The sequence below is a fragment of the Aulonocara sp. 'chitande type north' Nkhata Bay genome, linkage group LG17, assembly GCF_057382095.1.
Source record: "Aulonocara sp. 'chitande type north' Nkhata Bay isolate Kocher_YH1m ecotype deep benthic linkage group LG17, A_spYH_male_GT1.1, whole genome shotgun sequence".
Classification (NCBI taxonomy): Eukaryota; Metazoa; Chordata; class Actinopteri; order Cichliformes; family Cichlidae; genus Aulonocara; species Aulonocara sp. 'chitande type north' Nkhata Bay.
This window is the reverse complement of record NC_141360.1, coordinates 16607574-16722626: the sequence shown is the minus strand read 5'-3', so window position 1 is coordinate 16722626 and position 115053 is coordinate 16607574. Positions and strand designations below refer to the sequence as shown.

Below are 115053 nucleotides of genomic sequence, written 5' to 3'. Positions count from 1 at the left end.
CTGGACTATGGCTATGTGCAGAATTAATATGACTCAGTAGGGATTTGAGGGTCAGACCCACAAAAACGATGTAGATAACACAGCGCCAAATCATTTTGTTTTACTGGTCTGTGAACTACTTTTCCCATAAAGTCAAGATAACCAGGATTATTCCATTATGGGGTAGGAATGGCTATCCTAATTCAGTGCCTTATAACAGCTGTAGTAAGTAACAGCACCCACACGTCAGTATTTACAGAACATAATCTAACTAAATAGTCAAATATTTATATCATTTTATAGGTATAAAAGAGCGAACTAAACCATTTCCGTACACAACCCCATACTCCTGAGTTGGTACAGCCCACCTTCCCGCCTCTAGCTCCGTGCCTAAGCGGTTGGATTGCAGGATTTTGGGGTCTGGGTGTAGATGCGATACAGTTGGTACAGTGTGAAGAAATTAAGGCACGCTATGGAAAAACTGGACGAAATAACAATTGCCAACCTGAAAGGTATGTGACTGTTTTGTTTTTTCTATGTTTTGTGTTCTGGTATGTTGCATGTTAAGTCGCTAGCATGGCAGGCTATACCCGGTTGTTAGCTTAGCTTAGCTGTGCGGTTAGCTTAGTTGCATTAGCATTTTTAAATATGCTAGTGCAGAAAGTTATGAAAGAATTCATGTCCAGTTATTAGTTTCAGTGTCTGTGAATTTATTCAACAAGTGTGCAAAGTGCCATAAGTTAATGCCAGTTTTACAGAAATTGTGGGAGTTTCAAATTTCTATTAGTGAAGTTATTTCATTATATACTTTAGCCCAGGAAGCAAAAAAAAATAATACATTTATATGTATACATGCATTTAATTGATGTATCACAAATATATTACTTTTACCAGTCAATAGGAGGAAGGTAATTTAGAACCTGTGGAGCAGTGAGGAGGGAGAATAATGGAATAGAGTCATGGTTTTAAATGGTAAATATTAAATTATGTTTCCTATGTATCCTGTCTGTTACCCAAGCAAAGCTGTCAGCTGGCTTGCACATGAGGATAATGCAATGTAGTGATAATTGGAAACTCGTATTGCAGAAGCAAATGTTGGAGAAGACCTGCTCTCATCACTTTCACGAGATGACATCAAAGATCTGTTTCCTGGTCCTGAACATTGCCTCAGGCGTCGGGCTCTATGGCTTGCAGTGCACAAATGTGAAGAAGTAAGTTCTGTCCTATCGCTGTGTGACAAAACTGAGAACACACCAGCTTGTTTTATGCAGTTTCAAATAATTCCACCAATACTCACTTAACAGATAGACAGTAGAATCTTCTTTAGTTTTGATTTAAATCAAGTGGCCTACACATTTATTAAATATACATATTTTTTATTGTTCAACACTTTACTGATATTTTGTTGTACTATCTTTCATATTTAGAGACCTAAAGTTCTTGTGCAATTTTATGTGAAATTAGCCCTATGTACACTGTATTTTAGAACAAGACTGCTGCTGAAAAAACGCTAACAACTACTGGAGATGGTGACTTCTTCAGAGAGGAACCCAGCACTTACCTCCATCCAAAAACTTTGGATGGAGGTAATGCTACAGTATCTTGATTTGTCTACATTTATGCTTTGCAGATTACATTATTTGCAATGTTTAATGGTGTTGCCCTGTCTTATTTTTCTTTTTTCAAACCAGTGGAACATGCAGCAGCTGTGTTCAGAGCCCTTCCCATGCTTTTCCCTTCCAGCACAGTACCACCTAAGAAGCTGGGCATCTGTAGTGAGGCTTTTTTCCATGTCCTAAAGGTAAGGCTGCAATATTCTATGTGTATATATTGTTGAATTTTGCAGTTACTCATGTTTTCATTTTATATATTTTACTGTGGAGTCAGTCAAATATTCTTAAAGTTCAGATCCCCATAACATGTTGATGTTAATAAAACCTACAAAAAAAGTTGATCTATTTTAAACTGTAATGCAACTCAAAAATTGTGTTTCTTACAGTCTTGTTCTAATACTCTTTTTTTCTGTCATGTAGACTTCAGAAGACCCTGAAGGCTACCTGCGTCAGCGACCCCTGGCTTGTCCAGTTCTGCTTGTCTCTGAAGGCAACTGCATGATAGCTGTTGGAACCACACCGGTGAGCACTTTTGACCGGAAGGATCTTAATGAGGGACTGCTCTATCTGATGGCATATTACTATGCCCTCCACCTCACATATCCATAGTGCATTTCCACGCTGCTGTCTGTCTTGCAAACTGAAATACTCAAAGACTCCATCCATGACCGAGATTCAACCCCCTCTTACAAGAAGGCGCTTGGTGAGTGGAAGTCATTCACTGAGTGAGTCTCCCAGATGACAGACTCCATCTGCCTTGTTTATCAGACTCAGTGTTAGTCAGTGAGGTTGTTTTTTTTTCTATAGAAAAGTTGTTCAAATGTAAAACACATGTTTGTTTGTGTGGTCGTTAAACTTGTTCTTCTAAAATGTTATGTAATATAGGATTTGAAATAGTGATTGTTTTAAGCTTCAGCAAAATTTATTTTTGATACCAGCCATGAGTGTGTTATACTGTTATTATTCATTTTAAGAGTATCTGGAATATGCACTTCTTATATTGGCCATGTTACACAGTACCCTGCTGAAATGTATAATTTTAGGCATGATTCTCCTGGAACAGACCTCAGTGAGTTACTGACCCATTGCTGTGTCAATAAAAGCACAAAATCTAAGAGTGCTTTTGCTGTCTTAATTTAAGATGAATTCCCTTATTTTTAGTAGCTTTTTGAAGAGATGGTGTCTTATTCTCAGGAATTTTTGCTGATTATTGTTCTCAGAGTCGAAACATAATTCTTATAGTTAGCTCAATCAAGAAAGAAACAATTCAGTTTTAAGAAAATTTGTCCTATAGTAAGGTGTTTTTTTTAATGTGAAAAATCTAAATTAAGGTGTAGAATCTTAAAGTAAGCAAATAATTCTTGAAAACAGCTTGTTCAAGAAAGCATAATACTCATTTTAGGTGCAGATTTTCTAAATATCAAAGTGTCTTTTACTTATAATAAGTCACATTTTCTTCAAATAAGCATACATTTTAGACAATTTTGTCTAGTTAAAAGGCATATGGCAGTTAGATTAATTTGCTAGTTTTAAGAATTCTAGTCAAGCAACTTTTGCTTACCCCATTGGCAGATTTTTTTGCTCAAAACAAGAAAAATTTGTCAGATTTAAGAATATTTGGCTTGTTTCAAGTATAGCTGTTTTTGCAGTGTACATACATTAGCCGCACCTGACCAAAAGCCGCAGGTGTTTCAATGTTGACTCATCATATGTAAGAGAATATGCACAAAGGGAATTGTCAGGAAAGAGATGGCTGTTTGGAAACACACCCCTTTTATTAATATTTTGAAAAACAAGTTATGGGTACATATTTGCATAACTTTTTAGGTATATGTACAAGTAGCGGTAATTACAAGTACGAAACATGTACTGTGCTTCATAAATGAGTAACAAATGTAGTACATAACAATAACCTACAGCACACCAGAAAAATAGATTCAGACTACCTTTTAGGCTCAGGTGCAGTGACACGGCTTTAACAAGAAGAAAAGTCAGTCATTCACCACCATCTTCCTCTTCTTCCTGCACACTAAAAACCACCAAAGTCCTCTTCTCCAGTGTCGGATACGAACAGGCTCAGGATGGCTTCGTCATCCACTCTCCGCTTCTCTCCTTCGTTGTCACTTACAAAACCAAAGAAATCCTCGTTGTCAGTGTCAGAGTCAAACACCCTCAGAAGGGCCGTGGCGGTGTCCTCCTCTCCATCATGCAGCAGTCCAGCCCTTCGAAATCCGTTGGTGATCGTGGATGTTTTCACACTTTTCCACGCTGTCAGATTCCACCGGTGGAGTTGAGCATAACTTGCTTTTCGCAAGTTTATCGCCGCTCGTCATCCACGACTCCCGCTGAACGCGTAGCGTTAATTTGAAGTTTGTTTTTCGCGCTACTTGTACGGCACTATGTTGCCTGGCGGATGGATACGTGACCAACATACCACTCTTGAACCCAGATACTGTGTGTCTGATCACATGCCCTTCCGCCAGGCAACGTAGTGCCGTACAACAGCGGAACAAACAAAACAAATCGTCTTACGATATGACAAAAATCACGGACAATCCATAGAAAAGCTGCACCTGACTAAAAGCCGCAGGGTTCAAAGCTTGTGCAAAAAGTAGCGGCTTATAGCCCGACAATTACGGTATATATTAGGGGTGCAACGATATTCGTATCGATATTGAACCGTTCGATACAGTGCTTTCGGTTCGGTACGCATATGTATCGAACAATACAAAATTTGTAATTTATTTTATCAACTTTCCTTCTGACGATGCTGTCTGTGTTGAGCGCTCAGTGAATCTGCGCTCGACTACTCCGCCTAGGCTCGACAGTGCAGCCTAGGCGGAGTAGTCGAATGCAGATTCACTGAGCGCTCAACACAGACAGCATCGTCAGAAGGAAGAGCGCAGGGCAAGCTAGCGAGACAGAAGTTAAGCTCTCCTTGCAACATGGACCTCCCCCACCCTCATTCAGATCTGGCGTTTGGAATTATTTTGGTTTTCATGTGACGTATGACCCTGAAGGTAAGCGAGTCGTGGACTAAAGTAAAACAGTATGTTGGATGTGCCATGCAATGCTCAATTACAGCATTGCATGGCACCAATTACATGGGTGGGAACTAGTGTGTTAGCGCAGTTAGCTCGTTAACGTGTTGGCCGTCTAGCCCCATGCACGGGGCGATCGGCGGTAGCTTGTTAACGGAGATTTGCCGTGTTGTGGCGTTAACGTTATTTCAACGAGATTAACCTGAAAGCACTAGTGGGAACACAACGAATATGACTGCACATTTACGCCGACATCATCTTAGTGCAAAGACAAGTGGAAACAGAAAAAAAACAAGCAAGCATGCTACTAACTTTAGCCGAGTCATTTAGACAGCTGTTAGCACATGATTCTCCTTATGGGGTCCTGATATGTTTAATATGCTGCTGAGAATATAGCCCAGAAGAAGCGTATAGTATAGCTTTTATTTTGGAAAGAGCCATTTCTCTGTAATAAACTCTCTTTTCCAAAGATGAGTGATTCCTCAATCAGATACAGGGCTTGCAATATCGCTAGCCCGACGTCCCGGAGCTAGCGATCTTTCCAGTCGGGCTACCAAAATCTATCTCTGCCCTGCCCGTCGGGCTATTGTAGGAAGGAAAAATATATGTCAGTGCTTTTGCATTCTTTCAGAAATGTAGCTGGGTAGTTATGTCATTGGCATCGGTGAGCCACTGTCAATATGTGACATAGGGCTGGGCGATATGACCCAAAATTCATATCTTTTTTAGCTGGATGGCGATATAAGATATATATCTCGATATTTTTTTTTAAGCCATAAAGTAAGAACAAAAAGAGAGTTCTTAGTCAAAGCTGTGTCCCAGATGTCACACAGGCACTTTTATTAACATACAGCACAGATGTACATGAAAAATTACTCAAAATTAAATTATGAGCATTCATTAAATAATAATGCTCCATAAATAAAAGAAAACAAGGTTGTTTTTGTGCTAAACAAAGAGCTCACAATTGTGCAGTCAAAATATAAACTAAAAGACGCTGAGCGTAATAACAAAGACAGACAGATTTCACAGCAGCTCTATTTCCAAGTTTTACTGCGTGACTGACAGCCTGGAGTTTGAAATCCGCTTCATAACCACGTCTCTTACAGGTGCCATTTATGGTCCTTATACACACACAATATGGTAATATTACGTTGATGCACAGTACGTATCACTCCGCGAAGCTCCTCGGTAGCCGTAATGCGCCGACAATCTATCAAGCGGTGCTTCCCAAAGTCGTACTCAAACATTTTTGACAGATTGCTGAGTGCCGTGTACCACATAAAATCGGTTCGCGGCCATCAAGCACAACCAGAATTCATACATAAGGCGCGCTATCAACTTTTGAGAGAATGAAAGGATTTTAGGGTTAGCGCGGTTAGCGCGGTTAGCTCGTTAGCGCGGTTAGCTCGTTAGCATGTTTAGCTCGTTAACACGTTGACGCCGTCCAGCCCCACGCATGGGGCGATGCGCAGTAACTCGTTAACGGAGATTTGCCGTGTCCGTCTTGTCGCTGCCTGCACGTGAAGCGATGGGGGAGGAGGGGGAGTTGTCTTCAGTGAAGGCGAGGCGGAGTAACGTTGTGTAGAGACAAAAGTGGACGAAAGAGAGGCAAACTTGCGGCTCCACAACTATAATTATAACGTAACATAGACTATATCGATATAAAGGATATTGTCACATCTTATATCTCGTATAAAAATATATCGATATGTTTTAAAAACTCGATATATCGCCCAGCTCTAATGTGACATATTGAAATCGCGTTTGAATTTGCGCTTGTTTTTTGCTTTCACTTTGCAATCGCGCGAACTGTGTATAGAGAGCGACAGCACTGATCTGTGAGTGATGATAATTTGTGCACCAATTCCTCTGACATCGTCTTATTAATCGTTAGCTTACTATGCAAACATTACAAGTGAAATCTCCCGCAGCAAGCTTAAACATGTGAGAGGTTGATCGCGCAGAGAATCGCTGAGCTTATGTGAGTGCGTGTGTAAAAGCAGCAGGATATATATTTCAGTTCTGCTGAGCCAAATAAGACAGGTCAGGGTGAAGAAGTGACAGCCAAAGAAAAGCTTACCACAAAACGGAGAAGTTATGACAAATCAGACTATAAGGCAAAAAGAAAGTGCAGCTTTATGGTTTCATGGACAAAAGAATTTCTGTGGCTGCAATATGACGAGCTAAATAACCAGGGCTGCACATAAGTGGTCCGCAGGTGCGCATTCGCTGTCAAAATAAAAAACACGCACAAGGGTTAGGGTTAAATTTAAAAACTGTACTTTTGAGTTAAAATATATATTTATAATTTTAATAAATGACAAATTAAAAAGGCATGAACATTTTTTTTGTATCGAAAAAATATCGAACCGTGACACCAAAGTATCGAACCGAACCGAACCGTGAATTTTGTGTATCGTTGCACATACTATATACTATATATATATATAGTATATACATTGGGTGAATGTGCAGTAGTAGCAGCAAGCAGGTGAATTTTGTACATTAATATGAATAGACATCTGACTATTTTACAGGATAGACAATATAAACATATTTAAAATTAAAGGAATTGAAATGTACATTGTGCCTTGGTTTAGTGTCTGGAAGAGTCCTGTCTCAGTCAATTATAGATGATGTGAGAGGGCGGGTGTGTGTGTTTAGGGCACGGATGGCTTGGGGATAGAAGCTCCTCTTGAGTCTCTCTGTCCTTGCCCGGAAGATGCGGAACCTTCTACCAGATTGCAGAAGTTGGAACAGTTTGTTGCCAGGATGGGACGGGTCCTTCAGTATCTGCGCTGCTCTAGTCCGGCATCTCCTGGTGTAGGTGTCCTGAAGCGGGGGGAGAGCAATCCTGCAGCAGCGTTCTGCTGTACGGATCACTCTCTGGAGAGCTTTTTGGTCCTTCACACAGCTGTTCCCAAACCACGATGTCATGTTCTGTGTGAGGATGCTCTCCACAGCGCCTGTATAGAAAATCCTGAGGATCTTTGGAGAGACCCTGAACTTCCTCAGTTGTCGTAGGTGATACAGGCGCTGCCTAGCCTTTTTGGTCTGGACCTGAATGTGGGCAGCCCATGTCAGGTCTGAGGAGATGTGGACACCAAGATACTTGAAGGACTGCACCCTCTCCACTGGAGCTCCATTGATGATAATGGGCTTGTAGTCTCTGTGCTGACTCCTTCTGAAGTCCACCACCAGCTCCTTGGTCTTGCTGACGTTCAGCTGGAGGTGATTGTCCTGGCACCATGATGCCAGATTCTTCACTTCGTCCATGTAGGCCGCCTCATCGTTGTTGGAGATGACACCCAACACCACTGTGTCGTCAGCAAACTTCACAATGGTGTTGGAGCCATGGGTGGCCACACAGTCTGAAGTGTAGAGGGAGTAGAGCAGTGGCGAGAGGACACATCCCTGAGGTGCTCCTGTGTTGATGGTGATGCTGTTGGAGAAGCACCTGCCCACCCTCACCACCTGAGTTCTGCCAGTGAGGAAGTCCAACACCCATGCACACAGACGGCTGTTAAGTCCCAGATCCCTCAGCTTTGTGAACAGTCTGCAGGGCACTATTGTGTTAAACGCTGAACTGTAATCAACAAACAGCATTCGCACATAGTTACCCTGTTTCTTGTCCACATGGCTGAGAGTGGTGTGTAGGACGTGGGCGATGGCATCCTCTGTGGATCTGTTGGATCTGTAGGCGAACTGCAGCGGATCTGTGGTGTCTGGGATGGAGGAGGAGATGATGTTCTTCAGCAGCCTCTCAAACACCTTCATTACTACCGAGGTCAGTGCAACTGGCCGTTAATCGTTCAGGGATGAGGGTTTGCTGTTCTTGGGCACAGGGATGATGGTGGATCTTTTGAAGCATGTGGGGACCACAGACTTCGCCAGGGACTCGTTGAAGATGTAAGTGAACACACCTGCTAGCTGGTCAGCACAGCAGCGCAGCAGACGGCCGGTGATGCCGTCTGGCCCCGCCGCTTTCCTTGTGTTCACTCTCCTCAGTGCCGCTCGGACGTCATGCTCCGCGATGCTGGTCACCGGTCTCTCGCTGATGACGTCACTGTCCTCGGTAGTCAGGCGGTAGATAGCATTAGCCGCCTGGCTAACCTCGAAACGGGCGTAGAACTGATTCAGCTCGTTGGTGAATGCAGAGTCAGCGTTGATCAGCGCAGTGTCCCTGGCTTTGTAGTCCGTAATGGTGCGTAGTCCGTGCCACAAACTCCGTGTGTCGCCCTGGTGGAAGTGGGACTCCACACGTTCCCGGTACCGGCGTTTGGCATCTCTCACCGCGCGCTGCACGCCGTATGAGGCCGCTTTGTAGGCGCTCATATTGCCAGTGGCGAGACCCGCGTTGTAGGAGGCGGTCCTGGCGTAAGTGCATATGAGAGCATGAGGGTGGGAATGGATGTTTGTATATGTGTGTGCCTGTATGTCTGTGTCTAGGGCTGCCACGATTTGTCGACTAGTCACGATTACGTCGACTATCAAAATCGTCGACGACTGATTTAATAGTCGACGCGTCGTTTGAAACTTTGTACGATCACAAAAGACGCAGGAATAAGTGGCAGGATTTAAGAGTGTAATAACGGACTGAAACAGAAGATGGCACATTGCATGTACAAGGATGTCAGCTACCGTTAAACCCCGAAGAAGAAGAAGAAGAAGCAGCTGTGTCCCAGAATTCATAGCGCGGCCCAGCGCAGTTTCCAACAATGGCGGCAGCTAGTTAGTTTTAATGTTACTCTTATTATTCTTTCTGGGTCACAAAATAAACGTTTAACATATTTTCAGGCGAGAATGTAGCTGTGTAAACCTCAAATATCTGCTCAGTTTATCAGGACACCACATATTTTCAAAAGCGCTCCGACGTTTTCGGAGACATCTGTTACCCACTAGCTCGTTAGCAAGCCGGGGGCTAGGCTCACTAGCGCCGTGAGAACACCGGACTCCCTGCAAATCGTTTTCAAACCCACCGCCGTCTTTCGCTACTCAGGTTAAATATATATGAGTCACTTAGATAACTTAAAATGTTATTGTTTGGCTTTTTTTTTTTAGTATTTTATTTGTTCCTGAGTAAATCAGTTTGTCTGAGATTAAAGTTATAGTTTTTACACAGCTGAATAAACGTCAAGCAGACAACTGATTATCAGAAGTGTGAGATGCTCCAGAATATACTCCAGTGTCCTGTTATATTTTAGATAGCAAGGAGTTTATTAAACTTCACCGAAACAATCTGCAAATTTCATTAAAATTTAATAAACTATCATCTTGTCTTTATTTTTAGTTAGCACAGACCTTAAACACTTAAAGCTGTAAGCTAATGATAGTTATATAAGAGCAGATGCTGCTGGTGCAATAAGCTGTAGTTTTATGTCTAATGGATGATGATCTGATTAGTCGACTAATCGCAAAAATAATCGGTGACTAGTCGACTATCAAAATAATCGTTTGTGGCAGCCCTATCTGTGTCTATATGTCAGGTTGGGTGTCAGGCGCCACCTCTCTGGGGACATCTTAGGCCCTCCAAGGTTTGGAGGCCTATCTCCCCCTACCACCACTTCCCCTGCCAGTGGCGGACTCCCTCAGACATCGGTGCGTTGGTGGTTCTTTGTGTCCGGGGATGGGCGTCCAGGTACACACCGGCTCACTCCTTGGCGGCCGCTTATCGGGGCCTGGAGCCTGGGGCTCGCTTGGGCCACTTCGGAGGTGGGGTGCCCCCGGCCTCTCGGCCTGGGGCTCGGTCACTCAGGCACAGCTGGCTGCCGGCGGAGCTCACGGGCGCGTCACTGCAACTCCCCCTGGCTTCTGCTCCGCGGCTGCTGAGTGAGCCCTCATCTGGGACTCTCCTCAGCTCTTTCTGGGACAGTGGCGCGGCTGCCCCTCTGTTGGTCTTCCTTGGTCTCTTGTGTTCTAGGGGCCTCTGGATGTCTGGAGTTTTGATCTCCTCCATACCTGCTTCATGCCCTGGAGGACGGGGCTGTGCCCCCCCCCCCCCCAACACCCTCTAGCAGATCATTACATGAAGGAACCTTTTTTTAAAAAAAAACAAGCGCGTCCATGCTCACAGGTGTACACACGGGTGATCACACCCACAAACTACACCCTTTTTGGCTCCTACCTCAAAGCACACTGTGTTCTGTTGATCTTATGTGCTGCACAATAATGTTTAATATTTAGTATTTACTGTCATATTCCCATATATCATTGTGATGTTGTTTATTCTATTACTCTTGTTCTCTTCTGCTTGTTTTCTTTTTTCTTTCAGCAGGTGATCCAGGTGATTGATATATGCATTTTTTTTCTTTTTTTTTTTTCTTTTTTCTTTTTGCTCATTCTGTTGGTGTTTGTTTTTTGCCCTTCCCCCCCGTCCCTCTTCTCAGCTGTTTCTCTTTCCCTCTTTCTTTCTCCCCTTCTTTACCCCAGTCAAGTCTGTCCCGTATTCAGTAAGTGAAAATAAAATAAACAATAAAAAAAAAGAAAAAAAAAAAGAAACCTTCGCAGTGATGTTATGTTCTGTTGCCAACTCTTTAAACTTTATGAAATGCTTTTAATTGAACTATATTGTGTAATATGGAGATAAGTTTCTGCTTCATAATGTGTAAAACTATTGACCTTAAATATATTGACAGTCATGGTCCTTGGTCTTTAATCCAGAGTTTTGAGTTTTCTGTCTTTTTGGTTTCTTTTGGACTTCAAGTGCTATTACATTCTAGTTCCCGTTTGGTTTTGGTCTTTAGTTTATTTTATTTCCCACTGCTTTTGAGTTTTGTTTCCTTTGCTTCTAGTTCTTACTTCTTTTTCAGACGATCTCACTCACCTTTCGTGTCTTTCCATCCTAGTTTCATCTCAGTGTTTTGTCCTCGTGTGTCAACTCTGTCTTGTTTACCTTTCTGTTACGACTGTGATCGTAATCATGTGTAAATTTGAGTGTCCAGGTGCTCCTCCGGGATTGGTGCATCCAAGGTGGATGGCTCACACCGATTGGCTGAGGACTGGGAGGCAGCGGATAAGAAGAGACCACCAGGGACTGCCAATTCATTCATCCATGGCCCAACCCAACCGGCAGACCGTTCACTGTGTCAAAAATATTATGTTAATGTAAGAGCATGTAGGGGTGGACCGCCTTTTTGGTTGATCAGTTTTCTCCTGTTTTTGTTAGGCAGGGAGGAAAGTGATTGTCGTTTGGTTTAGTTCTTTTGAGTAGGTAAGTTGTGTTTATTCCTAAGATAGGTTACTTTTTGTTTGTTGTTTTGGCCTTGGGTTCACCCTGAAGTTATGATATGCTCCCTTCCTTTGTTTAACTGCACTTATTGTAAATAAATCACTGTCACAAAATATTAAGTGTGTGACGTGCTGCTTGGGGTTGGACGGGGATGGATCACCCTTTATGTTGTGGTCTGGCCGCGCCTAGACGGGCCATAACATAATTGGGGGCTCGTTCCGTCTCTTTTCTCGCTTGTTGGTGAGTAGGGTTGGCGTGTCTTGTTCTGGTTAGCGGTTTTATGTTTTTGTGTGTTGGGGTGTGTGTGTGTGAGAATGGATTTTTCACTTGAAGATTTTGTGGAGGCACCTTCATGGGAAAAAATTGACAAATGTAAGAAAGCGGACCTGCTCATTGTGGCTAACTCTTACGATGTGGAAGTGTCTTACAGTGCTCGCAAGGCAGAGTTGAAGGAAACCCTGGCTGAAAAGCTAGTGGACAAAGGTGTGCTTCTATGACGGGGAGATGATGCGGAAAGCAAGCCAGTGAAAGGCGCAGATGCTTGAAAAGGGCTCAGCTGGTGTTTCCCCAACGTCATCAAGCACAAGTGCTTCTTCTTCTGCTGGTTTTGACATAAGTAAGCACATCAAGTTGGTTCCCCCGTTTCGCGAGTCTGAGGTAGACTCCTATTTTAGTGCATTTGAGCGCATAGCCGCTGCTTTGAAGTGGCCGAAAGAGTTTTGGTCCCTCTTACTCCAACGTAAGCTTGTGGGAAAAGCCCAAGAAGTGTGTTCAAGCCTGTCTATTGAGCAGAGTTTAGATTATGAAACTCTTAAGAAAACTGTGCTGCAGGCGTATGAACTTGTCCCTGAAGCATATTGGCAGAAATTTAGGATTCTTAATAAAACTGCTAACCAGACTTTTGTTGAGTTGGCGCGAGAAAAGAATGTGTTGTTTGAGAAATGGTGTTGTTCATGTAAAGTTAAAACCGTGGAAGAGTTAAACTCTTATTTTGCTGGAGGAGTTTAAAAAGTGTTTGCCGGAACCCATCATGACTTATTTAAACGAACAAAAGGTGTTCTGTGCACAGAATTCGTTTCAGGAAAATCTATCTGAACGAAAAAGGTCACCAAGAGCAGTGCGTAAAAACGTATCACAGTATAGTGGTAACATTTCACTCTTTGTGTTTGAGGCCATACCATGCAATGGGTAATTGTGCTGCAGAGAAAATAGCTGCACTATTTAATAGCCGAGACATGTAAATACTTTGCATTACATTTTGAATCCACTACCTTAAAAGAGCTCCAATTTACAGACAAATGTCAAAAATGTTACAACTATCCCCGGTCTCCCCTACAGGCCATTGTTGATTTTCCTGTCCCGCAGACAAAAAGAGCTCTGCGTCGTTTTTTAGGAATGGCCGGTTTTTATCGAGGGTTTTGCAGAAATTTTTCTGATGTGGTTAGTCCCCTAACTGATCTTGTTAGCCCCTTAAAGCCTTTTAATTGGTCTCCAGCATGTCAGGTGGCATTCGAATCTGCCAAAGCATTGTTGTGTAGTGCACCAGTGCTAGCTGCGCCGAATTTTGAGCGCCCTTTTAAACTAGAAGTTGATGCCAGCTCGTGTGGCGCAGGCGCTGTTCTGTTACAGGAAGATGGTCACGGCGTAGATTATCCCGTCTGCTACTTTTCAAAAAAGTTTAACAGGCACCAGACCCATTATAGCACCATTGGAAAAAGAGGCTCTTGCCTTACTCCTTGCGTTACAGCATTTTGAGGTCTATGTTGGGTCAAGTGTGCTCCCTATGCAGGTGTTTACCGATCACAACCCACTGGTGTTTCTTTCCCAAATGCGCAACTCCAATCAAAGACTTATGCGCTGGTCCTTGTTATTGCAAGATTTTAACTTGGAGATCAGTTACAAGAAAGGGAAAGATAACGTGTTGGCTGATACCCTGTCTAGAGCACTTTCTCCTTGAATTAAACATTTTGGGGGTAATGTTAATTCTTGGGAAAGGGTGTTACGACTGTGATCGTAATCATGTGTGAATTTGAGTGTCCAGGTGCTCCTCCGGGATTGGTGCATCCAGGGTGGATGGCTCACACCGATTGGCTGAGGACTGGGAGGCAGCGGATAAGAAGAGACCGCCAGGGACTGCCAATTCATTCATCCATGGCCCAACCCAACCGGCAGACCGTTCACTGTGTCAAAATATTATGTTAATGTAAGAGCATGTAGGGGTGGACCGCCTTTTTGGTTGATCAGTTTTCTCCTGTTTTTGTTAGGCAGGGAGGAAAGTGATTGTCGTTTGGTTTAGTTTTTTTGAGTAGGTAAGTTGTGTTTATTCCTAAGATAGGTTACTTTTTGTTTGTTGTTTTGGCCTTGGGTTCACCCTGAAGTTATGATATGCTCCCTTCCTTTGTTTAACTGCACTTATTGTAAATAAATCACTGTCACAAAATATTAAGTGTGTGACGTGCTGCTTGGGGTTGGACGGGGATAGATCACCCTTTATGTTGTGGTCTGGCCGCGCCTAGACGGGCCATAACATTTCTGAATTTGTGTCAAGTTTGCATGTTTGATTCTATGTTTCAGGGTTACTTCTGGTTTTTTAAAAACTATTTGTTATTTTAATAAAGATTCATTTTAATGAAGATAACATTTTTGCCGCTGTGCTCAGTTTCTCTTTCTGGAAATAATCTGGAGAAAAGCCTTTCTTTTGAGAAAGTGTTATTAGGAAGTGATCAGACAAATGAGGGTTTTCAGAAAACACAGTTAAATGTCCGGTTTCTATGCCATATGTCAGATCTAGAGTGTGATTAGAGCAGTGACTGGGTGCTTTTACATTTGAAAGAAGTCAGTTGAGTCCAAAAATACATTAAATGCCATATTTGGGGCTTCTGACAAATTAGTATATCTCAAGGGTTTTGATTCATTTAGACTAACAAAATCATTTTACTGTAACCAGGTTTCTGTAAGGCAGCATACATGAATTTGCTGATCAATTATTAATTTATGTACTTGGGGAGCAGAAACAGTCTGTAAGGAATGAGTTTTTGGTGGGAGAACAGGAGGAGAGCGTTAACAGACATGGAGGCTGGCATAGTTGTTGGGTACGACCAAATTGCATACAGAGTAATCATTAGATTCCTGTCCAGAACAGCATGGATTCCTATGGAGGGGATCAAACAAGTGCAGTTACTCGAAGAACGTCCAGCTCAACTTTAGAAAGAGGATCTGGCAGTTGATGATAGAGAAACCCGTAGCAAGCTGTGGCTGGCTGTGAAGGAGGCAAGGAATAGAGGAGACAAGGTCTATTACGTGGGGAACGCAGCTTATATCAATGGGAACGAGATCAAAATATGATGATAAGATACTATACCGTGAATTCTCTATTATTCCTTTGATAAGCTGAAAATATTTAATTTACTTAATTTCATAAGGTAACAGACGTTGGTTCTAGTGTAGTGTTCTCGGACAGTAACTGGCAAAGTTGTTTATTATTAGAGTTTCATGTTTCTGTTTATTTGTGTTTAGGATTTGTTCTTCGGTTGTGTCTGCTTAGTATAGGTCTAGTTCCATGTGTCATTTTCTGTCTGTCTCTCAGTGTCGAGTCTGCGTCTTAGTGTGATGGTATCTTGTTCCTGTTTTATTGTGAAGGTCTGCGTCTCATGTGTGTGTTCAGTTTTACCTCTTGTCTCGTCTCGTTAATGACTCCCAGCTGTGTCCCCCACCTGTGTGTAATCTCCCTGTGTTTCTGAGTGTATTTAAGTCGTGTCTTCTGTGTTTGTAGTTGCTGGTTCGTCCGTGTGTTCCCTGCCGTCATCATCATGTACCATCGTCTTCCTTCCTTTATGTTCTTGTTCATGCTCAGTAGTCTAGTTGTCCCAGTATAGTTTAGTTCTCCGTTTTGCCGTTTGCCTCTCTATTTTTCGTGTTCAGTAAATCACCTTCACACCTTCACGACTGCCTGCGTTTGGATCCTCCTTTTCCTTTTCCACACGGCTCTTCTGACTTGCCGTGACAGTATGGACCAGCCAGATATGGATTCAGCGGCATTCACCCCACCCACGGAGCTTCGAAAGCTCATAACGGACTCAGCGTCAAAATTAATCAACCTGTGGCTCGAGCATGGGGGAGAAGCGTTTCTCGACGTTCTGGAAGTCAGGCTACAACAGCTTATTTCCGATTATCCCTTGCTATTGGACTCAGTGCACCCGCTCATACAAAACTTCATTCTCCACGAGCTACACCCCCCCCCCCCCCCCGCTACTGCTCGCCTGCTCGCTTCAACGGAGGACGTGCCATCTGTACCGCCAGATGAGGAGTTACCTGGCCCGTCGGAGCCGTCTCCACGGAGGAAGGCCTGTAACACTGCCCCCATTCAGTCAGCAGCCACGCTGCCCCCAGTTCAGTCAGCCACTTCACCACCTATTACGCATCCACTACAATCGTCTCTGCTACCTATAGCTCAGCAGCCTACCCACTCATTCATTCAGTCATCATCCTCACAGTCTCATTACAAGCAGGGAACACACTTCATACAAACTTTAGCTGGTTCACTTAAGCTGGCCATCTCAGAGACAGTTGCTCCCTCTAGGGCCTCCCCAGAGGCTGGGTGTCAGTCACCAGCCAACTCTGGAGCCCTAGAGGTCAAGATGCCAGCACCAGCAGCTTCACTAGAGAACTTTACTGAGCAGTCTCAGCCGTCATCCCCTGCTGAGAGCTCCAGTGAGTTCGCCCCTCTGCCCCTGTCCTCTGCTGGAGGATCAGAGGGACCCATTCAGCCGTCTATCTCAGCTGGGGGGCTCGAGTCCGTCCAGCCTCACGCCACGTCTGCTGGGGGGCCCTGGAGGACCCAGCAAGCACATCCTCATGTCAGCTGACGGTCCGGGGATGTCTTACTTTTACCCTGTCTTTTTTTTTTTTTTTTTTTTTTGCCTGTCCCGTTTGGCTCTTTTGCCATCAGAATTGTTGTCTAAAGGCAAAGAAAGATGCCCAACGGATTTACTTTACCAAACTGACCATCCCAGCCTTGCCGTAATGGTCCATTTGATTCACCTTTTATTGTTTATTTTATTTTCACTTACTGAATACGGGACAGACTTGACTGGGGGAAAGAAGGGGAGAAAGAAAGAGGGAAAGAGAAACAGCTGAGAAGAGGGACGGGGGAGAAGGGCAAAAGACAAAAACCAACAGAACGGGCAGAGAAAAAAAAATGCATATATCAATCACCTGGATCACCTGCTGAGAAAGAAAAAAGAAAGCAAGCTGAAGAGAACAAGAGTAATAGAATAAACAACATCACAATGATATATGGGAATATGACAGTAAATACTAAATGTTAAACATTATTGTGCAGCACATAAGATCAACAGAACACAGTGTGCTTTGAGGTAGGAGCCAAAAAGGGTGTAGTTTGTGGGTGTGATCACCCGTGTGTACACCTGTGAGCATGGACGCGCTTGTTTTTTGTTTTTTAAAAGGTTCCTTCATGTAATAATCTGCTAGAGGGTGTGGGGGGGCCACAGCCCCGTCCTCCAGGGCATGAAGCAGGTGTGGAGGAGATCAAAACTCCAGACATCCAGAGGCCCCCAGAACACAAGAGACCAAGGAAGACCAACAGAGGGGCAGCTGCGCCACTGTCCCGGAAAGAGCTGAGGAGAGTCCCAGATGAGGGCTCACTCAGCTGCCGCGGAGCAGAAGCCAGGGGGAGTTGCAGTGACGCGCCCGTGAGCTCCGCCGGCAGCCAGCTGCGCCTGAGTGACCGAGCCCCAGGCCGAGAGGCCGGGGGCACCCCACCTCCGAAGTGGCCCGAGCGAGCCCCAGGCTCCAGGCCCCGATAAGCGGCCGCCAAGGAGTGAGCCGGTGTGTACCTGGACGCCCATCCCCGGACACAAAGAACCACCAACGCACCGATGTCTGAGGGGGTCCGCCACTGGCAGGGGAAGTGGTGGTAGGGGGAGATAGGCCTCCAAACCTTGGAGGGCCTGAGATGTCCCCAGAGAGGTGGCGCCTGACACCCAACCTGACATATAGACACAGACATACAGGCACACACAGATACAAACATCCATTCCCACCCTCATGCTCTCATATGCACTTACTCCACACTCAACCAACGTGGAGACAGACATAAAGAGACGCTGTACACACGATCACACTCCCCAAGCGTACTCTACAAACCGGGTCTAGGTGCCCCCGTCCCTGGAGGGGGGAACTGCACCCAGACCCAGGTGGTGTTTCCCTTTTCCCTGCGGGGGGGGAGGCAGACCGCCCCGACTCCGCAGCAGCAGGAAGGCTCCACCCTCCAGACCGCAGTCGGACGGCCAACTCCTCCTCCTAGTCCTAGCCCCCCTGCTCCAGCAGGTCGCAGAGAATGGGGGTGAGAGAAGACTCCAAACCTCCCTCCACCCGCTCATTGTAGTGTTGATGCATGTGTGTTCTAAGGTGCATTTAAAACCCAGGAGGGCATGGAGCTACCTGCCAGAGAGCAGCAGGTAAGCGCATGGTCCCTCCTGCTAGCCCTCAATGTCTACGTGTATTTAAAATTGAGAGGTGGGCAACGATGCCAGGGGTGGGGTGTACACCCTGATGGTGATTTGGACTCCGTGATTGTGCCCACCCCCAAGATCCTATATGTATGTGTAATGAGAGTGTGAGTAATGTGAATGTCTAAGTTGTGGGATAAAATTGAGGCAGAGGCAGCCAGAAGGGGACAGAGGGGGGGGGGGGGGGGGGGGGGTAGCCTCCTCTGCACCCTGGTGACATACCCCTACTCCAAGGCCCTGCATGTGTGGGTGGTTGTGGTGGAGCGGGAAGAGGGAGGCAGCTGGAGATGGGGAGGGAAGGAAGGGAGGGGCAAGTGACCCCTCCCTGGGGCCAGCTCCCCCGCTGACCCCAGTAGGCACCCCCATACTCCGCGGCCCGCCAGGGAAAGGGGGCCCAGGCCCATCCAGACCGGGGCCCAGTGCAGCAGCGCCGCCCGGCCCCACAGAGCCCAGGACAGTCCACCCAACCCCACCACAGAGAAAACTGCACCCACCCCACCATCCACTCATCTTCCAGACTACATAAGACAATAAACACCCAGGCTGAGATCTTCCTCCACCTCTCCTGTATCTCCCCCTCCTGCAGAGGGAGCTCCTGAGGAGAGGAAAGCTCCTGCAAGATGTGACAATCTCCCCCACCAGTTGAAGAGCCCCCCAGGTGGCTCGACGCACCGGCGGCACCCTGCTCCAGGGCTGGGCCCCCATGCACCCACCCGCCCACAACCCCGGCAACACACCAACCAGGACCCAAGCCCCCGAGGCCCGGTCCGGGTCCCAGCCCAGAGACGGAGCGCCCCCAGAACCTCACGCCCATCCCGGACCCACCCAGGGGCAGCCAGGCTACCAGGTCAGTAACCCACGTCCATCAGCACAGACCCTCCCCTAGCCCCGCTGCACGCAGCCGCGAGGAAACAGTCACCTGAGAGCCAACAGAGCCCCTAACCGGACATGACCGCTACCCCGGGTTGAGCCCCCCAAGGAAGATGCCTCCGGGGAACCCCCCGACGCCCTAAGCCTGTCCCTACCCCCACACCAATCACAACAGTGAAGGCGGGACCAAACTATGACCCCCCACCCCCACTAGGTGATGGAGCTGATCAAAGGAGCCCAGAGCAATTGATCTGATGTGGTGGCAGAGGCTGTATCAAGACTAATGTAATCTAATAGATAATTTCTATATTGGTTAGAATTAAGATTATTTTTATTTTTCCAGTTCATGAGGACTGTTTTCTTGGCTATGCATAGGGCAGTGAAAACCATATGGGCGATATTCTTTTCTGAAGTGACATTATCTAAGCTGCCCAACAAACACACTAAGGGGGAAGTTGGAATGTTACATTTCAGACACTTCGATAAGTCTTCACATATCTCGCGCCAAAACTTCTGAACTGGTGGACAGAACCAAAGAGCGTGGATATAATTGTCTGGTGTATTGCTTTGACAGTGTGAGCAGTTGTTGGTAGACGTAAAGCCCATCTTGAACATCCGATGACCTGTATAGTGTACTCTATGTAATATTTTGTATTGAATTAATTGAAGACTGGGATTTCTAATTAGATGAAAGGTTTTTAAGCAAATCTGAGACCAGAAGTTTAGGTCTAAGTTAACTGATAAATCCGCTTCCCATTTTGCAATAGGAAGTGATATTGATTCATCTGTTTTAGAAAGCATTCTGTATATTTTGGATAGTAATTTGGGGGGTTTAAGAGTAAGAAATTGAACCACACTTGGTGGTGTTTGTAGTTCAACTTGACCCGGTTTAAATTTCTTTTTTACTATGGATTTAATTTGTTGATATTCTAAAAATCTTTTCTTGTTGATCCCATATTGTGTAACTAGTCCGTCAAATGAAATAAATTCTGTTCCTTCTAGTATATGTTCTAAATATTTGATTCCTTTATCACTCCAATCTGAAAAGTTTATCATATTATTGTTTTGTAATATGTCAGGGTTGTTCCAGATAGGTGTACGTTTGCATGGGATTAATGAAGACTCCGTCAATTTTAGAAACTCCCACCATGCTGTCAGAGAAGAGCTGATGTTGATGCTTTTAAAGCATTCATGTCGTTGGATGTTTGAGCTGATAAATGGTAGGTCTGAGATCTCTAGATTATTGCAGAGTGCTTGTTCTACATCTAGCCAAGGTTCATCTAAGAGGGTGTGTTTTAGCCATCCTGAGATAAACTGAAGCCTGTTGGCTAAGAAGTAGTGCTGAAAGTTAGGCAGTTCTAGTCCTCCTTTATCCTTGGTCTTTTGTAGTGTTTTTAAGCTTATACGTGGGGGTTTATTTTTCCAAAGGAATTTGGACATACATGAATCTAGAGATCTGAACCAATCTTGTGGCGGTTTAGTTGGGATCATTGAGAATAAATAATTTATTTTTGCCTTAACTGGGGGCCAGGAAGGGAGAATGAAAGGTAGGGAAAGAAAACCAGAGGTAGAGAGGCACAGTGAGAGAAGACACACAAATCAGCTGGATGATCTGTTAGAAGAAAAAATAGAGAAAACAAGCAAAAGGAGAGCAACACAAGAAACACATCACTGCAGCAATAACTTAGATAATTATAAGTAACAGTAAATACTAAATATTGAATGTCATTCTGCAGCACACAATGTGCTTTGAGGTTGGAGCCAAAAAAAATATAGTGTGCACACCTGTGTGTGTTCTCCATGTAACGATCTGCTAGAGGGTGTGGGAACCATAGCCCCGTCCTCCAGGGCATGAAGCAGGCATGGAAGAGATCCAGGCCCCAGACATCATAGATTTGGCCATATGAATATGGAAAAGGGTTGCTCTAAAGAGAAATCAAAAATAATAGCCAAAATAATGAGATGATCTCCAAAATGTAATTTGGCAGACCAAGAATCTGAGGAATACTCACAGTTGGATCAGGACAAAATATGAGAATAAAGCGAGAGGTGCATTTGTTAGATCTAAGAAGAAAGTGCATAAAATATTTCTTTAATTTAGAAAAAAGGAACTTTTAAGCCACGGTACACCTATGATTATGCCTGTATTACTGACCCTTGTATTCCAAGAGCACAAACACTGCGAGTGGCCAGCAGTGCTAGTTTCAGTCATTATGCAAATGTACTATTTGTTATGTTGGGGAAACCTGCATTAAGCTAAGACTGAAGACGTCACTTCGGTGAGTGATGAAGCGTTTCGTCCAGATGAACAGAAACTTTTGGGGGCAAACCATTTGTCTTTTTTCAAATTTACACTATCCATACCTAAATGAACAAAAATAAATAAACATTTTTAGTTTCCTGCCTCTTCCTGTACCACTTTTTCCTCAAACTGCTCATAAGCTTCCTCAAACAACCATTAATTAAATTAAAATTTATTAATATAACATCAAATCACAACAACAGTTGCCTCAAAGCTCTTTATCTTGTAAGGTAAAGACCCTACAATAACAGAAAAAAACAACAATCATATGACCCCCTGTCTGCAATGGGAAGGAAAAAGTCCCCTTTAACAGGAAGAAATCAGGCAGTATGTACAAACACTTTATGGTGTCCGTACATACTGCTGGTTCAGGGTAGAGCAGTTCATCTACTAACTGGAAGGTTGATGACTTGATCCCTGACTATTGCGGTCTGCATGCCAAATATCCTTCGTCAAATGAGATTTATTTCTTCTCGAAAACCACATAATATCTTAAATCACATATACCACATAGGTCAAAAACAAAAAATAAACATGTAGGTCACAAAACCTACAGCAGAAGCACAACACTTAAATTCATTTGTTTGTAGCTGCAGATTATTGCCATTAAACAAACATGGGTTTGTGTTAATGAACAACTTGTGTAATGTACAAAATGTGGATATGCTACATAATGATTACCAAAAAAAGTATTCCTTGGTTCATAGAGAAAAGAGTTGTGCTTCAGTGAATCGGCAACATGGTCCACAGTCATGATGGTGATGCGTTTTCCATATTAAACTCTCATCAAACTCTGCTAGCAGAGAAGCGTCTTTAAGTTTCTTTACAGCTTGAGTGTTCCTGATCCCTAAAGTGCAGCTAAAACTCTAAAGAAACTATAATCAAAGAGGTTTTAATATTACTCCAAGAAAGCAACTGAGGGATTAGTAGAATTTTATTGTACATTTAAGACAAACATAAAAAATAAAATCCAGAGACAGAAGAAAATCTTCCAGTAAAATTGGGGACAAAGATTTAAGCTCATAACTAAAATCCGTGGACGAGGGTTCACTTTTCTGTCATTGTTCAGTTTGTGTGAAAGACTCCCCCCTTCAGTCAGCTTTCAAGGCATAAAAGATGTCATCCTGGCTGACGTTGAGTCGGATGTGCTGCAGGACTCCCAGGTGACTCGGTTCCAGCAGCAGCAGCCTGCAGGCTCCCAGACGCTGACAAACAGCCAGACCCTCCGAGACACCGATGGGCCGAAGACCTTCAATCCGACAGAGAGCTTGGTGCTGCACGAACACCTGGCATACAAAACACAAGGGGGCCTGATGTTGCATTTCAAGTTGAGACACAGCACTCCAATTCCACAGTGCAATGTGAAAGTGGACTGTGTTAAAATGACACAATCAGCTACAATTGTTATCTTTATGTGTAGCCTTTTAAGCTTATAACTGTAGAAAATTTGGGCTGCAATTATTGTAGTAACCGAGTTAACTATTGATGTTTGTTGTGTTATCTGTCAATCATCACACATTTTGTTTGAGGGAAAAAAGGTTTATAAGTTGAAACATTCATGGAATTGGCAAACAGGCAAAGAGAGCTAAAGCTGCCTATTACAAGTTTTAAATCCCCATTTTAAAAAAGGTCCTACTTTTAACGATTTCTGTGCTAATATAACCCTAATTAAGAGGATATCAGGTTAGTTAAGTAGCTGAGGGGATTAATTCATTTCAGCAGGTTTAAATTAAATTAACAAGTGCACTAGAAGGGTAACAATGAGAAACCCCAACACAGGGATGGTTTTGCAGGAAGCGGAAACTGAAATTTTTCCCTCCTCATCTTTTCTGACCAGCGTACTACTGGTTGCATGACACCCTCTAGTGGTCCCTATGCTCACTGCCATGGAGCAAGACTGGCCTTTGCCATAGAGAACCAGAACTGGCAGGTACATTGATGCTTTTTACAGAATACAGCAGGCTCATTCTAAACACATGTGACAAACATAAAAAGACTGGAGAATCTGTACAGAAAATTATGCTGCCTGTTACATCGTTCAGCATGACTGATGGGTCATGCTGAGGTGGACCAGTGATGGTCTGGTAAAACACAGGCATGAAGGGATGCACAGACCGCTACAGGATAGGCAACAGCCCTGAGGGCCACTAGGATTTGGGATGAAATCATTGGACCCATTGTCAGACTCTAAAATGAGGCAGTACCAAGGCTTATTTAGAGAGAATATTCAGGAAGTTCCTGGATGATGAAGGAAGTTATTCCAATGCAACATCCTCTGGATATTATGCAAGCATCACTGCCATTGTCACTGAAATCGACACGCATTTCATTCTTTAGGACACTGCAGAGATCTCTCTCATTCACCTCCAGTTAACGACGACTGGAGCTGGGTAAGCTGAAAGCCCAGTGATTTATCATCATAACAGATGAGTTTTGTACATGTGTGATGTACTGTGATAGACTGCACAGAGATAGACAGTACAGACTGTAATCTAAAGAAAAATGTAGGCCTGTGTTTCTGAGCTCATCTAATTCCTCACAGAACATCCAGCTAAACATGATTTCTAGATTATGAATGAATATCTGTATTCATGTTAGATTTAAGGTCTGTGTTTTATTCTTTAAATGTGTATTTATTGAAGCCTTTAAAAAAGTAAATCAACTTATGGATTCGTTTCATATACAGTCTATAGAGGCTTGTTGGTTTTGTTTTAGTAACTTTAGTTGTTTTATATTTCTCACCTGTTGGAAAGTCGCCTCTTCCAATCCCAGCCGCCTAAACTCTGCAATAGCAGCTCTGAGGAAGAGCTGCTCCTGTGTTGACGCACACCTGAAAAAAAACAAACCACATCAGTCACTTCTCCTCACAGCTGCCAATGCACATCTCTACAGCGTGCATTACTAAAGTGACCAAAGGTTTGGTCTCACCTGATGGCAGTGATGTAGGCAGAGGAAAACATCTCATTCAGTGCTTCCATCACGTGACTCATTCCCACCAATCCTGTGGAGGAAGGGTCAGCAGCTGAGTGCTCACAGATCTCCGTTGCCCGCCGACAGATGTCCAAACATCGGCGAGCATCACCGGACAGAGCGGCCACCTGCCAGATATGAGGGACACGGACGTGACTTGACGGTGGGCAGGTGAGTACACAACAGAGCGGGTGAGACTGCATTAAAGACAATCTGGTGGCCAACCTTCCTGGACACCAACTGCAGAGCGTCCTCCTCAAAGGCCTTCAACTTGTTCAGCCTGGACATGATGATCTCCTGCAACTGCTTGAAGCTGTACGGCTGGAATGACATCCTGGTCAAACCCTGGAAGCAGCAATGCAAATGATCAGTGGCTTTTAGTTTATGTTTTTTTCTTACAAGTCATCTGAATGAGATATTTAGTTGTTGTATTAATATTCAGATATTCAAAGGGCTGAAAAGCAAAATAAGTAGGAGAAGAAATGATCTCGAAAAGACAGGAAGTAAAGTGATGTCAAATTGTTTAACACAGTCTTGAATGAGAATTACACAAGTGCATTTCTGTTGCTACTACTTTGTCACAGCTTCAGCTTGTGTCCATGTGAGGGCAGGAACATAAATCAGCCGGTAAATTGCGGCTTTGGCTTCATGCTCAAATCTTTTTACCACACAGCAGTGACCTTTAAACCATCATTCATAGTATTGCTGTCAGGGAATGTAAAGAATAGCAGTGTTTAATCAGTCTCACCAGTCTACTGGCCACTCTGTTGATCATGATTCTCTCGGGCAGATCCATTGTGTTGGCGATGGTCAGCACCACCAGGCGAGCATGACGCCGTGTGGGCCAATCGAACAGGTTGTACATCACGTTCTGCTTCCTCGTCCACAGCAGGTCTAACTAAAGCGGGCCGAAACAAAAAATATAGTACAGGATGGTTATTCTGCTATCACAATTCTTAGTTAAAAGTGACAGACAAGCACACAGGCTCTATACATGGTGTGAGCAGGCACCATTTCCTGAGAAACCTGGGGTTCTGCAACATGTTTAGCAAAAATTATCCATCCATCCTCTTCCCGCTCATCCTTACAGGGGAAAGGGTTACGGGTGGGAGGGGGCTGAAGCCTATCCCAGCTATCATAGGGTGAGAGGCGGGGAACACCCTGGATAGGTCACCAACCTAACACAGGGCTAACACAGAGACAGAACAAACGGTTATCCAGTATGATTTATATTACTAATTAGAGTAATATCGGCCTCTGTGATGAACATATCCCAACCAGACATGAACTTGTTAAAACTAAATAGACTATATTTCCAAATATGGGTCAGACATTGTGGTTGGACGACAAAGTCCGGTTTATAGACTCGGGTCTGTTTTATCCCAAAGATGTTCTATATAGCTGAGTGGAGACTCTGTGTAGGCCAGTCCAGTTCTACCGCACCAAACCTGCTCATGCAGGTCTTTATAGATCTTGCTTTGTGCAGTGGTGTGCAGGAAGGAGCCACCCCCAAACTGTTCCAACGTAGTTGGGAGCATGAAATCGTTCAAAATGTCTCGTTCTGCTGAAGCATTAAGAGTTCCTTTCTCTGGAACTACAAACATGCATGATTTGTTCCTCCAGGAAACACGTCTTCTCTGCTCTACAGTCCAGTGCTGACATGCTTTACACCTCTGCGTTCATTGCTTTGCAGTGTGCTTCATGATTTAACGATTGTATGCAGCTGCATGGGTTTCAATGGAAAGCTGTCTACACACAGTTCTCGAGCTAATCTGAGTTTAGAGGTCTATAGCGACTGACTCTACAGAGCGTTGCTGACCTCTGGACACCACGCAACTCAGCCTTCGCTGACCCTACTTAGTGATTTTATGTGGCTTTCCACTTTGTGCCTGAGTTGTCATAACACCACAAACAGCTGATTGTGGAATATTTAATATCAAGGAAACTTCACGACTGTACTTGATGTGCAGATGGCATCGTATCACAGTATGAAATTCATAGCTCCTGAGAGCAACCTACATTTCTTGGACTATTAGGCAGAATACCAGTTACCTTGTGATAAATGGTGAACAAGGGAATGTGAAGTCAGGGGCTTTGCTCACAGAATATAATTTAAGAATGCTGAACTTGTTCTCACGCCGCACGGTGGCATGGTGGTTAGCACTGTTAGCACCTCACAGGGAGAAGGTCCTGAGTCGACTTTCTGTGTGGAGTTTGCATGTTCCTCATGTGTCTCTGTGGGTTCTCTCCGGGTACTCCGGCTTCCTCCACAGTCCACAGACATGCGGTTACTAGGGTTGGGTTAATTGGTGACTCTAAATTGCCCATATTTGTCAATGTACGTGCACATAGTTATCTATCTCTGTGTTAGCACTGTGGCACACTGTTGATATACTGAGGGTGTCCCCTGCCTTTTGCTCTATTGTAGCTGGGATAAGCTCCGGGCCCCCATGACTATGATAAGGATAAGCGGAAAAAATTTCCTCTTTAAAAGAAAAAAAAAAAAAAAAAAAAAATTGTTCTTACTTCATCCACGAGCATCACAATAGTCTCCTTCCTGGGCGCTAGGTTGCTGAATCTCTTTTCCAGCAGAACTGCTGCGTGGTCAGGTGTGGCTTTCTGACCAGTCAGTTTCTGCAGGGATGAGATAAATAAATGAGACGTTACTACGGCAGGTCAGCAGATAGCCCATGTGTCATTGGCCAGCACAATGAACCCCGAGCTGCCCCCATGCATTAATCACAAGTCTGTGAATGTTGGATAAAAGCACATAGGGATAGATAGCACTGTACACACACACACACACACACACACACACACACTCTGAAGAGTAAGTTGGTGAAGTGATAAAGCAAAATGATTATTACTTGACTAAAGCCTGCAGCGGCTGTGAAAAAGCTTCATTCCCACCTGTAGGATTTGGACGTAGGCCTGGTGTGGGTCTGTCATTTTCATCCCATTGATCTCGATGAAGTGGAATGAAGGGATTTCGTCCATGTCAGCTGCGTGCTGCAGACAGCGAATCACCTCATGAACTGTCGCTGTCTTTCCAGTTCCTGGCACACCAGAGATGTACATGCACCTGTAATAAAACAAAATCCCACAGTTTTTCAAAAAAAGACAAAACAAACAAACAAAAAAAAAAAACAACAGCCTCGAGACACGTAGACCCTGAAGTGTGCAGATGCGACTCCAGTAAGACTGCTAAAAGCTTTCTCTCACCCTCCTGTGTTGTCAATGATCTTGCTTTCCACAAAGCTGTAGATGTCCTGAAACTCCTGCTCCCTGCAGGGCAGAGACTCTGGCACCGATGACACATGCAGCCTGATAAAAGAGGAAGAACTCATTATAATACAACAGTTTCAATTTCAGTCGATCCGCAAGGAAACGTTTACTGCACCAACTCTCCATCTTCTACTTCGTGACTGCAACGTGCTTTACTACAGCCCTCTTTCACACATATGCGACTAAAAGGTCAGCTGCAGACACAATAACACAGTTGTTCCTGTTTGACTTTCAAGGACACTCAAAGTCCACCTGACGGGTGCATGCATTGTTGCTGCACTGTGGTTGCGGTTCAAAGAAAAGAAGAAAAGAAAAAAGGTCCACGGCTGTATCTTTATCATACAACATGGATACGCATGAAGCGTCATGCTCACCATCCGATGTGTCTGCACCGCAACAAAGAAAGTTTAGTTTTCTGAGTCCTTTCACTTGTGTCTACCGTGAGCTCACCTGGCTCTGGCTTCCTCCAGGATGTTAGCCGGCTGTTGGGTCTGCAGGGACCTGATGGGGATGCTGGGCGTGGCGTGACGGGGGGTTTTGGGCGTTCCCGGCGAGATCTGTAGAAATAGGAGAGAGACGGTGAGAAAGTGGTGATCTCATGTCTGAATATCAGTGTGCGTCTGGTCTTCATCACCTTCTTTGCAGGAGTTCTTCGTTGTGTTCTCGCTGAGGAGTAAGATTTCCTTTTTGAACGAGAATTGCCAGAACCCGTTGCAACATATCGGAACTTCTTCGCTGACACTTGATCATCAATATTCGGCCCATCCTCATCTTGACCCTCCTCTTCGCTGCTGCTCAGCAAGTCATTCTTAGATGGAACAAACTCATCCTCTTCCTCTCCGGATGAGTTTAGGTCCTGATCGTTTTCCAGAAGATTCCTGATGGAACACATAACAGACACCCTTAAGATTTACGAGTCCTTTTTCACTTTGTTAATGTTTGATTCTGGTGGTGCTACGAAGCCAAAACACAGACTACATAAGACTGACACAAGTTAAAAAAATAAAACAACAGAAAGGGTGTGAACGATAAAATGATCATTTGAAACAAATCGTGTTAATTCAAGCTTCAAGCAGCAGTAATGGTGCCCTCACACCTTTAATCCAGGTATTTCTTATTGCTTGAAATGTTTTAAGGCCTGGAAGCTTACTGGCCCTTATAAATAAATTATGCACACTGTGTGGTTTCAAACAACGCTCACTAATTATACTTAATTTTGCTCCACATATTCATGCGTGACTTTATGATGTAGCAATCACTGGACAAGAGGTGGGGTACACCCTGCACAGGTCGGCAGCCTGATGCACAAAGACAATCCTTCACTTTCACATTCACACTTATGCATAATTTAGATGTAATTAACTTCAGAGGAAGCCGGTGTACCTGGAGAGAACATGCAAACTCCACACAGAAAGGCCTCGACTAGTTGGTTGAGTCAAACTCAGAACGTTCAACTTTCCATTCAATTCAGGTTTATTTATACGCATGATCTGATATCGTCGTGTTGGTGTTGTTCCCAGATCAACATAGCAAGTGACCAATCAGAACGTTGTGACGTCATACTTTTGCGACTTCGGGAAAAACCGCCGTAAAACAAAAAACTGTACTGCGAGAAACCGCCTCTGTCCGCCGATCAACGGATCCTGACCCTGACCCTTTAATAAACGCTAAGCAGAATTGATATTGTCCTTGGAACATTGGAATTTCATAAATGCACGAATGGCTTGGCGCGCCGAAGAATAACGCCACAACAATGTGATTGGTCACTTGCAATGTTGTTCCAGGAACAACACCCACACGACGATATCAGATCATCCTTATTTATACAGCCTAATGCTCTTCTACCTTTAAATATCCTAGGAACCCCAAGTAAGCCTGAAGTCCAAGAGAGAAGTGCTCTAATGGGCTGATATGGTACTTTAAGGTCATTAAGATAAGATGGGGCCTGACTATTCAAGGCCTTGCATGTGAGGAGAAACAGTGCTAACCATCACGCTGCACACACACGGACACAAACAAATTCGCCATCAGAAAGTCAATGGCAAACTATAAGCCAGTTGCACAAGTTGCCATTAAGTGTGGGATTTACCAGTGAGATGCTCTGTCATTGCTGCCGTTTCGCAAAGACCTGAACCGCCTCAGCCGAATCAAGACTAGCTAAGGATACCGACTACGAAATGGAGCAATCGTCAGCACCTCCGCCACATGGATGACACCGAGCTGTATGCCAAGAGTGAATGACACATCAGTTAACCGATCCACACCAGTGGATACTACACCAACAACACTGGAGTGTAGTCACATGGTAACAAGGATAGGGAAGGCAGTCAGAACTACCAGAAGGCAACATTGCAGACAGCTAAAAGTACCTTGGAATACCACAGGCAAATGGGAAGCACGAAAGGGCCGCTAGGAAAGCTGCAACCAAGAACAAGATCCGGGCAATTAACATCTATGCCCTGCCAGTCACAAGATATCCTGCTGAGATAATAAGCTGGCAAAAGAAGGAGACAGAAGCCACTGACAACAAGACAAGAAAGCTCCTTGTCATCCATGGAGGGTTTCACCCAAACTCCAGCATCCTGAGAATGTGTGCTAAGTGAAAGGAACGAGGGTGAGTACTAGTGGGTGTCAGAACCAACAACCAGGATGAAACAAACATCCGTGATCATCAAGAAGATGATGTGTGCATTATGAATACCTCAGGCAGCAGAAACTTGAGAAAGAACAGGACCCTGCACGGTATGTACCACTGGCAAATAGAGGAGGTGGCTGACATCCAGAAATCCTACCAGTGGCTGGACAAAGCTGGACTGAAAGACAGCACAGAGGCACTAATCATGGCAGCACAAGAACAAGCTCTGAGCACAAGATCCATAGAGGCTGGGGTCTATCACACCAGGCAAGACCCCAGGTGCAGGCTGTGTAAAGATGCCCCAGAGACAATCCAGCACATAACAGCAGGGTGCAAGATGCTAGCAGGCAAGGCATACATGGAACGCCATAACAAGTCGCCGGCATAGCGTACAGGAACATCTGTGCCGTGCCGAGTGTGGCCTGGAATATATGCCCCTAGGGTGGCTGAGAATGACCGAGCTAAGATCCTGTGGGTCTTGTAGACACAGATGGACAAACTGGTGATGGCTAACCAACCGATCATACTAGTGCTGAATAAGTAGAGGAAGAAGGCTGTGGTGATAGATCCAACTGTGCCAAGCAACATCAGAAAGAAGGAACAGGAGAAGCTGGAGAAATACCTAGAGCTAACAGGGGAGCTAAAGAAGATATGGAAGAAAGCAACTATGGTCCCCGTGGTAAGTGGTGCACTTGGGACAGTGAAGCTTCCCCCAAACCAGCCAAGTGGCTCCAGCAGATTCCAGGAATGACATCCAAGATCTTTGTCCAGAAGAGCGTGATCCTAGGAATAGCAAAGGTACTGCACAGGATCTCAAGCTCTTAGGCCTCTGGCAGAGGACAATAATAATAATAATAATAATAATAATAATAATAATAATAATAATGGATTGCATTTATATAGCGCTTTTCGAGACCCTCAAAGCACTTTACAATGCCACTATTCATTCACTCTCACATTCATACACTGGTGGAGGCAGCTACAGTTGTAGCCACAGCTGCCCCGGGGCAGACTGACAGAAGCGAGGCTGCCATATCGCGCCATCGGCCCCTCTGGCCACCACCAGTAGGCGGTAGGTGAAGTGTCTTGCCCAAGGACACAACGACCGAGACTGTCCGAGCCGGGGCTCGAACCGGCAACCTTCCGATTACAAGACGAACTGCCAACTCTTGAGCCACGATCCAAGTTTCAAGACTGCCTGCAGGGTCGTTTTGCATAACTGCACATACAAACAGGCACATGCATGCACTCTTTCACACCACTATGTAAAAATAAGAGAGATCCCATGGATCCACTTTTGCACTCACAGCTGTTTCTTGATGCGTGATGACACCACCATGGCCGACTTCCTCTTAGAGCTCCTCGGTGTTTCAGTGACCATTGGAGACTTTTCATTCTCCACCTCCGCTCTACACACACAACACATGGACGGGTATAAGAGGAACAGCCTGTAGTTTTTGGTTTAGTCTACATAAGGAAAACCACATCTTAAATTCAAAGCATATATCAAATGCACAGTGTGTGTGACTTGTATGTGAATATGAATGTTAGTCAGGTGAACCTGGTTGATACTTCTCAGAGGAAAGTAGAACTGGATACAAACTGTAGCAAACCAAACATGTTGAAACAACAAGGATAAAAAGGTCACGTTAGCATCACGCGGTGCTGTCTGTGTGCAGAGTGAAAGATTATGAAGGGTAAATGTATGGATGAGTGTACTCACAGAACACTGAGGACTGGCTCTTTAATGGTTTTCAGCTCTTTCTTTTGTGACACAGTTGTAGCTCTGTTTGAAAACACACAGGACTTGTTACAACATTTGAAAATCTCTCTAGACACTGAAAGGCTAATCACTTTAATATAGCTATCCAAACCTACATGGCTAATAACTGGTTGGGCCCCCCTTAGCAGCAACAACTGCAATTAAGCATTTGTGATAACTGGTAGTGAAGCACTGTGGAGGATTCTGACCCACTCATCTTTGCAAAATTGTTATAATTCAGCCACATTGGAGGGTTTTCCAGCATGAAACACCCTTTTAAGGTCATGCCATTCAAAGGTGGACTTTGGATCATTGTCCTGCTGCAGACCTGAGGTGTGCTTCAGCTTGAGGTCACAAACAGATGGCTGGACTTTGTCCTTCAGGGTGTTTTGGCAGACAGCAGCATTCATGGTTCATTTACCACAGCAAGTCTTCCAGGTCCTGACCTGCCCCAGACCATCACACTACCACCATCACATCCAGCTGTTAGTATGATCTTCCTTTTCTGAAATGCTGTTACTATCATGAGATGTAATGTGAAACACACCTTCCAAAAAGTTCAACTTTTGTCTCTTCATCCACACAATATTTCGCACCAACTTTTAGGATATTCTTGCCATGCCGGCCATTTCTTGCCTAGTCTCTTTCTTATGGTAGAGTCACCATAAGAAGGGGAGGGGGTCACTTTTCCCCACACAGGGCTATGTAGGTTTGGATCCCCCCCTTTTAATAATAAACACCTTTATTTAGTAAGTGCATGTTTGTTGTCTTTGTCAAATGTTTCAGAGCATCAAACAACAACAAATACTAAAGTGTGACAAACATAAAAAAGAGGATATCAGTAAGTAGGGATGGGTATCGTTTAGGTTTTATCTGATACCGGTGCCAAATTGGTACTTTTGAAACGGTGCCGGTGCTCAAACGGTGCTCGAACCGGTGCTTAAAGAATGGAGAACACAAAATTGGTCCAAAAACCTCTCATATTCAGCTGGTTTTTTGTAAAAAGATAACAATGTTAGCCTTTTCTGCAGCTATGGGGCATATATGGTATCACTCTTAGCTGGAAGCAGTGCTTAAACAATGGAAAAAACACAAACTTTGTCCTAAACCTCTCATGTTTAACTGTTTTCCACTTTTTCTTTGGTCATTTTAGCCTTTTTGGCCAGGGTGAAGGGAGTATCTGCCATCAAACAAGAAGACAGCCGCATGTAGCTATGATGATGTTTGCTAGTTCACCTTACATGCATTAATGTAATAACGTGGTTAGCCTACTCAACGTAAATTACACACGAACAACATTAAGCTACTCACGCAGAGAAGAACGGCTGCTGCTGCCGTCAAATACGGCGCATTTCTCGGCTTTTAAAAAAAACGCTATGCGTCGCCAGGTGTTTCATCGGATTTGAGGTGTTACCTCCTTTGACAGTATCACAGTATCAGCTTAAAGCACTTGTTGCAGGCTGCTGAGTTTGCATATTTTGCTGTGAAGTACAGCCAGACTTTTGACCGCTTCGCCTTGGACATTTTTAATCTGTAGCTCTGCTCTAACAGAACGGACGTACCTGGCCCCGCCTACTATCCTCGGAAACATAAAATGATTGGCTAGAAGTGTATCACAGCTCAGGAAAAAAAAGCACCGAAATAAAGCACCGAAATGTGCGCTGCTTTTCGGTCTGGTTACTACCGTTTATGTCAGAACCGGTGCCATCATGGCACTGGACACCGGTACCCATCCCTATCAGTAAGGGGGCAAACGCTTTTTCACACCACTGTATACTCTCCTTGGAGTGGCATCGCTTATCCTCTGTGTCCTAACCAAGATCTTTGTTGAACCAGTCACCATTTCATCACCTCCCAAGGACTGAAAGTGGCACCAGTGTGCTTGGTTTTATACCAGTTATCTCAGGTTTTAAACCAATAACCTAATTATGCTCACATTCCTTTGAACTGTTGTACCTGTTTTGACCTGTATAAAAATCAGGCTCCACCTCCTGAGCTACAACAACCCCTTCCACTACAAGTGTGTATGTTTACATCGAGTTTAAGTCATTTAAAAAAACTAAATATAGAAGCTTTCTTGTTTCAGCCGGTTTATCTTTGCGTTTGAAAAGTTTAAAACAAGCAAAATCTAAACGGACCTTAAGCTGAAAGTAGGAAGCTGTGAGTGTCAATGAAAATCTCTTAATTTTTCAATCTTAACTTGAAAATCCCTAAACCTAACTTAGAGTTTCTACTGCATATTGTAAACTGTGTGACGGTTGAATTTACATAATTAAATGACTGGCTTTCAGTGTGTTGTGTGCGAGACGGCGCTGACCTTGTGGAGTCATCCTTGGCTGGTGACAGAGGGCTATCCGAATCAGAGAGTTTGTTGAGGAAGACAGATGAGGGGACACCACACCGAGCACCGGTGGGTCTGTGGGCCTTCATCAGGGGTGTGAGGCTGTGGGTGACGGGCAGAGGATGAGCGGCAGAGGGAGGAAGCCTGCGAGTCAGTGTCACCTTTGATTCCAACTCTTCATTTAGCAGCTGACTCAGGACTTCTTCACCTGTCACTGACTTGTCTGGACCTGACAGGACAAAGATGGACAACAGAGTTTTATTCACTTAATGCAGTTTTATTTATATAGTGCCAAATCACAACAGCCGCTTCAAGGCGCTTCATATTGTAAGGTATTGGCCCCAAAACTTGGGATTCTGTTTACAATGTCAATAAATAAGAAAATGCAATGAATTGCAAATCTCTAACCCATATTTTATTCACAATTGAACAAATCAAAGGGCTAAAAAAGTGCTTTTAAATACATCTAAAATGAACATCGACTGCAGCAGGATTGGATTAAAAAGCTCAGAGACGTAAAGATGGGCATTGTCACTAAATCTGCAAATACGTCTACAAATTGTGGAAGAAATTCAGAAAAACGTTTCTCAACATAAAAGCCAAGACTTTGAATATCTTATCATCAAGGACACGGCCGAAAATCAGTCTTGGATTCCTGTAATCTGTGGGCTTTCAAACTTCACAGGACTCAGATCTGTCATGGAAATCATTGCGTGGGCTAGGAAGCTTCTAGAAAGCTTCTTCGTGAACATGATCCAGAAACACTTCGTCTTCTTTGGGTCGTAGGTGATTTAAAATGGACTGAGACAAAGTTGAAAACTGTTGCTTGGTCAAATAAATTGAAACTAGAAATTTGGGAGACAAGAATGCTGCATCGTCGGGACAAAAAGGAAGAGGGGCCATCAGTGAGTCTAAATCTCTGATAATATGGAGGTACATTAGTATTTATGGAACTGACTTGCACACCTGGAAAGGCACCGAAAATGCTGAAAGGCATCTACGGGGTTTAGAGAAATTTGCTCCTGTCAAACACATATTGGTTTTGTAGAAGGGTCCAGGGGCTGAACTGGCCTGGTCCAGGCCATTGGCCAATTGAAAACATTTACTGGATCATGAAACTATAAATATGACAATGATCCAGTTCTGCTGAGGAGCTAGAATCCTATATAAGATAAGAAGCGAGAAAATTCCTTTCTGGAAAAAGAAAAGAAGAAGAAGGTGGTATGCTACACAGTGACAAATATGGTCCAGGTGCTGGTGCCATCCAGAAATAACCTTTCTTCTTAATTTGACTTTTTTTGTTCTTAAAATCGTACATTTTCTCAGGTATTCTATGCTCGATTGTGAATAACAAATGGATTTATGCAGACTTGCAAATTCTTGCATTCTGGTTTTAATCAAACTTCACGACTTTTGGTATTAGAGATATATAAAAAGCCCTGTTGTTCTCTGGTACGACAAAGTGGTTGCATTTTAAAATCCTTGTGCGAACACTCACTGCTAAGCTCCAGTCTCTTTCGGACACCAGGCGTCCTGGCCGTGGCATTCCTCCTCTTGGCACTGAGGCATTTTGACGCTGACAGTTTAGTGGCCGAGTGAAGTGACTCAGCCTCGACATTGGCAGGTGTACCTACACTGCTGCAGCCAACTTCCCCTAATGACGCCTTCTGCATTATGGCGTGGTCCGGTGTGGGTAGGACACGCCGAGAGGGTCCTCTGGGGGTGGCTGCAGACTGGGAGCAAGAAGGTGATATCGGGAGGGAGGGTTTAAGACAGGAAGGAGGTGAAGAAGCAGGTGCTGGCTCAGCGGGAGACTCCATCACGGTCGAGTTCACCACCCCGAAGACCTTGGAGTCCCAGGACAACTTCACGTACAGGGTATCTTTGTCAGAGGAGTCAGGGAACGGGTCATTGCTGTCGAGGTGCTTCACCTTGGAGATAAAGGAAGGAAATTAAACATTTTCGCATTTGACTTTAAAGCATTTGTGATTTAAATGAAGCTCACCTTCACAGGCCTGAGGATGGACTCGACGTTGACCTCATTATCACAATTACGACATTCATAGTAGAAGATCTCCTGCGGATGAGGCTCTCTGCCAAGCAATTTCAGTTTGTTGACAGGCAATTCAGACACACGCATGAACCACTGAACTACTGCCTTCATCTGTTGCCCATTCTCTGGAAGAGACAGGCACAAGACAAAGAAAGTCAGTGTCTCAAAGTGGAACAGAGTAAATATCAAGTTAGGCCATTTGAGATTAGTCTCGAGTTGTTTTAGTCCAACTGAAGTCCAAGAAAGTCAAGTCGCGTTCTAAATTATTCTAAATCCATTACTATTTGAAACAAGACCATTTCAAGTGTCCACTAATATGATCTCAGACTTAAGATAGCCAAGAGACATTCAATGATTGATAGTGTTGGACTTGATTGCTCAGGGCTCGCAAAATTGCTAGCCCGACGTCCCGGAGCTAGCGATATCTCCGGTCGGACGACCAAAATCTATCTCAGCCCCGCCCGTCGGGTTATCATGTAGCATGTAGCCCGACGGGCGGGCTACATGCTACATGATAACCCAACGGGCGGGCTACATAATCAGCAAGATCACATTCAGGCACAAAGACATTTAAAAACACATAAAACTATAAAACAGTACTTAAACAATTTACAGAGCTTTTTATTAATAACAATTTTACAAAATAGCAGAAACATATTTTCCTTACCTAATCATTATCAATAAAGTATTCAACAAATACACAGCCATGTGACAGCAGCAAAGTAAACCGAGGAAAATAGGTTTCACTCATACACTGAAGAAATGTACAAATATCTCAGCCCCGCTATCATATAGCCCGACGGGCGGGGCTGAGATAGATTTTGGTCGTCCGACCGGAGATATCGCTAGCTCCGGGACGTCGGGCTAGTGATTTTGCGAGCCCTGATTGCTCCTTGGGTTATTCAAGTCTAAAATAATGTATCATCGTTTAAGGCAAGTCCAGCTCAGGACTCAAGTTGCCAAAGTCGATGTCAATTCATAAAAACAATTAATTAATTTTAAAAAGCTGTTTGTCAAACTTGAGACACGTCCATGTCAGCTTGAGGGTCAGAACCAAATCTGTCTTGAGTTAAGTCCCAAATCAGAGCCTAAGTTATTTGTCATCAGTTGAGAAAAGTACACGTCAGGTCCTTGGTTAGCTGAGCCAGCTCCAAGCTTGTGTGAATACGACTCACCATCACCATACAGCCTGGTAACTTTGGCCACATATGGGTTGTCTTCATCATACCCCTCTATGAGGATGTGTTGGCCTGTGTTGATGATGATTTTTGAGAGACCCTCCACACTGATCGCAAAAGAGCTGAAACAAACGGGAGAAAAGAAACAATCAAAAACTACCGATTATGGGAGCAAGAACTGGAATCTCAAAATACAGCCAGATTGATCAATGGTGTCAAAACGCCTTTGTCATCTAGCAGATATTTGATTTCTGGTTTAGGGTTAAAATTTCAAAACGGGTCATTTCAAACGTCTTGATGCATTCTCAGTCATCCAGGAAAGTAAATCTCCAAAAGTTGATTCTGTTCATCTGGACGTAGCGTTTTGTTGGAGAAACGTTTCGTCACTCATCCAAGTGACTTCTTCCGTCTCAGCTGACTGCAGGTTTCCCCAATCTTATAAAGATTGCGCCAAAAATTGGTCCACCCCAAGGATCGGGTCCCCGACACAAACAGAGTAACATAGTGTACGCTGTTAAGTGCCAGGAGGATTGCCAGGATTTATACATCAGGGAAACCAAACAACCTCTGGCGAAGTGGATGGCACAACACAGAAGAGCTACCTCGTCAGGCCAGGACTCTGCGGTCTATTTACACCTACAGGCTAGTGGACACTCTTTCAATGATGAGGATGTACACATCCTGGACAGGGAGGAACACTGGTGTGAGCAGGGAGTCAAGGAGGCCATTTACGTGAAAAGGGAAAGACCATCTCTGAATCGAGGAGGGGGCCTAAGGTTACATCTTTCACCATCTTACAATGCTGTGATCGCAGCCATTCCCCAACTCTCTGTGAATGGTACTCATGGCCATTGATCAGTGGTCTTTGACCAGTGGGTTTTGGTCAGTGGTTGTTGATCAATGGTAATGAGAATTTGCATAATTATGATTAAGGAACTGACCTCCCAATCCATTGTTCCTTCAATGGGCTGGTTTCAGTCATTATGCAAATGTACTGTTTATAAGATTGGGGAAACCTGCAGTCAGCTGAGACGGAAGAAGTCACTTGGATGAGTGACGAAACGTTTCTCCAACAAAACGCTACGTCCAGATGAACAGAATCAACTTTTGGAGGGTCATTTCAAAGCACCAAAACATAACTAACAAACTTCTGAAAATACACTTTAACAGTTCTTCTAGATTTCTATGGGAAGAAGGGTAGAGTACTTCCATCTGGTCACAACACCGGTGTGGATTTAAAGTCCACAAACAGTAAAAAACACACAGTACCGTAAAGCCAATGTGGCACACATTCCACGAGGCGTCATCAACCCATCACTAAAACTGTGCCCCCCTCCAGGCAAACAGTAACATGGTAGACTGCATTAAAACTGACTCCACCCATGAGCCCAGATTAGAGCTGTGATGTCCACAACACAGTTACCATCTTTGTACCTGGGAGAGTTCAATGCTGTGGACAAACTGCTAGCAACAAGTCAATAAAACAAACTATGGCAGTAAATTATATGTTAACTTTGTATGAGTGTCGACTTTGGTAACTTTGACATTTTTGTAACCACATCAAAGGCAAAGGCCGACAACATAAAGTGAAGAATAAGATCAAGGAGCGCTAGACTTTCCCTTCTTTAAAATAAACAGACAATTGTTGCCCCCAGCCCCAGGGATCGAGGGCTAGGGACAACAAAAGAGCACAATCACGCGGCCCACCACTGCCTTAAATGATTATCACATAGTTGTTGCTTGATAGTTTGTCATTCTACTTAATTCATCCGCAGGACTCTTATCTCCCTTAATTATTCCAACAGAAACATTTTTAACCATCACACTGAAAAGACGGAGCATAAAAAGCCATTTTTTAAGGTGGAAAAATAATTACTCACTCATAGTCGTGGGTTTTTAGCCTCCTGTTGAAGCTTCGTGCCCTTCCACTCCACTCATATACTCGTCTGATTTTCATTCGAGTGAAATATTTCATCCTGTTTCGTCTCTTTCAGCTCACACAGAGGACAAAATCACAACAACAAAAAACAAAGTAACCTTCTCCCCACCGCGAAGCCGATCTGCCCGATTCTCTGATTTAATCTACTGAAAATACAATACAGGACAGCAACGAGATTTCGCGCGAAAAATGCGTAGTTTCCGGTTTTCTTTTTCGTGTCTTGAGGATCCAACACTGGCGTCATGCTGCCCCCTGCTGATTACTCCAGCCCTTCGGGGTTGCGTCAGGACACCAGGCATGAACTTTCTGTAACTTTCTGCTTTGCTCTTCATTTGCTCTTCAAATGTCCTGGTAAATTCATGCCTGAACATTTTCTGGGTTTTTTTGTTTTGTTTTTTTACGGAAGTTCACTAAATGGCAAAACGGACAATTGTGTAGATTTGCAGTATACTTTGTCCTAAATGAACACTTTACAGTATAAAGTGACTTAAGACAAGATTTGTTGACTGTTAAGTAGTGCCATGTGAATAAAACTGAACAGATCTAAAGAAGGTGTTTATTAGAACAGGACAGATGGGTGACTGCAGTCCTCTGAGCACAAGGCTGACAGGACTTCCCCCCATATAATGAATAAATAAAACATAAAAATAAAAATGTAATTAAGACAGATTACTATACCAAACCTACAGATAAAAATGTGTTTACTGGGTTTGTTTTGTCAGCTCTAGCTTTTCAAAGACAATGAGGACCAAAGTACAATTAGAAGTGCTTGTTCTGATGAACACTTCATGGTTCAGAATCATCTTCAATGCACAACTTTTTCTATGCTGTGCTCAAGGTGCTCTCAGCTGTTTAACCCGACATATTTATAATTTAATCACATTAGGTCAACAGTGTCACAAAACAAGCCGCATACTTGAAATAACCTGGTCAGCATTACATAAATCACATTTTCAACAAAAGTTAGAAACGTTTAGTTAATATTTTGAGACAGACGCTTCACTCTATGTGCTATAACATAGACATAATAGTAAATGTGTGAGTCTTTACATTGTAGATTCTCACTGAAGGTATTAAAACCGTGAATGAATACGTATCGAATTATGTAGTAAACAAAAAGTGTGAAATAACTCAAAACATGTTTTATATTTTATATTTGTTATATTTAGATTCTTCAAAATAGCTACCCTTTGCTTTGATTACTGCTTTACACACTCTTGGAATTGTCTGGATGAGCTTCATGAGGTAGTCACCTGAAATTTTTTTCCAACAGTCTTGGAGGAGTTCACAGAGATGCTGAGCACTTGTTGGCCCCTTTCCCTTCACTCTGCCATCTCATCCCAAAACATCTCGATTGGGTTTAGGTCAGGTGACTGAGGAGGTCAGGCCATCTGGCGCAGCACTCCATCACTTTAATTCTTGGTCTAATAGCCCTTACACAGCGTGGAGGTGTGTTTGGGGTCATTGTCCTGTTGAAAAATAAATAATGGTCCAACTAAACGCAAACCGGATGGGATGGCATGTCGCTGCAGGATGCTGCGTTAGCTCTGGTTCAGTGTCTTTTCAGTTTTGAATAAATCCTCAACAGTGTTGCTAGCACCCCCCGCGACCCTGAAAAGGACAAGCGGAAGCGAATGGATGGATGAAATTGAGTGTCGTTTTTTCTTTGTGTGTGTGTCATTTTTGTCCACACGCCATACCAGCTGGCGGCGGTAATGCACCGTTTCGCTGTTTGCCAACAAGAAGAAGCGGAAGGAAGAAGAAGAAGAAGAAGTCGAACCGGAAATAATATTTACTCTTTCCGGTTTGGCGTCTAAGGTTTTCTTTTTTTTGTTCATTTTCTCCATGCCAGAATAGTAGTGTCATGGCAAACAGAACCGTTAAAGACGCTAACAGTATACACGGGACTAACCCGCAGTATCTGGTGGAGAAAATCATCCGCACACGAATCTACGAGTCTAAGTACTGGAAGGAGGAATGCTTCGGTCTCACCGGTTAGTAGTGTCACCAGTGAGCTAACGTTAGCTTCATGAGGGCTCATTTTAGCAAGCGGGTTACTATCGACATTAAGCGGGCTCAGTTATATTCTTGGGGAGATAGATAGAGAGATATTTTTAGGCAACAGAAATTATTTTATTTTAGGCTAAAAATTCAAGACACAGTCATACAAGTACAACACACATTAAGATGTGTCCTGAACTGCTCCTTGACTGTGCAAAATATTATAAACAATAAGTAACTTTAAATTAGAAATCGGAAATTTTAAATTAAAAAACTGAATATGTACATTTTGCAAATGGAATATTAAAGTGTTTGTACCATATTAGCACAGCAATGTCTGACCGTGCAATGGAAGTAGAATAAACAAAATTAAGTAACGTAAACACAGTAATTGAACTGAGTGACTATAGTTATTTAGTGTAATGTAAACAGTGACTGGAGTACAACAGTGACCAGAGTAATATAAGCAGTAGGTAAGCAGCATGATCAGTGTAGCAGCGTGTGCCGTAATAATAAATCAGATACGATATGAAATATGACAAGAATATAAAATAAGGTCCTGTTCTAGACCCTTATGGTGATGCTATGAGGGGAGTGGGGGCATGTTCTGATTTAAGCCTTGGATGGTCTGAGGATAGAAGCTCCTCTTGAGTATCTCTGTTTTTGTCCTGATAGTGCGAAACCTGCCTGATTGCAGAAGTTGAAACAGTTTGTTACTGAAGAAAGGCTATAGAAAAAATAAACAAATTTAACACATGGTTCTGTAACATGCCGTTGTGTTAAACGATGTAAATGCAAATGTTTCACCCACATTTGTGACTAAAAACAGACCTGCAAACATATTTAGTTTGACAACATTAAGTCCACGTGGCTCCCAGTTTTATACAGAAGCACTGATAACACAATAGCAGCAGTGATGATAACACTGGCATAGTTTAACATGGAGCTGAACTCTGTTTACACTTACACATGCACCGGGAAGAGCAAATAGACTTAGCTGTTACAGAGAAGCTGAGGAAAGAAAACGTGTTTCTAGAGCCCAAAAACAGCAGTTGTTCCTGTAACCACCAATAAAACCTATACTGGGAAAAAGGTGGCAGGAGCCCTTCATCAAAGCGCCTGATCAACAAACACCAAAATTTGTTTTACACAGAGAAAAATCTGCAGTAAGCCTCCAAGAGTAGTATTAAAACATGCTGTTAACTTGGTTTCATACCATGTTTATATTACACAGCTTGCTAAAGGCTGATGGCAGCCTTTACAGCCTTACCTGCAGCAAACGGGGGTCTAAAGGGAGACATGGACTGTTCTTGGCCATATTTATTTAAAGGCTTTCGTAACATTTTTCAGATTGCAATTGAAATGGTGTAAAATTTTGTGTTTATGAAATTGCATTAATATTGAAAAAGTGATGTCACTCCCAATTTGGTGCATTCCAGCAAAAGGAATAAATGTTAAAAGACCTCATCTACCTCAGAAATTAGAGACTGTTCTGGCCCTTCCTGTACAGTGTTTTTTACCAAGTCAGTGGGAGTCATTGGTTTCCAGGTCCTCCTAAAGTCCACAGTCAATTCCTTGGTCTTTGTCCCGTTGAGCTGCAGATGTTTCTGCTTGCATCACATGAGGACGGTCCCTTCTGGTGCCTCAGTTGTGCTGATGATCTTGTCAAACACACAATGTTAAAACGCACATATTGTGGTCTTTCTGTCAGGCAATCAACAATCCAGGACACAGCTTGTTGTACTACTTAGGCATTCCTTTCTTCATCTTTCTTCATCTCCTTCTCTGATAGTTGGATACCACAGTAATTGACTCAGAGTGCTAATATGCTAATATGTGAGGGACATCACTCCCCAGTTCTGAAATGGTACTGGTAGTAAAATAGTAGTAGAACTGTAAACTTCTAATCTGTACAAGTCTGTATACCTCTGTTCATTGTCTAATTGGAAACATGTATGCAGGTGCATTTGCAGGCAACAATTGTATACAATGCAATTTGTATTTATAGTTTTTTGTTAACAATGCTTTTGTATGTTGTTTCATCCTCAGCTGAGCTGGTTGTCGACAAAGCCATGGAACTTAAGTATGTTGGTGGAGTTTTTGGTGGAAATATCAAACCCACTCCTTTCCTTTGTCTCACGCTGAAGATGTTGCAGATTCAACCTGAAAAAGACATCATTGTCGAATTCATAAAAAACGAGGATTTCAAGTGAGTTTTCTGCAGAGAGAAAAGGAGTAAACACTTATGTTGTGTTAATTTTCTCAACCAAGTTCATAGTGTATAGAATTCACTCAAACTCGTGACACTTTTAGGCACATTCCCACTATTTTGCTTAGCTAAGGTTGTAGCATAGTTGTAAAGATAACAGACCTTTATGAACATTTGACCTTAAGAAAAAGTTGCATGATATTTAGAATACCCATATATGATTTCTTATATGGCTGTATGTTATCAGTGCAAACAGTGGCATTGAGAATGGCATTTTAAATTGCTCTTTATAGCAGTATTATCACTCGAAACTTCAGATCAGTCTATTGACCTTGAAGGAGAGGTCAGAGGTCAAATGTGACAAGATTTTTAACCTTTATATGGTACTTTTTTAATGTTCAAAATACACACTTGTAAGAATCATAACTTAACTTTTTGTTCAGTTGATCTTGGTGGATGTAAGCCAAATTGTAATAGATTATTATGACCCTTGAGTTTTATCTGAATTTCTTCAAAACTTTTTAAGCTTTTGTGTTTACAAATCGAATGATGAACTCAAACACAAATGTGATGAATCACCAGGGCTCTCAAAATCGCTAGCCCGACGTCCCGGGGCTAGCGATATCTCCGGTCGGGCAACCAAAATCTATCTCAGCCCCGCCCGTCGGGCTATATGATAGCGGGGCTGAGATATTTGTACATTTCTTCAGTTAATTTGTATGAGTGAAACCTATTTTCCTCGGTTTACTTTGCTGCTGTCACATGGCTGTGTATTTGTTGAATACTTTATTGATAATGATTAGGTAAGGAAAATATGTTTCTGCTATTTTGTAAAATTGTTATTAATAAAAAGCTTTGTAAATTGTTTAAGTACTGTTTTATAGTTTTATGTGTTTTTAAATGTCTTTGTGCCTGAATGTGATCTTGCTGATTATAATGTTGCACAGCAGTTTGGTAAACTGTTGTCGGCAGTCAGCAGCGTGTGTAGCACATTTCGTGCTGGATTGATTAAGAATATATTTTTATGTGTGTAACACATAGATGAGGTATGACATGTTCGTGCTCATTTTTTTCCCTTTTCTTTTAGATATGTGCGTTTACTTGGAGCGATGTACATGAGGTTAACTGGAACTGCAGTGGATTGCTACAAATACTTGGAGCCTTTGTACAATGACTACAGAAAGATTAAGAGCCAGAACAGAAATGGAGGTGAGTTTGACAAGTTAATCTATAAATGACTGGACTCTAACTGGTGTTGGAGGGAGGTGAATGATATCGCAATATTTCAAGAAAATTTGCAATAATGATATTTCTGACATATAAAAGAAAAATACTAAACATTTTATTATTTGCTCGCTGCTTGCAATCAGCAGTACTTGCAATGTACAATGTAAGTGCATGAAATGCATTCTCCATCTTTTCACATGAGCTAATGTCACTAATAAACTTCCTAATTTGAAGTGTGAATCTTATTGAAACAAGGCCCCAGCACTAGGAGCATTACAGTGTAGCAGTACTGACAGCATGAGGCAAAGGTGAGCACAAAAGTGGCATAGGTGTTTAAGTATGAAACTACTGGTTAACATTTTAGATTAACAATAATTAAAGTAATTTAACCTTGTAACTTGTCAAGAGCTTGTACAGAATTGTAATATAATAAACCTGAATTATGTTTTTCTAAGTCAATTTTTATATGTTTTATACATTTATTCAATTTATGTTATTTTATACCGAAACTTGAGACAGCACAGTCCAGAGAAGTGAGGAATTCATCAAGCATAACTTTCACCCACTAAAGAATATAAATAAATAAATTACAGTAAAATGTAATTTGACATCTTAATAAAAAAATATCTGTTTTACTTGACTATTGTTCTTCTCTTCTTTTTGTTAAAACAGTATTTTTTTTAAATTCATTGACAGTATTGATTCTGTTTTACGATTGCAAATAAAGAATTTTGACTTTTTTCTCAGAATTCTGAGAAAAAAGTCAAAATTCTGAGAAAAAAGTCAAAATTCTGACTTTTTTCTCAAAATTCTGGAAAAGAAGAAGAAAAAAAAAGGACATGCCCACTTTTTTTTCCCAGTGGCCCTAATCCTCTTCCATACAAAGCACTTGCACATACTAGTGGATTAAACTTTGCAATTTAGGACAACGTTGGCAAAAACCTTACATTGGGTGGTTGTTTATATTTGTAGGCGTTGTGCATGTATATGTACACCAATCAGGCACCGATCATTCAATGAGACACTGATTTTTTTCGTCATTGTGACACTTGTTAGTGGGTGGGATACGTGAGGTAGCAAGTAAACATTTTGTCTTCAAAGTGGATGTGTTCGAACCAGGACAAATGCGTAATTTTTTTTATTTTATTTGTAAATTATTACAGAGTTTGAGGTGATGCATGTGGACGAGTACATCGACGGGCTTCTTCACGCAGAGAGAATGTGTGACGTCATCCTTCCTCGGCTTCAGGTGTGTTAGTGTCATTTTTGTATATCTGACCTGTTTGACGTGCCAATGTCATTGACTTTTCTTTTTTTTATGCGTGTATTACAGAAGAGGCAAGTGCTGGAGGAGGCTGAGATGCTGGACCCAAGGATTAGCGCTTTGGAGGAGGACTTGGATGAAGTAGAAAGCAGTGAAGAAGAAGATGAGGAAGAAGATAAGGTTAAAAATAAAATTATCAGTAAAAATCTACCATATAAAACTGATGCAATAAATTGGTGGTTTCTGATTGACATGTTCATTTTCCAAATATATTTCTAATGTTTAAAGAGCCCTCACTATAACAAAACACAATATGTTCAACTATCAGCTTTTGTTTAACTGCACAGTTAGCATATGTTCAGCTTCACTGAAACATGAAAATCCATCTGTAATAGCAGTAACGTTCTGTACTGCCACAAGATGGCACCATCCATCCATCTTCATCTGCTTTATCCGAGGCCGGGTCGCGGGGGCAGCAGCCTAAGCAAAGAGGCCCAGACCTCCCTCTCCCCAGCCACCTCCTCCAGCTTATCCGGGGGAACACCAAGGCGTTCCCAGGCCAGCCGAGAGATATAATCTCTCCAGCGTGTCCTGGGTCTGCCCCGGGGCCTCCTCCCGGTGGGACATGCCTGGAACACCTCACCCAGGAGGCGCCCAGGGGGCATCCTTGTCAGATGCCCGAACCACCTCAGCTGGCTCCTTTCGATGTGGAGCAGCAGCTGCTCTACTCTGAGCCCCTCCTGGATTGCCGAACTTCTCACCCTATCTCTAAGGGAGAGGCCAGCCACCCTTCGGAGGAAGCTCATTTCTGCCGCTTGTATCCGCGATCTGGCACAGAATATGTAAAAACTGCAAACACAAGTAATACAGATAGTATTACATAGTGTAAATTAGTTCCTTTGCAATACAATGACTGGTTTAGGTTGCTCAGCTCAGTTATATAGAGGCGTCTGCATAAAATAGCTTCTATGTCCAATGAAAATGTTGTCTGTTAGTGGATTAACTGAAAAATAAAAACATGAATGAATTTGGTTGCAGATGGAGAGAATTCAGACTCCTGAGCCACATAGACGTGGTTACCGTGACAATGACAGACCTCGCCGCTCCCCATCACCACGTTACAGACGCAGCCGTTCTCCCAGACGGTACTCATTGTGCTCATCCTTACATTTTCTTGAGTCTTCATATGTTTGTGAATAAGACAAGTAGACTTGCAGAGCAACCTTTTCCCACATTGAGTTTATACAGTTGCTTTCATTATGGTAAGCTCCATTATTTCTTCTTCAGGAGGAGCAGGTCTCCAAAGAGGAGAAGGTATGACTGCATTTTGCATTCACTTTAATCTTGTTAAAACTGCACTGCTAGTATGTGTGTCTTACAGGAATATCTGTGTTTTTTATTGTACATAAACAGCCCCTCACCACGGAGAGATCGCCATCGCAGCAAGAGCCCCCGGCGCCACCGCAGCAGGTCCAGAGAGAGACGCCACCGCTCCAAATCACCAGGTAATTAAAGGGGAGATCAGTGTTCTGTGGCCATATGGTGTAACCACAATAACAGACAGCTGAGAATGGGGGAAAATATGGGTTATTAAAGAGTCTGCAGACATTTAAGTTAAAGAAGCAACCAAATATATCATTCATATGATTTAGAACATGTATGTTCTCCATCAACTTGGAGTTCCAAAGCATTTTAGCCATTATATCTTTAACTGCTCACTTACTAATGAACAAAGCACTTTGTTTACAGTTAATCAACCAAAATTAATCGATTGGCTTGTTACTGTTATTTTTGTTATATGTATATATATGTACAGTGGTGACTCGTTTATCGTGGTAGTTACATTCTAATAATAACCCACAATAGGTGAAATCCTAAAATAAAAATAATATATGGTTGAATATATATCGGACATTCTTACCTCCAACAGGGTTTTTAAAAAAATGCATGCAAACCATAAAACACCTGAGCCAGACATTTTTGTGGGACACTCAGGATCAGGGCCAGTGGTCCACAGGATGACTTGGATTCAAATTTGTTTTCATCTGTTTATTTTTTGCAAAGATTTGTGCCACAATATCAGTGGGTTTTAAACCACTGAAATGAAGCCAGCAATCATAGAAATTCATGTTGTTCTTCTGCCATCCTTTTTGGCAACTGTGTTTTAAGTTTTTAGCACTGGAAATGTTCAAGTTATTTCCATAGTTACATAAGTTTGGAAAACTTTTGTCTATAACTAAAAATGACTTGGTGTCATTGTTGTGATCCAGGTCACCACAGAAGCCACAGACATCGCAGCCATTCCAAGTCCCCAGAGAGGTGAGTATTATTATTATTAATGTATATCTGGGTAACGTTATTTGATTAGTGGGCGCTGTGCTTCCTGGTCTTGATGTCAGTGACTTCGATCTCCTCCTGTGACCAACTTATTATCCCAGCAGGGTACCTGATCACAGGCATAGGTGTTGATAGCCCAGATCTTGTTCTTACCATTCAGTTGACTCCTTGCGTACTGCTCCTTGGGGCTGTTCATCTTGTAGCCAAACATCTCATGATCACTGCTGCCATAGATCAGCTGGTTAGTCTCGGTAATGTTTGCAGTACGTATTGTCCGTAGTGCTGCATTCACATCATCTAGAAGACCTTCAGAGGGTAATTTATGTAATCTTGGTAACCGGCTACAGAGGGTCCAGGATCCTGTCTTTCAGGTCAATTCCTCTCTCACTTAACGATACTTTCTTGATACCCGGGGCTTCATTCTCACCCAAACTTGGGTATCTACCCCTGACTTGTCGTCTTGGCTCCCCCTTGTGTTGCATTTGTGTTGTTCCTTGCCAGTCTCTAGCTGTGAGAGCAGTTTCTCCATTATACTTTCATGATTTTAATTGTCTATAAACAAGTAACTAAATTAAGTAACTAACAAGAAATAGCACAAGCACACTATACTGTGCCGTAATTTGATATGGGCTAAAGACAGAAAAGAAGGAGGAAGAAAGAGAAATGTGTATTTTTAAGCTCCAGGTTAAAAATAACAAGACAGAGAGGGAGAAGAAAGAGTTTCCCTCTGTGTGCATATTTGTATTCACCAACTCCAGTGTAGTGGTATTAGAATATTCATTGTTTATTTAACTTGGTTTTGTTTTGTTTCACGTTACAGGAGTTCAAAAAAGAGTCACAAGAAGAGTCGAAGAGGAAACGAGTGATTTTTTTCTTTCTTTTTGTTTTTATACCAAACTTTCAGAAATCTGCTTTCTAATTCCTGTGTATTTGTTTTCTTTTCCCTTGTTGTTTTTTTATGGGGGGGGGAGTATAAATATATAAAATATTTCATGTAAACATGTTCATTGTGCTTAGAATGTGTTTCATAATCTGATTTGATCTGACATTTCAAAAATAAAGGCCCCTAAATTGTGACTCTTCGGATGTTTTAAGGTTGTTGTTGTTGTTGTTGTAATAGAATTAGTGGTAGTAGTAATAGTTGTTATTATTATTATTATTATTATTATTATTATTATTATTATTATTAACTGATAGGCAAATGAGGGAAGTTTGAAATTTGTAAATGAGATGAGGGCTGAGGGAACTGAAAGTGTTTTACCACTCCCTGATTTCCACATTTTCTTTGCATGTTTGTAACATATTGAAACACAAGTAAATATGAATTGTAGTTTCTAGAAGCGGTTAGTAGTAAGGGGTTGGGGAAACTTTGACTGTGTGAAGAGGAGTGTGCCCCTGGACTTCCCCTCGATTCCCCCGGAGGCCTGCGTTTGAGTCCAGCCTGTCCGGCCTTGACTATAATAATGACTGTAGAAGCTACCGGAGCACAGAGGAGAAGAGCTGGTGAAGCCTGGACACTGGGTGTTTGTCAAGGTCATAAAAGAAAAACATGGTCAACAACCCAGGTAGGAGGTATGATATCAGACACTGCTGTCCACACCTACTGCTGTAAGAATAGCTGAGCAAAATACCTGGTTACATCGAACTCACTGTAACACACAACGAATCCCACACCTACACAGGAGTAGTTGTAACGGATAATTGGATGTTTTAGACTGCCTCTGAAACTAATATTTCTTGTTGTGTAGCTTGTGCACCTGCTATGCCAACACTGGCCACATCACCATTTCGACTACCATCAGGTAATTGTCCAGCCAGCCTAGCATGCATGCTGCAGATGTTTAGAAGTCCTTCGCTGTCCCCAAGTGCAACCTGTATTTCTTTCTGCATTATTGCATACAGCAGGGCATGCAGGATGTTCGGAACGTGCTGTTGAACGTTTATCCCTAACAACACTGCACCTAATGGCACTAAACCAAGCATTAGAAGGGCTCACTGGCCTGAAATGAGTCAACACTTTTCCATGCATGGTATCAGTCAGCATTTGCGGAAATGAACAGGATATTGAAATCCAACTCGAAGTACCAATCCAGACGCCGCTTTCTCGTGGAAGACCCTTCCCCTGATCAGTCTTGTCAAGGAGATCTACAGATAATTCCTTTGACTTCAGTTTGGTTTGTGCTCTGACTTGCACTGTTAACTTTGGGATTTTAAATAGACAGGTGTGTGCTTTTTCAAATCATGTCCAGTCAAGAGAATTTACCACAGATGGACTCCAACCAAACTGTAGAAACATCTGATAGATGATTACTGGAAACAGGATGTATCAAAGCTCGTTTTTTAGTGTAATGTTAAAGGCTGTGAATACTGTAAATATTATATTTTTGTTTTCAATAAATTTACAAGAATTTAAAGCGAATTTTTTTCCACTTTGCAATTATGGAGCATTGTGTACAGAATCTTTGAGGTGAAAAACAACATGACTCTATTTTGCAATAAGGCTGTAACATGAGAAAATGTGCAACAAGTGCAGTGCTGTAAATGCTTTCCAGATGCAATGTATTTTTGTCAGTAAATGACAGTGACAACGTTTTCTCATGATAGTCTGTCCTGGTTTAGCAAAACTGTGCACCTACCCTTGTCTGCCGGAAGGATGATGATGATATTACTAAGCGGTATGAGTGCCGCCTTCTCCTTGATACTGATATGCTTACTTATATATTATATATACTTATATGCTTGGGTCTTTGCATTGCTAAGACAGGCCAAAACTTTAATCCACAATAACAGTCTGAATAGGGGAAGAAGCTGTTTGTGGAAGTGTGGGACCTGATTGACCTGAGGAGTCAGCCAGTGTGTAGCGGGTCAAACAGGTGGTGGGATGCAAGACAGGAGGAGCTGGCGATGGCCTGCAGGGGTGGCAGAGCGCAGCCAGTGATTTTTTGGGTAGTGTTAATTACGCTCTGCGCAGCCTTCCTGTTCTCAGTAGTGACCCTAATGCAAAAGCAATGTATAAGTCATTGCAGTCATTGTGTAAAAGCTTACATTCTTTGTGGAGTAATTACATGCTTATCACATGTTTGCTTAGGAAAATTAGGAATTGTCTCAAAACTGGTTTGCCATATGAATGGGTGGTTCATTCCTTTAGCCATTACATTAATCATTTCATTTTTTAACAGTCAGTTTAATAATAAAATTCCATGACAAAATATTGCAACAAAAACGGAAAACCTGTTTGGAGACATTATCTTATAATTAGGTATGTCATAATTACAAATATTCTGATCTTGTAATTCTTTTTGTCAACATCATTGAAATGAACCAGTAAGAGTTCTTCTTCACTTTCTATAGGCTACTTGCATAATTTGACACTGAAGGTATCTGGTTATCCTCAGCACGTTGTCAGGTATTCTGAGTGTGGTATTATTTTATTTGCAACAGTAACTCATTTTAGATTATAAAATGTGTATTAATCACGCTTCTGTCGTGAATGCGATGCGCTTCCGTAAAATGTCAAATTGCGTTTAAAACAACGCGCCCTACGTAAAGAACGTAGAATAGAACATTTCCTGTGTGTGCTGCTGTAGTTCGTAATGGCGGAGCTTAAAGAGGCGGACGCTGCTCAGCTACACCAGGAGGACGTCGATAACAAACGTGGGTAAACTGTAGCGCCTGCATGTTTGGTCGCTAAATTTGCAAACATACAATGCAGCATAAATCATACTACAGGCATTATTAATGCTACGCAGCCTATTTAACGGGAGTTTGAGTTTATAACTGCGGAACTAAACGAGGGCCTCAGCATGGAGCTCCGCCATAGGACCTAATAGTCAACAACATCAACGACAAAAAGGGAGGCGGTAATAGTACTCCGCTATCGCTTCCTGTTGCATGAGATAGCGCAGCTGGCTTTGAAGATCTGCTGATTTTAATGTGGTTTGAGTTGCGTTTTCAGTTAACCTGGTCTCATCACGGAGCTGCACTACAGGACCGCAGAGCCGCTCACTTCATACCGCTTAAACTGTTCATTTATTTTAACCGGTGTTCCAGCTTAACTGGTTTTGGTTTTCATTGGTGATGTTTGTGAACATTTCATCTGTGGACCCAAATTCAGGGCCCTATTCTAGGAAGCATGTCCAGCAAACCTTAGCTTAAAAATAAAATATGAGTTGGTCAACTTTATGATCGGCAACTCCGGGTTGCTCCAGAACAGCTGATCAGAGTAAGTTCAGTCAACTAACTCTGAGTAAGTTCATCCTGAGTTAGATCCAAAATGTATCATTTTAATTTAATATCCATACTCATCATTTAGCCAGCTTGAACTTTCATTAGATGAATTTGAATCCTAATTCTACGTTTGATTTTAGATCTAATGATTCAGCTGAAACCTGAAAGGTCAAAATGCAAGAGAGAGAAAGTGAAGATGAAATGCAGAGAGACTGATCAGACACAGTTTACTGATGGACCCAGATAGCAAAGAGTCCAGATGCATTCATCCACAGTTTAGTTTAACCTTCAATAAAAACAGTTTCTGCTATAACTCCAGTAACGATAAAGAATTCCATTATTTCTACCTTTTATTGGATAAAAATGCTTAAAGACAGAAAAACTTTGCTTTAATGTTGCCAGTGTAAGCATTCGTCATTTGGTCAAATATTAACCTGATAGATGTTGGCTTCCTGAGATTCACTGTTTCACATTTAACAAAAAAAAGCAGGGCAGCATTTTACGAAGGAGTGTTAGGGTCATATTAAGAAAAAAATATTATTTCAGACTATTTTCAGACTTGTAATTCTATTTTGAGATAAAAGTCAAAATTTTGTTTTTTTTGGAAAACATCAAAAAGATGATTAGATTACAGCTGCTTTACCCTCGACCCTCAGAGGGTATCGCAATTGTGGCAGTTTGTCCTGAAACAACAAGAGTAATCTCCACATTTCGACTGTAACTCTTTTCAAGGAAAGGAAAGGTGGCTAGGAGAATTGCTAAGAACTTGGGTAAAGACAAGAGCCTTGTGTTGTTAATTATAATGACCTTACACTATTGTCCTTAAAAATGTAATGCTGGGTGTCACATTGTTAAGGACAGATGGATTAAAACTACAATGGGCAGAAGATGGACTACAAGATGCACATTTGCCAACACGTGTTCTCATATCAGTGATTTATGGAAGTCATATAAATGAGGTCAGCCTGTGGACAAATATCCCTTTGTTCCAAAGGTTGGAATTTTAAAGATAGAGGAACTTTTAGGGCCATATTTACAAATGTCTAAGCTGCCTTTTGAAGTTGAAAAGCTCATGGCTTTAAAGAGTCCCAGTGTTAGTTTTGTGATTGAAAGTTGTGAACAGGAGGAATTTTGTGGCTGAAATATGGAGTTTCACTTTCAGGAGGAGAATATTTAAACCAGTTACGTTATCAGGCGAGTGAGTCATCTGCACTTCAAGTGGATGGCTCAAGTTGTTATTGCAGTGCCAAAACATCGGCTCTGTCCTGAAATTTCGCTCAGTCCTCACACTGAGCCCCACAATAACACTGTCTTTGTTGTGCTGTGAGCACATAGTGAGTGACTTGTTTTTGCTGACTCTGTAACAAATTAAGTTTTACTATATAACTGCCTACAAGATGCCAAAGATCAGTAAACACAAAATGTTCTTACCCTTAATGAAAACAAGGCTTCAGAATAATACCCCTATGGATGAGTTCACTTTGCCCACTTCCTTCTTATTGTTCTTCTACTGTTAGAAATCTTTAATGTTTCTAAATATTTATTTTAAATTATACAAGCAGTTGACTAGTTTTCGCCATTACATGAAATTACCAAAGCAAAATCCTGTCGTCCCCCAAAACACATTGAAAAACGTATTCATGCCGTCATCACCTCTAGATTGCATTATTGCAGTTCTCTGTATTTGGGTCTTGACAAGTCGCTACATAGTGGTTTGGATCCACCCATTTATGGCTACAAGAAGTGCAAGAAGACTTAATTGTGGACCACATGGCATTAAACCATGAAACAAAAATGGAAATGACTAAAATGATAAGCTTGGCAGTGGATGGAACAACAACACTTGAAGGACAAACTGTATACCTACATTTATACCTGGAAAAAGGATAACATTGGAGAAGGGTTTCAAGATTCACAAAGGCCTAACCCAAGTGTCTGAGAGGATTAGCGAGGGCCTCGTGTTGATCACTTGTTCCTTAAACGTGCATCAGAACCACAGATAAAGCCAGATGAAGCACAAATGGGTAAAACATAAAGAAACTCTGTCTGGAAACATGATGTGATGTTATTCTTGTTCTTGTTAATGTTGTTTTTAAGTTAAGCTTTTCTTTCTCTTCAAAGAAGTCTGTTAGTAACTTTTTTAAAAAGTGTATTCTGCTGACATTTATCTGAAATGCTTATGCCTGACATACTTAACAGTTGTGTGTGGTAGAGAAAAATCCAAATGTTCTTTTAATGAGCTGTTTTTTTTTCTTTAAGTGCATTCAAATTTAAGTGGGGAGTAAACTTCAGTGGCAACTCCTTAACTTTATTGTTCTCAGGTTTTGTGAAACGATGTCAAATATTTTTTATTTTTATTGAAATAAAATCATAAAATCGAATTTCCATCATTTTCCTCTGACCTGTAGTGATTAATTTGGTATTAGTTGTCTAGTTTTGGAGAAGTTGGTCATAGAGGTAAATATAATAATACTACTACTACTACCAATGATGATGATGATAATAATAATAATAATAATAATTAAAACTTTGAGCCATTGAACTCCTTTAAAATAGTTAAGGAAGTATTTTTCTTTTCTCTCTCTTCATTTCTGAAGGTGGGGATGGGGGCGATGGACCATTTGTTGCTGAGGAGACACTGAAGAGTGAAAGTGCCACAGATGATGATGCCAAACCCTCCATCACAACCGCTGGTAATTAAATACAACTCGATTTTTGTTAGGATTTGCATAACAGCTGCATTCCTGTGCTCATCAGAATTGAATCAGGTAGCAATAATGACTAAACTTTAACTGGTCTTTGTAATAATATAACAAGTGTTCTGTTTTTCTCCAAATAGAGAGACACCTCTCCATTCAAACTAAACTGGAGGGCCTTGAGATGCTGGTTGACCTCAGTGGTGGTAAATTCATTTCTTTAGTTTTTATTAGACAGTCAGTGACAGACGGGCAGATTTAAAGACTTGTTGATTTGTTATTGAACAATTACATATTAGAACAAAATTGATACCCCCCCCCCCTCCCCCCGTGAGATTTTCAACATAGCATTTCTAAACATAGTAGTTTTCCTTACAAAACTTCCTTAGAAAGTTTTCCTTAGAATTAATTATTATTATAGTACACAGTAAATACTTTAAGAAAAAACAATAATAAAAAACGATGGATATACAAAGTTATCACAGATATTCCAAGTGTCAAGAACTGGAGGGAAAAGTAATGAAGAAATTCAAAGAGAGGCACACAGTAAAGAACAGGCAAGTGAAAAATAAAAAAATGAATAGTGACAGATGTGTATAAAGACTGCAGTAAAACTACCAAGACACTAGTGAATAACCAATAATAGCCAAGCCGGGAACTATAGTGAGGAGACTCACAACAACTATGCACAGGAAGGGACCATTATGTTGCAGGTCGGGAAAAACTTTACTTCTGCAGAAGAGATGCCTTCAAGCCAGCCTGAAGTATGTTAAGGATAACCTAGAGACAGATTATACGGATATGTCCTTTGGTCAGATGAGATGAAAGAGCTCTAGACTCTTTGGTTATAGAGAATGCTGACACTCAGAGAATACTGTCGTCAAATAGAAACACTGTGGTGGGAGTATTATGAAATATTATCGTTTTAAAAAAGAACAGCTTTTCATTGTCCTCATCTGTATGTTAGCTTATTGATTATGTAATTATTTAGCTAATACCAATAAAGTAGCTAAATGACACAATAACAATCCCTCACCTTCAGTGTGTATTTGACAATCATTTCTTAAGGAATCCATTTCATACTTGTTAATCACTCTTTGTTTTTATAGTGCAGGGTGATACATTTTAGTGAACTTTAAGGGACAACGATAGGCATTTAAATTGACAGATATTGAACTGAAAATACAAACAGCTGTACAAATGTGCAACAATTCTTGTTTAGTTTAAAAAGGCAAAAACACTTCTGTAGAGTGCACCTCAATGATCTCATGATCCCTTGTAAACAAGTACCTGGGGAAAGTGGGAAGGAAACATTCTCTTATAACAGGAAGAGACCTCTCGCAGAACCAGGCTCAGGCACATCCTGGTCAGAGGGTAAAATGAAAAAAATAAGAATATAGGGAGACCAGTAAAGATGGGACAAAACACAAACTACAGGAGAGACAAACAAAACAGCAAGTAACAAATACCATTACTTCTAGATCCCGACCGATAGAGGATTTTTAGAGTTATACTGATATTTGGTCATTTCAAAAATCCAATATTGTGATATGTTAGCTGTGTTTCTTTTTCTTTCAGACACATGATATACAAACAGATTTCCCTAACATTAGTTATGTGGAGCTATTTATTTAATCATTTACACTTTGCTCAATTCTGCTGGTGTTAGCTCATCGTGTGTTGCCAACTGGGAATATACAGAGTGGCATTTCCTGGGAAAAACAGCAACACATGGTTGAAGGGTGTTTAATTTTAAAATGTTCATTTATTGGCCATATTAAATATTGATACTAATAGGGCTTGCAAATAGTTAATATCAGCCGATAGTATTGGTTTGAGGTTAAATTACACATCAAAGCACACTGATAGTAAATGCACAAGGTTGAAATTAGTATGTGTTTAAGAGGTTAGTTGACAATGAATCAGTAATTATTGATACTCTAATAATTACTTCAGTAATTTTTTTGAGTCCTGTCAAATGTGATCAGATGTGTCAGATTTTACATGATTGAAAATTTTCACAGTTTCAGACGTTGTATCAGGATGTATCAGCTTTTACCATTCAGACATTTATGGACAAAGCAAATATTGATTCAGTCCTGTATTTTATTTTATTTTTTACATTTGAAGTACAGTTATGTAATAGGTCACACACCAACCAATTTATTTTAATCAATAAAGCAGTTGATTAGTGTTGTGCTGATTTTTGCCTTTTTCGCTCAAAAGCTGGGCGGAAATCGTGTCCTCTGTGTCCTGAGGAGAAATTTAAGGCCTGTTACAGCCACAAACTCCGCCGACACCTGCAGAACCTCCATTGGAAAGTGTATGCAGAGTTTGAAGGTAGGAACAATACAAATCGACACACATACAACAATAACCAGCAGTCATCTGGTTTCAACTCAAATCTGCAGCAGCAAGGAGTTGTTTCTTCTGTGTGACTGATGCTGGATCATATTTTGTGTTTAAATTTGTCCTGGATAAGGGTGTGGTCACTGTTTGTACTCCAGGGATCTTCTTCTGTATCAAAATGTGAAAACTGTTTCTTTGAACAGGCTACAGGATGTGCATCTGTCACCTGCCCTGCAGAAATGTTAAGCCCAGCCTCAGCGGAGATCATGTGAGACACAAAACACATACACACATCATTTAGGTTTTTGTAAACAATAAAATGCTAATAAGATAAACATAAATACAGGTAACAATTAACAAGTTTTAAGACTTCCTGAGTGTGCACGGCTAAAGTGCTGAAATGAAAAAAATAAATGGATCTTTAACGTTACAGTGTGTAAGAGTAGATTGCACATTGCCGTCTGCCTCTGTGCTGTGTGTCAGCAAAGCTTTGTCCAGGCGTTGGTAGGATTTTTGTTCTATGAGACACATTTTCTATCTGCTGGTGATGCATGCGATGCAGGGGACTCCTGTTCTTGCTGCTCTTTCTGCTGCCTGAGGTCCTCATTAAGCACATGAGCAATTGTGGGCATCTTCTTGTTGTACTTACAGATTTTTGCTGTTTCATCTTCAATAGTGGTTCTGACGCTCACTAGTCCTCGGCCTCCTTCCTTATGCTTAACGTATTTAGTTCAATGAAATTTTATTCATACAGTGGTTGTTGAAAACCCCAACAATCAAATGACCACCAAACTCTTGGTGATAGTGAGAAGGAAAAACTTTTAAACTTTTTTAAAAGGAAAAGTTTTAACAGCAAGAAACCTCCAGCAGACCTAGACTCAGGGAGGGGCGGCCAGCTGCTGCTACCGGTTGGCGCTAATGGGAGAGGGGACAGGACAAAAGACACTCTGTGGAAGAGAGCCAGAGATGAATAATAATTAAATGCAGAGTGGTGTATAACCACACAGTGAGCAAAAAAGGTGAGTGAAAGAAGAAATACTCATCATGGGGATCCCCCAGCAGCCTTCGCCTGTTGCAGCACAGCTAAGGGAAGATTCGGGGTCACCTGATCCAGCCCTAACTATATGCTTTATCAAAAAGGAAAGTTTGAAGCCTAATCGTAAAAGTAGAGAGGATGTCTGGCTTCCAAATCCAAACTAGGAGCTGAGAGCAAACTGCTCTGTTGGGCTGATATGATACTATAACAAACAGTAATTTTGGGTTATGTACCCTATTTTTCAGACCATAAGGCGGGTTTATATTTGTATCTGTTTTTGATTCATCGACACTGTTGATGAATGGGTCTGTTTTCATACATAAGGCGCATTAAGCGAAACAAAACAGTCAGATAAGTCAAACTTTATTAAACTCATTCTTCTTGCTTCCTCCACTTCTGTACCATTGATTCATTAATGTTGAATTCTCTGGCAGCTGCTCTATTCCCATGTTGTTGCAGTATATTAATGACTAACCTCGTATTATGGATGGATTATCTCAGTTGTTCTCCTGACTGAACTTTGGTCCGTTTACAGCATCCTGCCATGCGATTGCATTTGTCCCTAACCATCAGGAACCCTCACGTTAACTTTTATTGAGTGGAAAAAAGTTAGCGATCATCCTCCAGCTTCACTGTTTATGTTATGCTAACATAGATGTGTCGCTAGCAATCATGTAGCAAATCAATATATACCAGCTAGTCCAACTTCAGTAACCCTACAAACGTCACTGCTGTTTAGTTTTCTGTCTTCATTTATGTTGGAAGTGATGGCAGAGCTGTACCTTTTAATACTTTCAGAAATCTCTCAGTCAGAACATGGCTATATCATGTTTAGGTGGAAGCTAGCGAGTGGGTGAAAAATCCACTTCAAACCATATGGGGTCATTTTTGACCCCTGAGGACCACAGGTGTGATTATGTGCTGCCATTTAAAAATTTTAATGATTCAAAAAAACATTCTCACTAAAGTTTAACATACAGCACTCTGTGGTTAGTCAGATAGTCAAAATAATCTAAACATTTAAATATTTTATTGTTTCATTTTATTTTCGCTCAAAAACAGATACAAATATAAATAAATACAAATACTTTATGTAAACAAGGTCTGGTGGCCCTAAATTGCAAAATGAAAGGTAAATTTTGTGTTAATATGTTAATCTTAAGTAAAACTAAGGTGAACACTGAATTGATTGACAATTTTCCTTGTACTTGAAAAAACACTCAAATGACATCGGGTCGTTTTTGACCCCTGAGGACCACAGGTGTATGGAAATCAGGAGGACAAGGGTTAAGTGCGCCTCATGGTGCGGAAAATACGGAATGTGGCAATACAGGACACTACAGCAACATTAAATTCATATTATCAGCATATTGCATATTCCTTTTTCTTGTGAGAGAATGATCTGGGCTTATATTTTATCACTTTGTTGTTTGTATTCTTTCCCTGTAGGCATCTGGGAGACACGTCGCTCACTACCACTGCGTAGTGTGCTCTGTTACCATTGCCAGGAAGACGGACATGATTAGCCACTTGAAACGCCACGTAAACAAAGGGGAGACTGAGGCTAGCTACTCCGGGACCTCAGATGTCCTGTTTGAAGAGCCAAGTAAGAAACACTGAGCTAAGCTGACGTTTACAGTTGCAGTATTGATAAAAATCATAAAAGTTCCCTCAGAGGTGAAGTGAAGTTTATATTATGACTTCCAGAAAATCTCCCAAATGAAAGGTGTTTTATGGCAGGTCTGGACCCAGGGCCACTTGAAGAAGTTGACCATGAGCTGTCATGTTTACTTGTAGTAGTAATAATAATAATAATAATAATAACTTTATTTATAAAGCGCTTTCAGACAAAGTGCTGTACAGCTATTTGAAAATAAAGAGATAAATTAAATAAGAGTATAATAATAATAAATAAGAGAACAAAGCAGAATGCACTTTGGGAAGACGGTGATCTATCAGAGGCAGGCCCTGCATCATAACCATGTTCTCTGGTGACTGTGGCCTCTCTCAGCAAAACCATGTCTCCTGCCATATCACAAAAAATGCTTCAATAAAGATCTCAGCAACATGAAGATTGTGTCTTGGCCTTGAGATTTCCAAGATCTCCATCCAATCAAACATCTGGGGGGAGGTGTTGGAAAAAAAATGGCTGTTCGTTGTAGCATGAGTGAAATGGACACAATTTTAACATTTTAGAAACAATCAGAGATGGACCAGGAGTACCATTCAAAAATAAACACAACTAATGTCTCAGATTATGATTGTTTGTGATTTGTGACACAAATATAATTCTATATTGGCACAATCATCTCGATGCTGCAGAGAGCTTACTTCGGTCTAGATAGTAAAAGTTTCATCTTTGATTTCTCCAGTGCAATCCTGCTCCCACTCCAAGAAAGAAAATCTCAGTAAACATGTCCACCGTCTCATGGATTGCTGACTACTTGAGCATTACTCTTTGAACACATCAGACTTTGTCCAACTCGCAGTGTGAATAAGATCAGAGAAGCAGCGATTGCTACACAGCTTTTGTCTGTCTTGGCGTAGAATGTTGATGTGGTAGAGGAATATGAGTTCCTAGGTATCCACACTCTGAACATTGCTGGAGATTTTCTATCAGTTGTGGTGAGCACCGTGTACTTTGCTGTGGTCTGTTGGGGAAGCAGCATCACAACTGCCAACTGAATAGACTGTTTAAGACAGCTGGGCCTATGATTGGCTACAAAACTGGACAAACTGTGGTGGGGACTGTGATGGACCGAGTTGAAAAAAAGCAGGAGTCGTCACAGGAATTATTAGAAAAATAGGGTTTTCATTTATTTAACCCCCAAAAATTATATTTACAAAAGTCATAAATGTTGAGCTCATAAAAAATGTCAAAGAAACACAAATGAACTCAGGTTTTGGATCATAGCAAGTAAGAAGTAAAGAAACAAATGGTTAGTCAAAAATCAAAATGAACTGGTATGAATGCATAAGTAAACTAAATGTGTGCGCTTACAAATAGAACAAATGTATCCAAACCAATCAACAAACTTATTGGAAACCAACGCGTGTTATTGTGTTTAAATAAAGAAATGAAAATACACAAGAGTTACCGACTTTGGCCATGGGTTTGGCCATCACAGGGACCAATGGCTTATAAAGTTATTTATTGAGTCAATTTTCCAAATTGTTTTTGAATGTAAATTGTCTGTTATTTATTTTAGCTGTCTGCAGCTTAATTTCAGGGTTTTAAATGCAACACAGCTGTTAAAGGTCCTGTTTTTGTTCTGCAAAATCACAAGGTATTAGTGATAAAGAACTGATCTCTCCGTCTGCTTTATTGTGCAAACAGGTCCGTCAGGTCAAGCCTACGAAATCATGAAAGAACTCGGAACAAATGTTCAGCTCCTCCCAAACCACACCACTCCGCAGAAGAGTGACACCTACTTCAATCGCAAGATGAAGCCCAACAGGTGGAGATGAGCTCTTGTTAAAATATGTCCAGTATGTCTCTGATGTTGAGAAATTAAAGTGGAATTTGTGGGGTTTTGTTTCAGGCAGCTGGTGTTTTGTTCGCTGGCTGTTTTGGCCGAGGAGAGAAACCCTGTTGAGTGTCTGGATGCTTTTGGAGCCACAGGTGAGTATGAAATGTACAGAACTCCACGGAAGAGTTTCATTTTAGTCAGGAGTTCAAACCAAAACCTTAAAAAACAAACAAACAATAAAATAACAGAAGTTTTAGCATAATCTTGTTTATTTTTCCTATAAAAATTCTATTCATTAAGCTTAGTTTAGTTCAAATCAGTTATTAAGAGGCTGGAAGGCTGTTTGTTCTTTGCAGTGACACAGAAAGTAAATTTACATCATGTCTCAGCAGTATTAGCTAATCAGCAATGAAATTCCACAACATTTCTTCTTTGCCACCTTTCAGGCATCATGGGCCTCCAGTGGGCGAAGCATCTTCTTAATGCTGTGAGAGTTACTATAACAGATATCAGTGAGACATGTGTCAAAATGATCAAAGAGAACTGCAAGCTAAACAACATCCGAGTGGACGGAGGCATGCGAGTTCCCCGGGGGTCTGACGGGCCCAGCGATGAGGTCGAAGGAGTGCCCATTGCTACTGTTGAGGTCGTCAAAATGGATGCTAATGTCATCATGCACCTGCGACCTTTTGACTACATGTAAGTGTGCAGGGTATCTTTTACATGGCAAGTTAGTAACGCTGAGTCATAAAAGTTAACCTCAGTTACTCAGTTACTGTAACTGAAGTGTTTATAGACTCAATCCCTAGTTTCAAGTTTCATTTAACATGACATTTATTTTGATCCAGTTAGTCAAAATGCGATCGTTCAGGTTGAGTCTAACTTGTGATGAACAACTACATAAGTTTTAAGTGTCTCTTAGTTTCTTAGTTGAATTGGAAACATTTATTTCTCATCTTGTCCAGTTTCAAAACAACAGGTTCCCTTTCAAAGTGGTTATGACCCTATTTCAATATAATCTTTGACTATAGCTTCATCTTTGTAGGGTTTTCATGTTATGAATCTAAATACAGTCTGTGTTATGGGTTTATGGGAGGTCCCAATTCTGTCAGAATGTCATTAAAAAATTTCTACTTTCTATTTCATGAATGTTTCAGTCACCTAGATCCATTCGGTACGGCAGTGAACTACTTGGATGCTGCCTTCAGAAACGTCCGAAACCTGGGCATCATCTCTGTGACATCCACAGACACGAGCTCCCTTTATGCCAAGTCACCCAACGTCACCCTGCGTCACTATGGCTGCCACATTGTACGTACCGAATACTACAAGGAGTTGGCAGCACGAATGGTCGTGGCGACTGTCGCCCGGTAGGCTGTTTTTATTTTAATGTGGGATGTGATGCAGAATTAAATCAGCTTTTTATACTGATTAACTTCCATCTGCTGCAGAGCGGCAGCACGCTGCAACAAGGGCATTGAGGTGCTGCTAGCGGTGGCATTAGAGCATTTTGTGCTGGTGGTCGTGAGAGTCCTCAGAGGTCCTGTGCAAGCTGATGAGTCAGCCAAGAAGTTACGAAAACTGATGCACTGCCAGTGGTGTGAGGAGAGAGTGTTCCTCAAACAGGGAAACATGGTGGATGGTGAGTGGCTGAAAATCATATACTGTAGAGGATTATTTACAAGCTTTTAAATCAGAATCAGAATCAGAATCAGAATGGGGTTTATTGCCAAATGTTGAGCAGGTTTACAACATTAGGAAATTGCTGCGGTGCTTCAGTGCAAACATGCTGTCATAAATAGCACTTAAATAGACATGGAAAAAAAAAAAAGTAGGGATAAAAATTAAAAGTGCTACGTGGAAAGATATGTGCATGAGATATACATGAGATATATACATGAGAATAAGAATTAAGAGTGCTACGTTGAAAGATATATACATGAGTGCAGGTGGTGATCAGTGCCAAACATAGAATGATGCAGTGACACAGCGTAGGGTCATGTGTTAGTGGCGGGTACAGTCATATGGTTATTGTTCATGTGTCCAACAGCAGAGGGGAAGAAACTGTTCTTATGGCGAGAGGTTCTGGTGCGAATGGACCGGAGCCTCGTCATGAAGCATTAAAGCATTGAAGCATTAAAGCAATTTAAGAATCTGTCACATATTTGGTGAGCTGTAGCAAATAATTTTAATTTTAATAAGATGCTGAAGTTACCTCATCATCGTGTTCTAATGCCTGTTTGTTTCAGACACATTACCCTGCAACTGTCATGGAAGTCTGCCTGGAAAAACAGCAGTGCAGCTGGGACCTCTATGGTAAACTGCACATAGCAACACCAGTCACAGACTGCTGCGTTCTCATGTAGCTGTAATAGTTTGCTGTTAACATCCATTCTCCTCCACTTATCCTTGTGCTAACATTTAATTTAAAACATTTTTGTGGCAATTAAATTATTTAATGGCCAGTGAAAGAAATGCTTTACCAAAATCCTGATTCTTTAAACCATTTTTGTTATTGAAGGATGCATCTAACACCCACAAAAACTGGGTGCATAATTTAATGATAAAAACAAGCTTGTAAAGAGTCCAGAAAGAGATAAAAGCATGATATCACCACAAGAACCAACAATCAAGAACTATTTTAAAACTGTGTGGCTCATCCTGGCCCTAGTTCTCTATTCCTCTAATGCCTTCCTTAATTAGACTAAATAACCCATCTAAAGTCTAAATATGCAAGGTATTCCCTGAAAAAGATATCATCTGGATGGGAGAATGTGCTGCTCGAAAACCTGTATGTTTTTCCAAACTGCGCTTGCACGTCTTTTCAGATGTGCGAGCTGCCAATTCCGTCTTCCTCTCTTCTTTAGTTTGAAGGATGCTTTGTTTACATTTTACATTCCTTATATTTAAAACTTTGTTAGTCAGTCCAATTACGTTTGAGCCTCTGAAAGTGGGGGGCTGTTTATGAAAAATCGCTGATATCACAACAACAGCTCCCTCAAAGTGTTTATTTGTAAGGTAGATCCTACAATAATACACACAGATGGTAATACAAAATGTAAATGGTGCTACAAAGTTAATACTTTTGTTAAAGACTTTCATTTAAAATCCTATGAAGTTGTGTACACAAGCAAAGAGTTAAAGTGTCATTGTCCAAATACTTACCAAGCTGTTTGTGTATGTGTGCATGTGCAGGTCTGGTCCTCTATTTAACACAGGCTTTCTGAGAAGGATGCTTTCTGCAGCTGTGAAGCACAGCATGGATGATATCCAGCCGCTTGTCAAAACCCTGATCTATGAGTCTGAGTGCAACACCCTCAAGTCTTTAGTCCACGGACCGTCTGCTCTCACCAACCAAGGTACCAATCTATCATCTGTAACATGGGTCTGATGTTGACATGGTTGAATCTTAAAAGGATCTTCTGTTCTTCTGCAGTGGAGTGCGGCGTTGTCATTAAGACCTTAAACACTGGAGAGGAGTCGGGTGCTGCTGATCAGTCTGGTGAGTCAAAGTTTTCTAAGCCTCCATTATTCACTCAGGCCTCCTACTTGGTGTGAAATATTTTCACACACATGGACAACTGAGTGAAAACCTGCAGCAGACAAGGGAAAGGAGTAAAGACTGTGTACACAGACGGCCATACTCTAAGCATGCATGTGTCCTCTAGAGGGCAGTGCAAGCCTTTCCTGCATTAAAGAGATTCATGATGAATAAATTAACTACTTGGTCTTAATTTTAACACTTTTTACAGGCATCGTCTATTAAAAAAACTATTGTAGTTTTGTCCTAAAAATTTCCTTTACTGCATTATTTCAGACATATTCAGTATTCAGTATAACATATATGATGTTACATAAAAATGATTTTTGACTTCTTCATTTCCAGTTTTCTGTTGAGGTATAATTTTGAATTTTCCCGTAGGAAAGAGGAAGATTGCAGATGAATCTGGGAACTTTGTGAAAAAGCTCAAGTCTGATGCCGCTCTGGATCACCCACCATTCTACTACAGCATCCATCGCCACAGCATTCGTGGCATGAATATGCCCAAGTGAGTGACCTTTACCAAACTCTCTCAAGAATTCAGGTATTTTCACATTTTGGTGACTTTGCAACAAATAGGAAACTAATGACCAAAGTACAAAAACAGGCCAAACACTAGTCAGGATCAGAGTGCACCTCGCTGTAAATACTTTGTTCTGTGCACAGGTTGAACAAGTTCCTTCAGTACCTGACAGAAGCTGGCTTCAGAGTGAGTCGGACTCACTTTGATCCAACGGGGGTTCGAACCGACGCCACGCTGCTGCAGTTTAAATCTGTCCTCGCCAAGTACAGCGTTCCTACATGCACCAACGCTAGCGCCACTCAGACCAGCGTGAGCATGGAGAAAACAGTGTGAGCAAATAAAAGGCTTCACTACTCCACACCTGAAGTGAAACTTTATTTCTTTGCTTCTTTACGCCTGAACTAAATTCTCAGTCAGTTTCAGTCAAAACATGTGGTTTTTCTGAATAAACCTTAATCAAACATAAACCAAGGAAAGATATTTTTCTATTTGTACACAAATTCAAGTGTTACAGATGGCTCATTTTATCTCTATTTATTTCTGCTGAAAATCTCTTTATTACCTTTTTGTTTCCCTTGTTTTATAAAAGCATCATAAAAATCTCGTTTCTTGCTGTCTTAGTAATTCTTTACTGGGCTCTAATTTCATTCTTTAAACTGTTCTGGGTTTTTTTTGTCCAGTGTGGAACAGGCGCACATGTTACCCAAAATGTACAATGAAGGGTCAGAGTCAATACTAAGCAGTGACATATGCAGAGAGACACCTAAGAACTACTATATTTAAAATGTAACCTGTAATAGGCATGAGATATACATTAGATATTTGTGTGGTCTGTAGCTCAGAAGGTAGACCAGGTCACATACTAATCAGAAGGTTGGTGGTTTGATGCCCGTCTGCTCAAGTCTGCATGACAAATATTCTTGGGCAATATACTAACCCAGGTAGTGTGTGAATGTTAGACAGAAAACACTTCCATAGAAAGAGCATAGGAAAAAAGTGCTTGTGTGAATGAGGCACGTTGTATAAAGTGCTTTGAGTGCTCAGAGTAAAAAGTCGCTGAATAAGAACCAGCCCGTTTAGCCATAGAACAGTGACACTGAAAATATTATCAGCCTAAAAAGTGATGAAAACAACCTTAGTGCATTCAGGGAAAAGAAAAACACATTAAAAGACTTCGTTTTCCAAATCTGTTGCTCTGTGGATAAGTTTGTTTGCGTTGGCTCTTTCCACTGGACATGCTAATATTGGGCTTGTCTGTTAGTCACCAGCAAAACGGTAACCGCAAACTCGAGAGCCATGGAAGTACTAAGAAACTGCAATTCCTCCCATGCATGGCTCCAAAAGTAACTACCGTAAGTCGCTGCAGATTTCAGCGTTAAAATGTCAACCTTTTCAACATTTAAAATCCGGTTTACAGTGTCATACAGAAAAGGGTTTCGGTCTCTGTGGGTAGTTTCTTCCTAGCTACTGTGTGTGAAAAGCATCTTGGATGAGAAGTCAAATGTCAAGTTCAATTGCCTGCTTTTCAATCACTCGAGACTAGCATTGCTTATGTGAGTGATTTATTTGTTTCTTTGATCAACCAAGATGGTTGTGCTTCCACCGAAGCTTATTCAATTCAATTTTATTTGTACAGCGCCAAATCACAACAACAGTCGCCTCAAGGCACTTTATATTATAAGGTAGACCCTACAATAATACATACAGAGGAAAAACCCAACAATCATATGACCCCCTATGAGCAAGCACTTTGGCGACAGTGGGAGGGAAAAACTCCCTTTTAACAGGAAGAAACCTCCAGCAGAACCAGGCTCAGGGAAAGGCGGCCATCTGCTGCGATCGGTTAGGGTGAGAGAAGGAATACAGGATAAAAGACACGCTGTGGAAGAGAGCCTGAGATTAATAGCACATGTAATAACTGAAATAGAAAATCCATAAATAAATAAAAAACAAAAAGATGTTATATAGCTGTTCTTGCAAAAGCAATACGTGTTCGGCACCACATTGCATTCACATCACAATTCTGTTTGCGCAAGCTCCGGGACAGCACAGTTTGGGTTGGTAAAATTCTAGTATTTTTATAAATCTATCACAAGATTGTCCCTTTCTAAGTTTGATGTTTGAAGTAAATATTTTACATTCTACCCTCTTGTCTCCTTGTCTAGATAGAGCACTCCTGAATCCAAAGGGTCAGTTACATTAATATTATTTGTTTATTCATTATTAGTCGTTTGATGAACCGAACTGAATAGAGCTTTTTACAGCTGTGATTCAACAAGTCACGGTGGATGATTAGGGAGACCACAGGCGCTATTGGGGCTGGCCTAAGTGGCGGAGCGTCACTGAATGACACACTGGCAGGAGGAGGAGGAGAGCACGCCCTGCTAGCTGATGTGACGGTGTAAGTACCTGAGTGCAGAACACTACCTGCGGATCGTCTCCTGTCAGAAGCATCATGGGGGGTTCCGCGTCCAGCCTGTTGGATGAAAACAAATCCAAGTACATTAAAGGTAAAAAAAAAATTAAATAACCGAGAAAGTTTGAGGTTGAAATTTTGGTATGCGTTGGGTGAGCGACGCAACGAGGGCGCAGCGCACTCCTCAGCGCGTTTCATTGAGCACCGATGAAGAGAGTGGGCTGTTTCTGTCGGGTTTAGAGCGACGTTTCACATCACTGTGTTTTGGAGTCGAGGCGCTTGAAGCTGTTAGTTTGCGCATAAATATAAGAAGCGCGATTTTAATTTGAATTGTAATGCCAGTTTGAGCTTTTTTTTACGTGAAGTTAGAGTGGGAAACAGTTCCCGTCGATTTTCCAGAGAGCCGAGTATCAGGCTACTCGCAAAGCTGTCCGTCTGGTTATGCCTGGTTATCTTTAACCAGGCATTTTGTCCCTCTCCCAATAAGCTCTCTGGAGGGGGGGCGGGGGACACTTTACATGTATTTTTCATGGCAAAAACATTAGTTCATGCATTTATCACTTCCGCCTGGTTAGTCTGGGGGGCTCATGGAGGTCACTCCAGTATTTCCAGTACTGCTAGGAAAAAGGAAAATCAGAGAGATCGAACTTTCTTTCTTTTTTCTCTCTTTCTTTTGGGCGTGTCCAGGGGTGTGGACTAATGTTACCTGTCTTTTATTGTGTGTATGCGTGCACAGCAGACAGGTGCACATGTGGTGATGTGTGTTGCGTAAATAGTGAAATCTGATTTGAAGGCAATCCTTCATGCAGCATCTTCTCTCATGCTTTCTTCATCATACAGGCTGCTGTAGGGAGGTTTTTTTTTTTTTTTTTTTTTTTTTTTTTTATTAAAGCGAATCTGAGCTTCATAATTCAAGTTTTTTTAACCACAAATATGGTTTATTTCAGAGGGACTGGTACTTATAGTGCTTTTCAAAGCCAACTGAGCAGTTTCAGAGTGCTTTTTAGAATAGCTTTGTTCGCTTAGTCACACACACATTCATACAGCCCTTTATTCCATGAGTAAGTGCCTTGTCTCACACACACTTAAATGAATACACTCAGGGCAAGTTGGACTTTTCTTTCCCACTTCAACATGCAATGTGGGGAGTCGGCTATTAAATCAGCCCCACTCTATTTCCTGATTAACAGGCATACCAGAAGACACCATGCTGTGACAAAATTTGGACTGATTTTGGACCTGATACCAGTTTGCAGTACTCAGCTGTAAAATGGGTTCAACTGGGGCAGTCTGTGTTTATTTTTGTTGCCGTTCTTAATAATATCAGAGTGGAAATGCTCTGTATGTTAGGAAGCCAGTGTTCAGACCTTCATTTAATGACATCCCCTGGGAACTTTCTATCTTCTGGAGTTTATGCTTATGGTCTGTACAAGCTGTTTGTACACTCAGTCTCGGGGTGAAGCGTGTGCTTTCACGTTTGCCTTGTCAGATTTTCCTGGCTGCTACTGAGGGGAGGCTTAAAACAGTCAAGATCAGTGACACTCTAGATCTATTTCTCATGGCCAGAGCATTCTTGTCTATCGTTATGTAGCTGTGAAATGTGTGTACAGGGTGGAGCGTGGCAATTTGGTGAGTAGTTTCCAAGGTTGGGTTAGATGAAGTGATCCTACTGCAGTACATAGTGTATGATTCATAAGCTGACAAAGGTCCAGTTTTGATGGAGCTCCGTCCCTTGACACTCACTAGCAGTTTTTCTGACTGATGTAATTTGACCTTTTTCTGACTGTGTCTGAACATATTTCTAACTCTGACTATATCATTCTCCAAAGCGATGTCTTCTTGTTGTTAAACTGTTAGCAGAGGGCTGTGTTGCTTGGTGCTGCATGTTAACACATTGGAGTTATAAAAAGGGGAGTAGAGAAGGAATATGGGATACCACCCCCCACCCGCCCCTCAGAAAAACCCCAGACCTTACATCCCACATACCCCAGATTCACACAGGATAAAGGGGGCTTGAATGTTTGATTCATGGTGTGTTGTCATTCAGTTCCAGTTTGGTTTGGTGTCATTATTCTCCAGGTTATTAAGCTTAAATTATTACAGTGGCCTTAGAAATATCAAATGTTTAGCATTGAAATGAATTCAGTTTTATGTTTATTTTTGGGGGGGGGCGAAGCAATCTTTCGTTATTTATTTTTTTTGTAGTGTTAATCAGACTTGAAAATATGAGTTGATCAGCTGCAGATGAATCTGTTTTGAAGAAAAGTTGTGCCACGTTCCACACTCTTGCAACCTGTTATTTTTAACGATATGCTGCTTTTCCTAGTCTTGTGTTTACAAAATTGATTCTCTTTGAATTTGTGTTTTCTGACAGTTGACCAAGATACAACCTCTAAAGCTGAAAAAACAAGCAAATGCAGAGGCAAAAATTATAGGTCATCTAGGCCCTGCATTGATTCACAGTTGTCCCAGGAGTCTGCTAGGCTTCATCCAATACTTTGAGCCATTATACTATAAGGCAGAGACAAATCTCTTGAAAAATCCTGAATACAAATGTATAGGAAAATTCCATTACATCAAATATCTCGCCTACTTACGTTCATGTACAAGCATAGTCTGCAGCTCTCTGATGCAATCACATTGGTGCGTAAATTTGTGCATAGTAATTGTAACCAGCATGGAAGAAAATCTCTCCAGACCTCATTTTGGGGAAAAGTCATTGAACTTAAGCCTTTATTTAATTAGGGACCTACTAAAAACTGAAAACTGCATCTACTAGGAGTCTGAGGGGTAGTTTTGTGGACTTCATAATACACTGCAAGTGTTAATATTTCCAAGCATTACAGTGCTTAGATGTAAATTTACCTGTAATTCTCTCTATAGTAAAAGATTTCAGGGTTAACATTGTCATAGGCTACCATATGCTTCACTTGAGCTTAGGGCAGAGGGTCTGCAAGAAACTTGGAGCATCAGAAACTTTGCTTCCTGCATTCTGATTGCTGGCATTGCTTTCAAAAAATGATCAACTTTTCACATCTAACATTACTGCTGCTGTGTCAGGAGACATGCAGGTAGGGGTGGGCGATATAAACGATAGAAACGATATAAATTTGGCCAACGATAGAGATTTTGACTATACCGCTCTATCGCGATAGCGCATGTTGATGATGTCATCAAGCTGTGCCTGTTTTGGTCGAAAGCATTGCAGCGGCTACAACCATTATCATCTGCAAATTATGCCGGGCGTCAGTCACAGCAAGAGAGATGAAGCACTTTTGAAATATGGGGAAAGCCAAAAACTGAGCTTATATATCGTGATATATATCGTTACCGCACGTTCTTCAAATTATATCGCGATATGGATTTTAGGCCATATCGCCCAGCCCTACATGCAGGGATATTTACTTGACAGTTCTGTCTGATATCAGGCTGCTTTTGTGTCTTTTCATTATGACAGTTATCAGCTTTTTCAGTTTTTCATGCTGATTATAAATATAGTTGAATTTATCAATCTTTGCACTTTAACAGATGAGATATATTTCAGTGAAATAGCTGCTAATTTTCAAGGCTCTCTGCACATTCTGACACATAAAGTGGGTTGCACCTGTTAATCTTTGAATTCAGGTGTTTTCAGACCCATTGCCACAAATGTATACAATCGAGCACGTAGACATGCAGCCTGCCTAGCGTTTCTGAAAGAGTGGATCATTCTGAAGAGCTCACTAAATTAGAGCACGGTACTGTAATACCCAACCAGACATTTCACGGGCCACTGTAAGTGGTATTACTGCCTAATGGAAGCAATTAGGAACCACAGCAACTCTTTCACGAAGTCGCTGACCACGTAATGTTACAGAGCAGGACTGTCGAGTGCTGAGGCACATGCACCGGTAGGTTCATGGTGTGGGTTTTTATTGCCAAGCAGCTCCTGGAGGTGTAATGTGTAGGTGGCCCAATATTTTTGTCCATATACTGTAGCTGTGTATGTGTGTGTGTGTTGTTGTTGTTCCTTCCTCAGCAACAAACCTAAACTTGAAAAACGTAGTCCTCAGTGATGATCAAACTGCCTGTATATGAACTACACCAGAGGAGAGGCTGTGTTGCTGTGTCTGAGAGCACAAAAGCTGATATGTCTGTATGTGTGTTTGAATGAACTCATAAATCTGAGAGAGAAAATGAGCCATTGTTAAAGAAAACAAACTCTCCCCTCTTAATTCCTAAGTAAACTTTAAAAGATGTTTTTAGATATTTCATTTACACACTCTCCCTCTTTTTAGTTGGTGATTATATGCATGTGGTCTAAATGTCAAAGATTTCCCTTTATCCTCTTAAATCTACTTCTTTTGGCTTGAACACGTGTTGCTGGTGTGAAGGTTACAGACTAAGGTAACTGCAACATTTTGTATTCACTTGTAAGTAATGGTCAAGCAGTTTTCAGCAGTTCCCCACACTTACTTAGGAGGTTATTAAGATATGCTTTAATTTGTGTTTTCTGAAGTGTCGGTATTTACTTAATCAGCAAAATATGTCATTTGGCCAAATGTTGGCGAATAATCATATATGTAACAAATAATTCGGGACTTTATATTAGCTGTAATAAAAGTTTATTGTGGCAGTTAAGGGGGCTTTCATTGCTGTAGTGTTGTGGAGAGTCTGTTTTTGCTGTAAGCCTGCCATCCTTCATGCTGTGTCACTCTGCCTCCAGCTGCCATTACACAATCCCTCAGATATTCAGAGAGCTGAGAGAAACTGTGGGACTTTTCCACCCTTTGGATCTGAATGCACTGCTCTGTACAAAGAGAGGAAACTGCTGCTGCTCAGGCTCTCAGCTGGAAACCCACCTGTTGTTTACTCCGAACAACTGACCAACAACTAACTACTGTTTTCATAGTTTGGATTGTTTCCACCAAATGACCTTGGAACACTATATATGATTTGACATTATATGCTGGTTGATACACAGCCTCTGATCATCAAGTGAATAAAAACTAAAAGCACAAAGTCTAAGGAGCTTGGAAAGAAAAAAGCATCTGGGCTTCCTTAAGTTCCTTGAAGACGTTTCACGTCTCATCCAAGAAGCTTCTTCAGTTCTAGAGTCAAATGGTGGAGAGTCCCAGATTTAAGCCCTGTGGGAGTTTCCCTCCAAGAGCGACAATGGTCCTCCTATTGATCCTCTACTTAATCACACGAGCCAAGGCGTGGAAACGGGTGTAGGTCGAAGCCTTCTTTGGGTTGTACTCTTTAGATTTCGAGGGTGGGACGTCTTTCACTATAAAAACTGTCTCTTGGTTACTTACTCAACATTAGTCATGAGTGAGGATCCTCAACATGAATCCACCCTGCATCTACTGATGAAGATGTGTATAGAGTTTGCATTGGTGCTGCTTCTGCTCATTTAAATCTCAAATGAGCACTGTGGCCTGTACATGAAAGATGGCGATGGCACAGGTGATTCTGAGCTCCACATTCTGACGTCTCAACTTTAGCAGATGCTGTGGTTTTGGAGCTGGAGGTCAACACAAGCTTGTTAGCTGATGGTTATCTGATAACACCAACAAGCTTGTTAAATGACCTTCATTCATAAACTACTTGTTTATTCTTTCCACAAGTTTATGTGTGATACTTAATAATAGTAATAATAAACAGCGACAGTGTATATTTATATATTACTTTTCAATCAGGGAAGTTGAAGCACAGACAGAAGTTAATATTTTGTCGATGAAGTTGCAAGGGAAGTCTGTTTAAGGCTGTTGTGAGTGTAAACATAAGGACTGTGGACAAAAGACCTTTATTTTTTACTTATGTAATCAAGGCACGATGGCATGCAACTGTTAAACTGGCTCTACAAGCCATGAAACTTGCTGAAATGCAGTTGTTCAAGAAGAGCTTATGATGAGTGTCAGCCATCTGTAGCAATTTCTCAGGTTATGTAAGCCTGATAGAGAGAACATCTCTAATGAGAGTGGCATTTCTTAGTGCAGCAAAACCTTTCAGCTATGGGTGGAATGGTTGGCACTAACTGTTGCTGCCATGTTTAATTTTATTGGTAACTTTATCTGACAGCACCTGAACGACTACGTTTCTCAAATAATTCTTAAACCACAGGGATTCCAAAGCTTCTCTGCTGCACATTAAAATATTATTAATGTGGCTCCCAAGGAGACTATTATTTCTTACAAATGACCAATGAAGTATTTTCTGTCATTAATTTATTTAAGTTAATTAGCTTTTGTAAACATGCAAATGCTTTTATATTTTCCATTGTTCTACAAAAACAGGCAATGAGCAAACCAGTTATGCTCATGAATTATATTCATACAGTTGTACATTTCAGCCATTATAGCCTGATACTTCTGACAGCTCTACATGCAGCGGTGAAATGTACAGTACAAGTTGACGTACTGCACTGTGTTGCTGTGGCGTATTTTCATTTCTCTGTGTGTGTTCTCACAATACTTGTATTTCTGTCAAAGACACCCACACGCATGCGCTCGTGCCGTCTTCCTCTCCACTCACTCTGCCTTTGTCTCTATGGGCCATTGTTTTTTTTCTGCCTTTCAGCGAGTTACTGTTTCAGGTATTTCCTGACTTGCCAAACCTTCAGTGCAGACACTGGACTTCAATTTAGTGTTATTCCTCTTAGCACAATGCTCCCAGTATTTACTATTAACTATACTTGTTTCTTAAACCTGTTTACTGAAGTCTGACTTGGTAAAAGCCATGTGCTGTAACTACAAACTTGATGCTTGTCCATTTGCTCATGTGGGTTTACATGTTTACATGAATGCATGTAAAAGCATGCATGACATGAGCCGACATGTTAATGTTTCAACATTTGTTGTCCTGGAAGAACTTTGGGATTTTTCCACTAGACGGTAAACCGTAAACCTGGTATCTAAATGAACCTCTCTCCAACTTTACCTCTGAAAGACCTTCTTTCTGGCATTCTCCTCTTATACACTGTCATGTCATCATAATAACAATCCCAGTAATCGTCTCAGAGGTCATGTTCAAGGTTCTAAAAACCATTTTAAAAACATGTAAAAAATCATACATCTAGGGATGCACCATTCAGTTTTTTTCCACTTAGGACGCCATACAGATAACCTGGCTGTGAGTGTATACTGAGTACAAATCTAGAGATGACCAGTAGATTTCCCTGATTGCTCATCAGATACCATGTTTTTAAAAAAAAGACAAGTTTTCACTGAATCTTTTGAGGATGGAATGCTTTATGTGCCAAACAGAATAAAGCACATCTGTAAAGTTACAGCATGTGTTGCATTGTCATTGGAATTTACATGTATTCAGTCGCTGGTACAGAAACTGTATAAATGTTTTTATGCCTCGTCCTATCGATGCCTCACAAAATAACAAGTGGAAGGCCTAAAACATATCTATAGCAGTTGAATAGTATCTTAACCCACATCTTTAAGTAACAGGAAAAGTCATAAGACCTTAAAGATGTATTTGGCCCTTCAGTCGATACATCTTCTGTTTGCCGAAATGTCATCAAAAATGATCTTAATCAAAGGGTTGCTTTCAAAAAGGCATTCCTAAAGAAGGAAAATAGAGAAAACTTGGATTCCCAACAGGAACGGAAGTGTACAAGTATATCAAAATAGTACTTTTTCTTTGATGCTGTATTTGCAATATTACTGAAAAATATATACATCATGATTGTTAAAACATATATTTTGTAAAATACTTTTTCTTTTATTTATATAAAACTGCTCACTACCAAACACTTGCTTCTGTGCAGTCAGACTATGGACAGCTTTCTGGTCTGGTAATGTGAAGTTTGTACCATACAGGGGCCCTTCAGTTTATTTTGGCGAGCCACAAAACTATTTTCATGTTGCCTCACTTATAAAACAGACTTTTGCCATAAAAGACTGCAGGAAAAGTTTTTACTCTGGCTCAGGATGTCTCATTTTTAGTCTTTTTCTTTTGAGTTTACTTGTTGCTGCAGAAACAGACTCAGAAAATATTCAAAGAATTTCAAGAGAGGACATTTCTGAACAGTTGCATTAACTTGGAAGCATCTGCATGAAACTGAATGAATAATCTAGTCCATGATTATCCTGTGACATGAAGTGGAAGTGGAAGAGCAGGTCTCTCCTGTGAAACTAGGACTTGCAGTTGAAATCCTGCAACACTCCCCTGCACATACTCATAGTTCACATACCAAGATATTGTTCAGGTAAGAAACTGGGCACCTGCCTATACTGCATTGCAGTGACTGTTGTCTACATTCCTTTTGGGTTGTAGTGTTCCCTGATGTTTGTTTGTTTGTTTGTTGTTGTTGTTTTTGAGCTAGTAAGTGAATTCCTTTGCACACAATTAAAGATTATTCCGTTCATAATGGTTGTTTTACTTATAGGATAATCCAGATTATAGACTTAGGTGAGATCCTTTGGGTTTCATATTCTTGTTAACATGCAACAAGTGTAAGTGGTGTAACGCACAACACCTACTGCACTGCACCTGTTCACATATTTCATTGCAGTGTCATCAGTTTCTACCGAGTCTGACAACAGAAACACATTTGTGCTTTTGTGTGTCACCTTTAATAAACACACAAATCAAAAATGGCCTGAGCTTGTCTTTCCATCAGCAAACAGAAGAGTCATTAGTAAAAGAAATGGCTTCATTAAGAAGACGGTTGGATTTGCTGGAGTCATGAACCTTTTAAGTATATTTCAATGTCTGCAAGAAATCTCACAGAAAGCTGTAACGGGTACCTGAAACCAGCATAGGCTTGCAGACATGGAATAATTCCTGAGATGGATGGATTACTACTGAATACAAAGATACTGATACAGGCTGAATCTATAATACAGTAGATTTGAGTTTTGACTTATGACTTATGTGACCAAATGTAGGTGCATTTGGTTTTTAATTGTGATTCGACAGCCTGTTCTCACTCCCGAGGTGTAATATAATGATGATTTGTCAAGTCCCGAGGGGATCCTGAGGAACGCGAAAGGTGACCTTCCACATTCTTATGCTATGCGCCATCTTATGTTATGGAAGGAATCCAGTAGAATGACGCTCCTGGGGTAATACACTTTCCGGACATGTATTTCAGCTTTAACCCTAAGCTTATCCCTAAGCTTAACCAGCACTTTAATGACGTTAGTGTTTTCCAAAGCAATTTAAGTAAAACGAACGTACATGTGTAGATTCATTCCAAACGGTTTCCTAATTCTTCCGATCTCGTATATAGGGACGTGTTGGGTGCCCGGAAGCATAATATACAGGCGATTTGTCACCTAGCGTAAAATGTTGCGCTGTGGGAGTGAGAACATGTTGTTTGAACATGCATTTGTATTATATTGCATTAGGATGGCATTGAGAGGAGGAACTGCTGCTATTTTCCTTTTCTCACCGATGCAGAAACTGTTCATTTTGATTCTTTATAGTAATTCTTATACTGTAGATGGAGTTTTTTTGTTTGTTTTTCTACTTCAGAGAGTTTTCTGGGTGTTGGATGAGGCCTGGACCCCTCCTCTACATATAGGTACTCTATCCTAAAGGGTCACTATACCCAAAAGTAATTTTGTTAACATTTGATTGCCTGTAAAAGGAAAAAAAAAAAACTAGTCATGGGAGTTAGTAGTGAACATAAGTTAAACGAGCTCACACTAATAAATTAGATCTGTTAACCCTACACAGAAAAGACCGGTATTAAAAGAAATGCATTCTGAATGTATTCTGACAACAAGCATGGGATGACAGAGGACTAAAATACACGGCGGAGTAATCAGGAAACGGGAAACGGAAGGGAAACACAGCTGGGACTAATCAGGCAGGACGAGACAAGGGAAGCAAAACTGAATGCATTGACTTAAGACACGGACCTTCAAAGTAAAACAGGAACACACCGACTTAACTTACAGACCCAGACTCAGAGACACAAGCTGACACGATACTGAGGGAACATAAAGACGGGGATGACTAGACAGGAAACGTGGAACCAGGACGGGCACAGAGAAAACATGAGGACAGAGACTGAACGCAGAACAGGGAATGTCAAAACAAAACAAGCACATGACAGACACAGACATGGAGAACAGAGGAAGCACGGGAACCAAAGCCTAAGAACTAGAAATTCTCCAGAAACATAACAAGAATTAATCCGACACATAAGATGATATTAATCAAAACATATACCCTTTATACCAGTGTTTGGCCTTCTTGAAGCCCCTATTCAAGTTAGCTCTCGATAGGTCTCACGTATAATACGATGCAAAAATGCTAATTTTAGCTCTGGGTACATTTTAGTAATGTTATCTTGCATCTGGTTTAAAAGTCCAACATTTTCCCTGTCAGCTGTAGACAGCCCATGGCTATAACATTTTTAGCCCCAGTATCTCCAGGTATGCAGTTACCTCTGTTTGTCACTCACTATCATTGTCTCTTCTATTTATCACATGGCTTGTTAGCTCCTCCCTTTCTTTATCAGGGCTGGATCAGGTGACCCTGAATCCTGCATTGAATCATTAGTTATTATAAATCTTTGGCTCTGTGCTACAAAGCAAGTACAGCATACATGCCTATGGTATGTTGTTGTTGTCAGGATTCACTTACCCTAACATTGTCCACATAAAGATGGTTATCAGCTTGTTAAGGTAAACCCAGGTTTTCCCTTACATGTTCACATAAAAAGGATTGTGTCGTCAGAATCTAGCCAATCTAAAAGGGGCATTTCGTGGATCACGTGACTCTTCTTTAAGGCAGATGGATTCCTCTGAGTGCCACGTACTCCAAACAGAGACATTATCAAATGATAATAAAATAGTGAATAAAAAGCAGATCTGTAGGTAGATTGTGGTTAAATTAATTAAATGGTTGAACAAGTATTCTTGGTGTGTGTTCTTTGTTCTAGTAGCTATAATTCCAGCAGTGTAAAAGGCTTAACAGTAGACTGAAATAAAGTAGAACAATTTTCTAATCATTTTCTAAATCACTTAATTACCGTGGCAATGTGATAAGTGCATTTCCTTCAGTAAGGGACAGCTTAACAATAACAGACTCTATGAACTTAAAACACGACATTCAGTAAGCTAAAGGAATCGCTCTCTCTGTCAGTCAGTTTCCTTGTCCCGCTAATCAGTCTTTCTCAAAGTCCTTGTATCTCTCTCTCTGACTCTTCTGCTATCTGTTATCCAAAGCATCGTTAGCATCATGTAGCACACCATGTGGCTGAATTGTTTCTCTGTAAGAGCGACACACACATATCTGTTCCCAGGATAACGTTGGGAGAAATGTATAAAAAGGCCCAACAGGATTGCTCTGACAAGCACTCACATAGACGTTCACCGAGAGTGAAAATAAATGCATTAGAACTCGCTCCTCTGTGTGTCTCACGTCATAAGGGAATTTTTGTGACAGCTAACCACACTGTGTCAATAATTTTTTTTGTTTTGTATTTTAGAGCAATAAGTTGAAAGTTGATTGAAAGGAAGCCCAGCTAAGCTACATGCTAACACTAGCAAACTTGCTAGCAGCAGTCATAAATTGTACAGGCGTAACACATGGACACACGTCTGAATCAGAATTTTCCTAAACAAAAAGATACATCCTGTCTTGGAAAGGATGTATCATACAGCAAGCCATGACCTTAGTTGTTATCATGTATTTATTTATTTATTTAAATCAGTGATTTATGAAAAGGTGCTAAAGGCACCTTTCTGTGTTTGCATGATCACTTAACCTGAAAAAGAGGATACATTAACCAAATAGTGGCTGCAGACATTTTGCATAAACAGCAGCAGATTTGAGCTGAAGGTTCACAGACACTTAGCTCAGTCTCGTCAGAGACGATTTGAGATAACCTTGTGAAGAGGCTCCACTGAGACTACGAAAATAACTTTTTATTTTTTATTGTTAAATGTATTCTAACAGAAAGCTTAGAGAGCTGGCAGCCAGAATAAGTGTGCCTGTAAGTGTGTATATATAAGTTAGTAGGGGTATTTCCTGGAGGTGGGAATCACCATACATCCCACGATACGATATTATCACAATACTTAATGCACAATACGATATTATTGCAATTTTAAAAAATATTTTGCGATATTCAGATTCTGTACATAAAGGTAAACTTTATCAATATTCATTTTATCTAATATCAAAGTCTCGCACTCAGTCTTTCTCTCATTTCAGTCAGTTTTATTGTTGACAAACTGAACGGTTTGTATTACAGTCTAGTCCAACTTAACTGAATGCAACCATCTGGTACAATTATAGCTATTCTGAACTATGCAATTTATGAAAACTATGCAGCCCATTCAGCAACTGAAGAATTTGAAAGTAAATTAAAACAAAATATAATTTTGCGTTAAATAAAAAAGTTTTAAACTTAATTAAAATAAAACATGTCTTAAATTAAAATAAGTAAACTGTCATGTTTATTGCTGCCAAAAAAAAAGTTAAACACATTTGGACAGTGAAGGAATGTCAGGATTCTTGCTCAGAAAAAGGATCAACATGCTCTGAAGTCAGAGCACAAAAACCTTTTTGTAACAAAATATCGATTTCTGCTGTCCCTGTATCGATACATCATTAGCAAACAAAATATCGCGATACTACACAGTATTGATTTTTTCCACCACCCCTAGTATTTCCTTGTAGCTGCAGTGCAGAGGATCCCCGCCCACACACATCTGCATCAATAAGGTGAAACCAGCTACTAAATGATTCACAGCTTATGTTTTAGTACTTAGTGACACAATAATCCATTAAAACACCATTCACCTTTGTTTTATTCACTACATACATGAACTTCTCTGAGGTCTTCCTGTTTTCCATCTTCAACATTTTGTCCAGTATATCCACTATCCCTTGTATGCACATGTCCAAATCATCTCACCTTTTCCTCTATGTTCTCTTGAAGCAGAACAGCCAGCAGTTTACATCATTACATCATCGTCTGTCTTTGCCGTGATGGAAAGTGTCTGGCCATGTAAACTGTTTTACAGAAAGGAATTTTACTCAACTTTAGATCAAGGGTATTTAAATGTTTCATAGTTGTTGTCTTCATCTTTCGGCTGCTCCTTTTAGGCATTGCCACAGTGGATGATTTTCCTCAATCTCACCATATTGCTAGCATCCTGTTCTGTCACACCAACCGTTTTCCATGTCCTCCTCCACTACATCCTCCTTATCAGTACCTAGTGACACAATAGTCCATTAAAACACACTCCATTATCCTTTATTTTATGCACAACATACGTGAACTTCTCTGAAGTCTTCATTCTCGATGTATTCTTCTGTCATAAATGACCGTGACATTCATTTCCACCCACTCCTCACCTTGCTTGTACTCTTTTCTGCACGTCTCTTGCGGACTGTCTGTTGCTTTGAATGGTTGACCACACGTTTACCTTACACTTGCCTTCCTGTCATGCACACATATATTGTGCTCCATACTCTCACTACAAATCACAGTGTGTACTGCAAGTCGTCCATATAGACCTGTCCATCACCACTGCAAGCAAGAATGGGCTCAGAGCCTGATACTTGATGTTATCCCAACCCACCTGTCACTCCTAGTGCACACTGGGTGGAATTTTGTCCCACTCTTCCTTCAGGCTTCCTTAGAACTCACTAGCCTTCACCTTTGCCACCTTTCTCTTTCCCTTTCTCCTAGCTTCCGAGTACTTCTGACTATGACTATGACAAACTACTACTACGCCACTTTTTCTTTGTTCTTTTCCTTCCTCAATCCACAATTAGGTCTTGTTGTCCCCTTAAAGGTTTTTAACCCTCAGTTTGGATGCTAGCACAGTTTTAGCTGATTGTGAGTCAGTATCAAGTAGATAATTTGACATGGGTTGAATTGAAATGTTCCATAAACCATTATGAAATTACAGCCATTAGTTTATATGCTGTAGCCAGTACATGAAGGCCATTAAGGCTGCTATACTATATTATTTCCCATTATGATTCCAATAAGAGTCTGTGAAAAATGCATAAATTAATAGCTACATTAGTAAATGCTTTTGCCTTGGACAATGCTACACAAACACATACTTCACTTCCCAACTCTGCTCCGTGAGTGCTCTGTTCTTCAGTGCATTAATACAGTGTAACAGAGCTCCAGTTCCATACTAGTCTGAAGGCAGAATGCAGGCATAATGGCAGAGGCATTAACCCCAGCATTAGCATACCTATACTGGGAGACACAACAAGCAGCAGCCAAATATTTGTCGCTGCTCGTCCAGTAAGTGAATGATGTATCACTGGGAATTGGGGACACTGAACATTTGGGGGAGCATAAATACACATTTAACGCATCCCTACCCCTCCTCATCTCTCTGGTGGTGTGATTTGGTTTGCAAAGGCAAGCAACAGTGGAAAGAATTGGTGAGCTCAATTTTATTCCCCCCCCAGGAATCAGGATCCCTTCACACAAGGCGTCTGACCTGATTTAATAAGAATGGAGAGAAATCTGAGAGGTTTTCTTTTCTCTCTGTGTTGGCAACTGTACGGCTGACAACAGGAAGGACTAAGAAAAGCAGAAAGAGAAAGGGGTTCTGGTTGACGATTATTGGTGACAGGTCTTGGAGTCTGATGTGCCAATTGTAATCTGGATAGAGATGACTCATATAGTCTCGAGAGCTACTAACAACAACCTCAGTCACCTAATTATAGGAGAATTATACGGGTCACATCAGGTACAGCGAGATACCATCTGGTATGTATTAAGACTGGAATACTATGTTAGAGGACACTGAAAGACACTGAAAATAAGCAGAAAGAAGAGCCATTTTTCTTCAATATTTCCTAAAAGGCATCTGGAAAAGTTTGAATCAGATATGGCAATTTCAACTCGCACTTCATGTGTTTGTTTTGTTAGTCAAGCACGGCCCATTTTATACAATTTTTTTTTTTTTGTTTTTTTAAGTGGTTGAACTGTTTCACCAGTTAAGACGTTTTTAATTTGGCTTGTAGTAGTGAAGCAGGGATAAATGTGTCTGCAGTTTATCGATCAAGTGTCATTAGCGTTAGAATTTAACCTTTTCCTTGACTTCTTGTAAGCCGTCATCATTCTCTTTACTTGTTTTAATGTTTTTTCAAGACCAGCAGACACTAAAGTGGGCCTTGAATAATAGAAAATTCATGATAATTTAGCTAAACATTCTAACCTCATATTCACAGCTATTGCAGTGATGTATTCATTATTTATAGGTTATCTATTACCAGTAATGTAGTTTTACATATTAACCTACTTCTGTTGCTGTTAATTTTTTCCTGCTCCAGAAGGCCAAGTCATGATTTTAAATCTTTTTAGTCTAATAAAATAAAGTCATAACATTAGCCTGTTTTCTGTATGTACATTAACTTTAAAACTGTTTATGAACACACACACATATTTTATAGTTTATAAAATGCAGGAGAGGGAAAGGTGATCTTTAACTTTAAAGATCTTTAAAACACCGGGTTATGGGTCCATATGGGTTTTACAGTATTTTGTTTCACACTGACAAATTGTGGCTCTCTTATCTCATTTCCTTTGGTCTTCAAAATTGGTCTTCACGCTGCTGTAAACTAATTTTTGTATTTTTGGTATTGCAAAATAACTCAATTCACACTAAGTGCAGCTCTACAGCTTTCCCCTTGGTCTAAACTTGCTGGTTTTCATTTCAGTCTCTTTGTTAGTCTGTCTGTAATCTGACCACCATCCATTCACAGCTTCAGTGTTCAGTTTTCACCACCCATCCCCAACAATAATATGTGCTTTTCTAAGCTTCAAAAGCAATGTATTAAAAACGCGGCCTTTCTTCTGTATTGTTGCAGGCCAGGCCGAGGCTGTGCTGGAAGAGTTCAGCCCGTACTACAGGAAACAGTTCTCTGTGGCTCAGTTCTCTCAGGTAGAAGATGATGTGGAACAGCACAAACAGAAGATCACACAGCTGCTCAAACAGAGGGTATGTCTTTTAAAATGTACTGGAGAAATGTAACATCCATGATGCATGTGCTTCGTACAAACCTTATCTTAGCAACTTTTCACCCGAGCTGAATCAATAATAAACACACAGGGGTTTCCCCATGAAAGGGGTGGTGCTTGCAGCATCTGGCCAATCACAAACACAAATACCGGGAAGTGTAGGCTGCTGGGAACAGAGCAGCTGATTTTACAAAAGAAGATAACCCTATACTGAGGGGAAAATGAAGATGTTAAACACACAATAGAGACTGAAGTAACACTGCAATATGTGTGAGAGGTAAAAGCACTCTTTATATAGAGCACTAAACGTGAGTGCTTTAAGCTCTTCTGTCAATAAGACTGGAAAAGAGGATTGTCAAGGTAAATCTATATTTGACCATCTACTAATAAATAGAGAATACAACACGATAACCTCTAAACAATTTAATAATTGTAGAATAGCTGCATTTTGGAAAAGCTATACTAAAATAAGGAAGGTATAAAAAAACAGAGCATTCACTGTGAAAGACCTGATCACGTCCTGCATTTTAAAATTGACCTGGCAGCTGGCAGTAAGAAACTCATTTTAATGAATTATTTTAAAAGCAGAAACAGTTAAAGTTCATCATGCAGTCCACAATAGCCTGGAGGCTCAACTCTGATATGTTCTGATATGCAAACTGAGTTTATAGTCAACTCAAAGACGAGCAGGCACAAATTTTCATGCACGTGTTCGTGTTCACCAGGCGGCTCCAGAGGAGGGTGAAGTGCTATATGAGGAAAGTGTCTTTTACTTTGATGACACCAGGAAGTGGCGGGAGAGGTATGTGGTGGTGAGAGCCAACTACTGCCTGGAGTGTCACGAAAGCGTTGAGGTGAGTCTGTGAAAGTGATGTCAGCAAATCAAAGGCATCTACATAAGGGGCCCCTCTTATTCATTCTGTGTCTTCTTTCTTCAGACCTTTGTTAAAGGAGCTCCTCCATGCCACAAGCTCCTGCCTACAGGGGGCAAGGTTCTGACGGCAGAAGAGGCGTACATGGCTGTAGTGGATAAATGTTTTCCTGATGAAAGCTGTGAGTAAAACACCTAAAACAACTATTTTTCTTTCTTTTTTTTGTCACAATAACGTGGCGCACAGCGTGACGTGAAAAAGGGCACATACCTTTGACGTTGCGTGACGAACTCTGTATTCCTCGTCCACACGTAAGCGCAAAAAAGGGGTCTCTATTGTCGGTGATTCGAAACACCGTTTACGTGTGACCGAAAGGCCCAAACGCATAGAAACAGCTGCGTTTTCAAAAATACCCGTGTAGGTGTAGATGTAGCGTAAAAGAATTAGTAGTGTATTTTATTACTGCCTGTGATTTATTGCAGTTTACTTGTTTTTGTTTAATTGTTTATGAAATGTTAGAGTTTGGAAACAAAATATGGTTGTGTGAGGATGTGTTTGTAAAACAAAGGGAGGCCTAGCAGAAAAAAATTGGGAACCACTGGATTAACATATGGTTTAAGAGTCATTAGATTCACTTACACTTTTATGACATCGCCTTATGGTACTGGGTTCTTAATAAAGCTTTGCAAATTTCCTCTATCACACAACAAAGCAATCATCAGACAGTAATTTTAGAAGATATTGAATTCCAGTAGAGAACATTTTCAATTTAATATTGTCTAAACTATATGTAGGCATTGCACGATACGTTTATATGTGCTATAAAGGGGACTATGGTCGTGTCTGTCTCCTGTCTTCAAATCTCTTCTTCTAAATTAACTCCCGATAACTGGCAGTTCAAAATAACGCTTACCTTAAACTTCCATTAGTATTAGCTACTCTCTCTTTAAAGCCACCTTGTTAGGAGATTCTGTAATATCAGTGTTAGTAACGTCAGCTGAATTTTTATTAAAAATCTTTGACAAATTTGGAAAAACCAATTGTAGAATATTAGATAATACCCTTTCTTCCACTGCTAATATTAATGTTATAGCAATTAGTTAGTATATTTAAAAAGCCAGCTGAATGATGAAAGTTTATATTACGCTTTATATTTTAGTAAGAATAATGTGTAACTGTGTGATGGGTTCATTTTCCACATTGCTCTACTCACAGCCAATGCTTTTATCTACCTTTCGCCGTCATTTCTGTAATAAAACCATAGTTTTGGCTCGTGATGACATCATAGGCTTTATCTTAGACCTTTCTTTAACTGGAAAAAGTCAGTTGCTTTTGGTTTAATAGTAGAACAGCCTCTAACACCGTACTATTACGTATGAAAAGCTCAAATTTTCAAACTGGTAACAGTTAGAGATGGGAAAAGGGTACATAAAGCATCAAGCCTCTTAAGAAGCACAGCTAAAGACGAAATCATGAGAATTTAAATGTCCAAACAGAAATGGTTATTTTATCAATTATTATTTTATAATAATAATAATCAACAATAATCTTAGCGTATATATGTTCGTATGTACCGTAGCTCCTCAGAGGGTGGGCCAATCTGAACTAAACCTTCTACACACATTGTGTCGCACACAGTTATTATTAAAATCTATATGCTTTTCAAAAAGGATTCATTATAAATCCTAATATTTTTGATTTTCCTATATATTATGTTCATTTCATTGTCCCCCTGTAAATGTGATGTTCTCTGTTTGCATGTGTTTCATTTGTATTTTTCAATGGATGTTGCCTGTACACTACTTCATGACCAACAACATATTTCTAGAGTCACGCATTTCTGTCTGGTAATCCATGGGACGAATCTGGGTTTGGAGGGTGCCCAACTTTGTGGAAGGGGGGACGGACCTTTCCTGTTCCAATACAACTATTTTCCAGTGTACAAAACAAGGTTCATAAAGAACTTTAACACTTGTGGGATGAATAGAAACGGAGACCTAGACCTTCTTGTCCAACACCAGTGTCTGATCTCACAAATGTGCCTCTAGAAGAATCATCAAAAATTAAATAAACGCACTCCTAAACTTTGTGGAAGGCGCTTCCCAGAAGAGTTGAAGCTGTTATAGCTGCAAAGGGTGTGTCGACATCACATTAAACCCTCTGGATTAACAATTCTCAAGTTCATATGTATGAGAAGGCAAACAGGCAAATGCTTTTGGCAATATTGTCTGTAGGCATGTAGGGAATGATAAGAAAATTATGAATATCATATTAAGAAGAGATCAAAGGTTCAATGTTTAAGACTGTCAAACCCTCATAAAATGTTTGTCTTTAAAATTATGCTTAAAATGATACTGCCTTTGTAATGGCAACATCTAAGATATGATAAAATCACATTAAAGATTGCTTTCTAATATCGTTCACATTTGACCTCTGATCTCACTTTTACATTTCATATCTGCCTTTCTTTCAAGTTGATCCCAAAATGCATGGTATTTGTTAAGGAAAGTATTGTCAAGCGAAATGGAAAGAGCTGCTTAGTTAGAAATATACTGCAGTATCATACTGTTTACAGTAATAAGCCTAAGTTATTCATCTCCAAGTCAATACCTATTTTCCATTACCTTCTCCTACATCATAATCAAAGTAATCTTGTCTAGCCTGCTACTGTCATCTAATTTTTAGTGCACTACAAAGTTAAAGAATAAATGGTTCTGGCCATTTGACAGCTGCTCACTAGCAGCACATGTAGACTTTCATCTACTCTTTTCTGTTTCAGGTGCAAAAGAGGACTTTGCTCCACCTATGGCAGGGATGCCGGGACAGTTTCCAGTCTACCTGCGTCTGCCCTACAGAAGGGACTCCTATTTCTGCTTCAAACAACAGGCCACACAGGCTACCTTCATTTCCATCCTATCAGACTGCATCAGACACCAGAACCAAGGTAAGATGCTACAGAAAAGGATGTTCTTACCTCCTCAGGCACACAGTTCCTCCTCTTACTAATAGTGTGAGTAATTAATGTTCATAACACCGAACAACCCTTTACTGATCTCTCTGAAAGTCTTCATAAAGTTCCTGTTTCAACAAGACTGAAGTGTTAATTACATATTTTAAATGTTAACTTGGCCAGTACACATGTTAACATTATCCATTAAACTAGCAGTTCTCTGGTAGTCACATGAGCCATCTGTTAACATTAACCCAGCAGTTTGTGGACTGTAGTCAGAGAAAAGATGAATAATAATGGCAGGCTGAATGGGTTGTGGATGGAGCATTGAGTGCTGACAGAGTGGCCACAGTATACCCGCCACAATGGTCGCTTCGCTCGGCCCCACAACCTCGTCTCACAGTCGCTTGTATTTACACCTGCAGTTAAGCTGCAGGAAGCTGCTGCATTCACACCTATGGGTAATTTAGAGTTTCCAGTTAACCTATCCCAGCTAACTGCATGTCTTTGGACTGTGGAAGGAAGCCGAAGTACCCAGAGAGAACCCACGCAAGATCATTAAAATGGTGGTAAAAACCAACATGATCATACAGTCGTGTCTTCTACCCAGCTGTGGCTGGATTACAAAAAACTGAGAGGATTATGACTGGCCGTTGTGCCACAAAGACTGTCGTGTGACGATTTTGTCATCTGAGCATCAAGATGAAAGATAAATATCTGCTGTGTGCGATCAGTGAAGTACTGTTAAAATCAGCTGATGAATAAATGATAAAGATAAAACAAGCGAGCGCAATGGCCCAATGTTTTGACAGTGAATTCATTTTCTCAAAGCTCCCTGCATGTCTGACTTTTTTCTCTTCCCTCTGTCAGACTTCCTGAAGAAAAAGACTTGTGAAGTTCAGGCCTTCCTTAAAGCTATTCAGCTCTACAGACAGGACAAAGGCAAATACGAAGCCTGGGACATGCTGATAGGAAGTGATGCAAGGGTATGTCTCTTTTCTTTATTTTTCTTAGCAACAGTTATTTCTCCCAACATAGTAATACTGAGGATGAATATTTACTTAAGTATAAATAGTGAAATGGCTACATAATTAATACATGTAAATACATTTACAAAATGAAAATTAAACGGATAAAGGATGGTACAGGAAAGCTAGGTTGACTTATTAGCTGTGTAACGCACCCCTGGACATGTACATGTGTATAGTGGCAACAAAAGGCATTCTGTCTATTCTACCTTATAGATGTAGATCAAACAGGCTTCTTATAAAACACACACATTGGCTTATGTTAGGAATCTCATTGACCAGATGCAAAATTCCTCTGAAGAATTAATAGTTTTAAGCCTTGAAACTTAAAAGGGCTTTGATTCAGTTTTTTTGGGGATACTGTTTTGGCTTTGATGTCTGTATAATCAGAGGTGTGAAATCATTTGTCTCACCATGTGGACCTTGAAAGAGGCTACCGGCAATGTTGATTCTTTGTCCCCGTACTTTTCCCATTATATAAGCCACTAGCACAGACTATTAGAAAGAGATATAATAATTTGGGGCAGTGAACATAAACTATGCCTTTACCCACATGACATTTTCGTAACAGTCTCCAATCCTTCCTCTTAGCATTATAGAAGGAATTTGTCCTCTGATATAACAACAAACTAAACATGCGTAAAACACAAACACTTGCTGGAGCCACTGGAGTATATTCAAGAACAGTGTAAATTTAAATGTTGTCAAACAGTATTTTACAAGGCACAGAGTCTGAAATTCACAGAAAATTTATATTTTTTTCCACTGAAAATCAGCTAAATCAGTCTGAGTGGGTCTGCACACAAAGACATCGGCTATCAGGCCTTCATACAGTTTATATACAGTTTATCTTCAAGAAATTAAAGTACCAATGGGGTAAATGATGACCAAAGGAAAATAAATAAATATTTTAAGCTAATTAAAATGTCCACACTCCCATGCATCAGTATCCCTCAGATTATAATGGAGGCTTTGCTCTTTATTTACCTGTTGCCACAGAGCAACGTGTGTTACTGGAGCTCAATTCACGATGGCTTCCTTTCTCTACTCATGTACGTGCTGAACTCTTTGAATATACTCAGAGTTGATTGAAGTAACTAGCTAATATTCTCAGAGTTAATCAGCTCAGAGTTAATTTCTAAACTCGGGGTTTGTTGGACATTTTTCCTGACATAGGTTTGCGAAATATTCCAGAGAACACTCTTTTTATGTGTGTATATATCGCTATATAAATGGTGTGTTTTTGTTGCTTTGTTTGCTTTTGTTTTGTTTTTTTCGTTTTTTAAAAAATATTGAAATCCTGTCTTACTAGTAAAACCTGAGAGTTTATAAAAGTTTATTCTGGCCTCGTTTGGATGATGATGAGACAAACCTGAGATATTTTCTGTGTCTGTTAACTCTAGGTGATGGCCAACATGGTGATGGAGCAGCTGCTGCCGTCTCTGGAGAAAGACATGCTGCCTGGCCTCAAAGCCAAAAAGACTGAGAGGAAGAGAGTTTGGTTTGCTGTGAGTCATTTATGTTTGCAACTGATGCAGTTTCTAAGAAATATAGGATTTCATTTCCCAGCTGTTGAAAGGAAAAATGAATGGAAGTCTGTTTTTCAGGGTTATATCTGAAAAAGTCGTGCACTAATACATTATTCATGAAGTCTCCGGGCTCTTTTCTGCACTCTTGGAAGTCATTTTTATTTTTTAAAAAAGAGCTGAAATTCATTTAAAAAGAGGAAAAACAAGAAAAAAACCCCATCTTTTTCATGAATTTGCTACCTTCAGATGGTGGAGGCAGTATATATCCTGGTCCAGGAGGACATGTTTGAGGGGCTATCAGCATTGAAGGAGGAATGTCGGGTGTCTGTTCGGCAGCAAGAGGTGCTGATTCACTCCGACATGGACCAGATCCTCAACTCAAGAAGGCAGCTCGAGGAAAAAATCCGAGGTATTCTCATCTATCTGATAGCCTTGTTACTTAGAACATTCAGAAACAGAATGATGTGTTGCATTCCTCTCCATGTAATGATCTAATGAAGTGCAGCTTCGTATAGGGAATAAGGGTGACGGAATTGGGCTGTTTTCTCAAATGTAATTTTTTTTTCTCCAGCCAAAGTGTCAGAGCCAGCTGAGAAGCTGTGTTCCGACTCTGTCCAGCCGTACCTAGGCTCAGTCCTGGAGGAGCTGATGGAGCCAATCAGCGCTGGGTTCCAGGAAGGACGGCGACTAAGTGAAAACACGATGGACCAAGTGTATCAGGACATCAAGCAGGGATGTGGTAACGAACAGCTGAAACAGGTTGGTTGGAATTTCACTTGTTTGGTTTTTTTCTGATATAACGGAACAAACCTCCAGAGAATTACTTTTGGTTGGGCTGATTCATCTCATTTTAAACCTTCAACTTTATAACATTCACAGGAAAGAGTTAACTAAGGTTAGGAGTAGCGTTTTGCTTTAATACAGGGGATTTTTTCAGAAACTAGATGTTTCCTCAAGCCCAAATTTACCTCTACATAAGTTGTTGGTGACCTATTAGATATTAAGCTGGATACATGCTGGACAGGTCACCAGTCTGTTGCACGGCTGACACAAAGTGTCCATTTGCATTCACTTTCATACCTTGTGAAAGTGAACAGACAAACCTTGGCTATTAATCTCATTAATTTCTACTCTGTCTTCTTCTCTCTTTGTCTCTCAGTCTCTCGACGCCATGGCAAAACCGAACCTGCTGAACTGCTATGAGAAGATCGGCTCCCTGCAGGTTAAACTGCAGCACTTGGAGGCGAGGTTTGGATTCTCCGACACCACAGGAGTGATGCACAGTGCTCAGATCGATTTGCAGCAGGTACAGCTTCATGCTGTCATTCACATGGCGATTTATTTGAATTCCCTTTCCCTCCTTCTGAGAGGGTATTTCTACTGAGATGGAGTGAGTGTAAGGATTTCACAACTCGTTTGTGAATCAGCATTTTATGAAACACTGGCGATAGTTTATTTACTTAGTGTAGTTTATGATTGCTGGTGATTCGTAATATGAGCTTCACTTTTCTTATTAGAAAAAAAACTGTTGATTTTGTCAAATCAACTGGATAATTAGCTAAATGTGAGTTCACTCCTGTTGAGTGGCAGTAAACAAAGTAGAAACAAAAAGCAGAAAGGTTGTTTCTTAAATTGCTTTAACTTTGCTACTTACCCTTGATTAAACCAGAAGATGCCAGAAAACTAGCTCCAGAAATATGTCTGTGAAGGTTCTCAGTCATCCAGGTCATCGTAATCTAAGGAGCTTGGAAAGAAAAGCGTCTGGACTTCTTTAAGTTGCTTGAAGACGTTTCACCTCTCATCCGAGAAGCTTCTTCAGTTCTAAGGTCAAATGGTGGACACAAAGGGACCCCCTGATGATCCTCTACCTAATCACATGAGCCAAGGTGTGAAAACGGGTGTGGGTCACAATGGAGTTTCGGGTGAGCTCATTGTGAAACCTGGCCCCTCGGATGAGAGGTGAAACGTCTTCAAGCAACTTTTCTTTCCAAGCTCCTTAGATTAGCTCCAGAAAATTTGGATTAAGTTTTTATAGTGTACAGTGATAGCAAAAAAAAAAAAATCATAACATATTGGGAGTGTTAAGTCCAATTTAATTCTCTGCTTCTTCATTTTAGCTGATTGAGAATGCAGCTTTTACCTTCGAGCAGCTGCTCTACAAAGCCATCCAGGACAACCCAGACAACGCCAGCTCTGCCACTGAGAAGGTCAAACACATAGTGCTCAAGGTCAGTTTGTCATCTAAAACAAAACTTCCCAAGTTTCTAGTTAAGACATGAGAAAATTGTAACCAGGTGCAGGTGAGGTTCACATCTACCCCCTAATATGAAATGTTCACTTGTATACAGAAATGTCATCAGAACTGTAGGCCAAATGCTTGTAAGAGATAACAATCAGAATAGGTCCTGTTTATCTAAAACTAATAAACTCTCCTCCAGATGCACTGACTGGTTTCATTCCATCTTCTTGCAGAAATACGACTATGACAGCAGCACGGTGAGGAAGAGAATCTTCCAGGAAGCTCTGGTTTCCATCACTCTGCCCTTCATCAAGAAGAGCCTGGTGTCTACCTGCAAACCTGTGAGGGCTCTGTCTTTCACACACACACAGCATAATGTCTTTCTATGGACATTAAATTCCAGCACATCTGTTCCTACCATAACTCTACAATTAATAGTAGTTGCTTTATCAACCCTAGCTTATTTGAACCCTAACCATACCCCTAACCCCGGGGACATCTAATTGACAAAATGCTTACCCTAACCCTAAACATCAAAAATTAATGCCTAACTCTAATCCTTAGGCTAAACCTAACAATAACTTAATTGTAACCCTGACACTAAAACCACATTTTGAGTCTCAAAAATGCCTTCAAACTCATGGGGACGGGAATTTGTCCCCATAATGGCTGTTGGTCCATACAGGTATAGCAAACTGCCAATTTTGGAGGTGGTCAGTTTGTGATATTACTCATAACTCTGACCTAAATTTACTGCTCTTATATTGACATTTGTGTCCCATTGGCAGGTGGGACATACATTGGCTTAACAGTTAGCATATGACTGAGCAGCATTAGCAATTTATAGGGAATAGCCTGTATAGTTTATGTGTCTTTCAAATAAAAATTTCAAGGAAATTTATCACGTTCTCTTGTATTTTGATTTGATGAAAATTTAAAGACCCGAACTCTTCCATGGCATGCATTTTAAATTTCTGTTTGCTATTTGGGCTGATTGGGACCTGATGAATGTAAAAACAAAGAATTATGTGATATTTTTTATTTTTTTTGTACCTGATTTTTGTTTCTGAGAAAAATGACATTCGCTTTAAGTTTTGATAGAATAAAGGCAGTATAATGTCCTCGTAAGTGGAAAGTGGATATCAGGCCCTTGTAAAGCAAAATGTGATGTCCACATATGTGGACGCCAGGTCTATGGGATTTTATATTTGTATACACTATGTAACACACATATCCCTCAACAAAGCCTGACACTTTTGTCTTTGTCCCTCTATACAGGAGCTTCAGGGTCTTGAACAGATCATCTATAGTGACCATTCAAGCTTCGTTCATGTTGACAATGTTTATGAAAACATCCTTCTGCAAATTCTGGACAAGGAAGTCACTAAAGGTACAAAAAGACTAATAATGGCAACTTAGCAACACACAGCCTTTCCCCAGACACAGGTGTAGAGTTACGTCTAATCGATCCTCCTGTTTGTTCTGTCATTCTGCAGTGGTGAAGGAGGCAGCCAACCTAAAGAAGTACAACTTGTTCACAGACAAGCGAGACCTGACCAGTCAGTCTAGCCTCTCTTCCTTGCCAGCATCTATTCCTGGCAGCCCAGCCATGACACTGGCTTCCCTCAATAAACCTTCTTTAGAGCCGCAGCCTTCTCCACTTGCTTCTAATGATGTCTTCGCCAGCTCCCAGAAGCAAGAACAGCAGGAGGAAGGGAAAGACCAGCTTCAGAGTGAGGCCTTAAAGGACATGATAGTGGGTGAGACACCTCTGGGGAAGGTTGAAACAGGGGTTGGTACTAGTTCCTCTGGCAGTCAGGAATCAGACCTACCAGCACTTAAAGCAGAGGATGTCATCCAAACTGCTGCGGAAGAAGCAGGAAGCAATAGTAACCTCAACAGCCCTGATTTAATAGAGAACATGCCAGAGAGCTGCACAAATGATACAGCAGCAGCAGTTCCAGCGATTGTGATGCATGAAGATGTGATTTCTGTCAAAACAGAAGAAACTAAGACAGCTGCTGAGCCTGAAACGAACAGCGCAGATGCTCCACAAGAACCTCCCACTGCTGTAGGAAGTATAACAACAACAGAAGCACCAAAGCAGGCAGAATCTCTTAATGCTTCTAACCTTTCAGCAGAAGGAACTGAATCCTTGCCTGCCAATACTGAAGCAAAGACACAGTGTGAGAACCCAGAAATCATGGTCGAGGCTCCACCTAGTGGTGAAGCACTAGGAGGAATAGTCCTCAGTGAGAACGTAGGGGACGCAGAACCAGTTGCTTTCTCAGAGACGAGCTCTCTGGCTGTGTCAGTGGGAAGCGAGTCTCATCCCTCAGATGTTGAGTCCACAGATGACGTGTCAACATCCTCAGACATTTTGGAGGGCGAAGCTAACATCAGGAAGTCACCAGTGGGTTCAGGAGATGCTACTGAGGACATAACAGCAAGTGACAAGGTGCCAGTCCAGACAGAGGTGAAGAGTGGGACTGTCATTGGAACTGGAGCCATTGTAGAGGTGGAAGCAGAGGAGGTGGAGAAAATGAAAGCATCTCTGTCTAGTGAACCCGTTCAAGAGGAGACACCTTCCAGTCCTGCCCAAGCACGGCCTCTGGACTGCGTCAAGGAGATCCGTGACCTGGTGGTGGAGGTGATTGAGGTGGAGGAACCTGTGCAGCATTACCCCAGCGGGATCTCCAAAGAAGATTAAATATTCCAGTAGTTGTCACTTCTATATAGAACGGCTTCCACTTCTGATACCAGTCTGTATCCATTATATTTAAACGCGACCATGTGACAGATGGGAAGCCTCCTCAGCTTCCTTCCTATAAATATGCATGATAGCATGATTATTTATATGAATAAATTAGTCTTGATTTCAGCTGAAAAGTGGCTAAACCAAAATGTCTTCTCCACTCAGTGACTTGGACAGGGCTTTTTTTAAACACTACAACTCTTAAATTATTAAAAAAAAGAATTTAGAACAATTTTATAAGTGAAGAAATTTCTGTAAATTAATCTGATATGAAGGATCAATGCATTTGGGATGGGGTTCATATGAGTGTTATGTTTGATTATAAGGGCCATAAAGAACACATTTCCTCATTTCTGCTCTTCTTTCCAAGAAGAAAATGGATGAAGTGTTTGAGTGCAACTGATTCAAATATACTTTTGCAGAATACAGGTTCAGTGCTAATGGTGTTACTTTTTTTTGTTAAACCTTTAGTTAGCAGCTTGTCATTTATACCAAAGATAAACACCAAATGTAGCGTGTTTTTTCTGAAGTAGTGTGACTGCAGGGAAGATTTTCCTGCTGTCTACTGAAAGTGTGACTTGGCCAGATGTTGTTTCTGAGGGACGATGCTCCACTTAGAAAAGTTGTATTTAAGGTGTCCGCAAGTATGTGAGGGTCCCCTTAGATCAGAGTGATGTAACCGGCTCCTCAAAGTATGAGCACTGGGGGTGGGTGGATCGTTCCAAATGTCGATAGTATCTAAACCAATGCTGGTATTGGCATCAGGTCAATACTAGCACGATAGGATAAATACTATTGTGTTCAGTATGTAGTCCACTCATTTGGTTTCTTTTTTTGGGGGGGGGGAATGAAAAATATGCACTATGAAAAATGTCTGAATCTTTTTGTGTTGATTGTCACATATATTTTATTTATATCCTGTAGCACATTTACACAATAGAAGTTGACTCAAAGTACTTTACGTACGTTCCAGGTCTCAAGAAAAAGAAAAAACAAGATGGGAAGCAAAAATCACACTGATCTCCCCGACATAAGCTTAAAATACTGGCCCTGTATTTATTTGGTATTTTCAAGTTTCAGGGTGTTTGGAAATCACTTTAACAGATAATTTAACATACACATACAATATTTACATTATTTCTCCTTATTGTGATTTTTAAAAAATTTAAATATCCACCTAAATACTACTATGGATCAGCCTAAAGTGCCTCTGTAGTACATCCACGTTGCCTTAGATTTCACCAGATATACAACTGGATGCAGTTGCTATAGAGACTGGTCTGTAAATCCATCCATTCATTCATTTACTTCCTCTTATCAGGGGACATGCAGAGGAGTATGTGTGTGTGCGTGCATGCGTGTGTGCATGTGTGTGTGCGTGCATGCATGTGTCCATGCATGCATGTATTCCTAACAGTGCCTGTTTATAGCATATTGACCGTAAACTGTCCACCGGCTGAATATGTCTCATTAGTAAAAGCCTGTAAATACATATATTAAACAAACTTTCCCTGAAAGCTTTTCGTGTGAAAACTTTGTGTTTTGGAAACAATTGATAAATACTTTTATCAGCCAGTAAATCAAATGCAGCAGAATGATTTAATCATTTATTATCCTCAGCATTTTTAATGAACCACAGAAAAAATTTGACTGTAATATTATTTTCTGATTTGATATATTGTCATATTTCAGCAGTACTCCAGGTGCATCAAGGACAAGCAAAATAAGAAAACATCAATATACTATTTTTCAAATGTTCATATTTAAAACGGATTGTTCACAATAAAACGATAAAAGGCAGTTAACAACAGCATAACATTAATATAAGTAAAATATCTTCCAGTGCTCAGGTGAGAGATCAAGTTTGTTTCAAGGCTAATTTAATTAATTGTGCAGTATTATAGGTTTGTAGTAGACGTGTTTATCAGGATGGAAGCTCTCGGAGTGATTGATCTCCTGGGATTTGAGCTGAAGAAACAAAATAGTCACTGAAGGACAAAAGGAGATGAGGAAAAAGAGTTACACTCTTTGATACAGGTAGAAAGTATTACCTGACTGAAAGCTATGTTGAAGAAACAAGTGCAAGGTAGTATGTCTTGAAATATATGTGCTGTGTTTTATAAACCTCATTGTATACAAAAACTGACTCCATCTCTATTTTCCTATGCAAATGTCCAATGGACTTTTTACGCTACTTATCATAGCAGGGCAGGCGCAAAGTTTGAAAACATTCAGGTAAGCTTGTGTTCAGCGGTGAATCAATCGAATCAGAGCAGTGAACAGAAGAGAGGGAAATCGGCAAGCCGGTGCTTTAACAGACTAACATTAGTCACAGCTGCCTCACAGCCAGTGTGTCAATGCAGTGACGTCCAGAAGTCTGAGGCTGCATCAAATGTGTGTCATGTTTTAACGTGAAGCTGGAAATAATGAAAATATTTGAAAAAGCTTGGGGGGGAAAAATCCCAGACAAACAATGAGGTCTGACATGTAGAACGAAGAAGAAATAGTTTAGATTCGACTTTATTTTAGGTCAGTAATCAAAAGGAGGAGATTAGCGTTCCCAGAGTCATATCTTGTTCAGGTTAAGCAGCACTGAGAGTGAAAAATGGGAGAGAAACACATGATGATTTTTTTCCTCTTGACTTTTTGTTTTTAAAACATCCTTAGACTGCATTTATTTAACAAAATAAACATATAAAAAAGGCTTGCAGTCTGGTTTTGCTGTCTTCCTGCTTTCTTCCTGTTAAAAGTGAATTATTCAGATTAATCAGAATTTCAGATTGTTGTAACTTACTCTCTAATATTTTAGAGTATTTATCTTAGAACATGAAGTGCTTTGAGGAACTTCAGCTTGTATAAAGCAGAAATTCAATTAAATGAAATACAGCTACTGCTGTTTTCTCCCACAAGAAGAGTAAACGCAACTGGATAGAGAGTGAGACAGACTGTGAGCTGCATCTTATCAATCAGCATCAGCGTTGATGCCATAAATGAATGACAGTTAAATACTGTTAAACGCACACCACTAGATGGCGCTATGACACCAAACATCTCATAAAGAAGCCCCTCCATCAGCCCTACCCGTCCACTCACTCAGTCATGGTATGGGACTTTAAAAAAGCCTCATAAAAAGTAAATGCAATATTCATCTACAATGACGCATACATTGGACATCACAGTGACTCTATGAATTACACTTCGCTAATAGCTGGAGGGGTAAACATCAGAGTGGCCAAGCCATAAAAACCAAAGATATGCCAAAAAAACAAAAGCCCCACCATGATGAGAGCGAGGACTGACAGCCAAGCCTAGAGGACCTGGCTGCCCTCCTCAATAGGGGCCTGTTGAGGAGCAATGATAAAGGGCTTGTATCTACACCATATAAATCAGTTACTATGGGGCGTGGATTTGAAGGTTGGGGGCTTTTTTCATGCTCCATCTTCTGACCAGCTGCTTGGAGTTTGAGCCTGGTGAAGGGGTCAATGGGTTGGGCCCGGTTGCCTTGTCAGGACAGAGCAGCTGATGGATAAAGCAGGCTGTGATGGATGACGCCACATCTCGCAAATTCCTTCGTTCTTCAGTGGAAGTGGGAGAATTCTGCTACCCAGCCGTTGTCCTCTCCTGGCCTTCTAAAAATACGAGCTGTTTACTTTGCCCCTGCAAGCTCCTATAATGACATGTTGTTTTTAGCCAAATCACTTCCAGCGATCAGTTGCTCAGCTTGCAGCAACACCCACCCAACCCCCACTGGGTTCATCTCCTTGCTTGATGTTTTGCTTTTGCCCCCTGCCACTTCACCTCCTCCACAATCTTCCTCTCTCTCCTCTTAGGGTAGAAATATGTCTTTTTATTTTCTGCACGCTACGGTTGTCAGGGGGGGATTTGAGAGCCAGGCTAAAGGTGGCTGGAGAACCACTGGAGCTCTGAGTCACACCATCCGCATGCCTGTCTACCCTTTTTGTGGCTTTACTGGTTACACTTACCGGACCTCGAGGCTCTGTATAGGACCTGTATGAGTCCTCCTGGTTTACTTTAGTCATTTACTTATGATATAAAAGTTCTAAAACTGCAGGTTTGAGTGAAGACCTAAGCTTTGGTATTGATTGAGGTTCGTGATATCGACTGAGAACAATGATCTTTTTCTTGCTGTAATCTGTTGCCGTGATGGAAAAATGCCCCATCTACTGACATCATGTTGGAGATGATGTGAAGTTCATGTCTTATGAACTTCAAGCTAACTTTTGTTTCAATTCATATTTACTACAAAACTCATTCACACACAGTTATATAGAGCCTAAGCTCTTTGTCTAATACACACTCACACCTCACTTCCTAATGGATATGATATCAAAACTCCATAATTAAACTAATTCGCAGTTGCCATTACTGGCATTTGTCCCTGTTAGTTAATGAAACATCCTCGACCTCATTAAGATGCACCTGATTAAAACGTAGCCTCATCTCTTTATTTATTGTGTTAGTAAAATTAAGTATTTGATGTCTACCGATTTGTTAAACTTGCTTTCTGAAACATCAGTATAATGAAATACATTTATAAGTTAGGCCTTTTTTTGTCCAGGTAAACTTCTTATCTATACTGAAATTTATATTAAGGTGCATAAAGTGTGTGGCTCAGGTGGTCGAGGAGATCAGCTACTGATCGGAAGGTTGGCTTCTCCAGTCTGCATTCCAAATATCTTTGGGCAAAATACTAACATCGGAGTGTGAATGTTGGTTAGATTGCACTTAAGTTTAGAAGTGCTTGTATGAGTGGGTGTGAAGGGGGTGAATGAGGCATGTTGTATACAACGCTTTGAGTACTCCAGGAGAGTAGAAAAGCACTATATAAGAATCAGACCATTCACTCTAAATGTATGGACGACTTGATTTAATTCATGTCAATGTAGTAAGACCTAAATAGGAGTTGGTACCAGCTAAGTTGTAGCTTTTAGTACCAAAACAATCTGCCATGTTAAAATGCCAACGTTACCAACAGAAATAACATGGTGGTAGTGACACAGGCAGCTGTAGCTGCTGGGCCTCATCAACACTACTTCAGCTCATTAAAACCTTTTGATATGTTTGTGAAATTGGTGGCTTATGGAGCATTTTTATGTAATTATGTGACAAATAACACGACTGCTGTGTGGTAAAGAAACCTCCAAGACGTTCATGCTTCAGTTTTGGTGAGTGAAATTGTTGTATTTTATTAGTTGGTTTATTAACAAATACATGTGTTTGTGTGTAGATGACAACTTCAGCATTACACCCTGTGATTGTTTGTGGCTCTCTAAAAAAGCGTGGTAGAAGCCAAAATGCTAAATGTGAAGTGTAAAGCCAATTGGTGAGAGTCATGGTTGTTATGATGGTTATCTTTTATAGTGCAACAGCTTAAAAAGCAGGCTAAACTGAGAATCGAAATATGTTTTGTTCTGTTTTTTAAAATCAGAAGTTAACCCATCCGAGTGATTTTACAATATAAGTCACATTCATTTACTCAGACACACATTTACGCTGCGTTTTGCTCAATGCGCAAACAGCTTGAGGGAAATTTGTTGTGATTTGTCGCCATAAAACTAAAATTGAACTGAATTGAACTTTGTTGCTGAAACATGCTGACAAAACGTACGTTTTGGTATTGTGACAATGGGATCAAACCACAAACCTTCCAGGCAGTGGATAATGATCACTTTGAAAACACTACAGTTGAAGAACCTGATTTATCCAACAGGTCAACTGATGCTTTTCCTATTTCTGTCAGTGTAGCGCCTCAGAATATCTACTACATTTTTTTTAGGATGTAACTGAGATATTCTATAAGCCCAGCAGGACTGAACACCAGAAATGACACATGACATGGCTGCTGTAAGCTCTGATATTTGTGATGATGAAATATGGAAATCAGCCTGTCTGCTACATTATATACATCATGTGTGTTGTGAGAAGCTGACAAAATGAGGGCAACAAAATGAGGAGGGTGGCAACTGGGATAATGGGGCCCAGTGTTCTCATAGATGTCTGTTTGGCCTCAGAGGAGAAGCCCGAGCAGAATATATCATACTGGGAAAATTCTCCTGGAATGAACAGGAAAGGGAATATGGCCCTTTTCCTCCTTTGGCGTGTTCTCCTTCACATATGTCTGACTCTTCCAGGGTTTCGCTTTGAACTTTGCCTGCTGTCATTGCTCAGGTCACGTCTCCTGACAGCCCCTCACTGTTAGACGGCCCCAAGCAGTTAGACCTATTTTTTTGTATTTGCATATACTTTACTCTTGCATTCTTGTACTACATGTATTAGTCCTGATTTTTTTTGCACCTGACCAATTTCAGTGGGCAGGTTTTTTGTTTGTTAAGTTACTCAACACTGATGTATGAATCATTCAAGTAGGAAATAATGCACAAACTTCAGGGATGAACCAGCGTTAGGTCAGATAACAGATAACTTGGCAAAAAAACTATTTCAAACTCTGTCTTCATACATTTTCTTTATAGTGTTTAACACATAGTTTGTTGTTTCTTTAGCATTAAAAATGATTTTTCATTACAAAAAATGCCAAAGTTAAAACAGTTTGACAGGCATTTATGGGGCGATCGTGGCTCAAGAGTTGGGAGTTCGCCTTGTAATTGGAAGATGGCCGGTTTGAGCCCCGGCTTGGACAGTCTTGGTCGTTGTGTCCTTGGGCAAGACACTTCACCCGTTACCTACTGGTGGTGGTCAGAGGGCCCGGTGGCACCAGTGTCAGGCAGCCTCGCCTCTGTCAGTGCGCCCCAGGGTGGCTGTGGCTACAATGTAGCTTTCCATCACCAGCGTGTGGATGACGCTGGTGATGGAAAGCTTTTTCCAGTGATCACTAAGCCCAGCAGGATTACAGCACAGTCGGCAACCCTAATAGACAATATATTTACTAATGAAATAGAAAATAGAACCATAAGTGGTCTCCTAATTAATGACATCAGTGATCATCTACCTGTTTTTATAGTGTATAACAGCAATTACAGGACGGTTAAACAGCAAAACACAATAAAATACAAACGAGTGAGAACAGAAGAGTCAATAAACGCATTCAAAAGTGATTTACTCAAGCAAGAATGGGAGATGCTGTATAAGGAAAAAAATATTGATAAAGCTTATGAGATTTTTTTAGGAAAATTTAAACTGTTATATAATAGTCATTGCCCAGTAAAGAAATATAGTAAAAAACAAAAATATGCAGAGTGCCCATGGATTACAAAAGGATTGCAAAATGCATGTAAGAAGAAAAATACCTTATACAGAGAATTTATAATGAACAGAAGCACAGAAGCTGAAAATAAATACAAGAAATATAAAAATAAATTAACGAGTATTTTAAGGTCATGTAAAAAGGAATACTATGAAAAATTACTGATTATGAATAAAAATAATATTAAAGGGATCTGGAAAACATTAAATACCATCATCAAAAAGGGCTCGGGGCAGGCAGACTATCCTTCGTATTTCGCAAATAATGATAGAAATATTACTAATATGAGAGATGTGGTAAATGAGTTCAATAAATTCTTTGTAAGTGTTGGGCCAGACTTGGCTGAAACAATTCCTGATATAACAGATTCTGTAGAGAAAGAAACTAGACTCATTGACCGCAATCCTCATTCAATGTTCTTAACGGTGGTGGAAGAAATGGAAATCATTGATATTGTTGGGAAATCACAAACAAAAAACTCTACAGACTCTGACGACATTGATATGGAAATCGTTAAGAGAGTGATAGAGGGCATTTCCAAACCCTTAACACACATTTGCAATTTGTCCTTACAAACTGGTACATTCCCAAAACAAATGAAAACAGCTAAAGTAACACCACTGTTTAAAAATGGTGACAGACACCAATTCACAAATTATAGGCCTGTCTCTCTACTTTCTCAATTTTCAAAAATACTGGAAAAAGTCTTTAGTAATAGACTTGACAAATTTATAGATAAACACAAAATAATAACGGATAGTCAGTATGGTTTCAGATCAAATAGATCAACATCATTGGCATTAATGGAACTGATCGAAAATATCACCAACAATATAGATAAAAGACAATGTATAGTTAGTGTATTCATTGACCTAAAAAAAGCTTTTGACACAATTAATCATGACATATTACTTGATAAACTGGAGTACTACGGCATTAGAGGAGTGGTGTTAGAATGGGTAAAGAGTTATTTGAGAGACAGGCAGCAATTTGTGAAAATTGGGGAATATCAATCAGAGTGTATGGACATTGTTTGTGGAGTTCCGCAGGGGTCAGTATTGGGACCAAAGCTGTTTATCCTCTATATCAATGATATATGCAGAACATCAGATATACTACAGTTTATTCTATTTGCAGATGATACAAATATTTTTTGTGCTGGAGAGAACTTACATCAGCTTTTGGAAATTGTCACACAAGAAATGATTAAACTGAAAACATGGTTTGATAGAAATAAGCTATCATTAAATTTGGAAAAAACTACATTTATGTTATTCGGAAATTGTAAAAAAGATGCAGGAGCAAAATTATTAGTAAACAATGTTGAAATAGAGCAAGTTTCGGATACAAAATTTCTGGGTGTGATAATAGATAACAAAATCTGCTGGAAACCTCACATAAAGCATATACAAGCCAAACTGTCAAGAAGCATCTCCGTACTAAGTAAAGTTAAATATTTTTTGCCTTCCAAATCACTCCGGGTACTTTATTGTTCACTTATATTGCCATATTTGGAATACTGTGTGGAAATTTGGGGAAACACATATAAAACTGCACTTCAACCAATATGTAAAATTCAAAAAAAAGCAATCAGGATGATTAATAAAGCAGGATTTAGAGACCATACTAACATCATGTTTTTGAAATTAAAAATACTGAAGTTTATGGATCTTATAAAATATAAAACTGCAAAAATTATGTACAAGGCCAGATACAATATGTTACCAGGAAATATACAGAGGATGTTCTATGACAGAGAAGGAGACTATGAATTGAGGGGGAAATTGAATCTAAGGATTCTTAAAGCACGGTCAAAGGTTAAAACCTTTTGTGTCACTATTTATGGGGTAAAACTGTGGAATAGTTTTACTATAGATCTACAGCAATGCTCAGGAATTAGTAAGTTCATGAAAATACTTCGAAAACTGATTTTGGAAGAATATGATACCGATAAAGATGATCACCCATTGTATGTATAAAAATATCAAATTATATCCAAATTATATCAGTCACGGTAGCCAAGTTTATATAGGTTCTCCTCGTGTATCGTGTGGAGTATGTGATGATGGGAATTAGGTGAATTATGTGGGATCAATAAGATGTTGAGCAGGGGTAGGAATTAATAAGTATGTTCATACTTCTTCCTACTCCTTTTCAGACCAAACATTGTTACATTATGTCAGACGATTTTGTTTTATTTCATTATATATTTTTTGTTTATCTGAACACATACGTGTGTGTGTGTATATCTACATATATATTCGTATCTGTAAATGAAAATATATGTAGTGTGTATATATTGTTTTTTGTTTTATATGTCTGAAACAAATAAAGATACAATACAATACAATACAATGACTGGATGTGTAAAGCGCTTTGGGGTCCTTAGGAACTAGTAAAGCGCTTTACAAATACAGGCCATTTACCATTAAATATTACCAGTGATCCTCAAAGTGCTGTTAGCCAAAATTGTGCACTGTGTTCTTGCAATTTTAAGGAACAAGTTGAGGATAAAGGAACAAAAGAAAGAAGTGGCATGCCTAAAAGGTTCGACAGCAGATGAGCAGTATCTGAAAGTCTTCCCCTTAAGAAATAGGAATAAAGACCTGACACGGGACCTGCAATTCATCTAGCCCATGAACAGATCCATACAGTGTGTGTAGAGGCCTCATCAGAAATGGTCACAGTGTAAAGGTGGCTGTCAAGAAGACATTCTTAAGGGAAACAAGGAGAAAAAGATGAGGCAAGCCAAATTATACAAGAACTGGACTGAAAACATGTGGCAAGAGGTCTTGGTTCAAATTGTTGTCAGTATGTACAGAGAAGGTCAGGAAGAGGTACAATAGTGCGTCTACAGTCACCCTTAAAAACACACTGGAGATTCTGTTATAAACCATTTCAGCTATTGGTCTTGGGAACTAAATTGATGGAATTATAAATGTAGAAAAGTATCATGAGATTTAAAAAGCATGCAATAAAATGTCTGATTGGCAATGGCTTCATTTTTCAGCATGACAGTGATCCCCAAGACCCTGCCAATGCTGCAAAAACATACATGGATTTTGCAAAACAATAAAAAAATACAGGATAAAGATGGTCATACCAAATATGGTAAATCGACTGGTTCTTATTTAGCACTTTTTGACTCTACCCGAGCACTCGAAGTGCTTTGTACAACACGCCTCATTGATCGCTTCACACCCATTCATACAAGCACTATACGAATGTGCTTTCTATCTAACATTCACACAGATTAAACACATGGATGCACTGGAGAGCAACTTGGGGTTAGTTTCTTTTGCTGAAGGATATTTGGCATGCACACCAGGGATCAAACCACCACTTTCTGATTAGTAGGTGACCTGATCTATCTCCTGAAATACAGTTACCCCAATATTATTGACCTTTAAACTTGTTTGAATTGTATAAACTATATTCTTGCCTTGGATACCACATTTCCATGATTAAATTAAGATTTATTTTCATGGTTCATATGAAATCATCAATAACATTATATCAGCCTCATTACTACTCTGCTAATAGTACAAACAGCTCATTATAATACAGGTGACTGAACAAGAATGTGTCCATTTTCAAAGGCCTCATTCACACTCTGTTTCACACATAGTTTAGAGCAGGCAGCAGATCTGGTTTTGATTATTATGTTAACCTGGATTCCTTAGAGTACAGGGGCCAAATTAAAACAGCCTCACAGATGCCAATTCCCCTGGTGCTCACAGTATATTTAAAAGGTATCAGTAACAAACCTGGGAGAGAGACAAGCGACAGAGGGAGGAAGGAGAAAGAGCAAAAACAGACAGCAGAGCAATGAGCGAAGGGAGCACTGATTGGGATTTCACTCTGGTTCTTTCCAAGTTCCAGTCCTTTCAGACTGACTCTGCAGTGGATTCAGCTAGTCACAGTCAGCTTCTCAATGTCAGCCAAACTAAACAATCCTTGCTGGTAGAAGCAAAAATAAATAAATAAATAAATAAATAAAATAATTGGCAAAAAGTACTGGTTCGCTAAATAAGACAAATTACTATGAATAAACTCTCTGTTTCCCTGACTATTCATCATCTCAGCAGCATATCGAATTAACTGGTGCTTAATACTGGGACTACAAAACTGAAACTTGAATTTACTGATAACAGGATTCCCTGGCTCTAGTTTCATAGTTTCACAGAGGAATGAGAGAAACCTGGAGAGTACAACAAGAACATGGTGACACAGAGACAGCCGGAGAATGTTTGTTCTCAAAGCTGGAGCAATGCTATTGAGTGATGTCTTCTGGGATTGGCGAGGGGGGCTGTTGATTTAGGCCCGGGCTGGTTCAATAACACAGATCAGTGAATGGTGATTCGAAATAACAGTATGAAAGTACTGCTGCTGGACGAGCTGACGGAGTCACTGAGAGCTGAAGGTAAACACCTGCAATTCAGTGCTTTCACACAGCCAGTGTTTATGGACAAGGCAACCTGCCCTGCTTACAGCTGTTGTCATACACTCGCATTCACAACAACGCTGCATACATTGCTGTGTGTTTTAGTGAGCTGGGTCTCTTTAGGAAAGGTGTTATAAAAAGGATTTTTGGTACTGTTGGCATGGAAACAAGGACAAAAATAATAAAAATAATTATCAGCCAAAATGTTCTTGGTTTGTTAAAATAATCCCATCCGATACCACATGACAACAATAAATGTATAATTTTCTGTTGTAACCCTCAAACTGAATGGTAATGGTACTAATTTTTCACTTTTTCACTAAACTAAAACATCAGTACTTCTTGCGTGCTCCCAATGCAGGGAAAACAAATTCTGTCTGGGATACCTACTTTGGCAACACAGTTCTCACCGGCTCTAGTGACCCTCGACCTCCCAGCTAGCTATTGAGCTGGTGGGTAACAGACGTCTCCGAAAACGTTGGAGCACTTTTGCAAATATGTGATATCTTGATAAACAGATATTTGAAGTTTGCACAGCTACATTATACCTGAAAATATCTTAGAAGTTTATTTTGTGACCCAGAAAGAGTAATAAGAGTAATATTAAAATTTAATAGCGGTCGCCATTGTTGGAAACTGAAATTGGCTGGGCCTCGCTATGAATTCTGAGATATGGTGGGCCGTGAAGGATACACTCGAGCCATCCTTCAAATTCGGGGAAAAGGAGGACGCATGGCCTGTCTCAATCCGGTCTTTAAGTGAAGATCCTTCTGGGCCCAAAGTACTCTGCATTTAATAAGGCTGTTGTGTTTTTGACATGTTTTAATGCTTTGTATCTTGTTCTATTTAATTTCAACAAGCCCCTAAAAACAGTCAGTAATCACTGTCGGCTTCTCTCAGTTTTTATTACCGCTAATCATTTTAAAGCTCGGTTTTTAAAGTCTTACGATGTAACGATAGCCCAGCCTATGCAGCAGTATATTAATGACTAACCTTGTATTGTGGATGGATTATCTCGGTTGTTCTCCTGACTGAAGTTTGGTCCGTTTACAGCATTTACAGTGTTTATTTAGGTGGAAGCTAGCGAGCTAACTCCCTGCTAACTTCTAACTCCACTGAATTTCATAAATTCTGTTTTCATGGATGCCTGGATGTTTAACTTGGTAGAGCAGCCACAATGATCATTTTATTACAGACGAAAGGATTTAGACATTTTTTCAACTCTCAGTAATGTTGCAGTGATTGTGTGACTTAGAGACCTGTAGAGGAGTTTTGGACCCAGACATGGGTAATGACGGCAGACTTAAAGACCGGATATGCGTACTTGTGCATACTTGCATTCTCGTGTACTCGCGATATGTCATCAGTCAGAAACCAAGTACTGTTCCAACTCAAAGTACACATCAAGCCAAGAACGCAAAAAATTCCGGATGTGTTCTCGCTCTGCCCGTTTTATCGAGCATGCATCGGTGGTGACTTGTGTGTACTTGGTACAGCTAGATTCTGATTCTGATTCTGATATCCCAGAATTCATTTCGTCCAAATCTCAAACCCAGAGGAGCGCAGCTAAAAACTTTTAAATATTACTCTCTCTGGGTCACAAATGGGGCGTCGTGGCTCAAGAGTTGGCAGTTTGTCTTGTAATCGTCTTGAAGGTTGCCGGTTCGAGCCCCGGCTCCAACAGTCATTGTGCACTTGGGCAAGACACTTCGCCCATTTACTACTAGTGGTGGTCAGAGGGCCTGGTGTCAGGCAGCCTCGCCTCTGTCAGTGCGCCCCAGGGCAGCTGTGGCTACAATGTAGCTTGCCATCACCAGTGTGTGAATGGGTGGATGACTGGATGTAGTGTAAAGCGCTTTGGGGTCCTTAGGGACTAAGTAAAGTGCTATACAAATACAGGCCATTTTGCAAAATAAACTTTTAAGATATTTTCATGCGAGACTGTAGTTGTGTGAACTTCAAATATCTGCTTGATTTATCAAGATATCACATATTTCCAAAAGTGCTCCGATGCTTTCGGAGACATCTGTTGCCCGCCAGCTCGATAACAGACCGGGAGGTCAAGGATCACTAGAGCCCGGACTCTAGTGAACAGCGGCCTCCCGCACATCGTTTTCAAATCCCCCGCGGTCTTTCGCTACTCAAGTTAAACATGATGCACAAGTCTCTTAGATAACTTCTACATGTTAATGTTTGGTTTATTTCAGTGTTTTATTTGTTCCTGAGTAAATCGATTTGGCTGAGATTAGCTGACTCTGAATTAAACCTAACCTTAAAAATATTTTAATTCAGGAGGAAACATTTTCACCGGGAAGAAAAACAGCATGTTAATACGTGGAGATTCTGAAGGCTGCTTCAAAAATGATCAGATTATGTTTTAAATATTTGTTCAGTTCTCTTCCAAACTCCTGCAACTGCAGCCCATGAATTTGGACACCCCCTAAGTGAGCCGGGCCCTCCGAAAGCCGGGTAGGCCGGAAGTGAGCGACTGTGAAACTGGACGGTCTAGCCCTCAGATTTACATCAAGAGCTCTCTCGATGTAGTTAAACTCTGCCGACTGCTCCTTACTATCTAAAATATAACCGGACGCTGGCATAAATTCTCAACCATCTCACACTTCTATTTAATCAGTTTTCTGTTTGACGTTTATTCAGCTGTGTGAAAACCTTGGAGGAACCCACCCGAGGGATTAATAGTTTTATTTAATCTAAATTAATCACTTTAATCTCAGCCAAACCAATTTACTCACGAACAAATAAAACACTGAAAAAAGCCAAAGAATAACATTTATCTAAGTGACTTATATATCATGTTTTCCCTGAGTAGCGAAAGACCGCAGCAGTTTGAAAATGATGTGCCGGGAGTTTGCTGTTCTCATCGGTGTTCTGAGAAACTGTCCTACTTTGACAAATCGTCCTGCCCATATTATAATTTGACAGTGACTTGTGACTAAACCTAACCCCAACCCTAATTGGGCAACACGGGATAATTGGAAACCACAAGGTGATTTTGGCATATAGACGTAACAAAAACCTCAGGGATTACTTAATGAGGGCGAGACTTAGCCCGGCACAACCAAAGAAAACCAGAAATTCATCTATACCATTTGTCAAATTAGCATATGTTAAGAACAGGACAAGAAACAGGTTGTACAAACTCTCACAAAATTTTAGTCCTAGGACCTCCAATTGCGTTTACATGATTGTCTGTACAAGATGCCACATCCAGTACATTGGGGAAACCAAAAGCTCAATTTCCACTCACATGTGGCAACATAAATATAACATTACACATAACAAAGAAGGCCATACTCCTCTTGTCAGACATTTTATTCATTCATGGATTATCCAATTAACCTATCCCCACAAGCTGCATGTCTTTGGACTGTGGGAGGAAGCCGGAGTACCCAGAGGGAACCCACGCAAACACAGGGAGAACATGCAAACTCCACACAGAAAGACCCCGGCCTGATGGTGGAATTGAACTCAGGACCTTCTTGCTGTGCAGCAACAGTGCTAACCACCGTGCTGCCTATCACGGTTTACAGTGACTTAAAATTGCGGGTATTGAAGGAAACTTCTTCTGGACGTATGGTGAAAGAAGGAGATGTGAAAAGAAGTGGATCTGATTACTTAACACCTTGGTTCCTGGAGGTCTGAATATTAGATGGGGCTAAGACACCATATGGAGTCTCGCTCATAGAAATTACAAATAATTGGCGATGATAAAATAGATCTAAATTGGATATTACTCGCATTGTGAATCCTATAGGAGTCTTAAAACCCCCTTTGGAATTTGATTTGGCACACACATCCAATCTAAAATCCAAATCACGTCCGATTCTAGCCCCAACCCGGGAAATTGGCCCTAACCACAACCATCCATCACACCTTGCCACCCACAGAAATACCCCCCCAATCCTATCCCCAACCCTGAGGATTGCCCCTAACCACAACCATTCAACACCCCGAACCACCCAAACAGGAGCCCCCAGGCCCTAACCTTCATCAGGTTTGGTAAGGACCTTAAAACACCGAACCAGAGGCCCTACCCTATTTAAAAAACCTTTACTAACCCCCCGCTAAGATTAAAACATTTTACAATTCTGGAAAACCTTTCTCATAAATACAAAACACTTCGTATAATTTTAAAATCATTATATTCAACAAAAGGCTGAAAACCTAAGGGATTGGACACTGACCCAATACAGAGGATGAGTGACACAGGACATCACTAGACAGGTAGTTAGCACACGATGGTCTGCTGTTTTGATCACAAACAGTCATTTTATTTTGTAGTGACTTACTGTTGAATGTCAAAAAAAGAAAAAAATATAGGTCCAATAGTTAGTGTCATGTTACAGCTGTGTGCAGGCAGGAAAAGAACCCAAATGCAGACTCAACTGAGGCGGGAGTGAAAGTCAAAAAGCAACTTTATTGCTGAACAGAAAAACCATACAAAACCTAAACTGGGCAAAATCTAAGAAAACACACACACAGGACTCAATACTGATACAGAACCAAAACCTAAGAACTAACAAGACATCAAGAAATCAAAGATTAATAATATAAAACGGAACACACTGGGTCACCGACACAGGACCGTTACAGTTAGTGGTTCTCCATCATTTCTAACCACTTACTGTTGTGCAAGCAGAATTTTTCCATCTGGATCTTTGCAGAGGGCCCCAATCCTCATCATGCTTCTGAGGACAGAAAAAGATGAGATAGGAGGGGTAAGAAAGAAGATTATGCAACCACCCAAATCCCTGGACTATTACAGTGTTACTCAGACCTCCCCTCCCCTCCTTCACCCTCCACCTTGCACTAGTCCTGACATGTTTTGTCACCAAGAGGGTGACACAACATCATGACACAGAATTTGATTGAGCACTTAAAGGTCCTTCAGCATTTCTTACATGGCTAATTTCATATAAATAAGCTGACAGCAGGGCTAAGGAAGCACATAACAGGTTTTGGGAGCTTTTGAACATATTCCTAAGGAAATACACCCAGGCTAAGAATATCATTGTGAATTGGGCCTGTGTCCCACTTGGAGCATCTATAAAGTTTCACATGAAACCATCACTATGTTAATGTGTATTTGTACATGAGCAGAGCTGCAATGATCAAAGGCAAGCATTTCAGGACTGCGCAGTTATGGCGTGTGCTGCCAAAAGGATCCCACATTGCCAAGCAATAATGATGTGTGTTTGTGTCCACAGTTCTGCTTTCTCTCTCACCTCTGCTGTCCAGCTGCTGACACACTCCAGAGCCCCAATGGCTACCTTTCATGTGGTTCACAACTTAATAGGTCTCACTGATAATTTCAATGAAACACTTCCTTTGCCCTGTTGCACTGCCTGTCTCTAATCTACAGCTAATTATGTTGATCTGAGGTCTGGTAGTGATCACACACTGACTGGGAGCTGACCACACGTGTCAGTCACAAGAAATTCATCAGTTAGTTAATCACTGATGTGAAATTTGAGAGAAGCTCTGACTTAAAGAGAGGATCAACAGAGAAAATCACTTTTGAATAGAAATCATAAATGTTCTTATATAGTGCTTTTCTACTCTGAGCACTCAGAGCATCTGTTGTAGGAATGCTCCACAGAGTGCAGAAATGCTAGCGCATAGATTGAAGTTCAGTGAATTGGTTCTGGAATTTGAATTTAGATTAATTATTACATTTTTGTTGTAGAACAATAAAACATTTCTTTTGTAATTTGGGCTCTGATTCAATTTAATAAATACAACGAAAATACAGAATTCTGTAATATACATCACATTATAACAGTTCTTACTTGGAAGATTCAATTAATTCAAACCTTTAGTCTTCTGATCTTAGCAGTATAAGATCTTTTTGACACTGAAATGATCGACAGATCCACAGAACCCTTTTTATTTTTATGTAATTTGTTGGTTTTATTATTGTATTATATTTATTGTTTTGTCCGAAACTGCTCAGCACAGTTTCAAAGAAACCCATGTCATTTCTCAGAGATCCATAGCAGGAATCATATTTTTGTGCATGCCTCTGTCATGATAAATTACAAACATTCAGATTTGAGTATTAATGTTAGATAGAAAGCACTTCCGTAGAAATAAAGTGCTTCTATGAATGTGTGCTTCAACAGTGTCACAGTACTGTGTCTCTCAGACCAGCAAAAAGATATTGCAGAGATATTGGCGGGTCCATCATGCTGAGACAGATTCCTGATCATCTTCATCACCCATACATCCTTCAGCTTTAACGCCCGCTTCATCGGGATCTTCAGGCCATACTTCAGATGGAGACTTTAGCTGAGAAAATTAATCGTTGAGGAGATTTTTCTTGACCGAACCCGCCATCAGTACTCCTACCGTTACTGGCGGGCCCGCCCTTTTGCTTGCGATGGGCAGGTGGCAACAACATGTCCTTTGCAACTGCAGTGTGGGCACTCACCAGCGGAGATTTGCCATTGCCGTTCCGCAGCAGAGAGATGAGAGCCGCCTAGCTGCATGCCCCGTGCCCGGGAGAAGCTGGATTCAGGCGCGACTCCCGCTCCTAATTGCCCCAGTACCTCATGGGAGTTTCTATTAGTTTCGTTGCGACCGGCGGGCCAGCAGCCGCTCATCCACCTTGATGCATAAAGACATTAGTTCATTGAATGAAGTTGGCAGGTCATGCATAATTAGTTCATCCTTTAAATCCTCACGAATGTTATTCAGAAGCACGCTTCTCAGCGCTTCCTGACCCCAGCCCGTTCCTTCAGCCAAAATTCAAAAGTCAATTGCATAATCAGACATGCTCCGCTTACCTTGTTTGAAGTTTAATAGGCGGAGTGCAGCCGTTTTTGCACCGGAACCTTTGGTAAACACATTCTTAAATTTAGACAGAAAGTCTGTATAGGAAATCCCAGGGTCAGAGTTCAACACAACCTGGGCCCATTTCAGTGCACGATCCCTCCGCAGTTGTACAAAAATGTCATTTTCACTCCGTCATTATTATGACAACGTCGCTGCTCTCGAAAGATCAACGACCACTGAGC

General features: G+C 40.9%; 5 protein-coding genes across 5 annotated transcripts; 4 read left to right on the top strand and 1 right to left on the bottom strand.

Moving 5' to 3' along the window:
• The first annotated feature begins 255 nt into the window (after positions 1–255).
• LOC147309840 (uncharacterized) lies at positions 256–2684 on the top strand. The gene is made up of 5 exons (XM_086270046.1): positions 256–491; positions 1066–1190; positions 1466–1565; positions 1671–1780; positions 2013–2684. The coding sequence occupies exons 1-5, from the start codon at positions 410–412 to the stop codon at positions 2199–2201; spliced, it is 606 nt and encodes a 201-aa protein (XP_086126172.1). The 5' UTR covers positions 256–409; the 3' UTR covers positions 2202–2684.
• Positions 2685–21856: 19172 nt separating this feature from the next.
• Positions 21857–39930, bottom strand: orc1 (origin recognition complex, subunit 1). Its single transcript, XM_086269765.1, has 17 exons — positions 39671–39930; positions 37788–37912; positions 36565–36737; positions 36058–36490; positions 34536–34788; positions 32180–32242; positions 31764–31865; positions 28456–28699; positions 28272–28378; positions 27759–27860; positions 27447–27618; positions 27063–27170; positions 25285–25434; positions 24762–24881; positions 24495–24664; positions 24309–24396; positions 21857–22852 (listed from the first exon to the last, which is right to left on the bottom strand). The coding sequence occupies exons 1-17, from the start codon at positions 39763–39765 to the stop codon at positions 22658–22660; spliced, it is 2700 nt and encodes an 899-aa protein (XP_086125891.1). The 5' UTR covers positions 39766–39930; the 3' UTR covers positions 21857–22657.
• A 1565-nt stretch (positions 39931–41495) lies between these two features.
• prpf38a (pre-mRNA processing factor 38A) lies at positions 41496–49844 on the top strand. Its single transcript, XM_086269732.1, has 10 exons — positions 41496–41723; positions 43780–43939; positions 45027–45148; positions 46330–46415; positions 46500–46610; positions 47469–47575; positions 47718–47744; positions 47844–47935; positions 48701–48749; positions 49588–49844. Exons 1-10 carry the CDS (start codon positions 41594–41596, stop codon positions 49631–49633), a joined length of 930 nt encoding a protein of 309 aa, XP_086125858.1. The 5' UTR covers positions 41496–41593; the 3' UTR covers positions 49634–49844.
• Positions 49845–52344: 2500 nt separating this feature from the next.
• On the top strand, positions 52345–67213 carry trmt1l (tRNA methyltransferase 1-like). The gene is made up of 16 exons (XM_086269777.1): positions 52345–52421; positions 55592–55687; positions 55834–55896; positions 57917–58030; positions 58243–58307; positions 60525–60681; positions 62413–62533; positions 62618–62697; positions 62992–63244; positions 63703–63915; positions 63997–64187; positions 64795–64861; positions 65741–65904; positions 65982–66047; positions 66468–66594; positions 66753–67213. Exons 1-16 carry the CDS (start codon positions 52361–52363, stop codon positions 66940–66942), a joined length of 2028 nt encoding a protein of 675 aa, XP_086125903.1. The 5' UTR covers positions 52345–52360; the 3' UTR covers positions 66943–67213.
• Positions 67214–68954: 1741 nt separating this feature from the next.
• On the top strand, positions 68955–98689 carry LOC147309836 (protein Niban 1-like). Its single transcript, XM_086269556.1, has 14 exons — positions 68955–69119; positions 84830–84960; positions 85706–85834; positions 85919–86033; positions 88632–88796; positions 89673–89788; positions 91234–91338; positions 91606–91768; positions 91931–92118; positions 92519–92665; positions 93477–93587; positions 93832–93939; positions 94877–94988; positions 95095–98689. The coding sequence occupies exons 1-14, from the start codon at positions 69065–69067 to the stop codon at positions 96306–96308; spliced, it is 2859 nt and encodes a 952-aa protein (XP_086125682.1). The 5' UTR covers positions 68955–69064; the 3' UTR covers positions 96309–98689.
• The last annotated feature ends 16364 nt before the right edge of the window (positions 98690–115053 follow it).

Bases quoted from the DNA above. Each gene is read 5' to 3' on its own strand.
- orc1 (XM_086269765.1), bottom strand. From the start codon at position 39,765: ATGAAATATTTCACTCGAATGAAAATCAGACGAGTATATGAGTGGAGT. The intron at 37,913-39,670 runs GTGAGTAATTAT...CGTTTGTTTCAG, and splicing joins CTAAAAACCCACGACTATGA to CTCTTTTGCGATCAGTGTGG. The intron at 24,665-24,761 runs GTTGGCCACCAG...CATATCTGGCAG, and splicing joins TGCAGTTGGTGTCCAGGAAG to GTGGCCGCTCTGTCCGGTGA.
- prpf38a (XM_086269732.1), top strand. From the start codon at position 41,594: ATGGCAAACAGAACCGTTAAAGACGCTAACAGTATACACGGGACTAAC. The intron at 46,416-46,499 runs GTGTGTTAGTGT...CGTGTATTACAG, and splicing joins TCATCCTTCCTCGGCTTCAG to AAGAGGCAAGTGCTGGAGGA. The intron at 46,611-47,468 runs GTTAAAAATAAA...ATTTGGTTGCAG, and splicing joins AAGATGAGGAAGAAGATAAG to ATGGAGAGAATTCAGACTCC.
- LOC147309836 (XM_086269556.1), top strand. From the start codon at position 69,065: ATGGGGGGTTCCGCGTCCAGCCTGTTGGATGAAAACAAATCCAAGTAC. The intron at 84,961-85,705 runs GTATGTCTTTTA...CGTGTTCACCAG, and splicing joins CACAGCTGCTCAAACAGAGG to GCGGCTCCAGAGGAGGGTGA. The intron at 91,339-91,605 runs GTGAGTCATTTA...TGCTACCTTCAG, and splicing joins GGAAGAGAGTTTGGTTTGCT to ATGGTGGAGGCAGTATATAT.
- LOC147309840 (XM_086270046.1), top strand. From the start codon at position 410: ATGCGATACAGTTGGTACAGTGTGAAGAAATTAAGGCACGCTATGGAA. The intron at 492-1,065 runs GTATGTGACTGT...CTCGTATTGCAG, and splicing joins AACAATTGCCAACCTGAAAG to AAGCAAATGTTGGAGAAGAC. The intron at 1,566-1,670 runs GTAATGCTACAG...TTTTCAAACCAG, and splicing joins TCCAAAAACTTTGGATGGAG to TGGAACATGCAGCAGCTGTG.
- trmt1l (XM_086269777.1), top strand. From the start codon at position 52,361: ATGGCGGAGCTTAAAGAGGCGGACGCTGCTCAGCTACACCAGGAGGAC. The intron at 58,308-60,524 runs GTGAGACACAAA...CTTTCCCTGTAG, and splicing joins CCAGCCTCAGCGGAGATCAT to GCATCTGGGAGACACGTCGC. The intron at 62,534-62,617 runs GTGGAGATGAGC...GTTTTGTTTCAG, and splicing joins CGCAAGATGAAGCCCAACAG to GCAGCTGGTGTTTTGTTCGC.